We start from the raw sequence: 144,179 nt of genomic DNA, 5'->3' as shown, positions 1-144,179 counted from the left end.
TATTCACTCTGCTTTCCTTTTGTCTACAAGTTGAAAGCCTTTTTCGCATGGATGACATCCCCCTTACTCACAGAACGGGGCTTTTTCGACAGGTGGATTTTTATGTGTGTGGATGGCAAAGAATCTTAGCAGTTGTTTATATAATTGTATTTGGGATGGCAATGTGGAATAACAAGTAGACTCCGTTCTCCTGCTTCAAAGGAATAGTTTGATTGAAGTGTTTTGTGCACACCCTGAGAGATCATTGTCCTGTTTGGCATTGGGTCAAGCTACCTATGTCCCTTACTAGTTAAAAGGTTAAAATATGTGGCTTGACTTTTGGTCACTGTGACAGCTCCATGCGCCCTCTTCCATTCTTGATCCCGGCACTGCTGACACTCTAGTGTTTTTAATAAACAACTCAAAAATCAAAACAGTGTCCATTAAAGTGCAGTGCTTCTAAAAATTATCAATAAATAAAAAAATCCATAAAACCGTGGAAATCCATGAGGTTAAAAATAAGACTTAAAATGAGACCGAAACTAACACCACGGTCAGGGAGTCATTGTTCCTTCACGCTCTTGCAGACATTCCTTGGATCCCTGGGGAGGATGCCACCTCAGTCACACCTGTTCCTCAAGGACAGTCAGTAGGCACAACTCAACCCTAGAGCACCAAAACTTTGCTCCTACATAGGGCAAACGACCGTACTGCCTTTTTTTCCACTCATTGCTGTACTCACGGGTCTTCTACTCTTTGTTTTTTGTCTTCTCCTGTTTCTCCTTTGCAGGTTGCAGGTGCGATCACCTGATGCTTGCCCTGGGATGATAATGAGACAATCAGACCATCCGCATGTGCTGGCAAAGCAACGCATGAACGGTTGACTGCCTTGCACCAACCAAGAGATGAGCCATTTTTTCCGCAGATCACTCGCACCTGTTCCATTCGGCAGTGCAAGCACGTTCGTTATTTATTTATGCATAGTCTGCCGCATTTGCCTGAGGCACGTACCCGCTATACCACAGTCACCAGCAGATTTTGGGGGCTGCTGCATCTACAAAGATGGGTGACTTGGAAGTTGGGAGTTAAGCAGAAGACAAAAATGTTTGGTTTTGGAAGCACATGAACAAATGTAAAGAACATGAACAGCAAAGAATAAAAGAAGTTTCTAGGAAAAATGGAGAGTGGTATGGATCAGACAGGCTTTTGTGTCAACACATTAGAAAACTGGTTAAGGTTTCTGGTCGCAAAAAAATGCAATAAAACAGTGGTGGCTCTGTAATCTAACTGCATCTTAATTTTTTCCCCTTAAGGCCTTGTTCACACGGGCGTTACGTTTTTGGATAAACGAACTTGCTCTTAACGTCCTAGACGTTTATGTTGCATTTTGTGGTGGCGATCGATTGACTTCTACACCGGCGTTCGTTTGTCTCTGTCTAACGCCAGCCTGCAGCCCAAATTGTAGTTTGTGTGTTAACCTGTGGAGGCAGTGTCGGGAACTGGATATGAAAGCCCTTGTCGTTTTATTTGAGGTGCCTCCTTTCAATATGGACCATTTTGCTATGTTAGATATTAATCTTCTTGTTTTAAAAATACTCGTAATACGGCGACGTAGGGAGAGAAAAAATTGCCGCCGCTGCTGGGTTCATCCTCTGACTGCACAACATCGGGTTAAAGGAATTTTTTTTTTGTGCTTTATGAAGAAATGCGAAAATTTCCGCGCAAGTTTTTTAATTACTGTCGGATGTCAGTTTCTACTTTTGATTGTCTGCTGCAGCTGGTGCAATGTCAAAACAGTAGTCGAGTGTGCGCTTACACCGGTGTTATGCACTGAAATGCCCCCCCCCCCACATAATTGTTATCAAATATTATTTTAGAACATAAATTAATAGGTTCATGGTTTACAAATTACATGAGACAATAAAATAAAATAAGCAATATGAAAATATATATGTTGTATATGAAAACATAAAAATATTATAATCGGTCCTCCGAAGCGTAAAATAAACGCGCAGAAAACGAATTAGAAGCGGTTTCCTTGCGTTCGTTGGGTTTTGAACACCAAGAAAAAGCTGCATGCAACGTTTTTTTGATGCCGTATAAATGCGCTGCCGGACAAACCGCCGCCACCAAAGCCCGTGTGAACACTCTCATTGACTCCTACGTAGAAAACACTCGACGCTTGATCCGCTCACCGGACGCTACGAATGCAAAAAAAACGCTCGATTTTAACGCCCGTGTGAACAAAGCTTTAGGGTTTTCTCTGATGGATTGATGAACAAAGGTATTTGCAATATAAATCTTTCTTATTTTACCTTTACAGTCAATGGACATTTCTTTATAAATAGTTGTTGTTCTCCAGTATGCTTCATGTTTCATCCTTAATAAGAGTAAAATATTTGATTGAAAATGGTGTTCAGACTTAACAATGTGACTCCTGCCTGACAAAGGGATTTTTATGAACTTTAGATAAAGTCTAAGCATTTGTCTAACCATTTTCACCAGGAAAGTAATATCTAAAGCAGTACAGTGATCTCTCGCTATATCGCGCTTTGACTTTTGCGGCTTCACTCCATCGTGGATTTTAAATGTAAGCATATCTAAATATATATCACGGATTTTTCGCTGGTTTGCGGATTTCTGCGGACAATGGGCCTTTTAATTTATGGTACATGCTTCCTCAGTTTGTTTGCCCAGTTGATTTCATACAAGGGACGCTATTGGCGGATGGCTTAGAAGCTACCCAATCAGAGCATGTATTACGTATTAAATAAAACTCCTTAATGATATACGATATGCTTCCCGCGCGGTGCTTGATTGTTTGCTTTTCTCTGTCTCTCTCACTCTCTCTGCCCGACGGAGGGGGTGTGAGCAGAGGTGCTGTTTGCACAGAGCCTGTTTGCCTAGAGGATACAGACACTCCTCTAAAAAATGCCACTTTATCCCGGTGCTTCGGCATACTTAAAAGCCCTAAAGCACGTATTGATTTTTTGATTGTTTGCTTTTCTCTCGCGTTTTCTCTCTCTCTCTCTGACATTCTCTGCTCCTGACGGTGCTCCTTTGAAGAGAAGATATATTTGCATTCTTTTAATTGTGAGAAAGAACTGTCATCTCTGTGTTGTCATTGAGCACAGTTTAAACTTTTGACTAAAGGGTGTTATTTCATGTCTAGAGGGCTCTAATAATGTTAACAGTGTGGGAGAGTTTATAAGGGATTAAAATATATAAAAATAATCATACAAACATATGGTTACTACTTTGCGGATTTTCATCTATCGTGGGGGGTTCTGGAATGCAACCCCCGCGATCGAGGAGGGATTACTGTACATTCAGGTGCCTAAACAAACACTTACTACAATGTCAGTCCACCAGACCAGCCTTGGTTATTTTAGAGTTGCATATTTTTGGACTGCTGGAAATTGTTGCTTGCAGAGGTAGTCCACACAAATATGAGGATGTCATGTACACATATCACAGCTGAATATAATTCTAACCAGTTGTAGTGATCTCAGAGATATTAAGATTCACACCATCTCAAGACGGTGATTTGTTTATTTTATTGTGGGGACTCCGGGAACACACCCAGCCTTGACCCAGCATACGCACACTTACACACAGATACACTGACAAATAATAAGGTATATATTAATCAAATAATGAAAAAGAACACAAAGTATAACAAAAAAACACCTACGCAAATGCCGTACAATCCTCAGATCCCTTATGGTGACAGTAAATTACAACACTAACGCTAACAACATGGTCCAAAATAGTCCAAGATCGCAGTTGCTTAGCATGGTGGATGTGTGAATGAAAAACCCCATGAACAGCTTTCTGAAAGCAATTTAAAGTTTTGCCCAACAAGGTTCCTGATTAAGCGTGAGGATTTGAGGTGATTGGGAGCGCTCCCCAGATGAAGACCCAACCAGTATGAACTCACACAGTCAAGCAGAAACAGGACAGCACATACATTCAGCCAGAAACTGTAATCCAAGGTGGTCAAGCCATAATCCAACTGCATGATGACACATATTAACAAATAGATGGATGATCACAATCCTCTTCAGCGTCTTTTAGGTTCATTTTTTAATGGCATGCTTCCTCAGTCTTTTTCCCACCAGCCCTTGTGCCCTCTGAAGGAAATACTGGGGAAATACTGCACAGTGCAGCACTGTCAAGAGCAACATAGCATATTTATTTTTCTTTGCATGCTTGCGACCCATCGACAGTCATGTCCACAACAATCATACAGTATGAAAGTTGTGTGTGTGGCTGCTACAGCTCGGTAATGTCACGCTCACCTTGCAAAGTATCAGTGGGTGCTTGGAAGAAAAAGTTTGCCTAGGCCAGCAGCATAGTGAATTTCCAGGAAAATATTCAGTGAAGAAGAATGTTTTCTGTGAAAAAAGTTTTGGCAAAATTCGACAATCAGCACTATTAGTGCGTGTCTTTATACTGTTTGTGCTAAAATAAATCAATCAAACAATGGAATGCTGGTGCGTGATCTGTTTCGATCAAATCACTGTGACACCCTCTGACATTATCATCACCAGACAGAATACAAAAAAATATGGATTTATATTGTAAGTAATGTTAGAGTCTTGCAAACAACAGATGCCCAGGAAACTTAAATAAATATTTGTTATTAACAAGCTAAAAAGAAAGAGCAACCCCTCAGGTTTAAAATTTTCAAATTTAAGTGTCCAACCCATACCTGTACATTGGTAAATTGCTATTGGAGCTCTTTAACTACACTTTATAGTTATAATGTTGTTTGTCATAGTCGTCAGCTGTTCAATGTGGGGTGTTAGTACAATTTCTAGTTCAGGCAATGATCTTTCATGCCTTGACTATTATAACTCCCAACTGACAGGATTAGCTGCCTGTGCTATCAAACTACTGCAGATGTTTCAAATTGCAGCAGTACATCTTGTGTTAAATCAGCCAATAGGGATTCATGTTACTGCTCTCTTCAGGTTGCTGCATTGGCTTCCTGTACAGCTGTTGTTTAAGTTGAAATACTTGCCTAAAGAATAGCCAGTGGCTCAGCACCTACTCAGGATCTTTGTACTGTATATGGAGACATTTGTGAGATCCTGAGTGTCTTCCCACCTTCTCAGGTATGCTAGTGAACAGTGTATAGAGATACAACCTCTGTGTGGCATCCAATCATAATCCAAAATCTTTTCATGTTTAGCTCCTAGCTGGAGGAATGAGCTGCCAACCTCCACATGAACTCCTGAGATCCTCGCTGTGTTTAAGAAGATTTTGAAGACTCTCTTGTTTTGCGAATTTCTGTCTAGATGATAATGGCTTTTGTAACTAAGGAAAGATTAAGTAGTCTTGTTCTTTTCTGTTTGGTTTAAAGCTCTTCACTTGAGATGATCAAGTTTGTCTGGTATCATATGTTTTAAAACAGTCTCCCAGACTGTTGTTTACTTGGTTATGTTGACCTCTTTTGTAAATTGCTTCGGAAAGATGCATCTACTAAATGAATAAATGTAAATGAAAAATGTAGCACTGAGCTGGCCACTGATCTTCTTTATTTAGGATTTTAATATGGTCGTGTTAGACTCAGTCATTTTTCCCGTAACAATTGCATAACATCTCAGACTGATGATTGTATCCATAAGACCTTCTGATTGCAAAACATCCTTCCCATTTCCGGAGAAACTTTTCATTGCACAACATGAGTGCTGAGATTAATTATTATCTGGCACGCTGGCCACACAGTCAGCTCTGCATGCTCAGGGCACATTGGGGCCTTCAACCTCTTATTTGATATCTGCTTTCACGTATGGCAGTCTGTGATATGTCACTTTTTTCCCTTTGGTCTTTTAAATAATGTGGCAGAAATATTTTAGGAAACATATTTACCTGTCTCCACTAGAAATTCCAAATGCAGAATATCCCAAAAAGTAAAGAAATTGACAGTAAAAGAGAATAAAATGTAATTGTTGGTGCAGCAGGTATCTTATGGAAACCAAAACCTCGCATTGCCTTTTTGGAAAGTGACTATGGATAATAAAGGCTTAGTCATTCATCCATTTATCTTCATAACCACATAAAATGCAGTTCATTTTAGACCAATTGCTAATCAACCTGGCCAGGGATTGTGAATGAAAACTGTAGCAATTGGACTGGTATTTGACTTGAGACCTCTGCAGCGGTGTGGCAATCACTGTGCACCAGCACCACTCGAAAAATGTGATCTGCGTCAATGGAATATTCTGACATCTTTCTTAATTTGTTCAAAATTATTTAACTAATGGCAGGATATTTCTTGATGTTCTTAAAATGTTGTATTTTTCAAAATACTTGGTAGTAAACAGTTTGAAAGCTTTGAATCACAAGACCACTGATGCTTGACATCTGTCACAAAAAGGTGCTTTGTTTTGTCTCCAGCACAAGAGAATCTTAACATATTGATTAAATATGCAAAATTGTATGTGTAAAACACATGTCTTAAAAAATATGAGTATTGTCATTTATTGCCAGAAATGAGAATCTTAAACAGAAGTGTTTCATTTTATTTATTAATGTTTCAGAGTCATACAGTGGTTTACTACTTGAAAATATTAAAGGAAAAGTTAAAGGATAGATGCAGGCAATGGTTAAAAGTAGGCTGCATAATGTCACATCAGCAAAAGAATTTCTGATGTCAGTTTTAGGTCAGAATGGCCTCCATTTGTAAAGAACAAAAAAATTATTCAGTGTTTTGGCATTCCTCCAGGTTACTGCTGCAGAGTGAACTGATAATAAGAATTAGTAAAGGGTGACGCTCACAGCAAACCATCTTGAAAGTATAAGAACTACGCCCATTTTTCATGATGATGTGCCAGACAGGACAACATTTATTTAGTAAATTAGTTTCATTACCCATAATATTATTACACGGCAGCACGGAGGCGCAGTGGGTAGCACTGCCGCCTTGCAGTTAGGAGACCCAGGTTCACTTCCCGGGCCCTCCCTGCGTGGAGTTTGCATGTTCTTCCCGTGTCTGCGTGGGTTTCTTCCCACAGTTCAAAGACATGCAGGTTAGGTGCATTGGTGATTCTAAATTGTCCATAGTGTGTGCTTGGTGTGTGGGTGTGTGTCCTGCAGTGGGCTGGCACCCTGCCTGGGGTTTGTTTCCTGCCTTACACCCTGTGTTGGCTGGGATTGGCTCCAGCAGACCCCCGTGACCCTGTAGTTAGGATATAGTGGGTTGGATAATAGATGGGTGGATAATATTATTACTTGGCTGACACCATTGTCCAAGGTGACTTACAAGAGTTCATATGCAATTAGTTACATTTATCTTGTTTTACCAATTGGAGCAAAGGCAAGTGAAGTGACTTACTCATGGTCACTTTGGGATTAGCAGGACTTGAACCAGGAGTTCTAAAACTAGACCCCAAGTCTAAAGCCTTAATCACTACACCACACTGCCTGCATCATGTGTATAATGTGTGCGTGTAAACTGTAGCACAGTGAGATCTTGTAGGATAGATGTAAACTTGAGTATTAGCTGTAAATCCCCTCAAAGATACCTGTCGTCCTTTTTAAAAGCTACATTAGTGGATGGGTGAAGTACGGGTCACTTTTTTTCCTCTTTTCCTCATTCAGATCCATGACTGTTCCTTCCTGTGTACCCTTTCTAATTTATCCCTGTAATCCCTGTGAAATAATCACATCCATCCATCCATTATCCAACCCGCTATATCCTAACAACAGGGTCACGGGGATCTGCTGGAGCCAATCCCAGCCAACACAGGACGTAAGGCAGGAAACAAACCCCAGGCAGGCTGCCAGCCCACCACAGATAATCACATCACCAACTCTATATTTTCAGATTTCACCATAGGGATTTTTTGTTTATTTAGTAATGTTTTGTTTTTATTATATTTTACATATAGGAGCATTGTGCAGCGGGTAGAGACCTATAAATACCTGGGAGTGCAGCTGGATGATAAATTGGACTGGACTGCTAATACTGATGCTCTGTGTAAGAGAGGACAGAGCCGACAATACTTCCTTAGAAGACTGGCGTCCTTCAACATCTGCAATAAGATGCTGCAGATGTTCTATCAGACAGTTGTGGCGAGCGCCCTCTTCTACGCGGTGGTGTGCTGGGGAGGCAGCAATAAGAAGAAGGACGCCTCACACCTGGACAAACTGGTGAGGAAGGCAGGCTCTGTTGTAGACATGGAGCTGGACAGTTTGACATCCATGGCAGAGCGATGGGCGCTGAGCAGGCTCCTGTCAATCACGGAGAATCCACTGCATCCACTGAACAGGATCTTCTGCAGGCAGAGGAGCCGATTCAGTGACAGACTGCTGTCACTGTCCTGCTCCACTGACAGACTGAGGAGATCATTCCTCCCCCACACTATGTGACTCTTCAATTCCACCCAGGGGGGTAAACGTAAACATTATACAAAGTTATTGTCTGTTTTTACCTGCATTTTTATCACTCTTTAATTTAATATTGTTTTTTATAAGTATGCTGCTTCTGGAATATGTGAATTTCCCCTTGAGATTATTAAAGTATCTATCTATCTATCTATCTATCTATCTATCTATCTATCTATCTATCTATCTATCTATTGTCTGAGGTGGCTGGGGTGGCAAAACGGCCGGGACGCCCAGGAGGACCGGAGGAGGGCTTGCGCCTTCCCTAGACCATCTGGGGGCGACCACCCTGGTTCCTTTGGGGGCCACGGGTACAGAGCTTTGAAGCTCCACCTTGTAGGGGCCCGTGGTCACTGCCAGGGGGTGCCCCCATGCCTTTGGAGCCCTGGACCTTAGCACTCAGCCACGCCAGGAAGTGCTGGGGGGAAGAGGAGCAGGGACACCCGGAGTGCTTCCGGGGATATAGCCGGCACTTCTGCCACACGGGGGCGTGTCGGTGGGAGATTGCCGGGAAGCACCTGGAGCACATCCAGGTGTGAATAAAAGGGGCTGCCTCCGTTCATTTGAGGTGAGAGTCGGGTGGAAGTGGACTGAGCTTGCTGGAGGAGGCAAGGAGGCAGCCTGAAGAGGAGAGTGAAGGCATTGTGTGGCCAGGACTTTGGGGACTTGAGGGGTTTGTGTGGCACTTAAGCATCTGTATATAGTATAAATAAACGTGTGTTGGGTGAAATGTACGTTTCTACCTGTTTGTGTCCAGGCCAGACGCCACACTATCTATCTATCTATCTATCTATCTATCTATCTATCTATCTATCTATCTATCTATCTATCTATCTATCTATCTATCTATCTATCTATCTATCTATCTATCTATCTATCTATCTATCTATCTAATGATGTTTGAAGGATGCGCACAACACCCAGATCTTTGCTCATTTAAACATTCAGAAGCAATATAATAGTTCAGTTGTTGAAAGCCTTGTTTTCTTTCTGACATTGGGCCACAATGAATCAGTGTTTTCACTCCATTCCCAAATTTAGACCTAGAACAACTCCTAGGTTTATCTATTCTCCTTTTCAGCCATCAAACTGCCTAGTTCTTTTTGTGGCGGTAGGTTAGAACGTGTGGCCTGAACACCAAAGTTTAATCCTCTTCCAAAGTAGGTGCAGCTTATGTTTCCAGGAGGAAAAAACACAGACATATTAGATGTCCAAACTGAGACCCCCTTCCAGTTTTCCATTTGTCACTCTAAGAAGTAATCCTTTGGTTACACTCATGACTATACACATATGCACACAAGTGATGAAACATTTTATTAGTGTATCAGTACATATACTGAAAAGATAATCATCTTCTTCATAGCTGTCATCCTGGAAGGCTGTTCATTTATTCCTTTATCCTAGGAATGTACCAAATGAGAAAACCCCACATTCTTTTGAATATCCTCCATAGTTGAAAATATTTGGACTTTGTTGGTGTCTTTAATTTACGAAAGTAACCTAAACAACACATGGAATTCTCAAAGCTGCTTAATGTACACCAGGCCTTTCTCAGTAGTATTGGGCATAAAGCAGGAACAAACTCTGGGGATGGCACCAGCTCTAATGACAAAGGTACTACACAGAAGCACACACTGGCACATGACCAATTTAGCATCAAAAAGTGATTTTCAAAAAAGTCTTTATAATATGGAGTTTTGTGGGGAAAACACAAGGCTCCACAGAAACAAATAACTGGGAGTGGGGTTTGAGGTGAGCACATTGGTTCCATGAGGCAGCAGCACTAACCACTGTGCCACCTACAACCTAAGTATAAGTTTTAAAAAACACCTTTTTGTCCACTGTGATCATGATTTGGAGGAGGTGTAATGGTTTTACTGTATTTAGGGTGATTTTACTTTGTCTTTCACCTCACTGTAAATATTATCCCAGGTTCAATCTGCTCCTTTGTAGTTGAAATGTAATATCTCCTTCTCAACAGTTGGCAAAATTGAAAATGACCAAATGAAGTGCATATGTTTGGTTTCATCTTATCATACTGTATGTTCATATTATATTCAGAAGAACTACTTGAGAACACTTTGAAATCACTTCATCTTTTTTGTCCAGTGATTTCTGAGTTACTGGTATGTGAAAACTGCCACATGTGATTTAATGTTTGACTATTCTTGATGTCTAGTCATGCAAAACATCAAACTTTTTGCTCCCAAATTTTGAGCCTTCTAAACCTGAAAAAGTCTCATTTTAGAACAGCAGTTTCTGTAAAAAATTACATTCTTATGGTAAAGAGTAAACCAATAGGTATTGTCAGCCAAAATGATCAGAATGTCTTGAAGTTGTGGATGCCACATCCATCAACTCCAGGGTTTCACTTCCTAATGGAATGCGAGGAGATTAAATGACGCCTTTTCACAAAATTTCGAGAAAATGGAGATTAATAATATAAGCATGTGGAGTGTCGTTTTATGCTATGCTGAGATTACTAATTACAAATATGATAATATTGTTGAAACTTGATTCTTTAATGGTGGCCACTGTGAGAAGGTTAAAAATGACAAATTTAAAACATAAGGTATTATTGTACACTATTTCAAGGTCAGCAATTACAAACTACTATGGACCTCTATCAGAGGGTGAAAAATGATACATTTCTATTACAATTGAGAAGAATATTTTGACTTTAAACATTTAAATGGATGTTCACATTTTAATATTTATATATCTAACACAACTATTCTTGGTCATTATTTATATCTACCTCATGAAGTAAATCATTATATTTCTTATTAAAACCCAGAATTAGGGTGACTTAGGCTAATTCAGACTTTTTAATGAATATTGAAATGATTTTTGACAGTGATTAAATACTTTTTTGACATTTAGGTTTGTGAGTAGGATATTTTTCTAAATTCTGTTTTTAAAAGAGGTTATGAGGTTATACATTAATTTGAGCTTTCTTGATAGAACCGATCCTGTGAATTAGATAGATCACTGTTGATTACATTAATTTCTAATTTCTTAATTTCTGGGAAGCAAAGTTGAGGATCACTTTGAGAGATGTTTCAAGAAGCTATAATTGTAGTCACACAGTCATTTCAGACAATAATGGCTACCCAATAGAAACTGCAAGCAAATATTTACAAACAGTGACACAGTGGTAAAATAATCAGCCAGGACCCTGGATTTAGGTTTACACGATCTCCCTGTACCTGCATGGGTTTTTCTCCAGTTCCTCTGAATAACCTCTCACATCCCAAGGACATTCATGTTCAGTCAACTGACAGCTTCAAACTGGCCCAGTGCGAATGAATTTGTGTTAAATGAGTCAGATTTGGGCCTATCTAGGGTTGTTCAGATATGAGTTGGATTAAGCATGAAATTTAAAAATACAAGCATTGAGCAAATAGAAATATGCAACAAGAGCAGTTTGTTCAAAAAGAGAGATCAGAATAAAGCAACACCCCCTTGACCTGTGTATTTTATTTCTGAAAGCTTCCAGTAAATGCAAGTTATCTCGTGAAGGGGCTACAGCCGGCAAACATGCCTAAAGACAGGTCATCAAAGTACCACCAATGAAAGACATGAGGATAGTGTAACAAAAGAACAGATTATAACTGAGATCAGCCTTGCTCTTGTTGCCTGCCATAGCTTGCCCCTTGCCTCAGATGGAATCCTAGCTCTCACACTTAACTGAGCTAAGGAAAAGTTTTTGCATCCTGGGTGGTTTAGTATTGTCACTTTGTTGCCAATAAAACACTGTTACAACAGCTAAAAGGATGAAGTATGTCTGACGCACTAGGTCCAGACACAGGGCGTTATGATTTATTTACGCAGCCTAATGTTCTTACAAGTCTTCTGTCTGTCCCATGTGATTTGGACATTTAAAGGTTTCATTATATTTCTCTCAGGTTGTAGCTTTAATGGGAGCTTTGTAGACAAACATAAATAGGATCTTCTAATTGGTGAAGTATTACTTCTTAATGATATAAAACCCTCATATCTATGTATCCAAAAACAACACAATTAAGTGGAGTTACATACCTCACATTCTGTGGAAAAAATACAAAATGATAAATTTATAAGTTAGTATTTTCGCTGGTATGCTATTAATTGTATCTGTCGTTTACAATGTTCCTATAGGTACTTTCTTCCAGCAATTCTGAACTGGATAGGCAGGTAAGTACATGGATGAATGATGGGAAAGATTGATGGATGGATGGACATTCCTTCCATGATGATACAGTGGTTAGCACAGCAGCCTTGCAAATTAAATCAACCAAAATCATCTCCTGTATTTGCCATTACTTGTGTGTTAGGCTTATTGGGTGCTATAAACTTGTCCACTATTGTTAGTATTTGAGGGTCTCCTCTGATGGACTAGCACCCTGTCCTTATTTGCCTTCTATCTCTTATCAAATGCTTCTACATTAGATATTAGAAGACAATGAAAAAGGTAGTGTTAGAAACTAAAGTAGTAGCCAAATGTTTTGGCAGTGACACTGTGATTTGCAAAATTTGCAGATTCAGTTTTTGTGGTGGTAATTCACATTGCTTTTATATTATTGTGCAGAGTGATCCGATGCTGATTAATTGTTAACTCACAAAAACTCATTTTCACTTATTCTGGCCCTGGCACAAAATGATCAGCTAAATGAGACCAGCAAGCTCCAGGACCTTCTACTCCTGAGGAGTCAGCTACAGAATCATGTTACCACCAGTTCAGACCTTGCTCAGTATTGGCAGCAGGTGGATGTGAGTGCATCTGCAGGCACAAGTGAGGCGAAGACTTTTGGATAACAACCTTGTGTCAAGAAGGGAAGCAAAGAAGCCACTTCTTTCCAAGAAAAACATCAGGGACAGACTGATATTCTGCAGGAAGCAAAAGGATTGGACTGCAGAAGACTGGTGCAAAGTTATTTTTTTGGATGAATCCTCCTTCCGACTGTTTGGGACATCTGGAAAATCGATTGTCCAGAGAAGGAAACGGTGAAAGCTACCATGAGTTCTGTGTCATGCCAACAGTGAAGCATCCTGAGAAAAACCATGTGTGTGGTTGCTTCTCATCAAAGGCAATGGGCTCACTCACAATTCTGCCCAAGAACACTGCCATAAATAAAGAATGGTACCAAAACGTCCTTCAAGAGCAACTTCTTCCAAAAATCCAGGCACAATTTGGTAATGGTCTCTGTGTTTTCCAGTATGATGGAGCACCAAAAGTGATAATGAAGTGGCTCGGAGTAATCTGAAAATGCTGAAGCAGCAAAGTTTGCAAAACACATTTGTGTCACTCGCAAAACTTTAGGCCACTACTATAGATGAATGGATGGATAGACTTTTCTTTGCAATTTTCAAATTCCACCATGCATGCTTGGTATGTGTGAATATAATGCACAGAACAACAAGCTTTTATTGTAATAACTATAATTTTTCCTTCATACTCAGTACTTCATTATAATTATAATTGTATATTTGATCAGCTGTGTAGCCACCATTCATTTTAAATAGTTCACCATAGGTTCTTCTGCATAATTGGAAGGTTTAAATGACAGCATACTATTTGTGACTTATTTGGAATCACTCCTCAAAAAAGCTATAAAAAGCAAATCCAAATGTAAGTATTTTTTATCATGCAAACTTTCATTTGGAATAAGAACAACTCATTGTTTATGGAAATCTTAGTTTTTTTTGTTTGCTATATAATGATTTCTACCAGCAATCCACTCATTTTCTATGCTACTAAATCTAAAGTAAGTGTGCAGAGAAGCCATATTACAGATGAAAAGAAGAGAAAGAAGTAAGACAGGAACTCGCCTCAAGTTAGGAACAAGCCCATATTACACTTAAACACTGACTTTTGTATTGTGGTGTGCCCGATTTTATCAGAAGAGATCAGAGTAACTAGAACTAATCTAAATGAAAGTCAGCCACAACTAGAAATGGAACAAACAGCAACCTACTTCTGGAAAACACAGTCCTATGCCTAATGCCTCAATATTTTAATTAAGTGTTCGTGTCTGTGTGAGCTGGCCTTGCAATGGTGTGGCTTTCTGTCTAGGGATGGTTGCCACATTGCACCGAATACTAGCTGGATAAGCTCTGTCCCCTTGTAACCTTAAAATGGATTGACTCAGTTTAAGAATGATGTTATTAAATCAGACCAGTCTAATACAGGTACAATATAAAATACACATTAGAAATCAACATTTCCTTGGCAGGACAGATGAAAGTTTAGTGTATGCATGAGAAACTAAACATTTCTAACTTTGGTTTACAAAGGTATTCTCTATTTGATGTGTTCAAGACTGAAAAAAATGAAGTGGTGCTGTACTAAACTGGAAGTGGTAGACATGCTGGAGTACAGGTATTGTATGTTGTGGTGGCACAGGGAAAGAAAACTCAATGGTTATTCAAATAATTTTATGAGTTAGTCTCCTTTAAACCTACATTTTTTATCAAAAGCAGCCAATGTAAGCCTTGGAGTTCACTAATATTTGCCGCTGGGCAGATTCAGTTAAATGGAATTTGCTGCTGAGAATGTGCAGATGTCAAACCATTCAGCACTTAGGCGGAGTAGACCCAAGAGAAATGCATGACATATCCGTTCCAATTCTTTTTTCATTTATGTCCCTTTATATTGCTTAAAAAATTCCACAAAAGACCAAAAATGTCTTACTTAGTTTCTATGTCTGCAGTAAAATAATAATAATAATTATTATTATTATTAATTAGATTTTTATAGCATAGGTACAGAAAACCATTTAGAATGAATATATTTCATGATGCGTTGGTAAAGTCCACTGCTATCGAGAGGGATACCATTTTTGGAATGGCTGAATTCTAGATTGGTCACAAACAAAGGAGAAGCTTGTTTATGGTTACTGCGTTTTCACATTTTACATTCAATGGGAGGTGCTTTGGAGTGGGCTTTTAAAGCATTTATATTTATTTACAGTGAGTAGGACACTTTCAAAGATTTTTGCTACTGTTTTTCATCTCCAGAAACCAGAAAGTCAGATCCCACCCTGGTCACTGTATGCATGGAATTTGCATGTTCCTGTCATGTGTGCTTGGGCTTTCTCCAGGTACTCAGGTTTTCTTCCAGATCTGAAAGACATGCAGGTTAGTCTACTTAGCAGCTTTAAAATGGCAATGTGTGTGTGCCCTGTAATGGACTCTTATTCGAATCTTCCTATATTAATATCTTGCAACCATTGCTACCGTAATGGCCAACATCTGGTATTGTCAGAGACGGCTGGGGAGGCGACCCGGCTGGGACGCCCAGGAGGACCGGAGGAGGGCTTGCGCCTTCCCCAGACCATGTGGGGGCGACTGCCCTGGTACCTTTGGGGGCCACGGGTACAGAGCTTTGAAGTTCAACCCTGTAGGGGCCATGGTCACCGCCAGGGTGCACCTATACGCCTTTGCAGCCCTGGACCTCAGCACTTCTGTCACACCCGGAAGTGCTGGGGGGAAGAAGACTGGGGACACCCAGAGTGCTTCCAGGTGCACAGCCGGCACTTCCGTCACACAGAGGAGTGTCCACGCAAGAGTGTCGGGAAGCACCTGGAGCCCATCCGGGCTTGCATAAAAGGGGCCGCCTCTCTCCATTCAATGGCTAGAGTTGGGTGGAAGAGAACAGAGCTTGGAGGACGGGAGTGGAGGCGGACCAGAGACAGTGAAAAGGCATTGTGAGAAGGCCTGGACTTGAGGGGTGTTTGGTGCTGCGGCACTGGATTGCTGCCCTTTATTGAATTGAACATATTGTAAATAAACGTGTGTGGTGATAAACATCATGTCTACCTGTCTGTGTCCGGACTGTACCCCACAGTATATTGTGTGCAGTTTTGGTGTTCAGATAATTAGGACATACTGTCACAACACAAATGCTAGTCTAGAGTAGACCAACTGTACTATAGTAAATGTAAAACTGTGAGGTGTGAAATACGGCAAAATAATGGAAGAACTGGGCATTTTCAGCTTAAGAAAATAGAAATTTACAGTAGACATGATAGATGTGTTTAAAATTTAGGAAATAAGTATTACTTCATCCCCTCATTAAGAATCACAGATGGAAAATCAGCTCAGGGTAAATGTTGCACCCAAATGTAAAGTGGTATTTCTTCACACAGTGGATAGCAAATCCATAGAGGACCTCAACCAGTTACATCTTGGAAAAGTTCAAATATTGACTTAAGGATATTTTGGAAACATTGGCTAATTCAAAATGAATTAATTGAACTGAGCTGAATGATGTCTTCTTGTGGAAGTTATTCTTGTGAACGCTGTTTTCTCTTACACCTAGAAATAAAGTTGATTCTGTTCTCTCTTGGACATAATATTGATTTGCCTGTGTGTTTGAACTTGTTTGGGTGCAAGGAGGATGTTACAACTACATGCCATTCATAACTTCTTAGAAACAAGTTAACTTGCCAAAAATACAAACATATAGTAGTCTAATCAAATGTCAAACTGATTGTACCTAATACTGTACTTGTCCAACAACAACAACAACATTTATTTATATAGCACATTTTCATACAAACAGTAGCTCAAAGTGCTTTACATAATAAAGAATAGAAAAATAAAAGACACAATAAGAAAACAAAATAAATCAACATTAATTAACATCGAATAAAAGTAAGGTTCAATGGCCAGGGGGGACAGAAAAAACAAAAATAAAATCTGTAGGGATTCCAGACCATTAGACTGCCCAGTCCCCTCTGGGAGTTCTACCTAACATAAATCAAACAGTCCTCTTTGGATTTAGGATTCTCACGGGAGGGCTTGATGAAGATGGTCACGTAGAATTCTGCCTTTTAATCCATCCATCATTGTTGGAGCATCATGAAGCTTTGAGTAGGTGGTGGTGGCGCAGGCCACCACCACAAAGAAACCGGAAAAAGAAACAGAAGAGAGAGTAGGGGTCAGTACAGATTTTAGAGCCACCATGAATAGTTATTATGATGAATTGAACATATAGAGTATCAGGATTAAGTTAAATTGAAGTTATAGAAAGGCCATGTTAAAGTAATGTGTTTTCAGCAGTGTTTTAAAGTGCTCTACTGTATCAGCCTGGTGAATTCCTATTGGCAGGCTATTCCAGATTTTAGGTCCAGACAAGGATTCAGCTGTGTTCTCATTGTAAACCTTGTGGTGGAGCAACAAGAACCTGAGAGAGAATGGCAACGCCATCTTAAGCAACTGTGCAATGTGTGTGTGTTTGTGTTGCAAGTGAGTGAGTGAATGAGTGAACGGGATAGAGATGATGAAGCATTTAGAAAGCACCACTTACAACATATCAGAGCTGCTGAGCTGTTTAAATCCATTAGCCTGAGTATGTGCTCACGATCTCAGAAAGAGAAAAGATATTCAGAGCCACATGGAAGGAGCTATTAAATATCAGAATAATAAAGGATGGTTTATTAAGGAGATGGCCAGCTATATGAGATATCAAGGAAGAGACACTGAATTTCACATTATTTCAATATGTCTTACTGGTGCATGGACAGTTGTGGGGAATGGGGAGCAAGGTTGTGGTGGAGCCAAGGGAAAGCACTGTTCATGAGGGTACAAGGCAGAGTTGAATGACAGGAGTGAGGGATAAGTTGCAGTGTTTTCATCCCAAAGAGGCTGAGCAGTTTGAGATCAGGAGGAATTGGAATTAGTAAGTTAGTGACAGAGTGAGAAAAATGAGAGAAGACAGACAGGATGAAGTCAGACTTGTTTTATTATTTTGGATATGTTCCCATGGCCTAGAAAATGAGCAATAGCAGGGTGCAAATTATATGCAGTATTAGGTATAAAAAGCTAGTCAGCACCTGTAAAATCACCCAGAATTGTGTGGCTTATTCAACAGGATCATCACACTATATTAGGCTACCAGCTTCAGTGATGTTAAAATATCAACCAAATAATGTCATGAAATGCCATAAAAATCAAATTAGAGATCTATCAATATATTGTTGTGTTAAACAGAACAACCACCAAAGCACAGCATTAAAAGATCTCTCAACATCAAATACTCAACACTGAGTTAGAAACACTCATAAATATTCATAAATCTCCAATTTGCAAAGTGCTAAATTGTGCCATAGATGGGTAATTGATGTGACTCATGATAATTAATTAATTATTGCATTATTGTATTGTATTAAGGATTACTTGTGTTCTATTCTGTGTATTGTATTGTATTTACCCCCTTTCTGTGACACCCACTGCATGCCCAACCTACCTGGAAAGGGGTCTCTCTTTAAACGGCCTTTCCTAAGGTTTCTTCCATTTTTTCCCCTACTAAGGGTTTTTTGGGGGTTTTTCCTTGTCTTCTTAGAGAGTCAAGGCTGGGGGGCTGTCAAAAGGTAGGGCCTGTTAAAGAGCATTGCGACACTGCTTGTGTGATATGGGGCTACACAAGAAATATATTGTATTGTATAATGATAATGACTGCTCAAAAATAGCAAGATGTACTAGTTCAAATCCTTTAAACTTTGTCACAAAAAAACAACCAATGGGTTACTTTAAAGGGCCGTATAAAACAAACCCTAAAGATGGAAGTGAAAAGCCCCGGCTTCACAAGTGCACACAAAGCAAAGATATGTAAGAACACTGCGTCGTCGAAGGGCCCATCCGAAAAACCCAGAAGCAGGCTAGTGGAACGAGACACAAAGAATTGTTCTCATACTTCTAGATATGAAATTGGGTTGAGCATAACATGGACAATTTGGAAAATGCAATTATGAAGACAACATTGAGTTTGCTATAAACATTTTATCACTAATTTAAATGATGTAGGCCCTCTTACTACTTCTTTAATTTCTTTAGAACTTCAATCTGCTTGGAGCTGTGCCTCACTTTCCCCAATGTAGAAACGCTACTGCAAGGATTACTTAGTGTTCACTAAGTTGCCCTCTTCTTTCCTTGAGTTTCCTTTATAAAACCACATATTTTACATTTGTATAATGTATCAGTTATCTTTTTTTAACACTATCCTTGTAACACTTGTTCTGTGTGAGTGAGTCTGGTGTTTTGTCAGTGTACCCTTGCAATGTAATGGCAATGGCAATGATGTCTTGCACCTGATGCTACTGGGATTGCAACCCTAAATTGGATAATAGAGAGAATAAAATAAAAGAGAATAACTGGTTGGTTATTGGTACTTTGGATCAGCAGAGTAAGACATGTTAATACTGATTTGTATTATTATTATTTGTGAATTTCCTCTTGGGATTAATAAAGTATCTATCTATCTACTGTATCTATCTATCTATCTATCTATCTATCTATCTATCTATCTATCTACTGTATCTATCTATCTATCTATCTATCTATCTCTATCTAGGCAGAGGTCAAGTTTTAAGTAAAAGTGGGTGCATAGAAAAAATTGCAAGGAAAGTGTTTGGCTCCATTACAACATTTGAGGTTAGCAAAATTTAAAAATTAATGAAAATTGATTAAAAATTTATGTTTCTAGGAAAAAAATATCACATATTCAATAAACTGTATTCATTTATGAACTGATGTTGCATCCAGACTGGCTCGGGCCTCGCATGTGATGCTGTTGGTGGGCGACAACTTTCTTTGACTTTTACTAGGGTTGGAATGGAAAAGGGTTCATTTTATTCAAGATAGCTCTAATGCAGTGGTTTGAATAAGACTACTGTAGATATATTGGTAACTTTAGCCGTACGAAAAGATATTTTTTTGTTTTATTTCAAAGGTTTTATTTTCCACTATTTCAGATGATAAAGAATATTGCCAATAAATCATGTCAATTTGTTTTTATAAGGCACACTGAGTACAGGCTCAGAGGGATGTGATAAGTTTACGGCTAAAATACAAATTACAAATTTTATAAATTACATGATGGACGCACATAAAAATAAAGATCAAGATACACATTAAAGCAAATTATTTTTCAAATAAATTACCATGTTTGGAACTGAGACTTTGAGTCACACAATAAGTAGTTTCAGCTAACTGCTTATAAAGTTGAGTGTATTTTAGCTTAATCTAAATCTGACTTCCCCAAACCATTTTTTTTCTAAATCTTTTAGTCAGGTGACTTTTGTAGACATGAAACATGTTGCTATACTTGACTGAAGCCCAAAAAAGCTTATTTGGCTGGAACTTTGATTACAAATGTCAAAAACCCAGCTGCTATATTTCATGTGTCTTGTGGCGGAAAGGCACAATGTATGCATTGACAGCCAAAGATGGCTGTGGAATTGAGGAATCTTTTCTTGGATGTAATCTAGACCTTTTACTTTTTCAACTTTTAACTTTCCCTTTGATAGCAAATGATTGGTGGAGTTTTAAAAAATATCTCAGATTTATTTTTGAATTTTGTTTCTGTACTAAGACACCACCTAATTTAAATGGGTGTCACTATTGCAGCACTACAATGCCTTAACATTCAATTGCGAAACAATTTCTCTTATTGAAAGAACTTTTAAAGTGGGAGTCACAAGTCACAGATCTAATTTTTATGTTTAAAGGTAACATGGAAGAGTTGTGAATTTAACTAGAACAGTACTTTAAGAGACAGCTCTTATGCGTCAAGTTAGCACTGATTTTGTCAAAAGTTATTTCAAAATGGTTCAGTTTTATAATAATAAGATCATTACTTTATTACATTTTTGAGATTTTCATTAAGAAGGGAGCCATACACCCCTTGGATGTTATAGCCCAGGAATTGCGTTATTCCAGCACACCTAATTTCTGAAACATATTGTTTGGAAAGTCTCTGCATGTCTCCCCCATGTAGTATTTAGTTATTTAGACATTCTTTGGCTCTTGTGATTTGTAGAGATGGATTTCACTTATCAAAATTATTTTAGAATTACATTATCTTGTAGCTTCAGGGGCCTTGATTGGAATTTTGGCCTCATCTGTCTTTGTGCAGCATTTCAGCATTCCCTGTATGACTGCATGAGTTTTCTCTGGGAATTCCTCCTTCCCTTCAAAATTATGTGTTTTAGTTTGATTGTTAGCTTTGAGTTAGTTTGAATTAAATGCTGATGTGGGCATAAGTTTTTATCCCTGTTTTGCTCTTGGTGTTTGCAAAAAATACTTAGTGGCTTTTTTGCCCCTGTCAAAAATACTCTCAAAATTGTGAGATGCAATCCCAGCACTGCTTCCATTCCTTGAAACATTTCCCATACTTGCCGTTGTTATCATGTGTATTACCTTGCTTTCCGTGATTTTTCCCCAAATTTCTAACACGATAGCAAATTGTCTTCTCATCAGTTTTAACTTTAATTTCGGGAAGGAAAAAAAAAGTCACAGGGAGTGGGATCTGGCAAATATGGGAGGTGCAAAGCAACAGACACATTGCTTTTGGGGATAAATTCTACGGTTATATCCTGGAATAAAAGTGCACTTGTTTTGTTATACTTGTAAATTTTGCTTGTTTATTTGATATTTGGACTTCAGTCTTTATACATTATACACTTTCATGTCTATATTTTGTCAATTATTACTAAAGTATGAAAAACTTTTCTTTTTATTTATGTGTTGAACAACTCACATTTCATCCTACATTTACACAGATCGCTGTAGACACAGAACACACATGAAATGTATGTATTTCAAATGACATATATTATTTACCCAATACAACTCCAGACACCTCACACACAGATAAGAAGCTTTGGCTTGAGCTGGGAGAGCTTTTTGCCCGAGTTGAGTTTCGCCGAGGGCGGTGGGGAATAGGATAGCAGGCTGCTTGCAGATTGTGTTTATTGACACATTTAAAAAACAAAAAACGCTGATGGAGAGGTTCGAAGGAATTTAAAATGGGCTGGGATTTTTTTTCATAGGCTTCAGGGATTCTAGTGTTAACTGTCGTGGTGCAAAATGCAGCTTTGCATGTGCCACTACTCCGAGTGTTGTTTTCCTGATTCTTTCCCTCGGACACCTCAGTCATTCAGTGTAATATTGTTGATTAACAGTCTATTCACGGGGAACAAGTTTTTATTAACAAGTCCATTAATGCTGAAAATGCAATCATTGTTGTCTCGGTGCTTGATATGACCTGACATGCTCTTTTTGGCTGGTAGAAAAAATTGTAGAATACATGTCAGAAATACACATCTAAATCAGCTCAGCACAATGCGACTTAATGGACTTATTAACAAGACTGTAGGTATGCGATACCTGGCAATACAGTTGATGACTACACCCTACAGTACTCCTGTGTTATTGATCAATTACAGGAATTTTGAGTTGCCTCCCATATATGTATGAGTTCAGTAAATTAATGGTTTGACAGGTTCTGCAAATTAATTAATTATGTGGTATAATTCCAAAAAAAGATATAACCTGAATAGAAGCTTACATAAACACAAAGACGATATGCAATTTAAATGATTGGTTAAAACATCAATAAAATATTGTAGAGCTAGGGTTAATGTAAAAGAAATATGGACTCTGCTTTGTAGACAAAAATCAAATATCAAGTAAATGAAGGTTTCACAGTCAAACAGGGAGATGTGCAATATGCATTAAAATTATCGAAACAAGTAAAACATGTAAGATTATAAGATGATTCAGAGGTACAGAACTGTATTAAAAGCAACAGTCAACTTAAATAATCTCAGTTTATTCTCCACTCAGCTTCTCACTGTAGACAGTGCATTTACACACATTTTCAAATAAACACATAATCACTCAATGTATCATACAGTAATATAGATATATAGAAACTCTGCCTCTGTCTAAAATGTAGTCACACTGGATAAAATATAAGAAATATTTACTGTACCCAAGGGCCTCATGCATAAACAGTGCGTATGCACAGAAATGTTGTGTAAGAACGTTTCCACGTTCAAATCGTGATGTATAAAACTTACACTTGGCGTAAAGCCACGCACTTTTCCACGGTACCTCATACCCTGTCATACGCAAGTTCTCCGCTCGGTTTTGCAGGCTGGCGGCATCCAGCGTCAAAGCAATGCTACTGTTCCTGTGTGGTTACTCTTTATTTTCCTGACGCGGCTTTATAAATACACTGAAACTAACCGCATATTGTTTATTAGTGTAACGCATCTGATTGTAATTGACTTGTAACAATATAATGGTCCAGGGAACAGCCATAGTATTATAAATACCATAACTGCTTTAGTGTTGTTACTCTCACTGCGCCATCTTCTTCTTCTTTCAGCTGCTCCCTTTAAGGGTTGTCACAGCGGATCATCTTTTTCCATATTACTCTCACTGCACCACTCTGAGTATTTATATCACTGTATCTGAGCAGAGAATCACAGCAGCAGCTGATCGGAAAGAGAATTATCGGTATACAGCATCAAGCCCACACTGCCTCAGCCACGGCAAAACGTTTCAATGCCTTTCCTGTACGGACTTCACGGTTCAGAAACAGTTTCATCCCAAGAACTATAAACGCACTCAATCAATTGCTCCTTGTAGAACTGTTTGTACTTCTAAGTACAATTACCTCACTGTAAACTTGAGGGCCTGAGTTGCTTCGAAAGCTTGAAATATTGTAATTTTTTTAGTTAGCCAATAAAAGGTGTCATTTTGCTTGGCTTTTCTCTACATTCATAATGGCTAACACGGTACAACGCCCTAGTACTACAGACATACAAGAATCGTCATTGTAAGCTTACAGATGGCTTAACGTCTATTACAGAGTTGATTGTGTGGCGATTGGGTATTTGGGGAAAGAAAAGTAACAACAGGAATTTGAGGTTAGTATGTTTGAAAGAGACAGTACTGCTACAATAAATTATTTAATTGAAGGTCGCACATGGCGCAGCAGCATCTTGTGTGAGACATGAACAATCACTGCGCCATCGTGTTCCAATGTTTAATAACATGCTTTCATTCCAATCATCATGAAAATGATACCACGTATACCTGTACATCTCAGTATTTTAATTATTCAGAGAGCTGTAATATCACGAATGTAATGGATTCTGTGTCCTGTCGGAGGAAGAGAAAGAACGGAAGGATGTAGTGATTCACACACATAGAGCACATTGAAGATCAAATACAAAACAAAGCATTTAACGTGCTACTTTAGTTACGATGAGATTTGAGAAACTAGTAAATTAAATGATTTTAAGATGATGTTTATAATGTTCTACTTTAATGACAAAATAAACTACATGATTAAAGTGGAAATTTCAAGATTAATGTTGACATTTCATGCTTTTTTCCCCACTGTGTGCCTATTTTTTTTGTCTGTACCCTAATAAGCTCAGACGTTGGGCTACAACTCACCTTTTCACTGTGACTTTGATATGTGACTTCTTTTTTATTTTGGCACCGTGATCTTGAGCTTTCAACTTTCTCCAACATGATATGTCACTCGATCAACTTCTTTTTGTTGTTTATACCACTGTTTAAACCAACAAATAGTATGTTTTTCCTTTGCCTCCACTTGGTATTCGCTGAAATTCTTATATTTTCCCCCGTGCTTTTCCCATTGTCTTTTCACAGAAGGCTGTGCTTAAGGGAGATTTATATTATTTTGCATATTCATAGAGGCGTAATTCTGGGAGTTGGGGGCGGGACAGAAGGCGCGTGCACGAGCGTTACTTTTCACGCTGACCAGGATTTATGGAGCAGAAGAACGTGGAAGTTGGAGTACACACAGATTCCTGCATCTGGATTTTTCTGTGCATAAGCACATTTCGGCTTTTGTGCTTATGTCATGTTATAGTGCGAGTTCTACGCACGGCGTTATGCACGAGGCCCCAGGTGACTACAAAGTTGAAGAACTGTCATCTAAAGGAATTGTGTTACTCATTGTCTTCATTTTTCTTGTTATGTCCTGTTATGTCCGTATGAAAGGTGCCTTCTGTATGATGAGCTACATGCAGTTTTGGTATTTCAAGTCTTTTACATTTTATGGCAAACGATGAGCAATTTTTAGCTTACCATATCAAAGTTCTGCTTTCATGAGTTTGACATTTATTTTATTGTAATTATTTTACTTTTACTTTTACACATTTTTCAAAGTATTGCTCAGATTATTTGAAATATTTTTAATTGATGTTTTCTTTAACAGTGGTCCAAATTTTGATTCTTCTTTGCATTTATGGCCTACTGGATAAGTCCACTAACCCTGAAGTGGTTTAAACAGGTTTAATAATGGATTAATGGTCTCTTAAGACTTGACAATTTAAGAAGAAATTATTTACTAAAATACTGTGATGCTGGGAAGCTGGAAGACATTGAAGGTTTGAGTGGAGTGAGAAAAAATTATAACTAGGTGGAATTTCCCTTCACCTCCACTTAAAATGAGACTACTTAGTGGGAAAAGCTTCATAGAGCACGAAGGAGAGAAGATATTGTAGTAGAGCAATACACTTACAAGGGTAGGAAGGAGTATTTGGGTGATAACAATGGGGCATTATAACTAACTGGTCAAGAAAGAGAGAGGACGAGGGACGTGGACTAAAATAGTTTAGAGAGAGAGAGACTGGAGGCCATAGGCGTATTGCTGCTTTAGCGTATTCTCAAAACTTTGAGATCAGGGAGACAGTGGCTCATCGTTAGCAATGCAGCACAATGGGACAGTTGACGGAGGTGACAGTACCTGGGCACTGCTTCTAGCGTCTATCCTGGTGTAATAGAGGTCAGTAGAAACAGTACTGAGGCACATACAGTGGTCAGGTATGTCTTGCCACTAGCAAAGAGAACAGGCTAAAAGTAATAGAAGGACCATGAAATTAAATGAAGTCAAACAAAGCAGAGGACGAAACCAGAAAAAAAATCAATAAACATACAGCTTCTTAAGTTTCAAACTCATTGTACCTAATACACCTCCCGAAAAGGATTCAGTTTGCGTTTTTGACATGAAAGCTTTTGGGGAGGGTTTGGGGTTCAGCACAGACCTGGGAGAGAAGTGATAAAGCTACTTTGAGAAGCTGTATGGTATGTTTGTGTATTTGGCATGCACAAATGAGAGAAAGGTGATGAAACACTTAGAAAGCACTACTTATTAGAGCCACTCACCTGCTTAAATTCATTAGCCCAGCTGTGCCTACCAGCTATTTCATGAAGAAGAGAGATCATCAGAGCCCTATGGAAGCAGCTGTGAAAGGTCAAAGCGATGACCACTAGTAAACCTCAATATGTTAGGTCACTGTCATCATTGATGTTGAAATGTCAACCAAATGATACAATAAAAAATTAACCAAACTAAAGATCTATTAAATTTAATTATACAGTATATTCACTATACTTCATAAATTTCCATTTTTTTCAAATGGCAAAGTATTAAAACAAAATGTAGGTAATTAACATGAGAACAGTATTGTAGCACACACAGTGGTTGGGTTTGTTTTGCAACAAAGTGAACATACTGAAAGTAATAGAAGGACCAAGAAATGAAATTTAGTCAAATAAAATGTGGTCCCAAACCAGGAAAGAAACTGATCTTTACAACTAGTTAAGGAAATCTTGAAACCCATAGCCAGAAACATAAATAAAAGATGTTTGCCAGAAAATAAACTCAGTAGAAGACACACCAATAACTTTTGAGTGATTCACAAATTTGGAAAGTGAAGTTCTGCTTGCAAACAGATTTTAAACCGTCACATCGATGATCCGGCAAGACTTCCAGGGACACACCCCTAGCAACAGCTGGTTGTGTGCTAGCAACTGGATCACAAAACCATGACGTCCATGAACCCTACAAAATGATGTGGCGGTGAAGACTCAAATAAGGACATTAGAAATTTCTACATAACAAAAGCCAGTTTTTAATAAGAAAACTAATTTCACCAAAAGGTTCCCTGATGTGAAAAACATGAGTTTCAACTGTACATTACTTTTAGAAAAAATTAAAAATGTCATAACAGGTTTTCATTGATTTTTCAATTTGTTCTAATTTAACTCTTTGAGGGCTGAATATTTTTTCCAAAAAACTCAGTTTTCTGAAAAGCACTCAATATACTGGTGTCACACATAGATCAACATAAATCATCTGTTGCTGTGTGTTGTGGCTGCTGTTGGCGCTTGTTTGGCATCTCTGGCAGCAGTGGCTGCGCAGGGGCGGCTTGATAGCCAGCAGGAATGCTTGGTGGGCCGGCTACCTCTCCATCTCCGCACAGCAGGTGGGCGACGGTGGCAGTCACAGTGTGACGCAATATGGTTTGTACCTCTTGTCATCATAAGTGGTGGTCCTCCTAGGCAAATGCTGCTGTAAGCGTATCAGCTACATGAACGTGTTCAGCACCACGATCAGCTGGGGACCGATAGGCTGATGCTGGTACCTCACTTTCATTTTCGATATCCATCTCCAAATCACTTGCATTAAACTCAGAATCCGTTTCAGCAATAATACTTAAAATGTCCATGGGGTATTTTCCTTTGCACATTTGCTTTAATCTCAGGTGATGTCGATGTCATTTTAGAGGCTGTTTGCACATGCAGGGAATCGAAGTCAAATCAACACAGCAACGTAACTCTCCTTCAAGCAAAGAGATTCGAACTAAAAAGTAAGGGCGAGTTTTGGTGCAGTTTACAGCCGATTTCCATCCTGTACCCCTGAATTTCGACAAAAGTCAACATCAGCCCTGAAAGAGTTAATAGCAATTACATGTGAATGCCTATTAATGATCATTATGAATAGGGAACTCAAAGATGTCCAACATAAACACAAGATGCAATAGTGAACCATAAGCAGTACTGTACCTGGAAGCTCACAATGTCACACGGGACATCCAACTGTAAGTATCCCTTTTCAGTGTAAGACCCATTATTTTTCTTAAACTGGTTTTTCCTGCTGTAGGTCTTCTTTTTTTCAACATGTACTCTAGACAGTTAAAAAGAAAAAAGTTTCATTTCAAACCAGCAAAGATGCACATAAGACCAAGTGGTATCAGCAGTCAGACTGGGAATTTTCATTGTTACCATTTATGACTCCATTCTGTTCTCATGTATTTCCAGCAAGAGTTTTACGGGAAACATAAAGTTGTTGCCAGTTTGCTGCTTGTCATGTGCAATAAGCAATTAAACATTAGCTCAATTTTTTTTGTTGAAAATAAATTGAAAACAAAAACAGCTTTAAGCTGGTATTGCATCACCTAAAATGCAAGAAGACCACAAAATACCTTTCTGACTGTCCAGATTGTTATTTTTTTATATAATGAAATGTAGTAAGTGATCAGTGTTATGCTACAGTTGAGCAAGTTTGTTTATCTGTAAATTGCCCCACTTGGACCAATTAGAAGCCATTTCCAATGTCTGAGGAAATCCAGAGTACCCAAGAATACACACAGAAGAGGAGAACATGAATACTCCCTGCAGACAATAACTGAGCCAGGATTAAAACCCTTGTGTCAACCACTTTGTACATTTTATTATTTTAATAGACTCTCCTCCTTATGCATAGAAACCAAACATTGTATTCATCTGTCTCATTGTGAACAGTCTGACTGAATTCTCAATTTGTTTTTTGAGCAATACCTTCTACCTCAGAGACCCCACACATTTTCACATATATTTTTGCACGTTTGTAGGTTATTCATTACATGATTAAAGTAAATTATTTCAAAAAATTATAAAGAGTGTCTAGAAAATCATAAGCTCAGTGTATGATTGGCTGTAAAGTACCAAAACCTAAATCTGGTAATGACAAGAAAATGTATGAGATCATGTAGCTGTAAAGTGGGAATGCTGGGAGATGATGCTCTGCTCCAGTATATACTGTATGAATGTGTGGGAGGTAAAACCATAGAACAGAAGAAACTACCATTTTGTGTGTTCTATCAAAGCTAACGGAGATTACTTTAAGTGGTGTTGGCACCAAGTGGTGTCCTTAAAAGCTTTGAAAAGCAGAAGCTCCACTTTTATGTAAACAAGCACCTTCTTTCATAAAAGGTACAATAACTTTGTTTTGGAAAAACAAAGGATTAGACAATAACATTCATCCCTCCACCATGAAAAAATTACATTAAATTCACTGCAATCTTTCGCCAAATTATGAACCTTATCACTTTTGTTTTGTTTTTCCCATTTGATGAAATGCAAAATAGTTAGGGTTAGGGCTTTTTTTTTTTGTAAAGATCCTCTCATTGCTCCATGAACAAAAAGGCAGAGAAAGCACAGCATGCTGGTATGTAAGCAGAAACATCAGAGCTGTGTGGCAGCTTAACCAAGTACTGATAGTGCTAAAACCAACCATCATAACTGGAGACTGAATATATAATGGTCGATACATTATGAAAATGCGTCACCTTCCATTTTCAGAACATACATTTTATTTAGGACCAACTCTAGACAGGGTGCCAGTTTATAATAGAGAATACTCTCTAATATTCAAGTGGTTTACAATCAGCAGCTAACTTCATATGCACATCTTTAGGTATGTAGGAGGTCAATAGACACATAGAATGAATACTCAAAACCACACATACACTGACTGAGCAAGGAATTGAAACAGGGCCCCCGAGCTCTCAGGAAGAAGCTTTAACCTTTGTGCTACCCTATTGCACTTCTATGAGGCCTTTTCAAGGTATTTCAGAATTACACATTGCTGTCAGTAGAATAGCATTGACAGATGACTCAATTGCAGTTTATGGCAGAATTAAACTAACAATATTAACTTTACAAGGTTTACAAATAAATAAATATATACACTGAAACAAATGACTTGCCACAAATTAAGAAAGTACTGTTCTTCCCTTCATCTCATACTTGCATAACCTCTTGAAAATGTATAATCATGCTGCTACATGGTTTCTTCAGCTGCCACCATTACCCTAAATTTCTGCCTTAAGGTGAATTTTTCTTTCAAAAAATCCTAAATCTAACAGGAATGCTACTCCTCCCCTGAGCATCCTGAGAAAAGATCACATTTCTTTTTCTTTCTCCTCCTAAAGGAATCCATTTTATTTTCCATTCAGAACTGTGGAAAATATCCTAAGTTAATTTTATTATTCAGCATGCTACTGGATTCACAGTTTCAGCTAAAACGCCAAACTAAAATAAAGTTATGGTATTTTTAAGCATTTAAATGCTTGCTTTATTTAAAGCTGGAGTATCAGAATCATTAATGTATGCTATGTTGTTAGCACTATATGCAGAAATGCTATTAGCAAATGCTTAAATTATTTGTCAACAATTGAAAAATGATATATCCTTTAAAATATCAACAATAACTTTAAATATTACAAATAATAAGAATAAAATTGAGTTATGATAACCCTGAATTTGTTTATCGAAGGCTAAATGAAACACAGAGGAGCATGTTGGCACAGTGGTTACTCCTGCCAGCTTACACAATTCACATTCGCTCTGAGTCAGTGTTTGACTCCTCACAGTTCTCCAATTTCATCAAACATCTTATGATGTGAAGAATTGTAAAATCAGTGGCTCTAAAGTGGACTTGTGTTTGTGCATATATGTATGTGCGTCAGTAATCCAGGACTGGTTTTAGACCTCGCACTTAATGGTCCCTACAATAAATTCCAAATTATCATGACTGTTTAATTGATGAGTGAGTTCAGTAAATGCTTACATGGGAAGATATATAAAACACAATGAAAGGATGGTAGTCCTGTTCAAATTCTATAGTTTAAAAAGCTTTGACACACATAAGAACAATATGTGAGCACTTGTGACTCTCAGCATCTTCAAAGATTAATCCTAACTGCACTATTACATCATATGTAACTGAAACTAATGATAGCAATGTCGGTTCCATGGAAAAATCTGTTTACTACTTGAATCAATTATGATTTTCATGTCTGTATCATAGAGCAACATATGGCAAGCAAACTTATTTAACATATCCATGCTAAACTACAAGACTCAGCCCAATGAGCTCATAGAGTCCACTCATCTCATACTAACTTTCAAGCTTTGTCTTTACTTAAATAAACACTGCTGTTGAAAGTACCAGAAAACCAAAATGGTTTGTTTGCCCCTCATAATGACACCCCACTAATAAATTACCTGGAAATTGAAAACTTATTGAGTCACTAACTTCAACAATTGTGTACCTCAGGTTTCAAGTTCAGGTAAAAAGGTGCAACCATAGTACTTGCAACCACAAAACACTATTGTTGCATACATGTTTCATGTACTTTCTGATAGCTGGGATGAATTTTAGATTTCTGTGTGGATCAGGAGTAATGAATGGGATTTAAATCAGCTGGAGCACTATGACATCTGTTTGGAGAAATGGGTGTGTTATAGCATGTATGTGCATTATACTTGTATACTGTCAGTCTCTATTTATTTAGGGATTGGAGCCCAATACAGGGTTGTTTACTGCCTGGTAGCTCATGCTACTGAGCTGACCACACTCCATTGGGACTTTATATTTTCAGACTATCATCTTCTTTGAGGAGATTCATTTTTAAGCATTATATTGAGCAGGTTCTGGTTAGCCATCATACATCATCTTTCATATACTTTTGGCAGTGGGAGAAATGCTGACCCTCTTAGTAACTTTGTGGCTGGATGCTCTGCCTTTCCCACTGATACTCTAAATTTCTTCTGCATAGAGGGGTCTCTGAAGTTGTACTGTTGAAACCTTGCACAACATGGAAATGTTGAAATTAGTGTATCAAATTTTGCTTTTTTCAGTCTGTTACGGTGGCTTAACAAACTTTTAAACTATGTTAAATTCTGTGGCCATTCACCTTCAGTCTGCACCACTGAAAAGTTACCAAAGACTCATCAGCATTGGTGCTTTTTAGAGCATATAATTATACCTATATTTAATTATGTAAAATGTTGATGTAGCTTCCTAGCAGCTCGTGGATTCACATAATGAATTTTGGACTTATTAAGGTTTTAATGAATCTATCTATCTATCTATCTATCTATCTATCTATCTATCTATCTATCTATCTATCTATCTATCTATCTATCTATCTCATATAGTGCCTTTCATATCTATCTATCTATCTATCTATCTATCTATCTATCTATCTATCTATCTATCTATCTATCTATCTATCTATCTATCTATCTATCTATCTATCTATCCAGTATACTGGATGATGCCTGAAAAAGCTGCCTTGTGCACAATAAGTAGGTGAAACTAATGAGAAGTTCCTGCACCCATTTTGGTTTATTTAGTTTTTGTTAGTTCTGTGTGCTTATTGGACAGAAGACATGCTATATTTATGTATTTATTGGAAAAGAATATTTCGATTATGCTGTATGTTTGAACATGTTTTACACATGAGGAGTTCCAGGAAGAATATCTTGTTGCAAGTACTCCTGCGAAATACAAAATTCCTCAGTTGGTAAAAAAAGTGATGTATCTGTAAGTAGTGCATTGAGATTAAGAAGCCTTTTTCCTAAAGGTGGTCACCAACATTGTGGAATGTATGGAAAAGAGCATGGATAAGTCAATATGGTGATTTTCACAATAGACAGGTTTTGCGACAAAGATCATATCAAACTTAAACATATCATGCTGTGAAGAACTTTGCATCTTTACCAGTGGAGACCATTTTCAGCCAAGTCTTTAAAATGGTCAGTAACATCATTTAATAACGTTCTGTAGTATTAATAACAAAATAAAGTTTCATGTATAATATATAATTTGTTATTCTTTTAATATTAATAATGACATTGACACATTGGGTACTTTTTGTACACCACGCCGTGTAAATAAAAATTAATATAGATAAAGACATGGTTTCTTATCCCAGTTCAGATCTGAATCAGATTTGTCCCACAGGACTTCATCTCTGGAAGTTGTGCAGGTATCACATCTAATGAGCACCGATCTGTGAGTTGTTTAATGAGCCATTACAAGCTTGGCTTTTCATCCGCTGTCTAGACTTTAAGTAGATTAAAATGAGGCTGTGTGGCTTTCTTAGTAACATTGTTAACACCATTCTTAGGAGAATTTAAATATCAAAATATTTTTAGAAATTCTTTTTGAGCTGACATCATTATTTATTTACAATGTAAATAATCGTTTAAGTTGTGATCAATAGCAGGAACCTAATTGTGAGACCTGTATGACTGTCTGCACTTGATGTATAATATGATTGTACTTAAAAAAAAACTGCACACATTTGTATTTGGATACAGATTTTAACTATTGTTAAATTGTTTCACAATTGTTTTAAATTCTAAATTACTACAGAATGAATCTTAACAGTGTTCTTTCATAGAAATCACCTTAGCTTTGTTATTTTTTGAGTATTAAATAAGTTACATTTCTGCAAAAGTAGTGTTAAGGAGAAATGGAATCACATATATAAAGCCAAAAGCTACTCATGAGTCATGTTTAGCAGTTGAATTTGGGGTTTAGTCATGGAAAGATTGCTGGACGTTTTATGCACTGTTGTATCTGGCACTTTTCCAGGGTGGCGTTTGATCATGGGAGATTTCTGTATAGTCTGATGTTTTTCTAAGGGTATGGATCTGACCCAAGCACTTTTCTTTTTGTCTTAATACAAAACTAAATCTTAAAGGGATCTACATCATTGGTGCAAATGTATTAGCATGGTCTGCTTAGCCAGACTTAACAAAAAAGAAAACACAATGAACACTGTGTTTGATTTTGATATTACTCTTTAACATTTCTTTTAGGTACATGTTAAACATCCTTACATAAAAAACATCAAAATAAAAAACGTTTTCAAGCCCCAGATAAAACTGCATCACAATGACCCTCAGGATAGTTGAATCATGAGACAAATATCCAGGTTTTCTCTCCTGCTTCATTGAATTCAGAGAGTGGCTGATTCCAGGTTTTCTGGAGCCTTATCTGTGACTGCTGTCTCACGGCCAATATGACTGTCAGTGCCTTCACTTCTGTTTCATGCTTCCTTAATCTTTTATGTTATATCACTGAGTTGGGTGACACTTTAGAACATTAGAACAGTTTAGACGAAAACAGACCATTCGGCCCAACAAAGCTCGCCAGTCTTATCCACTTATTTTCTCCAAGAAAACATCAAGTCGAGTTTTGAAAGTCCCTAACGTCTTACTGTCTACCACACCACTTGGTAGCTTATTCCAAGTGTCTATCGTTCTTTGTGTAAAGAAAAACTTCCTAATGTTTGTGCGAAATTTACCCTTAACAAGTTTCCAACTGTGTCCCCGTGTTCTTGATGAACTCATTTTAAAATACAAGTCTTAGACTTCTTAGCAACTTCATTTAAATGTCTGTTATTTACTTTATAAATATTTACTTACTAAATGTTTATTTACTGTTAAACCGTACTTCTAAAATTTTTATTATTATGCTGTCTTAAGGAATTGTTCTGTTCTGTATATTGTATTGTATTGACGCCCAACCTACCTGGAAAGGGGTCTCTCTTTGAACTGCCTTTCCCGAGGTTTCTTCCATTTTTCCCTACAAGTTTTTTATTGGGAGTTTTTCCTTGTCTTCTCAGAGAGTCAAGGCTGGGGGGCTGTCAAAAGTCAGGGCCTGTTAAAGCCCATTGCGGCACTTCCTGTGTGATTTTGGGCTATACAAAATTAAACTGTATTGTATTGTATTGTATTGTTATTTTCTGTGTGAAGAAACAGACTTTACTCACTTTATTAGTATGTATGATTGTGATATTTTATCCTACTATTAATCCAACTCCCTATGCAATTCTTAATATGATTATTCTCCATCAGGTACCTAGGGAGCTAAAGGCTATGATGGGAGAGGACTGGTAAACTTTATTAACTCAAAGGGAAATAGCATAGCTCTTAACGCTATATCATCAGCAGTAAACATAAGGAAGAAGCAAATCTATTATACAGCATAGTTGTGTAATGGTTGTATTTCAATAATACCAAATGAATTCTCACTTATCACTCATCTCAGTTCTGTGTTGGAGGTAGCTGAAGCCCTGGACAGGGTGCACTAATTATGCTGTGTATCTACTGCACAATTAGAAGTGGATGAACTGCTGAGTTCTTTCTCTTAAAAGGATTAAGTTAACAATCAAATACCTAGGCCTCCATGTTTACTGTAAATTCAAAGAAACTCTGCAAGCTTGAGCATCTTTTTTTTTGTTTTAATGTATTATTTTCAAAAATCAGAACAAAATAATAGCATTACATGAGTTTAAATCAAAAAGTAAAGGCAATTTTAAAATTAGTAAAAATGAAATGAAGAATGTGCAGTAACTGCAATGGAGAGAAGCTGAGTACAACACATTCTTGGCTTATGGGTAACGGACATAGACAGCACAGCGTCCTGCCAAGTTGAAGCCAACTGCAATCGTGCTGCAGAGCATCCTTGGCTTCAACTAAACTAACAGCAGAGTGATGTGCTATGCATGATCAAATTACCCATAAGCCATTGCAAACTTGTTGTATTCTGTCAGCTTTGATTCATTGTGGTTACAAAAATAATTGCCTTTATTTAATGATTTACCCTTTGTGAAAGAAATAGTCTGACACACAACAAGGCTTGGGGCAGCCACCTGTATAGTTTCCCTGGCTGCAAAAGACAGGTACAGGTTAGAGTCCAAAACAGTATGGAGGATGAAGAGTTTTTAAGGTGGTTCAAAGGAAGTGATGTCATCAGGGCTGAACCAGAAGTGACATCCTAGGGGCTGGGATAGGATGTGATGTCCTCGAACTGTAATTAGACACAGGCAGAATTTCTCGTGTTTGATCTGTGGATAAAAAAGAGAAAGGTTTTGTGCAACCCACCGCCCCCTGGCCTGGCGTGGAATTGGCATCTTCTGGTCCCTTTGGTTGACTCCCAAACGCATGTGTGTGACATAACATGCACACATAGGTACAACCATCTATTTTAAATTAAATTCAATACAACATATGAAAAAGAGAAGACAAAAAATAAACCAAGAGAAATAAGATTCAATCCTGTCTCAAAGAAAGAGAAGAGAGACACAGTTAAAATCTTTTTTTTTTTTTTTTGATAAATCATTAAATGATTAATAACTTTGGAAAGTCAATTCCAGGTCCATCGTGCTTATTTTAAAATAATAGTAATGAATTCTTGTCATGTTTTAAAAAAAAAAAAGTTTTGGATAGATGATCTAAGGGAGATTTTTATTTTTTGAGTATTTTGTATTTTGCGATAATAAAGAATGTCACTTACCCACTGAGTTACAGATGGTGGGTTGGGATTGTACCCGTTAAGCAGGATAAGTCAAGTGAAGACAAATTTATTTGTCACATATAAATTATATATAGAGTATAAAATGTAGTGAAATGCTAAGTTGCTAAAATCCAAAAAAAAAAATATATATATATATAAATTTATATTATCAATAAAACCATTATGCTAAATTAGTGCAATAGTGTGCATTGTAATCAAATAATAAAATATGATAATAAAAAATAATAAATAACTTAATACCCTGCGGTGGGCTGGCGCCCTGCCCAGGATTTGTTTCCTGCCTTGCGCCCTGTGTTTGCTGGGATTGGCTTTAGCAGACCCCCGTGACCCTGTAGATAGGATATAGCGGGTTGGATGATGGATGGATAACTTAATATAAGAGGATTAACAATAGGACATCATGTATTTCTAGACACTTTCCTCATTCAAATGTGAGTGAACTGTGGTAAAAGTTCCTCCTCAGCCTCTCTGAACTGGAGCCTGTGTGCCAGTAATGCAGTATAGGCCAGGTTTTCTCTACTGCCCGGTCAGGACACACTTTTGGGACAGGGGTTCCTGTTTGTGTGTCACAAGTAACCATTTCTGAGTTGCTGTGATAGCAGCCGGTTCACAAAGCAATTTGACAGTGCTGCACAATATTTGTTCCCATTTCAAGTCATGCTTTTTTCACCAAAAGGGGAACCCCACCACCTGCCTTTCTTTTTAAGTTTAACTTAAAAATGTAAAACTGGGTTCAGAGGGCTTTAAGGCTGAGAAACATTAGCTATTACAATTGATTTTACAAATGATTTATCCCTATGCACTTTCATGCTACCCAGGAGTACATCAAATATTATTATTAATGGAGTATGAGTAATTGTAACACCATTTGAAAAGTATGTAAAAAATGTATTTAAAATGATGCTAATTCTTTGCATTTTAAAAACTGACGTTTGCAGGTTGGGTTTTGCCCTGCTTACATTTTGGATTATTTTAAATTAGATAAATGTGATTGATAAAAGACCTTTAGCTAAATTATGGAATGCTTGTTATATATAGAACTAGAATGTATTCTATGTATGACTGAGTTTGACTCCTTACAGCTTCAAGTGATTTCTCCTCCATTCCTTGCAGCAACTGAAGGACATTGAGTTTATCCCACTTCTTTCTCCAATCAAAAGATAAACAGTATAACATGGAATGTACTTATCTGTTTCATAATTATGACTGCTTGAACTGAATAGTGCATATTTATGTTTATTCATTTACTCAAGATGTCTTAAAAATGACTAGTGTAAGTGAGACAGCCAAACATACATTAAACAACTTTACATTATCAGCTAATGAAATGGATAATTAATTCAGATCTATCACATGTTTATGAATTCATTCATTTTCTGACCCTGGGTGCTGCAGCACAGAGATGGTCTGTAGCCTAACTTAAAAGCAGCAGGTGCAAAGCAAGAAAAAACTCTATGTGGCACACACTTGGGTATTTCCACACTGCAACTGTGTGAGTTTATATGTGACAATCAACTAGAACAGTATGTCTTTACGGTGTGAGCACGATTACCGGGAGAATATTCTGACAGACAAAGGTAAAAGTACAAGCTCCAGACAGATAGAGGCTGTAGCTAAATCGAAGACTCTGGAGTTGTGAATATTACCCAGTCATCCTATTACATGTCCAACATAAAAAATACATAGAAAGATTAGGGTTTACAAATGATATGGAATTACATAATCATTTAGGCTGAATTTAGAATCATCATCACTCCAGCATGCCTGCATGCCTTTGGGAATTAGGAGGAAAAGCTCATGAATGAACTAGATTGCAAGCTATATGAAACAGCTTCTACTATAATGTGAAAGATTATATATTGTATAGAAAGGAAGCACAAAAATCAATCTGGCACTGCTGTGATGGAATGGCACCCTGCCTAGAGCTGTTGTGTATCCTGTGTATATGTCAGGATAGGTATGGCATCTGTGTCTTAATTGCATTAAGCAGGCTTAAAAATGACATGACATGTCAAATGTTCAAGTATTAGTGAACTACATGAATATGGCCAATATTAATGGAATAACACTTTTCTAGAAATGGACAAAGCCAGCTCTTCTGGTAGGCTTAAAGTTCTGAAGTAATTCCCTGTAATGACACAAAGGGCAACAGAGAAGTGACAATTGAGCAATTGTTGAGATTTGAGGTGAAAATGTTACATTTTAAAGAGTTTAAGCTGGCAAGGGTATTTCAGCAAGGTGGCCTAGTGGTTAAGGTTTTGAACTGTAAACCACAAGTCTGCTACATCAGTTGCCCTCAGTGACTAAGTGTGTGACCATCAGTAAATCACTTATCCAGATGTACTGCAACTATAAAAAATATGGAAAAAATTATTCTAGGCTTTAATTCGTTAGTCATATTGGCAAAAACAGTTAAATAATAAATTAATGTACATAAAGAAAGCATAGAATTAAATCATAAATTTGGTGTTTCTTGTATTCCAGTATAAGTCAAGTCAAGTTGGGGAGCATGAACTGGTACAATGCGTTGGTGCACCAACTACACGGCAAAACAACTCGGGGTCTCAGTTTGCAATCCCCAAGGCAGACACGCAGTCCAGTCCCGCCCTCCGGAAATGACCCTCTATCTTCCTCAGCCAGTTGTTACGTGGGCAACCCCTTGGCCTGGTCCAGCCGCACTGGTCCCCAACAATGAAGATCTTATGAGCCGGATCACCCTTGGGATATCGCGTCACATGGCCGTAGTGCCGTAACTGATGCTCCCTCACAATGCAGGTAATGTGCCTCATTCGGGACCGCTCATTTGACACAAAGTCAAACCAACAGTACCCAAGGATTTTCAGGAGAGACACAGTACCAAAGGAGTCCAGTCTTTGTGTCAGGTCACTGGATAGCGTCCATGTCTCACAACCATATAGCAAGACAGGAAGCACCAGGACTCTAAAGACTTGGAAATTTGTCCTTTTGCATTGATATTGGGAGCGCCACACATCCCTTTCCAGCGACCTCATGACCCCCCATGCTCTCCCAATCTGTCTACTGACTTCACAGGAAGAATCACCAGAGACATGAATATCACTGCCAGTTTAAGTAAATCTCTCAACAAGGTCAACACTGTCTCCGCAAACAGACACACTGCTGATGGCTGTGCCCAAGAGGGCATTAAAGGCCTGGATCTTGGTTTTTATGCAGGACACTCACAAGCCCAGACACTCAGACTCCTCACTCAGTCTCTCAAGCATCCTGATCCGAGTCTCCATTGACTAAGATGGAAGATCACAGCATCGTCAGCAAAGTCAAGATTTGTGAATCTTTCTTCAGCAACAGATGCCCCACAGCCGCTGGACCCCACGACCTTGCCCAACACCCAGTCCATACAAGCATTGAACAGAGTAGCAGCAAGAACAAACCCCTGATGAACCCCAAAATCAACTGGGAAAAGTGCAGAGGTCCTGCCTCCACTCTGCACAGCACTCACAGTACCAGTGTACAGGCCAGCCATGATATCCAGCAACCTTGAGGGGATCCTGCGAACCCTCAGGATGTTCGACAGGCAAGCTCGATCAACTGAGTCAAACGCTTTGCGAAAATCGACAAAGGACTTGGACTTGGTATTCCAATACTGGAGGTACAGTGAAGGAGATTGATCACATCCTTGTGGGCTCTTGTAAAACTGCAGAGTCTACAGAAGTACCCAGTTTGTGAATTCTAACCACAGACTTCTTGTTGCTACTCTTAGTATCCAGCTTAGGTCCAGCAGGTTACCACATACTAGGAAAATGAGCCTGGACTTGGCCAGACTCCAACACCAGGCGGTTTCTAATGAGTTTGCACAGTTTGTATGAGGAACTTTCAGATTTCGATACGACCTAATGTGATGTGGGATACCTTCCGTGACAAGACCCTAATGGTTGCTGAGGGTTGTGTTGGTGTTACCGGTATTTCCAGAAGAAGGTGTTTCATCTCGCAGGGCATCCTCGATATCATCAAGAGGAGTCGCAGCCCATGGCTCAATGGCAACTCTGGTCTATACCAGGAACTAAGAAGGACGGCTGTGAGGGCTCTGAGGGCAGATAAAGAGGCGTTTGTTAGAGGAATCTGTGAGCAAGTGACACACCATCTGTGGTCTAGTGACCCACGTCCTGCTTACAGAGGAATCGAAGCATTACGCACATCTGAATCTGTTCCTCGGAAAGTCACAGTCAGGGCAGCTGATGGAACGGTCCTTATGGATGACACTGTAGTTGTGACCCTCTGGGCTGGCTACTTTGAATAGTTGTTCAAAGCTGATCCTCTGGCTAGGATGTTGGATATCACTGGGTCCACGGTTCTTGAGGCTGATCCTCCAATTAGCTGTTAACCACCCAATCTCACTGAGAATGCACAGGTGGTGAACCAGCTGGGGGTCTGCAGGGATCTGTGGTATCCGGGGTCAACTTCTCCAGGCTGGTGGTAAGGCTGCCCTACTGGCATTGCAAACAATCTTTGCTTCCATTTGGGAGACTGACATCATCCCAACTGACTAGAAAATGGGTCTTGTCGTCCCCATCTGGAAAGGGAAGGGTGATCGCCTGGACTGCAACAACTACAGGTGATAACACTGCTCTCGGTGCCGGGTAAGGTCCTTGCTAGGGTCGCCCTCAATAGCATCCGTGATCACTTGCTCACCTACCAGCAACCGGAACAGTCTGGTTTTACGTCTAAGAAGTCTACCATCGACCGCATCCTGGCATTGAGGGTTCTTTGCAGCTAGTATATCAATCTACTATTTTTTTCATATTCATTCAAATCAGCTTAATCAATTAAGTGCGGTTCCAAAGAGCATAAGAAACAGAAAAATGCAGCATGAACACAAAACAGTCTACAATCTATATCATGGCCGATTGCTGGCTTTTTTAGGTGCTTCTTTTCAACTCTGATGTAGTTTTTTCTCCTTGCCTAGTTATCACTTGGGTTTTGCCTTAGTGTGAAAATTTCTGCCTATCCATTTTTCAAACCAAGATCTTGCTTTCCCCAAGCTCTCTTTCAGCTTTCTTTAATACATCAGTTTTGGCTTTTTTCATCATTCAAGTAGTACCTGAGGTTTTGTTGACTGTTGGTAGAAGACTATACAAGTGAAGATGTGCAGTATTGTGAATTCAGTACTTACAATATGATTCAAAGGCATCTAGTACCTCCCAATTCTAAAATACATTAGATTTATTACAGTGTAAAGGAGAATTTTCCTCCTCCTCTCTTTTGGTCTGTCTGATTTTCTTTTGTCCATTTCTTTTGGTGTTTTTAAATGATTGTATTTTTTCTAATGTTTGTCTTTTGTGCCTCTTAGCAACCACTTTAAAATGCTTCAAATTCTGTATTCAGTAAGTTATGTGAGAAACAAATCATTGCCTACTGCCATCACATAATTGAAACAACTTATTAAATGTGTACTATATTTTTCTAGTATTTTTATATTATGTTATTTACATTTGTATTAAGAAACTGCTCAGTATAGTGTGAAGCATGTATAGTCAAAAATTAGTACATCAGTGTGATTTGTGATTTAAATGGTTATGTAGGCATTTATCTATTTATTTACTTATTTATAGCTATACAGTATTTCCATACATTGTATGAGGATTTAGTCTGCATTTTTACATTCATGAAAGTGTTTTTGCTTGTGCCAAGAATACAAGATGTTATATGAGCTGAAAAGCAAGCCCTTTCGAAAAGTAAACATCCCAAGAAAAGCTGGAAAACAAAATTCCAGCTGCTGGCCTAGAAATTGCCATAATATCTGGTTACAGTGGGGAAAAAGAGGTTTCATAGAATTATACTGTTTATTAGGTTGTAAAAAATATTTAAGTAAAAACGAAGCAGGTAAAACATTGTTGCTATCTATTGTGTCTTCATGGTTTAACATCTGTATACTCTCTTTCTGGAAGTCATCAAGCCATCCACCTTTTGGACATTTATCCAAACCAAGGAATCCGCGCACAGCTGAAGAGCCAAAAAGTAAGCTTGAAATGAAAACATTTTTCCACGTTCTTGTTGCCCAGGTCCCTTTTGTTCTGAAAATGATGAAAATGACACTATCCTCGTCTCTTCAGTAGCTTATACTGTAAGTTTCAAGATAATTCAACATTAACGGCTAAACTAATTTCCTTTTTTCTCTAATTTTCAGGTGGTTTGACATGTTATGCCCATTTGAGGGGTCTGTGGGTGTTCTTTGAGCTAGCACTCCGTGAAATACAGTCAGCTTATGCCTGTTATGATTTCATAGCACAAAATGGTAAAACAGGGTGAACATGTCTCAAAGTAAACATAAATCAGAGCAGAGCATCCCCGAGTCTCCCTCAGAACTAGGCCTCACTTCAGGTAGCCTCACTACCAAACTCGAAAGGCAGGCTGCAAAGATTGCAGAGGCCAAACAAGAGCTCAGGTTATTAAAGTTCAAAATACTTAAGTGCTCAAAAATACAGTAATAACTGTAAAACCTCTGGCTTCAACAGACATAAACAAATTAATGTTCCTTAAGTTTAAAGAATCAATTAATTCCCAAAATAAGTACCAAAAGAAAAACAAGAAACAATGACAAAAAGTATTCAAAAAGGTGTGCCTAAAAGGGCAACCCAAGGCGAACAAGTCCAATTCATTATTCAAACTCAGTAACCTTAAAGACCTTAAATCCAAACTTAAAAAAATCTAAACAGTACGTATATGATGCCACCTACTTCTTAACTTCAATATGAAGACAGAGGGTGGTCCATCAGTGGTAACATAACAATGATTCTGCCTTTGAGGAGTTCCACCCAAAAAAATACAAAGAAAATAACCATAAAACCGATTAACACAATACAAAAATACAAAATAATACTTAAAACAAAACAATATTAAAAAATGTACAAAATAACAAAGACCACAAGTAAAATAATAATTCTAAATCAACAGAATTTCCAAAAAAGGAAAAATAAACTTAAGCCAGTGATCAAATCCTAGCCAAAACATAATAGTGTTAAATTCACAGCCCTGTAAACTAAGTTACTTTTTGTACTGAGTATTGAAGCCTTAGTGAACATTATTTTTAGCCACCACATAGACAAAATGTAAGGTACTACAAGTATGAAAAAAGAGACACACTACATTTGGGAAACACTTGCGTTAAAAACATTATAAATGTTACAGCATTAAATTATTAAAAACTGTAATTCATGCAAGATAAGATCAAATAATATAGAATATTGTCTCCTTATTTACTAGCATGTATGCTTTAGATGGATTAGTATCTTAAGGCTGCGGTGGTCTGGCACCCTGTCCAGGGTTTGTTTCCTGCCTTGCACCCTTTGTTGGCTGGGATTGGCTCCAGCAGACCCCCATGACCCCCGTATCTTAAGGGTTTTTTTGTTTTTTTATATTTTTGCTAGCAGTGTTTATTAATGTGCTCGGGCACTTACAGCGATGCCCTTCAAAGTCAGTAGGCAATTTCTGCTCTTTGTAAACTATACCATTTCTAAAAGGAGTGTTTCTTGGTGAAACAGGTTGTTTATTCTGGGAGTCAGATGATGCCTTTTTGGTTAGCCATCTAAATGTAAATTGTTTTTAGGCTTTCTAACACAGCGTAGACATAACACCCTCTCTGACTAATTTATAGATTGCCTCACAATTAATGTATTCATCCATTACCAAAATGGCTAGAGACAAATCCACTATTACTAGAGAAACATCGTGAACACGTATAACCAAAGAAGAGTTGCACCATAAAGATAATAAAATGCCAACTAAGAGGTCAAACCAAGGCTTTGGAATCACACAACTTGGCTTATGGTGATTAGTCAAGCAGGCAGATATTTGAAATTTATGTGTTTAGAGCTTTGGAGGAGTCCTGTTTATGGCTGAAATGATTTAAAAAATAAACAGTACTCCAATTTAATCAGCCCAGCTTAGATTCTGTGTTGCGGTTAAGTCAGGATTTTAATAGCAGCATTGACATCTGTATTGTTATTCTATGCTCGAAGATCATAGTCATCAGGAAGGTAAGGTCATACAGTCATTTTCCAATTAAGGAGACTTTGATATTGGCTCCTATTAATTTTGATTTACAGCATTAAAACAAATTTAAACATATTTTTACCTAAACTTCAACTTCCATCCATCCATCCATTATCCAACCTGCTATATCCTAACTACAGCGTCACGGGGGTCTGCTGGAGCTAATCCCAGCCAACACAGGGTGCAAGGCAGGAAACAAACCCCGGGCAGGGCGCCAGCACACTGCAGAACTTCAACTTTGTTATGAAAAAGATCTTAATCTAAAGTTTTTTTTTTAGTTGGGAATATCCAAAAATAATTTCAAAAATTGTCTTGGAAGTTTTCACATTTTATTGTTTTACAACATTGAATCACAGTGGAATCAATTTGGCTTATTTGACATTAAGCAGCAGAAAAAAACACTTTAATGTCAAAGTGAAAACAGATTTCTGCAAAGTAGTCTTAGTTAATTACAAGTATAAAACACAAAATTATTGATCACATAAGCAGTCTTAGTACAGGGTGAGACAGAAAGGACAGACGTCTTTCAAATGGCTAGAACTCACCACTTGGTGGAGTGACAGATGTGTGGTAGGTGGCGTTAGGTTCGCAAAGTGTTAGCATTTTTGTATTTTCTTTTTATTTGAAGCCATGGAGATGTGGATGATAGAACACCGTGTTTTTGCGTACGACTGTTTTGTCAAGAACAACAAATCTATTACCGCAATTCAGCATGAGTTTTATTGTCATTTCAATATCCACAGAAATAAAGCTGTTCCCGCTCATAACATTATCCTATGTTGGGTTAAAGCACTTCGTACACGAGGTACACTAATGAACAAAAGACCGCCAGGGGCTGCACGAATGGCACGTACCTCCAAGTCAATCTGCTTGGAAGCATTCTTCTGAACTTGACCTCAGTAATCATTCGGTAAGGTGTATTTTGCATTTAGACCTGCATTTCCATCCCTGCAAATTGGCGGTTGTGCAACAGTTGAAGGCCGGGGATTATGCACAGCGACTGAATTTAGCACATGAAATGGAAGCAATTTTTGAGAGAAATGACAACTTCATTTTGTTCATGAGTGATGAAGCTCATTGTCATCTCAATGGCTTGGTGAATCAACAGAATTGGTGTTATTGGGCTTCTGAAAATCTGAAAAAATTACACGAAAGACCGCTGCACAGCCCGAAAGTGACGGTTTGGTGCGCTTTGGACAAAACTTGTGTCGTTGGTCCTTACTTTTTCGAAGACAATAATGGGAATGCTGTTACCGTGAACTCGGAGCACTATATCGAGATGATAAAAACTTCTTTTTAGCTGAATTACGACGAAAACGTATTCCCATCCGCCGTGTGTGGTTTCAACAGGATGGGGCGACAGCCCACACAGCTAGAGCATCAATGGATGTTATTCTCCCTCTCTTCCCTGGTCACCTCATTTCCAGGTTTGGTGAAATTCATTGGCCTCCTCAGTCCCCTGACTTATCCATGTGCAATTATTTCTTGTGGGGTCACCTCAAGACACATGTATACGAGCATAAGCCCCGTACATTGGAGGAACTGAAGGAAGCCATTTGCGTGGAAGTCGTCCAAATCGACAGAGCGATGTTGAAAAGAGTGGAGGCCAACTTCCATGAACGCCTTCAGAAATGCATATATATATATGTTTGTGTGTGTGTATGTATGTATGTGTATATATATACAGTATAGATATGTGTATGTGTATATATAGATATAAACATATACATATATACATATAAACATATATGTATATATATATATATATATATATATATGACAGCAACACTCATAACAGTGACAAAACAATTACATTGACAATCATGTTGTTATTTTTAAAATGTTTCCTTTTCTTTTTCATAACTTCTTTAACACACTACTTCACCGCTGCGAAGCGCGGGTATTTTGCTAGTTAGTACTATAACATGAAAAAAGTTAATGTTTTAGCTATGTGTTCAACATTACTTGACACGGAACATACATGAAATATATATATTCTAAATAATGTATTATTTACCCTATACAACTCCAGGCACTTCACTGCCAGAAAAAGAGACCTAAGCTCTGAGAATTTTGCATGGGGATGGGATAGCAGGCTGCTTGTGCTGATCAACACATTTACAAAACAAAGACGCTGATGAGGAGGTGGGAAGGAATTTAAGGCGGCCCGGGATTACAACCTTTTTCGTTGGCTTCAGGGATTCTAGTGTTAAGACCATTTTGTAGAGATCTGTTTTCACTTTTAGTTTAAAGACTCTTTTTCTCTTGATTAATTTTGATGGGCTAGTTTAGATAACAAAAATATTATTTAACTAACATAGCAAATCTACTTAATCCAATTTAAAGTCATAGAGGATTGGAGCCTATCCATATCTTCCAAAGCAATGTAGTAGAAATTTTTAATAATTACCTAACAAATACAGAGCAATTAGACCGAATGGTAAACTGAAATATAAAGCAAGATCTTCCTAGTGTGATGATCCTGTTTTGGTACCGTAACTGTTTGTTTTTTCATTGTGTTATTGCAGCTACTTTTCATACTTACACAATGAGTAATGATAAAGGGTCATGAATCCAGCATTCTGGGTTAAAATCCTGAATCAGATGATAAAGTCTAAACTGGCCCACCTGTGGATGTCTGCTTGAGTGGACCCTGCTATAGTCTGGCCCCCTGTCAAGGGCTTGTTCTTTCCTTTTCCTCACCACCTTGAACTAGATTAAGTGCATTTTAGATTAAGATAAAATTGAATTTTTGTAATAAAGTATAGTTATGATTTACCATCTGTGCATGTGTATAGCTTACTATTACCTGTAATATGTGGAAATAATAATTATTTGCATATTTTAAATATGTTTTATATTTTAAAGGTTGATTATTTTTTCTTTTGCTCAGATTCCTTGATTACCTTGAAGACATTTAGCATTATCAGTTCACAGATGTTTCATAGTAACAGATCTCCATTTTATGACAAAATAATATCTTTTCCACCAGATAGAGCTACATGTTCCTCTGGTTTAGCATTGGCATAATATTTTTCTTTCATTCATAACAGAGCCAGAGTCTGCCCAGTAGTATGGGGGATAGGCCAGCTATGGATGAGGGGACATTCTCTTATAGCATCCAAACACACTCAGTAGACACAAGGGGGGACTTTCAAATCAACAATTTACAATCTGTAAGAGTTAGGAGAAAAGCATGAGTACTTTGAAAAAAAAACCCACACAGACATGGAAACAAGATGTGCCAAATTTCCCCCTGGGGAAATTCTTAGTTTTATCTATCTATGTAAATTCAAAGCAGTCCATGACAGGACATGGGATTTGAGCCTAGGATGGTGGATTTGTGAGGCAACGATACTAACTGAGCTGCACTTTTAATTTCCTGTAAAATCCAATTATGCTTTTAAAAAGATCACATGAACCTAAAGAACTTTGAAATGCAGTGACCTCTACTAGAAGCAAATAAGACATGCTACCTCAGAAAGTTATTCTTGCAACTTTAAGATACTAAGTTATGTTTGCAGGCCATCTAATTTGTCAGTAACTTTTCAAATGTGAATAAATCTTCAGTGAATATCAAAAGCTGATAAAAAGGATTCCATTGATGTAATGAAAAAATTTGTCCAGGCTGCTATTCCCTGCATATGAGTTAAAAACTTTCAGAAAATAAACAGGAAACCTGTACAGTATTGCTTAATATTTCTGCTGATGTGTTATCAATGTCAGGAATCTAGAAGCAACATGTTTATTTTGGTTGTGATGCTAGGGGTCCATTATGCTTGACCACTTGATAAAATTGAGATTTCAGTTGTCTCACCAAATCAAGAGGTATGGGAAGAAGCTTAAACTTAAGAAAACAGGTAAGAGTCAATGTATTTTGAATTTGAAGTCTTCTGGGTAAACAGTTCAGCTAATTCCCACTACATATATGATGCCCTATATAATTTTTGGGACAAAGACATGATTTTCCCTCTTCTCCACAGTTTAAAATTAAACATATACCAACTCAGACATGAATAAAGTGCACATTGCAGACATTAAGAGCATTGGCATGCATTTCAGTCATACAATGATGTAGAAATTAGAGCATTTTTTTCTACATGGTCCGCCATTTCAAGACACCATAATGTTTGAGACACAGCAATGGCAGATCTATTAAAGCAGTCATATTTAGTACTTTGTTGCATATCCCTTGCATGCAACAACTGCTTGAAATCTGTGATTCATAGACATCAAAAGGTCCTGAGGATCTTCTCTCTTCTCCCAAGCCTCTAATGAAGCCATCCTCAACTCCTCCTTACTTTTGGACGCCTGTTCCCTTAAGTTTTCTCTTCAGCATTTGGAAGTGTTGCTCAATTGGATTTTATTCAAGGGGCTGATTTGGCCATTCAAAAATGTTCTTTCTTTTTTTAGCCTTTTATATATACTGGTGATGGTTGACACCCTTCCTGGGGTTTGTTTCCTGCCTTGTGCCCTGTGTTGGCTGGGATTGGCTCCAGCAGACCCCCGTGACCCTGTAGTTAGGATATAGCGGGTTGGATAACGGATGGATGGATGTGTAGAGTAAAACGAACCTCTAACGTGCATGTTAAACCAAAGTGTTACCACTCTTCTATTGTAGTGTTTGGGTTTTCAGAGAGAATGGAATTAGAAGATGGCATGGAAAACTCATAGTTTACACAAGAGTCATAACTGGGAAGACAGTAATTAAATAACAAAGCTCAGGATGTGTAGACACAATTGTAGTCATAGAACAGAGAAGGCAGTTGTAAGCCAAAAAGGGTGGTGCAGTGAAGGAGATCGATCACATCCTCGTGGGCAGACGCTGGAGGCTCTTGCAAAACTGCAGGGTCTACAGAAGTGCCCAGTTTGTGAATTCTGACCACAGACTTGTTATTGCTACTCTTAGGATCCAGCTTAGGTCCAGTAGGTTACCAATCTACTTGGAAGATGAGCCTGGACTTGGCCAGACTCCAAGACCAGGCTGTTTCTAATGAGGTTACACGCAGTTTATGTGAGGAACTTTCAGATTTGGGTCCGACTGCCGATCCTAATGTGATGTGGGAGACCTTCCGCAACAAGACCCTAAAGGTTGCTGAGGGTTGTGAGGGTGTTACCAGTGTTCCCAGAAGGAGGTGTTTCATCTTGCAGGGCACCCTGGATATCATCGAGAGGAGTCACAGTGCACGGCTCAATGGCATCTCTGGTCTGTACTGGGAACTGAGAAGGATGGCTGCGAGGGCTCTGAGGGCAGATAAAGAGGTGTTTGTTAGAGGAATCTGTGAGCAAGTGAAACACCATCTGTGGTCTAGTGACCCACGTCCTGCTTACAGAGGAATCAAAACATTACGCACATCTGAATCTGTTCCTCGGAGAGTTGCAGTCAGGGCAGCTGATGGAACGGTCCTTACGGATGACACTGTAGTTGTGACCTGCTGGGCTGAGCAGTTGTTCAAAGCTGATCTTCCGGCGAGGACGTTGGATATCTCTAGGTCCACGGTTCTTGAGGCTGATCCTCCAGTTAGCTGTGAACCTCCCAATCTCACTGAGATTGGACAGGTGGTGAACTAGCTGAGGTGAGGAAGGGCTGCAAGGATCTGTGGTATTCAGGGTGAACTTCTCCAGGCTGGTGGTAAGGCTGTCCTCCTGGAAGTGCAAGCAGTCTTTGCTTCCATTTGTGAGTCTTTTCCTATCTGGAAAGGGAAGGGTGATCGCCTGGACTGCAGCAACTACAGGGGGATAACACTACTCTCTGTGTCAGGTAAGGTCCTTGCTCACCCCTACCACTTGCTCACCTACCAGCGACCGGAACAGTCTTGTTTTACACCTAAGAAGTCTACCATTGACCGCATCCTGGCACCAAGGGTTCTTTGCAGAGTTTCTTTGCAGCCTTTGTCGATTTTCGCAAAGCGTTCAACTCAGTTGATCGAGCTGCCCTGTGGGACATCCTGAGGGTTCAATATCTATGCAAAAGGATGAAGGTCCAAGTCTTTAGAGTCCTGGTGCTTCCTGTCTTGCTATATGGTTGTGAGACATGGACGTTATCCAATGACTTGAGACAAAGACTGGACTCCTTTGGTACTGTGTCTCTCCTGAAAATCCTTGGGTACCATTGGTTTGACTTTGTGTCGAATGAGCAGTTGCTCATGGAGTCCCAAATGAGGCACATTACCTGCATTCTGAGGGAGCATCAGTTACGGCACTATGGCCATGGGGCACGTTTCCCCAAGGGTGATCCGGCTCATAAGATCCTCATTGTTGGGAACCCAAGTGACTGGACCAGGCCAAGGGGTCTCCCACGTAACACCTGGTTGCAGCAGATGGAGGGTCATTTCCGGAGGGTAGGACTGGACTGCATGTCTGACTGGGGAGTTGCCAACAAGGATCCTGAGTTGTTTTGCTGTGTAGTGGGTGCGGCAACTCACTGTACCGGTGCATGCTCCCCAACTTGATTTGACTTTATAACTCCTGTTTTGCCTTAGCAATATGTTTGGGATTCTTATCTTGTAGGATGAAGCACCATCTAATGATTTTGGAGGCATTTACTGGAACTTGAGCAAATAAGATGTTTCTACCCAGCTCAGCATCCTTTGTGACAATGCCATAACCACGTGACCAAGCCATAACCATAACCCCCACCACCATGTTTAACGAATGAGGTGGTCTGCTTTGCATCTTGGGCAGTTCCTTTTTGTCTTCACACTTTGCTCTTACCATCACTCTGTTAAAGGTTCATCTTCGTCTTGCTTGTCCACAAGACCTTTTTCCAGAATTCTGCAGGCTCTTTGAAGTCCTTTTTCACAAACTATAATCTCGTCATCCTGCTTTTGTGGCTAACTAGTTCTTTTTCATCTTGTGGTGTGGCCTCTGTATTTCTGTCCATGAAGTCTTTTGCAGATAGTTGTCTCTGACACATACACATCTGACTGTGTCTGGTCTGTCAGACAGGCGTTTTGGGCTTTTACTTTACCATAGTGAGGATTCTTCTGTCACCAGCAATGGAGGTCTTCCTTGGCCTTTCAGTTCCTTTGTGAGTAATGAGCTCACCAGTATGTTTTTTTCTTTTTAATAATATTCCAGACAGTTGGGTTAGGTAATCCTGATGTCTCTGATGGTTTAACTCTTAAGCCTCTTTGACTTTCATTGGTACCCCAAATATAATGGTGCCCTGAAATGGGGGGACGATGTATAAAAAGTGTTGTCATTTGTACATGATGTGATCAAAATGTATCTAAATACCCTTAAATGAAAGTCTGCAATGTGCACTTTAATCACATCTGAACTGTGTGATTTGTAATTTTAAACTGTGGAGCAGAGGGGTAAATAAAGGGAAAATGTGTCTTTGTCTAAAACATTATGGAAGGCACCTGTAAAATGCCTGAAAAGACACTAGTTATTTTTTTATTTTTTTTTTGCTGGTTTATAGCTATGCTCTCTCACCATGGCTGATACATTTAAGCACTGCAGTGACAACTCATAGAATCCACAGAGGTCTTTTAAGGAATAACTGTGTTTAAAAAGAAACCCTGCTGCCAGAGCCTAATACAATGTTATGACAGAGCAACTTCATACTATAAAAACAAAATTAAATAATGCTTGAAAAAGAAGCACGTCTAAACCTTGCTTAAGAGAAAAAGAAAGGAGGGTGGTAGGGGGTGAGGGATTAGACTGTAAAAGTCACGAAACGCCTGACTGGTTTGCATTCATATTAAAAAGAAGTCTGGGATCTGCATACGAATTAAACTTTGGAATAAGAAAAAGGTTGATAAAGCTTTCTTGGCTGAGATACAGAGGACGTATCATTACCAGATGATGTTGTGTGGGTGTCAGCTTATGTTGTGCTCATTGACTGAGACTTGCCCTCTTTTCCTTTTTTTTCTTCTTTTTTCCTCGTGGTTCAGTGCTGAGTTGGAAAACGTTGCACAGAGGAGGGAGTTATCAACCAATTGTCATCCATTGAATAAGGAAGACTTGGACCCTCCCTTCTCTGCCCCACCTCCTTCAGCTGTGCACACCTGCTTTGCTTTGGCTGAACACGTTTTTAGTGCAATTACACTCCGGCCTTGAGAGCTGCACTACAGAAGCCCCCACCCCCACAACCCCCTGGATTTGGGAGAAAAATACTCAAAACAGGTATGAATTGTTTGTTTTGTTATTACTTTGCATGTCTGTATTTAAATGTAAGTCCAAATGTGAGTGACAATTTATCTTTTGAAAGTTTCACAAAGCAAAGAAGTGCACAGCTCTGTTACTTTTCAATCTGGTGTAAATTAGTGAATAATTGAGTTAGAGAAACAAAAGTAAAGCAAAAATTGGAAACGAGGTGTAAGCCAGTGCTGTTTTTAACTTTAAGTGGTCTTAAAGGAGCATTTTAGTTGTTGTCAGTGGAGGGAAGATGCTTTTTTACTCCCACATGTGACTATAGTCAGGACAAGTTAAACTTTTGGCTTTAACTGTGTCACCTGCCTGTTTGTCATTTGTAATTAAGTGGTCTGGTTTTAGTACATGATGGGAAGTTTTTTTTTTTTAATCCAAAAAGAAAAAAGACTGCAACTACAAAAAAAAGAAAAAAAGAACAATTCATTGAAACCTAAAAGAAGACCCGATTGAATCATTATCATTTTGTTCTCATCAGATTTATTATAGCAGGCAGCTTACTGAGACAGGCAGTAGGCTGCAATTAGAGAATGTTATTACTCCACTTTATTATGTCTCCAGGAGTTATGACTAGCTATTATTTTTATTTAGAATTAAATACTGACTTTAGTATTTGCAAAACAAAATTGAGGCTGGGTAGTGGGAGTGGGGGCTGGGTTTGTTGGCATTGGCTGGAAGTTGGTGCCATAGAGATGCTTTAATCCCTCATCTTTATTTTGCCTTTAGGTTTACTTTTACAATGTAAACTATTTACAGTGAGAATGATGGCAGAAAGAAATATTTATGGTGTTAAGGTGCCAATCCAGAAATGAACACACGGTTTTACACGTTGTATGGAGTCAATTACATCCTACATTTATAAGCGTGGATGGTACAATTGTAACTTTTCTAAGGGAAAATAGAAAAGTTAATAATTCTACATTAAATCATGTCATAAATGGTTATGATCAAAGTCAAGTGAAGTTAACTGAGTTAAGCAATAATTGCCTCGCACCTCACATACATGCATGCATACATACATTATCAATGCCACTCAGTCCTACTTAGGCTGGTGGGGAGGTGCAAAGCAGGAACCATCCCTGGACAGGGCACCAGTCCATCAAACCACAAGCTACTTTTCAATAAAATATAATTCAAAATCAGGTAAGATAATAAGGCAATAAGAATGCACAATAGTGAAAAATACTGGAATGCTAAGAAGAGCCTCCAAATATACTGTGTTTGGGAGTTGATTGACATTTTGTTGTTTTAACCTTCTAGATAGCTGGAAGAAAAAACACATACTTTTTTGCAATAGTCTAAATTCCTATGTAGAGTACAACTAATAAACATTCTGTGCAAATGTACTATATGATATAAATGATAATTGATTGATAAAATACCAGAATTCCTAAAATGCTACAGATTGAAACAGGCTTTCTATGTTTTATTTGAGCTTTCCAAGGTTATGCCTCATGTAAACTGTGTAAAATTTCTGTTAAAATAACATTTTAGTTTTATAGCTGTTTCCTGTTTTGGGTGGCACGTCTCTATTACACTTATTAAAAGCTGTTTTCATTGTCCTGCTCCTCCTCTGCTGCTTGTAAATCTCAAAGAATCATTCCGTACGCTCAAACAGAATTCCTTCCTCCAGACCCCACACTGCCAGACTTCCAGTCAGACCTGCAAAGCACATAGTAATGAAAAGCAGATCTTTCTTAATCTCTCCCTTTCGAAGCCAGATGAAGTTATCCTGGAGGGGGATGCTGGGAAAAATGAGGACATCTGCAATGAGGCGAAGCAGAGGGAACATTTAACTGTCGGAGCTCTGAGGCCATTTACAGGCAGAACAGTGCCTGATTTTGGATGATGAGCAAAAGAAAAAATAAATAAATAATGATTGTCTCACAGTTCAGAAATGTCTAAAGTCCTCAGAGACACGTAAATAGTCAAGCTAAACTTTAGTGCCAACAGACCTCCATAAATGTCGGTGGGACAGACAGGATACAAATCATACTTTGTGCTTCCTAAAGACCTCTTTTCAGTGAGATTAGGAAATGCAATGTAAACTGAAGGCATTTAGCCTGAAGCTTTTAATTTTAGACAGCTGAGTCAAGGAGCAGATTTCTATCATTGTAACATCAGCTTTAGTTTAACGCTTCAGTATTGTTAGGTTCTAGAAAATTAAAGGAAAGTAAATTATTTAAACTTCACAAGTCTAAGAAATGCTGTCACTATGAAGACAATACAATTAACAATTGTGATGGGCGGCCGGGTCCCATGAATTAAGTCCCACCCGGAAGTGTTCCAGGTGCTTGACTACCTGGTCCCAATTGCACTTCCGGGTGGGCGATAAAGACTCGTCCAGCCGGGCTGTTGATTTCAGGCATGCAACGCTGCCACCCCAGCTCCCAACCAGGCCGTGGAGGACTCCATCTCCCATAGAGCCATGCAGGAGGTTGTGGGATCACCGTCGGACAGGGAGGCTGCCACCAAGTGTCCTGGGGGAGGTATTGAGCTGTCCATGCTTCCTCCCCCGGAACATCTGCAGCACGGGCATCCCAGCCGGGCATGGGACCCGGCCGCCCATCACACAGTATTAATAAGATTGAGGAGACACGGCCTACTACTTCATACCTAAAGGAACTAGAGTTCAGATTCCTGGACAGCAGTCTCTTTAGAGTTTCCTCATGACTAAGTGGGTTTCCAATAGGCACCTTGGCTTCCACACTTATCCTATAAATGTGCATGTTAGTTTGAATGGGTGTGCCCTTCCATTTACCTTTGGTTCTTTCCTTGTGCTAAGGTTCACTCTGGCCTGCCAAAACCCTGTAATTGAAAAACCAGGTTTGAAAACAAATGGTCAGATAATCAGTGACACTGTGTGCTGCTTTGAAACTTGGAATTTCCATTTTAACAAAATTTAGACTGTTTTCACTGGCTGAAAATCAGGTGAATGCATCAGTCTATTCACTCTCCATCTTCTTATATAATACGCTACCGTGGCTGTCTTCTTGTCTGTCCAGGATTTTAAATCACCTGTAGCTCGCAAACCATTTGACCTACTGACCTCAAATTTGGTACACATATACTACGTGGCCTCTACTGTCCTCTTTCCGGGTGATGATTGACCTCCAAAGTTATTCTTCTTTTTATTTTTATTTTATTTCAACTTTTTGCAGCAGCCAGCCGTTCTCATTCCCTACCACCTTCGCTGTCACTTCCCCTACCTCTTCATATCTTAAATCATTCTTGAGACAGATTGAAGACGTAAGTGGCAGCTTAAGTGAAAAATGAAAGAAAGTGTATTAAGTAATTGCAACACAAACACTGACTTAATCAGTTTTAAAGCGAAAAGATGCCGGCAAAAGAAGAGAAGAAGCGGGTCGCTAGGGTGGAGAAAAGAAGAGCTGCTCGGGAAGCAGCAAGCGCATCAACGTCTGAGCAAACGAATGCTAAATGTACAGATAAAGACTATGAAAACTATGAATGCTCAAGTCAAGTGTATTCACTGCATGTTATTGTGCAGTGAGCCATTACTGTTTTTTTGAGGTAAATATTTTAGTCTGTGTAACAACTTGGAGCTAAGCAACTTAAGCTAAATTGATAAGTGCCAGGAAGCTTTACGTTAAGTTTTAAAGGGTTTGGTATCATTAATTCAATTCAATTAAGTTTATTTTTGTATAGCGCTATGATGAGTTCTCAGGAAAAATGTACACATACATATTTTACTTATGACTAATTACATAATGAGTACACATAAAGATACAGATTTGTTTAAACAGACAGGAAAATAAATTGGTTTGAAACAGGAGCCAAGTAATATCTCTCTATTAATTAATTGTTGAAGCGTGGTCAGTGACCAACTCATGTCCATTTACATTATTTCTGGCAAAGTTCAGACCACTTTCTTTGTGGTCACACCATTGTCATCCAAATGTAGATGGCATTTATAGATGCAGAAAAAAAGTTAATCTTCTTAACCACCCATGAATCATTGAAGCCCATTAAGATGACACACCTCACTCTTACGTGACCACTAGTCTTGGCCATGCTCAGAACACACATTGATTTTTCCATTATCTGTTCACCACTTTTCAGAATGTTAGTGGAGGATGCATGAAAGTATAAGACATTAATAAAGAAAAGATACCCAGGCCTAAAACTAATCCTAACCAACCTTGGTGGGGTTTCTAGGTAAAAATAGCCTAGTGTAAAACAAATCTGTGGAAAAAGTCAGCCACAATGAGAAAAAGGAACAGAACGGCTAGTTTCCTTACAACCAAGTAATACAAATAAAGTAATACAGACAGTGTATCAGAGTAATTAAGATGCTGTATTGTAAAACAGAAAGCTATGGGTTCTAGCCACACTCTAGTCGCTTCACTAGGGGAGTGTGGGAATGCAGATGTCGTCACAAAGGGTGATACCAAAATAACTATTTATAAAGTGTCTGTGCAGTTTTTCGGGCTGAATTATCCAAGGGGGAACTGGATAAAATGATCAAGCGTCCATGGGCTGAAATCACCAAGGGGAACCCCCCTCCTTTGCTTATGAAAAGATTGAATGTCTGCGGACTAAAATCACCAAGAGGGATGGCTTGATCAACTGACTGACTCTCTGTGTACCATTAATAGTGGGAATTACCATGCTGGATTGCAAGGCAACTCAGGCCCCTTCTTCAGGCAACATGTAATCAGGCCCCTAAAGAAGGGGCCTGAGTTGCCTCGAAAGCTTGCATATTGTAATCTTTTTAGTTAGAGAATAAAAGGTGTCATTTTGCTTGTTTTTTCTCTACATTCATAATGGCTAAAACGGTACAACACCCTAGTGCTACATGCTGGATTGGACAGCCAAGTCCATGCACTGCACTGTTTAAAGTTGGATTATCTTTCTGTTAAGGAGTTGTATTCATTACATCACCCAGGGTCTTGTGGGAGATCTTAATCTGACCTTGATTACAAACCCTAATGATGCCACTGCCATACTCACCACTTACTCAATAAATTATGCTGGGCAATTCTCTTCCCTACCATTGTATAAATTGTAGAAAGATGGAAGCAACTGTTCTGGACATTTGGATCAAGCATTCATCTAACAATTAACAGATATTTATGTATTATACAGTATCTTTTCACAGTGAACAACATGCTCTGTTGTCCAACAGTTCACTTACACACTTTCACAATGGGGGTACAGGTTAAATGACTTGTTCAGAGTTGATGATGAACTCGCAATTCTAGTTCCTTCATCACTAGCTCACGTTACTACTTTCTCCAGTCCAGCTTTATCGGGAGTTAGATGTATATCAGGAGATTTGTACGGCTTGTTCATGTACATACCTACATGTGTTTACCTGACAAATTTAAGCTGAGCTAATTTACAGTCTTAACCCAATGTAAAGTTTATAGGATATAGTAGGTAAGCCAAGTACGCAAAAAAAAAATTGCAGAAAAACTTTTGAAGTCCAAATAGACCATGGTCAGGTATGGAACAGAACTCATTCCCCAGGAGTTTAGATACAACAGCCACAAATACTGTGTTTCTGTGCCACCCAATAACTGTATGACATAAGAGAAGATGTGAACATCTCCAATATAATAATAAAAGTAAGGCTGGACACTAATATTTATTAATAACCTCATATAGTTCAATGCCCCATACACAGAAAATTTAGAGGCCAGTTTAAGGCTATGCCATCCTAATAGTTGGTTTTAGTTTTCAGTATGTTCCCTTCAGAAGAGCTTTTATTTGAGCTATAGACTCCAGAATTGTGGCAGAAATGTTGATTCATGTCCACACCCAAGTATCTAATAAAATGAGCCACTTTTTCATTCCACTGATACCCTATTATATTATTATTACCCTGTTTAAGATGATTCCATAATCTTTTCATTGACTCTCCTAGTTTTGTTACATAGAGTGTTATTCGGCTGAAAAAAAACATTTGCGGAAGTTTGCATTCCTGTCATAAAGGGAGGAACCAGATCAACAATGACATTAGACATTCTATGCCATTCAAACATACAACAAACTATTACACCACTATTTTTCCCATATATTCATCAATTTAAATAAAAAGGAACCAGCAACTACTGGAACTGCAAATTCTTGTTTTTAGCAAACAGGATTGACATTCTGTTGGGTTATTGACTCCATATCCCATCAGTGGAAAAGTATATGACATATATTCTGATAAACCTCTTTCATCTGTTAGTTAAATGACTATAGTCCATCCATTAAAAAAATCACGTGAATTTCCATCTGCCTGTTTTATGAGCAATGTGTTTCCAATTACAGAATTGTCACATTCATTGTCATGCACAAAGTCTCCTGGAGGGCGGTAGTTCCTGATACACATACACCACTACCATGATACATTGAGAGACACTTAAATGTCTACTATACTTTTTCTTCCTCTGAATTGCACTTACACATAAGGTACACAATTGCCTACCTGTTCATATAATATTCAGAATGAATACACAGTATAGGTGTGTCTAATAGAGTAGCCAATCAGTGTATCTTACTCATCCATGTATTCATTTTTGTGGTACATGGAATCCATTCATTACTTTACTTGTCCTGTTATTTTCCAGGTGCCTCAGTTATCAGTCCTGTTACAGGCTTAAATGTCTAGAACAGGGGTTCTCAACGTCGATCCTGGGGACCCCCAGTGGCTGCAGGTTTTCGTTCCAACCAGCTTCTGTTTTTAATTGGAATCCTGGGCTAATTATGTGAACTGTTATTTCCCAGATTCTGTGTTTTGGGAACAATATAGAAATTAGAAAAGTAGGTTTGGTAAAAAAAAAATGCATATATATATATATATATATATATATATATATATATATATATATATATATATATATATATATATATATATAGTATATATTAAAATGTAGTAGGCGGTTATATGGAAATAATGATTTTTTTTCTCATTAACAATATTTTCATCTTCACTTTCATTCCGTTTTTCCGGGTTTTCTAATTGTTTAATGAATGCATTATTTTCTAATTAGTGGGCCTAACGCTAAAGTAGTTGGTGCAGTCTTTCATGATTCAGGGTCGTTTGCCTGGCTGTCTGCTCTGCTCGTTTTTAATTGTCATTTTTAGAATACAATGAATCGAGCAAACTGCACAGAGTAAGGGCAAAATATAATGAAAGCAACAAAAGTGAGTTAAGCATTTAAATCTTTAGCAAAACCAGAAATATTTCTAAATGTCTTATAAATGTAAAAATCATGCCTCTGTCCTTTCTTAATGTAGAATAAGAGAAGAGAAAAAAAATACCAGCTAATTAATTGAGATCAGTGTTAGCAGTTGTAACTGATTATGAATCTGGTTGAAGCAAAAACTTGAAGCCACAGTGGGTCCCCAAGATCGACTTTGAGAACCACGTTCCTGAACATATCAGCAAGCGTCTCGGGAGAATTGCAGCAATTTTATGTTGAATGTTTTCCTTAAAATCTCCCACAGTGTAAGGCTTGTTCCAATAGACGTTTCCTTTGAGCCTACATCAAAGAAAGAAGTCTGGTGGTATCAGATCCAGTGACCATGTTGGCCAAAGCCCCTTTGAAATTACCCTGTTGCCGAAGAGATTTCTGCCATGCTCCTTGCTGATGTGTGACACGTTGTTCAATCTTGCTGGAAGTAACCTTCCATTAACTCACGATCACACAGTTTATTCTGACATCGCTTAAATGAATTGGTGACCCAATAGGTTCACACCATGAAAACGTGCTGCTTAATACTGTACACCACCATCCTGATGAGAAGTCGAGTGACTGAGTGAAGGGGTACGGGTGGTATGCACCCAGAAGTTCCAAACGGAGGTTAAATGTTGCGATGGCTGTTTGGCGCCTACCTCATCGCTCCAACGCAGGGGCATCCCGGCTTGTTTGAAGCTTTGCACATTGTTTCGTTCAGGTTGCTTTGTCCTAGTGAGAATTATTACAGAATATGCAGGGCCTCTTTCGAGTGAATCTCCCTGTATATTTCTCCCAAACCCCAACACAAACACACCCAAGAGTCCTGGTTTCAAATAAAGCATTTTTTTATTCACCACAATACCTCCAATGTTACACAAGCATAGATTTTTCTCTCTCCACAATTCACCTCTCACCACCACACTACTCTCCTCCAGTTTGCTGTCCGTCCTCCCAGTTCCGACTCACCTGGATAAAGGAGTGCAGCCCCTTTTATTAAAGACCCAGGAATACTTCAGGTGATATGGTGGCTGAGCATTGGAAGTACTTCCGGGTCATGCGAAAGTCCCATACAGCAGGGAATATGTCTCCCTGCAGTGCCCTCTTGCGGCACCCACTTACCCCAGAGATTACATCTCTTGGCATGCCCTGCTGGCTCTCTACTGATATCAGGGGCTGCTGCCATTTAGCGTGCTGGGGGAGTGAAAGGTCCCTAGCGACATCTTCCACTTGTAATGGGCTGCCCGTTCATCCTTTCTGGCCCTCTCTTCCAGGTCTGATCCCCTTCTCCTCCCCTCTTCTGGCCGGGATGCCCATCCAGCCTGTGTGGTATTTACAATATTTATTAGTAGGCTAAATTAATAATATTTTTATAAAAAACTAGTGCAGGTAGTGTTTGTTCCATAAGCCACCTGAATATAAGTGCAGCATCAATATATTTGTGGGGTTTTCCTCTCAGAGTTCCAAGATAGGCTGATGGCCAGTTCGAAAGTGACAGGGTTGGAATATGGCACCCAATCATTGTGGAGTATTCAAGTCATGTGCGTGTGTGTTCGTGGGCTTTCCTCTAACATCACCAAAAACAGTGACCGCAAACTGGAGCTTGTGTTTGTGTGTGTGTGTTTGTAATGGACTGGCACACTTTCCAGGGTTATTCCTCACCATGCCAGTGATACCGGAAATCATATGAAGTATATTTAAGAGTTCTATGCCTTTGGTTGTGGATATGTCTTATTGTGCCCTGTTTTAGATTTCATTCAGGCAAAGGGATTGTTTCTGCCTTTTTGCTGTTGGTGTTATGAATATTGTTAAAAAAATTAATGGAGAGAAGATATAATCACTACTTGGATCTAATTAGCATATCAATTTGCATTGCACATGGTGCCAATTAGTCATATAATATGGTGATCACACAACTGGAAAGTTTTACTCTGATGTTTGAAACCATATTATAAATAAATGCTTACCTTAGTGAATTTTCCAAATGCTGATGTTCTGGACATTTCATGTATCTATTTATTGTCTGACCGACTTTTTCTGATTTTTGGTCACCAGAAGCTGTAAGTTACCTTTGAAAAACTGAACACATGGTTGGAGCTAATTCGAGATGGCCTACTCACTCACTCTCATAACTATCTAATTTAAAGTCACTAGAAAGTGGGATGTGGGAAAAGAATGGGAGTGCCCAGAAGAAAATCCATGCCCACGAAGCCCAAACCTAGTCTCATGGAACTGTGAGGTTAACCACCGCACAACTGTTTGATCCAAAACGCAGTTTCAAAATCTGCATCTTGAAATGTATAATATTGTAACAGAGTCAGGATCATTTACCAAAAGTCCAATGACATCACCATTCATACTGGCAGTCTACTAATTGAACATCTTGACTTAGAAAATCTCTTCAACGTTTCTTCACTTGTGCTTCTCTATATATATATTGATTCATTTCCTGTTTTACCTTTTGTTTTATTTAATTTTCCTCTTTATGCTGTTCTGATAGTGCGGACATAACCCACTTAATCCAACTTAAGGTCAAGGGGGTCCTAAGTTTATCCTGACAGCTGTGGGCCTCAGTCAAGAAACAGCCTTGGATAAGGGTGCCAGTGAAGGATGCCAAATAAAATAAAGATAGAAAATCTTGTTAAAAACTTCAATATGTTTAATTTCAGTTCATAGACAGTGTTATAAAAAATTATATAGAAACCAATGACAATTCCACATATTTGTTTCTGATATTTCATTTATGGTTGGTTTCCTTTTAAAAGGCAGATTGAATTCAGATAAACGAAACCTGAGAAAGTGAGTTTTCTTTTATTTTCTGACAATCTGGCAAAGAGAGTAATGCAGTTGGGCTTTGTACTGATTATAATGTGTAAGTTTTATGCTTGTACTTAACATAGGTCATATTGGTATAAAAACTGTGTATGGTTATCTATAAATATTTATATAGAAAGTTAGCTGATATTGCTCTCATGTATAAGAATACAAAATGCCATTAAACAATTCAATATGTTTAAAAAATTCCAGCACCAAGTATCTGTGTTAATTACTGGTTCTTTCACAGTAAATGTGCAGTTTTCATGCTCTCCATTTTCAGAGTTTTCTCATGTTATAAGTGTTTCCTACTCATTTCCAAAATGTGCATGTTAGTGTGATGGAGAACATGGTTTGCAGTGCTTGTATAGGATTGAGAAATGTGTAAGGGTGGCATCCCATAGTTGTTTCCTGCCTTATGCTAGCATAGGTTACAACTCTCTATCTCTGTGGAATGAATGAGTGGGCTCAAAAAATATATGGGTAGGTTATAACTGGAAATCAAATTTGGTAAAATACAGAACAAAAACTGCACATCAGAGACAAGCAATATATACTGTATATATATATATATATATATATTATAAATATTTATGTATATATATATATTTATACTGTATATATATATATATATATATATATATATATATAGTAAAAAGCACTATATAGCGCCTGACCCAACACAGATTGGACACGGAGGCACGTGTAAAATAAAAGGATTTTTATTCTTCTTCAGCTGGAGGGCACGTCTTCCCCGTACTCCCCGCAGCCACAACACAGTCCCAAACACCAGTACAGCACAAACACTCTTCTCTGGCACCACCACTCCTCCTCCACCTGACTCTGGCCGATGAGTGGTGGTTACTGGCTCCCTTTTATAGGTCACCTGGAAGTGCTCCAGGTGTTTGATCACCAAGATCCGGCAGCATTTCCAGGTGTGATGAAGCTGTTGCCCACACAAGCTCAGGAGTCCCAAACACAGCACCCCCTGGTGGTACCTGCGGGACACAACAGGGCTGCCCCCAACTCCAATTCCTAGGGAGCACGGTGGGAAACTGAGGCACTACACCAGCCCAGGGGGGCGGCCATCTAGCGACCAAGGGGAGGTATTGCACTGTCCAGGGCTGCTCCCCCTGAATACAGTGTGCAGGGGCGTCCCGATTGTGCATGGACGCCAGGTTATATATATATATATATATATATATATATATATATATATATATATATAATATACAGTGGATTCAGAAAGTATTGAAAAGCAAATATATGAGGAAAACCCAAATGAACATGAAGAGAAATCACAAACCCTTCAAAGACAATGACTAAGGCAGGGGTTAAATTCAGATATTACATTCCCCGCATTCCAAAATAAAGAATCTGCATTTTTTTAAATGCCATATTAATCTGTGCCAAACTAGTACTAATTTAGTGGGTATAACTAGAGTAAAGAAAAATGAAAATAAAGGCGCTTTACATAAAACACACACACACATATATACAGTATGTGTGTGTGTATATATATATATATACTTTTCGGTTTATAAATTACAATGATTGCAGATGACCTGAACCATATTTGCTATTTTGAATGTTTTACTTAAATGAAATATTAAAGTCTGCTTCGTTGTTACATTCCTTATGTTTGTTTCTTTCTAGTGGTAAATTACACCTGTGATATTTCACATATGGTAGGCAATAGCTGCCCTACCTCTTCCTTACATTTTATTCTTTACTTATAAAAATGTCACTATGGCCTTCTCTAAATGAATACGGGTGGGGATGTCAAATCTGACTTGTGTAAAAGGTATTTCGTAGTAGCTTGTAATTTATTTCTTTTACTGAAATGCTTTTTCTTGAACTAGAAAATTTTTTCTTAAATAAAAATGATTTCTATATATGAATATATGTGCAGTACATGTATATGTGAAGAGAAATCCCTGAACTACATTAAGAATATACTAAGGATTAGACCTAATTAATGTTATTTTATACAAGGCATAAAAGAAACATTTTCTAGAATGCATTCCCAGACTCGTAATGTTCATTGTTTTAACTATGTTTCTGATTTTGTGATGCTAAATAAATAAATACTTCAACATTTTCATTGAAAAAGTCATTTAAGTTGGCAGAAATATTCCAGGAAACAATAGCAATAAAAACATCACTAGTGTTTACTGCTGGAAAGGTTGTTTAGACTATACAATGGAAAAGCTTTGTAAACAATGTGTTTAATTACATCTGCATTTATATTTCCCATGTTTGTTTTAGAATTATTATTATATGCATTGAAATCAAATGCTGGTGAAAGAAATTATGAGTTGTGTCATCGACTGAGGGAATACTCTGGTCACAGAGGAAATGTTGGGGCACCAACCATGTTTCCCCTTTTAATACTGTATTTCCAAGGTTCAAAAATACTAAAACTCGATGGCACATGGTCAAATCAAAAGCAGTGTGAACTTAAAAAATAACCAAGAGGATTTCAGCATGTGTATTCAGTAGGGAGCTGCACTCTCTGGTCTGCACACTCCTCAATGAGACAAGCCATAAAGTGGAGTGACTGGAGGGATGGAGTCGGTTTCCCTTCATTGGTGGCTTCTCAGGGCTGTGGGAGCAAAAAGAGATGATATCATCGACACATTCGTGTCCTGGAGTGCCAGTGCTTACTTCTGATGAGCCCAGAAGGTGAACCTCAGATGCGCATGTGTGACACCTGATTTCACAATTTTATGAATTTCAATGAGGGTAGTGGCACAATGAGTATCACTGGTGCCTCACCAACCTGGCATCATGTGTCAGAATCCCACACCTTGTTCATTTAGAATAATGTGTGGGTTTTCCTTTGGGCTCTCCAGTTCTTCTACTATACCTCAAAGATGTGCAGCTTAGGTTATTTACAGAGTCCAAACTGGTCCATTGTGAATGTGTGTGTGAGTGTGAGTGCCTTGCAACGTAGTGGTGCTTTGTCCATAGTTATTTCGTCCTTACATCCAGTACTGCTTAGGATGTATGTATTGATTTGAATCATTAACCTTTAACAAAAAATGCTGCATTTAGATCTCAACCAACAGAAACACTAATTTGGAATCAATGTAAGTGCAGGTGAAATGTAAAATTATCTGAAAAAAACGTACATGATTTAAAATCCACATTCTTTCAAGATGTCAACTAACCAGCACAAATTTTAATATGCCTGTAAATGAGCATATAATGTAACCTGAAATTTTCCATTTCAGTAATGTTTCATTATTTGAAAGGTATATAACATAAACTGTTAGAATTACACATAAAAAAGATTTCCGGAAAAAAACACACTTTATCGATCTCTTATTAAACCTAAACATATCAAACCTACCAAGTGACCAGTATCCTTGATCGTTAAGTATCACTTTTGCATGTATTCTGTTACCAAAGAGTAAAATAATAGCTCCCCCAATTGTTCATCATATAAAAAAAATTGATATGCATGCAGAATAAGTCAGGTCATCAGATAGTTTAAAAAAAATGCCCTGTGAGGCAATATAGTTGTGATGAAGCATTATTCAGCACTGACTTTGAGTTGGTTTTCCCATCATGAACTGAGTAGCCTCTGTATCTGAGGGCTATAAAGTGGGCAGCACATCAGTTTCAGCTCAACATGCCAATATAAATAAAAAGCAGCAGGTGAACAGTTCATGCAAAATGAATTTCAAAGAGATAAAACCTGTGCAACATTCCAATTTGTCATATGAGTTTATATGTGTGACCTTAACTAAGGCATTTAAAGTTTTTCCTATCAATAAATTAATTTATGGCTGGCATAGTAGAGCAGTGGTTAGCCCTGCTGTTTAACGGCTTCAATGTCCCATGGTAAATGTCCGTGTAGTGTTTGTATATTCTCCCCATGTCTAGATGGATTTTTGTCTGGGTACTCTGGTTTTCCTTCACTGGCGATTCCAAATTGTGAACAAGCTTGCTTTGTGCCCAATGCTCTGGTCTACTGTGACCCTGAAGTGGTTGCTTTGTGAATGTTTTATTTTTACAAAAATGGGCTTCATATCTTGGGATCTCTTTTTGCTATATCATGACCCTATAATATAATAAATAGGTTAAGAATATGGAAGAATGTTAATATTTACAAATAAATTAACTCTTGTTTCCTGTGGTCTAAAAGAATCCTGTCAGATTGCTGATCACTTTTAAAATGCCTGAATACTGTATGGATTTCTGCTATTATGTGGTGGACTATGCTTCCTATGCCATATTGGCCATCAATGGAGTAATCTCCACTGTATCATAAAGCTGAATATGACAAAACAGATAAGAAATGTAAATGGGTGGAAATATTGATAGAAATGTTTTATTCCAATAACTATAATTTGAATTCTTATCTGAAGCACACAGACCTTTAAAGCACAGATGGAAAACAGGTAACCTTTGCTTAAATTTAAAAATCATTACCATGTCTTCAAGTGAAGCAAAGTTCCAGTAATTATTTGATTTTCAGCACCTTACCTGAGTCATTTTGAATAATCATACATTTTGAACTCATATGATACAGAGCCAGCCCCTACATCTGTAGCCCATGTCTCTTCTAGCACTTTAATTAAAGTATTTCAAAACTACTTTTAATGCAATGGTTTGATAAATTCACTTAAAACTATCAGTTAAATTCTCTATGAAGTGCTTCCAGTGTGCCACTCAAAAATCCCAGACATCTAATAATGGAGATCTGATGAAAAGATTTCTTTATAGTCACCAAACAGCTGTCTGTTAGTTAAATCTGGGCCACTCTTCATGTATAGGCTTATAGCCATTGGCAAGACAGGACTTGCCAGCAATGAAATTCATCTGCGCTTGCTGTAGGCATTTGAGAGCTAGCAGGTGTGAATAAATTTATTTTGATTAACTGGAAAAATGTCTATAAATTCGTACTCAAAAGAGAAAAGCCAATATAGGATTTGTTCTTGTTTGTGGGACAGCCATGATTGCTTGAGACAACTGCTACTCCAAAAGTGATGCTTTGACTACATTATATTTCAAATATTAGAGATATCCTGCATTTTAACACCCCTGGTAGGGCTGCTTTAAAATATAATATCATATGTCTCCAAAACCACAGTTCTGTGAACAGTCCAGAGTACCACCAAAGCCAAAATGAATGAAATAGTATGTTTGACGCTGGCCAGTAGAGACTGGAAAAAGAGACTGATATGGGTTGTGATTTGCTAGAAGTTACAGATGAAGAAACAGCCTGACCATTGAGTCTCGTTGGAGCTGAGGCTATGAAAACCATGTTGGCAATTAGGATACTTGGCATACAATCTGTGAAACAAAAACAGTCATTTGAAATTGAAGTCTGCAAAACCAATACAAACAACAAATGGCTACATCACACCATCAGAGCACTACATTAAAGAATATAAATGCTACTGATCTATGGAAGCTATAATTAAGGTAGAGATGGATATTGGAGGTAAAAGAAAAAATGACAGATGGTTTGAATCATACTATCTAGGAAGTGATGGATAAATTGAATTTTGGAAAAATATTTAGGAAATACTAATTTTCTACACTAATATTAAAATGTAACAAAGGAGAGGATTTTGTCAACACATTTCTCAGTGAAACGGAATTGCTTTAGTTCTATATGCTGCTTTTAGAAGACCTGGACGAAGCTTTTAGAAATCCAAGAAGCTATAAAATACAATGCAGGAAAGATGCAGGTCCAGAGAGCTCCCCAGTCTAATTTTATAAAACAACGTCTTTTAGATTAACTCCATTAATAACAGCTATGTTTAACTAACCTGGAGACGATAACACTTTACTAAACATGTTACTCCAGAGAATGTGTTTTTCCAAAAGGAAATAAAAACATTCTTATGGATACATATTATAGACCAATTTTACTGTTTAATAATGATATTAATTAATGATCCTGGTCAAAATTTCCCATAAAAAACAGAGAAAATACTCCCTCTTATAATACCAAATGGTCAAATACTCCCTCCTATAATACCACATGATGAAACTAGATTTGTTAAAGGTAGACATTTATTGTCATATCAATAACAAAATTTCTGATATACGTCATATATGTTGTCGAACAACAGTATATGAGTTACCAGATGTCCTGCTATATCAGGAAAAAGCTTATGATGGAGTAAGGTGTATCACCTCTTTTCTGTAGTACACATATTTGTGTTTGGACCAAATATATGTGCTGGGATCAAATGAATATCATATATTTTTTCTTAAAGATCTCTTTTATACATAAACATTATTTCATATTTAAATGTGGAACCAGATAGGGCTGTACATTATTAACAATGCTTCTTGCAAATGCCTTTGTCTCTGTGGCTGTCTGTCCTCAGAAATACTCAGAGATAAAGGGAATTATAGGCATTGGAATTTAATAAAAAGTGAGTCTCTCTATGCTGACTACATGATACTCTTTATCATGTATCAGGATTTATCCTTGCCAGTTGTACTAAATTTACAGGGTGCATTTCACATGATGTCCAGCTTCAAAATGAATTTTAATTGGAGAACTTTTCATAGTAAACTGTTCTGTGGATTATACTAGCTACTTTTATTGATGGTTTCAGAATAGTTCTTATAGTTATTAGTTGCAGTAACAAAAAGCTTAAAGTTCTATTTAAATCTAATTTCTTCAGCATGATGGAAAGCATCAAACAAGATGTTTACAGATGTTCATCACTTCAGTTCTTTTTAGCTTAAAGAAACCTTAACAATTTATTTTCTAAAAATAGTTGGCCTCCATCTGTCATTTTGCTCATCTGCAATGCAAAAAGAGTACATCTTATAAAGATGAATATGCAAAGATCAAAAGCAGACGGTGGCATGGCATTACCAACTTCCAGTTTTACTGCTGGGCTGTGAATATTCATTCTTTGAGGCTATGGAAGGAATCACAAGGTAATGGAATAACTACTTCACTTAATATGGATAAGACATCTTGTTAAAAAAACTTTTTATATATAGTTCTTTGCTCTGTGCTCAAGTCACTATTAATTAGCAATTGAGAGGTGAATCATTTGTAGTGAATGTGGAAACAACACAGGAAAACTTTAAGGCAGAGATGCTGTTCGACTGCATGAAAATCATATGTTCCAGCCCTCTTTAACCTTCACAGTATTTAATAAATGAAAGTCATTTGGTATTTGTAGACACTTCTAATTTGACAATGTGCATGCAGCCATTGAACACTATTCCAGTAACACACTGCATTTTACAAGTTAGAGACTTTGTTAAAGAGAACTTTCCCAGCTACTCTAATGCTCCATCCAGTTGTATTTTCTGAATATACTTTCAATTGGTAATATTAGTATATTGATGACATGTTTAGTATTTTAAAACTTTATGAAGTACTAGGGTGTTGTACCGTGTTAGCCATTATGAAAGTAGTGAGACGTCAAGCAAAATGACACCTTTTCTACATCTTGCATCTTACATCTTGCCTGAAGAAGGAGCCTGAGTTGCCTCGAAAGCTTGCATAGTGTAATCTTTTTTTGTTAGCCAATAAAAGGTGTCATTTTGCTTGACTTCTCAAAACTTTATGAACTAATTTCAAGGTATACTCCCCAAGACATTCTGAGGCACGAATGCGATGGGAACTGTACTGTATATTAATACCTCAAATAAGGAATAGAATTCAGCCATTCACTACATACAGTCTTTTTCAATACGGCCTAAGCTAGAGGTAATTCTGCTTACACTGCATATATCCATTGTGACGAAAATTACCAATAATCTGTCAAGGAGACAATACTAACTAATGTCATCAATCACCAGTCTCACTAAGTCATATATTTGTTATGTCTGGCACACACTTAGACCATATTGAAAGAACATATTAGTTTATTTGTCAGATAGTGTTGGGCTTTCAATTACCCCTAATGCCTAAATAATATTACTTAGAGCAATACCGGATGGAAGAAGATTATGCAATGAGATGTCTATTGTGATCCTCTTTACCACAATAGAAATTCCGTCAGAATGTGGCAAAGGATTCATTAATGCTGTCTCCTAAAAAAAAACCTTTGTCACAAGAACGAGACATGGACAGATAAAGAGTTGGGGCAGCCACCCGTATATTGTGGTATCCTGGCTGCAAAGTCGTTTTTCTTGTAAAAATACAGAGCACTGAAGTGCATACAACCGAGTCCAAAACAAGACTGAGGAAACAAAGGAAAGGGGGCAGGTTTTAAAGGGGGAGACAGGAAGTGAGGTCGTATGGATCTGGCACGTGGTCTTCCACCATTGGCTCGTAGCCGGAGGTGACATCAGAGGGACTGGAGCTGGTGTGGCCGAGTTCCATTGGCTCAGTCCCGGAAGTGATGTCAGGAGATCCAGGTGAAATCCCCGGGGATGGTCTACAGGCAAAGGAGAAAAGAGTCAGTGCACTCTGCCACACCCCGGCATGCCTCCGAACTGCCTTCACTCAAGCCCTTTAGCTGCCTCCCATGCGCACGTGTGTGACAAGGCCCCCTTAGCCCAGACCCGGCGGGTCGGGCGACCCTAACCGAGAGGTCGTGAACCCGAGAAAGGGCATCAGCGTTGGCGTGGAGAGCGCCCCGACGATGAACGAGCGAAAACTTGTACGGCTGCAGGTCAAGAAACCACCGGGTGACCCGCGGATTCGACTCCTTGTGGAGGGCCATCCACTGTAGGGGTGCATGGTCCGTGACAAGGGTGAATTCCCGGCCCAACAGGTAGTACCTCAGCTGAGTAATCGCCCATTTAATCGCCAGAGCCTCCCTCTCCACCGCAGCATACCTGGTCTCCGGTCCAACAGTTTCCGGCTCAGGAACATGATGGGGTGCTCCACACCATCGACGCTTTGGCTCAGCACGGCGCCCAGGCCTGTGTCCGAAGCGTCCGTCTGGAGGATGAAAGGCAAAGAAAAGTTAGGTGCCATCAAAACAGGTGTGGACGTAAGGGCCTGCTTTAAGTCACCAAATGCAGCGCCTGTTTTTTCAGTCCATGCCACAATGTTCGGGGCCCTCTTCTTTGTTAAATCAGTCAAGGCGCCGCTCTCCAAAACCGAGGTACAAACCGGCGGTAGTACCCGCTAACCGAAAGGCTTGGACCTGCCGCTTGGTTCATGGACGGGCCATTTCAGAATGGCATCAATTTTGGAGCACTGTGGCCTTACGGTACCCGACCCACCAGGTAGCCTAAATATTTGGCCTCGCTTAATCCGAAGAAGCATTTCCTGGGATTAATCCGGAGCCCGGCCTCACCAAGTGTCCGTAATACCGCTTGGACATGCTGTAGGTGTTCCTTCCATGTGCTGGAATAGATGACCACGTCATCCAGGTAGGCAGCACTGTATGAGTTATGAGGCCGAAGCACTTTGTCCACCAGACGCTGAAAGGTTGCTGGAGCCCGTGTAACCCAAATGGAAGGACACGATACTGCCAGTGTCCGCTAGGGGTACTAAACGCGTTTTACCTTCGGAGTCCGTTAAAGGAACCTGCCAGTACCCTTTCGTCATGTCAAGTGTGGTCAGGTATTGAGCCTGTCCAAGCCTCTCGAGGAGGTCGCCCACGCGTGGCATTGGATAAGCATCAAATTGGGAGACTTGATTAAGCCGGCGGAAGTCATTGCAGAACCTCCAACTTCCGTCAGGCTTACCGACGAGCACAATGGGGCTGGACCAGGGACTATAACTTTCCTCAATCACACCTAGCTCCAGCATGCGCTTGATCTCAAGCTCCACTTCAGCCTTTTTTGCCTCGGGAAGACGACGGGCGTTCTCGGACAACAACCCCGGCTCTGTCACGATGTTGTGCTCAATCAGAGAGGTCCTTCCGGGTTCTCACTGACTACCTCCCCAACGGTCCGGATAACTGTTTCCAGCTCCTGCCGCTGTCTGGGACTTAAGTCCGTGCCGAAGTTAAGGTCGTGTGTGTGAGCGAAGAGTGGCGGGCTGGCCGGAGGAGGGATCGGGGTCCCTGTCCTTCCACGGTTTCAGCAGGTTCACATGATAAACCGCTCCTTTGGCCGGCGATTGGGTTGACTCACCAAATAGTCGACCAGTCCCTTCCTCTCCTTAACCGTAGGGGCCCTGCCAGTGGGCAAGCAATTTAGAGTGGGAGGTAGGCACTAGGACCATGACCCGATCTCCGGGCGGAACTCCCGAGAGAGGCGTGCGCGGTTGTAGTACCGGCCTGTGCTGCTTGAGCTCCTCCATGTGACTTTTAAGGACAGGCGAATCTTTCCAAATCTATCGCGTAACGCGCGATATACTCCAGTATGTTTGTGGAGGGAAGAGCCTCTTCTTCCCAGCCTTCTTTCAAAATATCTAATATGCCCCGAGGTTGTCGCCGTACAGTAGTTCAAAGGGGAGAACCCGTGGAGGCTTGTGGGACTTCCGATAGGCAAAAGGACGAGGGGAGGAGCTGATCCCAGTTCCTTCCATCCTCGCTGACCACCTTACGCAGCATTTGCTTGAGAGTTTGATTAAACCTCTCTACTAATCCGTCGGTTTGAGGATGATACACGAGGTCTTTAAATGCTTTATTTTCAGTAATCTGGCAGTCTCCTTGAACGTTTCCGAGGTGAAGGGGGTCCCCTGGTCTGTCAAGACTTCTTTGGGGATCCCCACGCGAATACCCTAGTAATTCCCGCGATGGCTTTAGAGGTAGCTGAGCAACGGAACAGCTTCGGGTATCGTGTAGCGTAATCCACGAGGACTAAAATGTACTTGTGTCCTCGGGCTGAGGGCTCCAGGGTCCCACCAGGTCGACCCCGATTCTGTGGAAGGGAACGTCAATCAGTGGAATAGGAACGAGAGGAGCACGGTCCCTCCTAGGAATTTGTCGCAGTTGACACTCCGGGCAGGAAGCGCCAAAGCGGCGAACCTCCTCATTAATTCCTGGCCAGTAGAAGCGGAGCTTGATCCGCTCCAGAGTTTTTTCGGTGCCCAGGTGGCCACCTAGGAGGTGGGCGTGTGCTAGCTCGCAGACCTGCCGCCGGAAGGTACGCGGCACCAGCAGCAGCCTCGTCTCCTGCCCGTCATGCATTGCTACACGGTAAAGGAGGTCATTATCTAGCACAAAGTAGGGGCCCTGTGGCATCGACTGATTAGTGCGCTGGCCATTGACAAGGACCACTGCATTTTTTACAAACTTCAGGGAGTCATCATTCCATTGCTCCCTTCTAAAAGAAGCCGGCGTTTCTTTAAATTGGAACCGCAACACGGAGAGAGGGTCAGCGTCGACCTCAATGGGCGTGGTTTCTCCCCCTCCGCGCGCTGGTGGATGACGTGTTAGCCCGCGACGCCGGGAGTTGCCACGCCAGTCAGGGCGACGCCGCTCTCTCTGCCGGCTGATTACACGGCGTGGAGGCAGCTTGAGACGGGTTATCTCCGTCCATAACGAGGCCCAAATTAACCCCGGAGTGGTATGTGTCACACCGCTTTTAATTTTAGACCAGTCCTGCCCTAGTATCACCGGGTGTGAAGGATCAGGTAGGACCGCTACGGCGAGTTCTGAACTGACCCTCCGTAACTGATGACACAGCGGCGGACCTGTACCAGCGGATGTCTCCGTGGACACAGGTTATACCGGTCTTAAATTTTAGCCACTGTTGCGGTTGCACAAAGCGGCGGGCAACAATAGAAATGTTGCTGCGAGTCGAACAAACCTGTGGTCTTGTGTCCGTTGGACGATCACCACGCCAGTATGTGGGACCGCCAACGGATTAGCAGAGCACACCAACCCCTCCTCGCCCTCCACCTGCATTCCTCCTTGCCCCCAAGCGGTTTGCGCGCCTGCACCGCTGGACGCCTCTGAGCTCCGGATTGTACAGGGAGGGGCTAGGTCTTGGAACGCATACCCGGCTGGGTTTGACATGAGGACGGTTCTGCTCCCCCAGAGTGTGAGGCCGCCCTCTGCGTCTCCATAAGCTCTATGAGCTCAGACATGTTCTTAAACTGCTCGCCCCAAACCGGCTGGGTGAAGCCACGGGGAAGCGCTTCCAGGAGCAGATAGCAAGCTACCTGCTCTATTATTTGGTAGGGCGTGTTTTCAAATGGCCGTAGCCAATGCCCTACCATTGCCCATAAGGACCAGGCTTGTCTGTTGGTCGGCGCTCAGGGTCCAACCTCCATTTTTATTTTATTCACCTGCCAGTCTGGGGCACCCCTAGGTGGTAAATGGGGCTTTGGTTTCGCAGGGAGGCAGGCACTCTCCCCCAGGAGAGCATACTGAGTCCCTTTTGCCTCCCCCCTCCAGGGCAGCCCAATTCTGTGAGCCCCACCCGCACACTCCCTGGCCCTCCAGATGGCCTAGTTATGAGTGCTGGGAGCGGAGCCCGCACCGGTCACGCCGACCACGGGCACCCTCCCGCCTGAAGACTCGGCCCGATGCGCTCCCACCTGGGTATATTGCAGGTCCTGTCCCCTTCTCCTCTGGGACTTCTCCATCCTGCCAACTACGCCACTGTCACAAGAACGAGACATGGACAGATAAAGAGTTGGGGCAGCCACCCGTATATTGTGGTATCCTGGCTGCAAAGTCGTTTTTCTTGTAAAAATACAGAGCACTGAAGTGCATACAACCGAGTCCAAAACAAGACTGAGGAAACAAAGGAAAGGGGGCAGGTTTTAAAGGGGGAGACAGGAAGTGAGGTCGTATGGATCTGGCACGTGGTCTTCCACCATTGGCTCGTAGCCGGAGGTGACATCAGAGGGACTGGAGCTGGTGTGGCCGAGTTCCATTGGCTCAGTCCCGGAAGTGATGTCAGGAGATCCAGGTGAAATCCCCCGGGGATGGTCTACAGGCAAAGGAGAAAAAGAGTCAGTGCACTCTGCCACACCCCGGCATGCCTCCGAACTGCCTTCACTCAAGCCCTTTAGCTGCCTCCCATGCGCACGTGTGTGACACCTTCTAGACTTGTGAGCTGACTTTTTTTTGATGTTTTAATATAAATGAGGAATTATTTTCTAATGGAGTGACACGGTGGTGCAGTGGTAGCGCTGCTGCCTCGCAGTTAGGAGACCTGGGTTCGCTTCCTGGGTCCTCCCTGCGTGGAGTTTGCATGTTCGCCCCGTGTCTGCGTGGGTTTCCTCCCAAAGACATGCAGGTTAGGTGGATTGGCGATTCTAAAATTGGACCTAGTGTGTGTCCTGCGGTGGGTTGGCACCCTGCCCAGGATTGGTTCCTGGGATTGGCTCCAGCAGACCCCTTTGTTCAGATTCAGCTCGTTGGAAAATGGATAGATTATTTTCTAATGGGATTTATTGTTGTGAAGGGGCGTTGGTTATTGATTATGACTTAATCTATTTTGATTTTAATGATTAATCTTTAATATTGTACTGATTAAAGTTTTAACTTTATTGCACTAATAAGCTCAATAGTACTGTGCATACCAGATAGATAGATAGATAGATAGATAGATAGATAGATAGATAGATAGATAGATAGATAGATAGATACTTTATTAATCCCAAGGGGAAATTCACATGTCATGATAATTATTATTTATTTTGTCTAATGTGTCAGTGTATATTTTTTGTAATGGAGAAACTGTTTTTATGTGTTGTACATTGCTTTTATTTATTTTGGCAAAGGTTATGTTTCATGTTGCTCCGGCCATCTTTACGCATTATGTGACCACAATCGGTGCTTTGGTCACACCAGTAGAAGTCAGCTATAAATATGCCAGCAACAGCACTTAGTGTTGACCCTTAGTTGGAAAAATGAAACATCTTAGTAGTAGTTAGCTTTGTTCCAAGTACTGCAACTTCGAGATTTCATTTCATTATTGAAATCTTTTTTGACTTTGACTTTGATTTTTGGTTTGCCTCTGCACATTATTTGCTCAGTTATGTTTTTTGTTCTTTCAGTTTTGACTTTGCCTGGCCTTCACTACAAATTCAGTCTCATGATTTTATCTCCCAGCATATTCACCTTTTCGCAATAACGCCTAGAGATACCTTCTTATATCGCACTGGTAGAAGGAGAGGCCTTGCATATGCCCATATGGGAACATATGAGCTAATTGAAATTCAGCAAAGAATATGGAAACTACAGAAAGATGGTCTGGAGAGAATCTTACAATATGCCCATAAGATACCAGAGGAAATGGAGGGAGAGAGAGAGGAAACAAATGTTAACAGAACATTAAAACCCCTCCTGTTCAATTTATAGTAGTATATGATCCTAAGGTAAAAGACTTGAAAACAAGTGTTTTTTTAAGTTATTTTAAGGTAGAAATCGATTCATGAAACACCAGCCTGGCAGGTGGTAGCAAATGATCCTGGACTGTAAAGACTGGAATCGTGCTGTATTTTTAAGGAAGTCAGCTGTCTTCTCCTGCTTGGGTTTATGTGCTGTTGAGGGTTCATTTTTTGATGTTCACTTCTCCCACCTCTACTTCAGCATACTTATGTTCTTCTATTTCATTCACAAAGCACCAAAGGGAGCAGAACTGGTTATAAAGCATCTTAAGTTCTTAATCTTCCTCCTAGTAGTGGTTTTGCTCAGGGAGATACAAAGTAAATGTTACAATATGTTAACTGTCTAAACTTCTTAAAAGCTGCTGAATTACTCTCCAAAGATAAAGGAACACTTCTTTGAAAGTCATTTTTAAAATTAGGGAGATGCTCCCTTATTGTCAAATAACTATAACACAATTTATCTTCACTGAGCACACCTCCAGATGAAATGTTCAATGCACTTTATACATTTTTATCTATCCATTCTTGCATTCTTCCATTTTCCCTTTCTGCTTGCCCCTATGGGAACTGCAAGCTTGAACAAGAGGCCAGTCCATCACAGGCTCTACTCCTAGATGCATCCCTACACTGAGTTATACAGGGCCAATTTATGCCTGCTATCTAACATTGAGATGGACTGGCACCCCATGTTCCTGAATCATACCCATTTCTGCCAGAATATGCAAAGACCCCTACAGCCTTGCATGGGTTAAGTGCATTTCAGAATGCTGCATTACATTAATCAATTTAACACTTGTATCTTAGGAATATGAGAGGGAAACCAGAATGTCCAGATGTAAATCTACTCAGACATTGACTGTTTTGGGCTTCAAATCCAAAAGCAGTAGTGTTAACCAATACAGTTAGAATAAAACACAGAATAACTTTCCATAAAACGCAAAAAAACACCATATATTATCCATCAGTCCTATTTTTAGACTAATACAGAATAACAAAGAGTAGAATTCTAACTCAGTAGCTACCCAAACAAGACAGTTGTGAAATTTGCAGACCTTTTTAAGTGTGTGATATTAATGATATAAGTGAAACATAACATGTAGGCATTAGTAACTTGTAACTGGATATCCTCATTAGTTTGTATTTGCCTGTTCAGACCCACATTTTTTTTCCACACAATTATTCGTTCTTAGAGCTTCAACGCACTGTTGTTTGGCATCTCAATATTCAAAAACATTTTTTAAAAAAGTTAAAGGTTTTCACTTAATAAATTTCCTATTATAGATAGATAGATTATTATGTCATTTTCAATCTAAACATCCATCCATCCATCATCCAACCCGCTAAATCCTAACTACAGGGTCACGGGGGTCTGCTGGAGCCAATCCCAGCCAACACAGTGTGCAAAGCAGAAAACAAACCCCGGGCAGTTCGCCAGCCCACCGCAGGGCACATACACACCAAGCACACACTAGGGGCAATTTAGGATCGGCAATGCACCTAACCTGCATGTCTTTGGACTGTGGGAGGAAACCAGAGTACTCAGAGGAAACCCACACAGACACTGGAAAAACATGCACACTCCACACAGAAAGAACCCGGGTCTCCTAACTGTGAGGACCCAGTCTAAACATACTGCATGCCAAATGTTCTGTGATTCTGCCAGTCCAACATAACATAAAAAAAATTCTCAGACTTTGTTAACTCACGACCAAAGAAAAACCAAGGGGGAAATCACGCAAAAATGGGGATGACATGCAAACACACAAGACTGCATCAGGGTTTCAACCCAGACCAATAGGACAATGAGTCCCTAGGTCTTCATGGTGCCTTAAAGTGTTATGCAAGACCGAAACAAAACTTACACATATTTTGACACCATATATCTATACACAAAAAAGAATTGCCTACACAATAGTTAATACAAATTTATTTTCTAACCTGCATATCCAGTTCAGGATCATGGGACCTGGTTTAACCCAGCTAAACTGGCCACAAGGCTAGAGAAATGATTTGATGGTAAGCCAACCCTGGATCGATATATCTCACGGACACACACTTCAATACTGTCTCATACCAGGTATCTTTAAAGTCATCAATTTATATAACACACACTTCTTTTAAATTGAAGAAGTAAACCCAAATATCAGGAGAAACACCAATTGAAACCCAGGGAGCAAACTCCACACAGGCAGTGCCTGGGCCAAGAACTATAGGTATAACTCTGGAGCTATGAGGCAGCAATGCTAATGGCTGAATACTGTATCTATTACTTAATATATACAGTAGAACACAGGGGAATGAACAGTTGGAAAAGTCTAGGGATAGGGTGTCCTCAGATCCAATCAAGAAATAAATCATTGGGCTACACAATATAGCTAGACTCAATAGCATATTATAAAGTAAATAAATGCAAAGGTAGCAGAGCTAATTTTAAAAGGGTTGCTTTTTCAGTAAGACTTGAAAGGTAAGGCAGGCATACAAAAAGTAGAAGCCACAAAGCTAACTGTTTGTTCCAACATAGCGAGAAGGTCGACCCCACCAGTTAAATTTATATGGAGTAAGCCATGGTGTTAGGTTGTTTGAGGTACTGACACTGACAGTTTTGTACACTAAGCAGAATCTGAAGTGATATTTAATATTGAATTTTTAGGTATCACAGTCAAACCATTTGAAGGCTGATGTGTTTGATTTGGTTGGTATGAGTCAAGGCTGTATTAGGAGCATTTTTGGTCTGCTAAAATCTGCTAATAGTATGTGCAGGTAGACAAGCAAAAACATTACTAGAGTAATCAGCAGAAAGGTGACTGATTTTGACACATATACTGTGGGAGAGTAGACGTACTGCAGTGCTTTATTGGGATAAGAAGACATTTTGACTGTAGTTAAGACGTGACATTCAAAGTTCAAACTGGTGTTGACTTTGATCCAAGCCTGGTAATGTACAGTAGTATAATGGGTTAAGTTAGCTGGCAGCAAATCACACAATAAGCAGTTCAGTTTAGTTAACATGTTCATCTTAGATCTTGGAAAGCATCTATATTCTGGTGCTATTTGCCCATATTTAGTATATATTCAGGAGTGACTCAGAAGAAGACTCAGTAGAATGACACAATGTCAAAATGGTCATCACTGTGGAAACATGCAGATGACATAAGATATGTATGTTATATAATCGGTTTGTTGTTCTTGACACCTCGACAGCTTTAAGTAGTGATGCTAAAGCGATATGAGTCATCTTTTACTCTGCTTAAGACAGTTATTCTCAATTGTTTTTGCATTTTCTATAATAATGATAATAAGAATTACCAATAGTGATAGAAGCTGTGGGAATTCTCAAGAAATGCCCCATGGACTCATAGAATAAGGACCTGTCCTTAGAAAAGTCTTAGTGTAGATCTTACTTCTTGTTAAAATCTACAAAGAACCAGCTTGCATGTTAAAGAGAAATACACATAGTTCCTGAGGCTAATCAGTTTAGAAGGGTTGGACTTTGCTGTTTGTTGATGATGTTGTCTTTTTGGCCTCATCAGACTGAGATCTCTTGTTTGCAGCTAAGTGTGATGCAGTTGGGCTGACTGTTATTTCAAAATTATGGTCCACTTCTGGAAAAGCATGGCTTGAGCCCTACAGATTAGGGGTACTACACAGTTGCTAAAGGTGTTCAGAAAGTTTAAGGTATATATTCATGAGTGGAGGTAGCAGCTGATTTGTGTAAGTTGCATCAGACCATAGGGGTGAAGAGGGTCATAAAGACTCAAATGAAGCATTCAATTAATCAGCCAATCTGTATTCCCATTTTTAACATCTCTGGCTGAAGACTAAAAGGATAAGCTTGTGAGTACAAACAGCTGAAATGGGGTACCTAACAACAACAACAACATTTATTTATATAGCACATTTTCATACAAAAAGTAGCTCAAAGTGCTTTACATAATGAAGAAAAGAAAAATAAAAGACAAAATAAGAAATTAAAATAACACAACATTAGTTAACATAGAAAAGGAGTAAGGTCCGATGGCCTGGGTGGACAGAAAAAACAAAAAACGTCTGGAGAAAAAAATCTGCAGGGGTTCCAGGCCATGAGACCGCCTAGTCCCCTCTGGGCATTCTACCTAACATAAATGAAACAGTCCTCTTTGGATTTAAGGTTCTCACGGAAGGACTTGATGATGATGGTCACGTAGACTTCTGCCTTTTAATCCATCCATCATTGTTGGGGCATCATGATGCTTTAAGTAGGTGGAGGTGGTGCAGGCCACCACCACAAAGAAACCGGAAAAAGAAACAGAGTAGGGGTCAGTACAGATTTTAGAGCCACCATGAATAGTTATTATAATGAGTTGGAGATATAGAATATCAGGATTTTGATTACAGTGAAGTTATGAGAAGGCCATGTTAAAGTAATGTGTTTTCGGCAGTGTTTTAAAGTGCTCTACTGTATTAGCCTGGCGAATTCCTATTGGCAGGCTATTCCAGATTTTAGGTGCATAACAGCAGAAGGCCGCCTCACCACTTTTAAGTTTTGTTCTTGGAATTCTAAGGAGACACTCATTTGAGGATCTAAGGTTACGATTTGGAATATAAGGTGTCAGACATTCCGATATATAAGATGGGGCGAGATTATTTAAGGCTTTATAAACCATAAGCAGAATTTTAAAGTCAATCCTGAATGACACAGGTAACCAGTGTAGTGACATCAAAACTGGGGAAATGTGCTCGGATTTTCTTTTCCTAGTTAGGATTCTAGCAGCTGCATTCTGCACTAGTTGCAAACGATTTATGTCTTTTTTGGGTAGTCCTGAGAGGAGTGCATTACAGTAATCTAGTCGACTGAAAACAAATGCGTAAACTAATTTCTCAGCATCTTTCAGTGATATAAGAGGTCTAACTTTACTTGTGTTTCTGAAGTGGAAAAAATGCTGTCCTAGTGATCTGATTAATATGCAATTTAAAATTCAGATTACAGTCAACAATTACCCCTAAGCTTTTTACCTCCGTCTTGACTTTTAATTCTATTGTATCCAGTTTATTTCTAATAGCCTCATTGTATCCATTATTGCCACTAAGATTTCAGTTTTCTCTTTATTTAACTTGAGAAAGTTACTTTTCATCCATTCTGAGCTACAAGTCAGACATTGTGTTAGTGAATCAAGAGAATCTATGCAGTGTTGTTAGGCTCAGGCTCTGAGACAAGGTGAGAACTCTAGCAGTGTGTGAGGACCTCAGAATTGAATCGTTGCTTCGCTGGACTGAAAGGAGCTAGTTGAGGTGGTTTGGGCATGTAGTTAGAAAGTCAACTTACTGCCTTCCATTAGTTTCTAGCAGGCACTGGGAGAAGACCTGATGCAAAGCTGGTACACACTGGGGAGAAAAAAATCTCAATTGGATGGGGTGTTTCTGAGAATTCCTCAGAAAAATCTGGAGGATGTTACTGGGGATAGAATGACCTAGTCTGCACAGCTTGACACATTGCCACTGAGCCCTTAACAAGAAAAAAGAAGACATCATAAATAATATTAATATGTAGGATGCAGTGATTAGCACTCCTGCCTCACAGCTTCAGGGTAGTCAGTTCAAATTCCATCTCTCTGTGTGAATTTTGCACATTCTTCCTATTTTATGCATGACAATTTTCTTATTTTCCATGCAGGTTAGGTGTACTTGTGATTCTAAATTGGTGTTGTGCAAGTGAGTGCAAGTATGTGCAAAATTGTGACCTACAGTGACTGGCATTGGACTCAAGGATAATGAATCTAAACAAAGTGGAAAAAGAAAAATAAGTGGATGGATCATTGTTATAGTGAGTGATGCAGCAAGCAAGTTAAGTGAAACAATAAAGAATCAGAGGGCATGTTGATATAAGCTTAATAGTTTCATATAGCCAGTTTTCCAACAGTCTTGAAGGAGTTCCCAGAGGTGTTTAGCACTTGTTGGCCCCTTTGCCTTCACTCTGCGGTTCAGCTCACCCTAAACCATCTCGATTGGGTTCAGGTCCGGTGACTGTGGAGGCCAGGTCATCTGCCGCAGCACTCCATCACTCTCCTTCTTGGTCAAATAGCCCTTACACAGCCTGGAGGTGTGTTTGGGGTCATTGTCCTGTTGAAAAATAAATGATCGTCCAACTAACCTGACTTCTGCACAACACAACTGCTGGTCCCAACCCCATTGATAAAGCAAGAAATTCCACTAAATAACCCTGATAAGGCACACCTGTGAAGTGAAAACCATTTGAGGTGACTACCTGTTGAAGCTCATCGAGAGAATGCCAAGAGTGTGCAAAGCAGTAATCGGAGCAAAGGGTGGCTATTATGAAGAAACTAGAATATAAAACATGTTTTCAGTTATTTCACCTTTTTTTGTTAAGTACATAACTCGACATGTGTTCATTCATAGTTTTGATGCCTTCAGTGAGAATCTACCAATGTAAATGGTCATGAAAATAAAGAAAACACATTGAATGAGGAGGTGTGTCCAAACTTTTGGCCTGTACTGTATATATATACTGTATATATTCTAGCTGTGTAAGCTGTAAAAAGCATGGGGTCCTAGAAACTATTGAAATCGTCAGAAAAAAATTGAAATGTAGAGATGTCAGGTAATTGAAAGGAACTACTCTGGGTATCTTTCTCCTAGAAGGTTTCGTGTTGCCAACATGCTCTCATCATTTGTGCATTAGAGGCTAAGTGACTTTCTTTGGAGGATTCTTTTTACCATATGCTCGTCTCACTTGTGTATGCTCAAAAAAATTAAAGGAACACTTTTTTTAATCAGAGTATAGCATCAGGTCAATGAAACTTCTGGGATATTAATCTGGTCAGTTAAGTAGCAGAGGGGGTTATTAATCAGATTCAGCTGCTGTGGTGTTAATGAAATTAACAACAGATGCACTAGAGGGGCAACAATGAGACGACCCCACAAGCAGGAATGGATTAACAGGTGGAGACCACTGACATTTTCCCTCCTCATCTTTTCTGTCTGTTTTTTCACTAGTTTTGCATTTGGCTATGGTCAGTGTCATTACTGGGGGCATGAGGTGATGTCTGGACCCTACAGAGGTGGCTCATATGGCCCAACTTCTCCAGGATGGCACATCAATATGTGCCATTGCCAAAAGGTTTGCTATATCTCCCAGCACAGTCTCAAGGGCATGGAGGAGATTGCAGGAGACAGGCAGTTACTCTAGGAGAGCTGGACAGGGCTGTAGAAGGTCCTTAACCCATCAGCAGGACCGTTATCTGCTACTTTGGACAAGGAGGAACAGGATGAGCACTGCCAGAGCCCTACAAAATGACCTCCAGCAGGTCACTAGTGTGAATGTCTCTGACCAAACAATTAGAAACAGACTTCATGAGGGTGGCCTAAGGGCCTGACTTCCTCTAGTGGAACCTGTGCTCTCTGCCCGGCACTGTGGAGCTCAATTGGCATTTGCCATAGAATACCAGAATTGGCAGGTCTGTCACTGGTACCCTGTGCTTTTCACAGATGAGAGCAGGTTCACCCTGAGCACATGTGACATACGTGAAAGGGTCTGGAGAAGCCGTGGAGAATGTTATGCTGCCTGTAACATTGTTCAGCATGACCGTTTGGTGGTGGGTCAGTGATGGTCTGGGGAAGCATATCCATGGAGGGACGCACAGCCTCTACAGGCTAGACAACGGCACCTTGACTGCCATTAGGTATCGGGATGAAATCCTTGGACCCATTGTCAGACCCTATGCTGGTGGAGTGGGTCTTAGGTTCCTCCTGGTGAACAACAATGCCCGGCCTCATGTGGTGAGAGTATGCAGGCAGTTCCTGGAGGATGAAGGAATTAATACCATTGACTAGCCCCCTAACCTAAATCTAATAGAACGCCTCTGGAACATTATGTTTTGGTCCATCCGCCGCTGCCAGGTTGCATCCCAGACTGTCCAGGAGCTCATTGATCCCCCAGGACACTGTCTGTCATCTTATTAGGAGTATGCCCCGACATTGTCGATGTGGGGTCCATACAAACTACTGAGTACAATTTGGAGTGGCTGCAAGTGAAATTCCGGCAAAATGGACTAGCCTGCCACATCATTTTGTCACTTTGATTTTTGGGGTGTCTTTGAATTCAGCCCTCTGTAGGTTGATAATTTTCATTTCCATCAAACGATGTGGCATCCTTTCTTTCCTAACACATTACCCAGTCCATATCAGTATAAATATCCAGCAGGATTTTTTTTCCCATTGATATCTGATGTGTTTTCAAAGTGTTCCTTTAATTTTTTTGAGCAGTGTGTATATAAAATATATATATATATATATATATATATATATATATATATATATATTATGCAATTAGAGGACAGACTGTGAGTCTCAAATGGAGATTCAAATGACAACCTTGTTGCTTCTTGCTATCTATTCCATACTGCCTGTCAAATAAAATCTGCAATTGCTTTATTGTCTGTATTTGTGTTGTCATCTTCACAATATTTGCTCAATATTATCTTCTTAATATGGCTTACAATCTTAGATCTTAGTTACACAGCAGATACAGCAGCACTCTGATAATCTTAACCCAAAAGTTTTGGCTAAAGAACCTACTACTTAGCAAACCTTGTCAGCATCATAAATTAAAGGTGCTGTACAGACTATCTGGTGCCGTACCAGAAATAACCAGTTTATACAACAACTTCTCTTGTAGTGCTTGACTTTCTTTACAATGTTGGGAAATCAAGACACAAAGTCAGAGTAAAGATTAGCCAAAACAAATGAACACATGGAAGCTTGTACTAAATCTGTTCCCCGTTACAAAATCTGAATTTTCCATAACTTCAGCTTGTGCCCCGGGTAAAGTAAGCTCACTAGTCTGCCAAGTGGTTAAACAGAAACAGAATTAAATATGTTTTGTTTTTTCTTGTTTTCATTTGATTTCTTTCACATTTTTCATGTGTTCTCACCACGGCAAAGCATTGAGATAAAAATGATTAAGCAAAAGAACATACAACTTATAAAATTCCAGCTTTAGTGCTTATTTGAGGAAAATAGTGCTGTGATTCATTTAAAATAAACTAAGCCCCCGTTTCTCTTCACAGTCTTCATCAAGAAGTGTCTACTAATATATTCTCTACAGGGGGCACAAACATGACAGATTTTTAAAAAAGCCTCTGGGAATTTTCTAATTTTCCGTAAAACAGTCATTTTTGTCTGTGACAAGAAATGAAAAATTACCATTTGGCAAAAACAGGACTGCTTATAACAGATGCTGAGCATTAAACTGAAATTATTAGATGTAAAAAATGTAACAGTTTCTTTGGCAGTTCACTGTTTCACTCTTTTTAATTTAATGCAAGCCTGCTGAGCTTGCTGAAAGCTAAAAGTTTTAGATAGCTAGAGTCCTTGTAAATAGGGGTAACTGTATTGTACAGGGTGTGTGCCAGAAATGAAGGTGTCTCCTGCTCTTGCCAGTGTGAATCATTTCTTGCACTGATTCACATTTCTAACTTACTTGTGTTATCTACTTTTAAAAAGTAGGAATACAGTGAGCTTCATTTTTTTTCCTAGAGGTTGAGTCTTAGAACAGGGAAACAAGCCGGTGGCTCCTAGCCATCCCTCTATTTTCTGAACTCACTTTTCCATTGTAGGTTTGTGTGATGCATAAACGACACAATGTGACAAGGAATTCTTATAGAGACGCTCTTACTCAGAATGATGGGAAAGAGACCAAATGGTGGGTTAGTATAAACAAATATACAATGAGCACAGGAAGACAGCAAAGTGCAAAAATAAAAATATGTTGACAATAATTATTCAATATTTTAATTATAAATTTTCTATTCTATGTTTTCCATTATATGGTTGATGCAAATGAGGAAAAAATATGCTTTGCTAATTTGAAACCAGCAGGTTAAACTGCATTTGTCATTTGAAGTGAATGGAAAAAAAGTGGAAACATGAATTAACTTAAAACATGTATATGCAATGGGGGCAATTCAGAATCCTCAGAAAAAGCCCATAAAGTCACCTAGAAATTATACAGGTTGGACACAGGTCTCTGGTGGTGTGAAGCAGCAATTCGAACATATATGCCACAGTGTTGCCCAAATTTAAGTAACTATAAATGGCACCTTTAACTATTTATCTACATCTATAACATTTTTAATCCAAGGGCCACCTATCTCTCTCTGTCTCTCTTTCTGTACACGCCATTAAACCTGTTTATTTATTAACTCCAAAAAAAAAAGAATAAACAGAACCAGTCTCAAAAATAATGAACACAGATTTGAAAAGAAGTGAAATGATTGTAACAAAATCTCTTCTGTAACATGTAATTGCTCTTTCGAGTGCCTCTCTCCTCCGTGTTCCTCTCAAGTCGACGTCACCTTCCTGGGGTTTTGCTATTCATGTCCCCAGAAATAGAAGAGACGAGACTTTGTTCTGATCTTATTGTCAGGTTCAGTTGTCCTCAAAGGGTGCATTTTCTGGGCTGTTGGAAAAGGAGAGCAGACCATTAGAAAGAACACCCCTTCTTTCAATGGAGTGGAACTGCTTACCTCTGCTAAATTAATCAGGGAGTCCTCTGGCATGCGCATGTGTGACAATGTACAGATACACTAAATATATAAACGTATGTAATTAGTTAATGAATGGCTACTTTTTATGATTTTGATTAATTATAATTAAAGTCTAATAATTTGACATCAAGAATCATAATATATCATTTCTAATTTAAAGTTCTGTTCCAAGATCAGAAGAGCTATCATAATAAATACATAAAAAAAAAATCAACTAAGTTTAAATAAAATATCACCAACCCAGTTCTAAATGCTGAGGTACATAAATCTCTAAAACAGAGGCAAACAGGTCATTCAGCTGATTTAAGTATCCAGAGCTAAAAGTTCTGCCTGTTATGATAGGTGATCAGAATGACAGTATGATTTAGTAGACTATGAAAACAAAAACCCAAAAAGGGGCAAAACACACAATAATCCTGAAACTGGATGCAGTGAAATTAGCACAATCACCAAAAATTCAGAACAAAATTCAAAGTCTAAAGATTCCTAACTACCTTAAGACCCTTTCCCCTATTTCCTTGTTCACTCACAAATTTCTGGGGTATGACATTACACATTTACAACTAGGCAACTATGTCACCACAACACTATATTGATGCTAACGACAAAATGAGCCTTGTCCGCTAGCAAGAATTACTAAATGGTGGCTCTAAAATAAAGCACTAAATGGCAGTGTGGGTATGTCAAAAACAAAACAAAAAAAGAAGTATAGTCTTAATATTGAGTTTAAACCATAAACAGTGCATGGGAAATCATTCCCAAGAGTGCAAAATTTTGTGACACTATCTTGTATAGAAGTTTAATTTGTCCTGAGAGTTGGTTGCAATAGTTCTGAAAGGTAAAATTGGCTAACGTTGTACGATATGTCAAGGGAATACAAATTGCCTCTAAACTTAACGGGAAATGAATACGGTATGATAAGACCTTGCATAGTTGGACTATATTCAAGAATACATATATATTTGAATAACTCCTCAGTGGACAGACTTTAAGCACTGTGCATACTGACAAATGTGAAACAATAACAGATCTATACATACAGAAGTTAATGCATCCTTAGATGTGATTTTATTTTATTTATAGGCTCCTAATACACCATGTAGGCAAGGTAAAGAGGAGCAGTAGGAAAAAATTACCTTAAGTATATACAACATAGATAATAGGCAATAAAAGATGCAAAATCCCCTACAGATTTTATTTTATTTTTTTCTCCAGCCTTTGGAGTTTTTTTTTGTTTTTTCTGTCCACCCTGGCCATCGGACCTTACTCTTATTCTATGTTAATTAATGTTGACTTATGTTTATCTTTTATTGTGTCCTCTATTTCTCTATTCATTTTGTAAAGCACTTTGAGCTACATTTTTTTGTATGAATATGTGCTATATAAATAAATGTTGATTGATTGATTGAAAATAATTGACCAATTGGAAGACTCGATTAAATATGTTGTTATGCACTCCTCATCTTTTCTATCAGTGACATTTCACAATCGGAGCTTGCACAGAAATTAATAATAGACCTTGCCATTCTCTTTGCATCATTATAAGGTCCAAATTTCATACTCTTAAAAAAAAAGTTATTTGACTTTATGAACACTCTGCCTGTAGCAAGGAACCTGCGAGAGCATGCATTTCCGTAACTCATTCACATTTGATAACTGCACAGGCAATGTTTGATTCTTTTCATATAATAGAACAGACGCACTAACTAATAAATGACATACAAATGATGGCACACTGTAAAGCACTGATTACACCACGATAAAGTCAAACAACACATTTCACTCAGTTTTGCTGAATCATGAAGCAGCCTTCTTTTTCACACACCTTGAAATGCCATCTTACACCCCTTGTGGGTGCGGTCACCCCAGGTTCGGAGCCCCTGTCTTAATGGATGTGATGAAAATCAGATCTGGGTCAAGGTTCTTTCTTTAGACTATCTTTCTTCATATTGAGCAAGGCGACAGATATGTTATGCTACCTCACATTTATACTTTGACTTCCTGTGTTCTCATTATTTGGTCCTAATTAGGACAATAAATAGTCATGACAACAACCTTTTAGCTTTAATTGGGAAACCTCCTTGAAGCCGGTATGCCTGATGGTCTGTAATAAAGTGACGGCTTGCCCAAAGCATCCATAATTCCCTTCCCAACCTACCAAATTCAGTGTCGTCTGCACTGTGTCAGGACTAGGCCCTAGCCACTCTTTTTGCCTGAAATTTGCATTGACCTCTCATATCACTGTGAGGTGCTGTTTAAAATTAATCTCATAGAGTCATCTGATGGGAATGTCAAAGTAATCAAACAGAGATCCTGGTCAGTTCTCTTGGCTTTAGCAGTGGTTTGGATTTAAAGTTTTTATTTTATTTTTTTCTCTTTCTTGGCCTTCCTTGATTCTCAGATTTTGTTGTGTATTTTACGTGCTTTTCATTGTTTTATCTGCCTTGTTTTCTGATCACATTCTGAGTTTTTGGATTATGGCTTTCGATTAAAGATTAGATTACCAACTACTAGTCTTCTATTCTGTTTCCTCCTGTCTGCTTGAACCGTTCTAAATCTCATCTAAAGGTCTTGTTGTCAATCACACTTAACAGTGTTACATAACTGAACAGTCCCTTGGTTTAGCTTTTAATTCACAAAAGCTGATGGCATGGAGCTATGTGGGGAATCTGATGGACCAATGTGTATCTGATATGCAGCTTTAATACTGAATTTTGATGTTTATTTATAGTGAGATGTTGACACCTGGTAATTGAGTCCACAGATAAGACTGCTAGAAAATTAGTAGTTAATTTCCAACAAAGAATGGGTTTAAGAAATGTGCAGCTAATAACCAAGTAAGAAAGCAGAAAAACAAATAATCATCAAGCTACAAGCTAAATGCTCCTGACACATTTTATTCTCTGCAGAAAGAAAAAGCAGGGGTAAGCCGAAAGTACTATTAGCCAGTAAAAACTTGTCACACAGTTCAAAACTGCTAAAGTTTAATAGTTCAGAAAGCTAGTAGTTTCCTGACAGTATTATAGGTGCAGGCAAAAATATGAAAATCATACAAAGGTATGTTAATCAGGCAAAGTAATAGTCTTAAATGAAAAAAGTATTAAACAATTTTAAATAAATAAATTGTAAAAATGAGGGCAATACAATACCAACCTTGTCTATGGTTCAGAGGAAGAGAAAGTTGCTTTCAGGATGCCTACATTTGCAAAAGTTGCCAACTCACCCAGCTTCATTGAACTTGATTGGGAGGTGAATCATTTTGTAAAATAGAGTTGGAAACTGCTAGTACAATTTTGTTAAAAAAGAAATGGTTCACTTCTTAAGTGAAGTGGTGGGAGACTCCAGTCAAGTGAAGTAGAGACTGGCTACTTAGAATTTGGCATAAGCGCAGTGTTAAGGGTTAAGACTGCTCAGAAGTAACAACCACAAACCTTAGAGGTCTAACCCTGTTCAAGATCTTGTGATTATCTACATCATTCCTTCAGTCATATTTTCATCGTAAAGACTGGAAGTTAGTAAACATCACCAACTTATATAAAATCGTCCATTCTAGTAACTGGAAACAAATTAGCTTAATGTGTATCACAGGTAAATGAAAGCAACTATTAAAGACAAAACTGAATAACACATCTCTAGTACAGGTGTACTAGCAAACAGTCAACATGGGTTTAGAAACGACAGATCATATTTCACAAACAAGTTAAAAGTTTATGGGGAAGCAACACAAAGTACAGTATCATTTACTGTATATCATTTTGTTAAAAAAAATCATAGGATACTGTTAGAAAAGGTAATGGTCAAATTAAATGAAAAGAGAATTCAAAAAACAGTCTGCAAATGAATAACAAATTGGGTTCTGTAGAGACAAAGTTGGAGCCTCTGTTTGCTTTGATTTATATAAATGACTAGCTGTCCCCCATGGCTCTGCCCGTGTAGTAGTGAAACTGGGCAAACTTATAGAAAAAAAACAAATTTAAATCCGTTAAGTAGTTCTTTTGTTTGCTAGCTAAATGGAGGTAAGGTACATGTCCCAAGGTCGGTGCGTGAGTGAGGAGGGCCCTGCCCCCTTCAGTCCACTGTGTCTGTCTTGGATGCGCGTGAATAAATTGGTACCGCAAGCGAACTATGATGCTTACCATGATGAGATCGGAATCTCAAAATCAATTGGAATGATCAAGCAAATTATAGAAAAAAACAGATTTAAATCCGTTAAGTAGTACCCTCGTGAAAAGAGGACAGACAGACAGACAGATGTTGGATTTTATGTATATAAAGTGTCACACATATGCGATTAGGGAGCCGCTAAAAAGCTGGATGAGCAGCTCGGTCATGTTGCTGGTCTAAACTGCATTTAGGTCTTGTCCTTCAGACATTTTCAGATGCTGAATCCTGCCGACTATGCCACTGTAAAAAAAAAACACAATAACACAAGCATTAAGGGTTGGGGAATCCGTCCCCATATACTGTAAAGTCAGTACTTTGATTGTTACGGTCAGCTCACAGAAGATGCAATGCGGACATTGAATGAGAGACAAAACAGAGCATTTATGAGGTTGGAACAGAAATGGGATAGCCGGGAAAGTAGGCACTGGGGATCTTGTGATGGTAGTGTTTTCTTGTCTTTCCTGTTAAAATAAAGAGAGATCGGTTAGTACACCATCGTCATCCTCTGCCTTGTGGTTTTGTGCTGTTTGTTGGGTTTTTTTAGCTGCTCCCTAATCGCTTGTGTGTGACAACAGATATAGATAACAATGTAACTCACAAGTGTATACCAGGAGGGTAATGGCACATAACTCAGAATAAGCAGAATTCTTATAGTAAGATGTGGATAATAGTCATAAAATGTAATGTAACTACAGTAAATGTAAAGTGTTGCACATATGAAACTAAGAGTCATAATAAATTAGTTTAATTTTTAACAGTTGCAACACAGGTAGGAATATAAAGTGTAGTTCCTTAACCGCTAGAAGACCATACTGCCTGTTCACCACACAGTGTACTTGTGGTGAATCCTCTTTTCTAACCCCTTTGATTTATTTTTTTATTTCTAGGACATTTATTTTTACTGGTGTGTTGATTTTAGTTATGTCACTTTGATTTTGTTGGTACCTTTTGGTTCCTCCATTTTCTGAACTCTTCCCTCCTCTAATAAAAGAAAATAATCAAAGCACTTGCCCTCTCTACAGTATGTATTTAGAATATTATACTGCAGTATTATGTAATTTTAACAATTTGAGTTGTTGCATCTGCAAGAATTTTGCATTAATTTTTATCTTTCTTTTTGTTTTTATTAACTTATAGGTCTTTTGAAAGTGTGTTGACTAGAAGACCAGAAAGATGAAACTGGCCATACTGCTACTGCTATTGGCCACAGCCTGCTGGGCAAAACCTTTTTTCCAATCAGGCATATTTGATTTTATGATGGATGAAGGTTCTGCTGATCCTAATGAACCAGTGATTGAAACTACTGTAAAAACGCCCCTGCGTCCTGTGACCTTGGAACCTGAACTTCCTGTTTTTCCAGAACCTGTCTGTCCATTTAGATGTCAATGCCATCTGCGAGTCATCCAGTGTTCTGATTTAGGTAAGATACAGATGCCCCTCACCCTTCTCTGTCTCTCTGTCTTAGTCTTATATGACTTTCAAAGCCTGAGTCCCCATTTTTGTGCACATTTACAAGTTTCAATTATTTCAAGCAATAAAACTAAATTAAAAATTCAAATGAACCCAGAATCATCAAAAGGATGATTTTTATTAAACTACACACACACACAAACATAGAAGGAAAAATTATTATAGGGAGAAGACAATCTACTGTTTTGAAAAAGAGATAAAAATCCTTTAGCCTCAGATGCCTATCTTAATAAGCTTCTCTGCACCAGTCTTTTAAGTCGAGGGGTGCCCCCCTTCCATTGCTAGTGTTCCATTTTGTCTTTTGACTTCGGCCTCATCTATCTCACTACCTCACTTGCTTCTACCCAGCTCCCAGCAGAAACACCATTTAAATGTTACTTTAAGTTTACTTGCAAGCAAGGACACAACATTCATTTAGAAACCTCAGGTGACTCATATGTTCCCACATTGTTATGTAAAGGTGTGCTCTGATAGCCTGGGTGGTTTTATTTTAACCCCGGGAGACAATTGGATGGCCCAATTACAGTATGGGGATAATGCCTGTGGACACCTGAGCATCATTCCCTTATGAGCTTGTTGGACATCCCATTACAAGCCATGGGCACTAATATTACTTGATAATATTGACCTCTTGAGTAAGTCACTTTGACTAAAAGCATCTGCTAAGAAAATAAATGTACATGCAGTGTAACATGGAGTTAGTACCTATAATTCTTTTGGAAAAGCGTCCCACAAGATTTTATTTTTTTCTGTGGGAATTTATGCCCATTTGGCCGAAAGAACATTTATGAGGTCAGGATGAGAGGACCTGGATCACGATGGGTGTTCCAATTCATCCCGAAGGTATTCAGTAGGGATGTGGTTGGGACTCTGTGCAGGCCACCCAATTTCCTCCACACCAAGCTCGTCAAACCCTGTTGTTATCTGGACCTGGCGTTGTACACTGGAGCACAGTCATGCTTTAACAGAAAGGTTCTTTCTCAAACTGTTTGAAGAAAATTGGAAGCCCACAATTGTCCAAAGTGTCTTTGTATGCTGTAGCATTACCAGTCCCCTTCACTGGAGCCAAGGGGCCAAGCCCAGAACCTGTAAAACAGCCCCAGACTATTTACACCTCCTCCCCCAAACTTTACAGAAGATACCATCCAGTCTGGAAGGTAGTGTTCTTGTGGCATCTGCCAAACCCACGTTCATCCAACAGATAGGAAAATGTGATTCATCACTCCAGGTGACATGTTTCTACTGCCTCATAGTTCAATGGCAGTGTGCTTTACACGACTCCAGCTGACACTTGGCATTGAGCATAGTGATCATAGGCTTGTGTGCAGCTGCTCAATGATGGAAGCCCATTTCATAGGGCTCCCAACATACAGCACTTGAGGCTTCCAGAGGCAGTTTGGAACTCTATAGTGAGTGATGCAACAGAAAATAAGTGACTTTTATTTGCGCTGTGAGCTTGTGTGGTTTACAGCCTGCTGGCTGAGCTGTGAAATGCAATGAAGAGTTGACTGAGATAGATCTAGCAGAGCAGAAATTTCACATACTGATTTATGCCAAGGGTGGTATCCTGTGATAGTGCCTCATTTAAAGTGACTGAGTGACACCACCCATTCTACTGCCAATGATTATCAATGGAGACTATATGGCTATGTGCTTGATTTTATGTGCCTGAACTCAATAATTTGGGAGGGTGTCCACATTCCTTTGGTCATACACTGTATTTCCTATCATAATGTGGACGGTCAACATTGTTTCTGGCAACTTCCAAGAAGGCAAGCCTCCACAGTACTGATATGAAATTTAAACCACTCATAAGTTTGGAATGGCATACAGTTTACTGAAGGTGGCTTTTATAGACCGATTACACATTATCAACTGTATATCATAAAAAGATGGTGGAACCGTTTCATGCTATTTAGTGGAAATGTGCACAAATACCTTAAATAAGTTTTATATGATAAACATGTAAAACCAAACATGTTAAATATTTAATTTCCTAGTATAAATAACAACCACAATCTACTCATTATTGCATCCTAGTGCAAGGAGGCCCACTTTTCCAATGTGATATCATCAAACATGGCATGTTTTGCCCCTGTATTGGTCCTCTTTGCCTCTAATATTAATATGCAGTGTACAGCAGCTTTCATGAGTGAGAGATATTTTTCTGCCACTTTGAATGTATCCATAATCTGTCATTAATTGGTTAACCTTAATTTTTAATTACTATTTCAGATGATTTAAACCATGCAAAAACAGCAATTACTGCATTTTACTGGAAACTTATTTCCCATCCATCCTTGTGTTCATTTACTGAACCCACATAACTCAGTTTATGGAGCACAGTAAGCACTAGACACAATACAACAGTTCTGGATGGGGTGCCAGTCTATTGCAAAATGCACTTACTCACCCAACAATTCACACTTAAACACAACCCAAATAATATTTATGTGGGAGGCAAAAGAAACCCGCAGAAAACATGGATGCCTCAACACAGAGACTGACTGGTGGTCTGGATTCAGAACTGGTCTCCTAATTACTATGCCACCCTTTCACTTATTGTAGCATTAAAAATATTATTAAGGTATGTTTATATTTTTTGTTTTGGTGCTTTTCTACACAAAGGGTTACAAACCCCGTAAAATCATAAATAATGTCACAAAATTATTCCAATGAATAAGGCAGCAGATAATGTGTAAAAGTAAGTTTAATATATCACCATTTACATTTTATAACAAAAAGCAATAAATCCCCAAGTGTAAAGGTAACCTATAATTACAGTAATTGCTCAAATTATACTATTACAGATACTAAAGCAAGATCGAGCACAGAATTGGGTAATCAGGAGGCATGGAGATTTACGGGTGGGTGGTGTTTCAGTCTCTTCAAAAGTGTAATTACTTAGCAGTTTTGATCATGATAAAAGGCTGTTGACCAGAGCCGAAAAGAAAGACAATATAACAGATTTGTTGCCCCTCATTAGTGGCTTCATGAAATAGCCAGTGGCATCCGGCCATAGAATTCTGGCAGCTGCATGGTATGTGCCAACAGTCTGCAGATTCACAGGGTTTGATTTCCTGGCATCCAGGCTGCACAATAATGCTGAGTTTATTTTACCAAATATTCATTTAACAATGGATTTTTTCTTTTTCTTTCATCTTGTGCCAATCTAAAGTATAATAAGTATTTGGCATATGCAAGGTTTCTGTTTTATTATTTCAGTGTTAATTAGTTATTTCTGAGCTGCAACAAATGTGAAGAATACCATATTAAATAAATAAAACTTTCAAAGCCATTAAGATTTTCACATCACACTTCATTAATTTTTCCTTCCTTAACGCTGCATGAAGTAACAATGTTTACGAATATCTGGAAATACCTCTCACTCCATTTTAATTTACTTTTCATATTTCCATTTACGGGCCAAACATTTTGCACCTATTTATGAATATAGCATGGTTGCAATGCAATTAAAAAAACAAACTTTATTAAATGTAATGTAAACTTACTTCTGTATACGAGTATATCTTCTTATTAATATAACTGAACATTCTTGAACATATGGATGCTATTTCAGCAGCACAAGTGGGTGCTGATTAAGGTGCCAATAATTTACAAATATAGTAAAATTAAAAGAGATCAAAGTATTACATGCAATAAAATATATACAGAACATATAAGTTCCATGCAATATATATGCATAGTACTACACAGTACACAGAGTGCATAGCTGTAAACATTTTGTAGTTTTAAGGTTCTCATAGTAATAATATATGTTATTGCCTGGTGTAGATGATTTTGGAAAAATGTAATACAAATATCTTACATTCATAATTTTTACATATCCTGTAATTAAACCATATATTTTTACTCATCAGTAGACAAGAAGCAGTCATTATGCTAATTCTATAATACAGGGGCTAAACTATGCAATAAAATGTCCAGATAAGGAATTCACAAATAGGTAAAGCTTTTCTTCCTGAGAAATATTTAATAAGTTATATTTTTACTGACCTGTATTGAATTTACACCCTTTCTTGTTTTGGGTCTTGCCTTATGCCTAGTGTTGCCAGGATAGGTGTTGACCCAGGATTGAACTAAGCATGTTTGAAAATGTTATGTTATTATTGCCAAATCATATTTTAATAGCATTTCAAATGAACAGCCTTTTATAACAGCCATTCAAATGAAGTGAAGGAAAGCCTGGGGTGTCGTGGGGCAAGTTTCATTATCTTTGTCAGGTAACACTACAAATATAGCGAATGTGCTGAATGTCTAAGAGCTGCCCTTGCCTGCTATGCTGTTGTCTCTGGTTCTTATTCACCATCTCTATCTTGGTTTATACCTTGGAGTGTTTCGTTTTAGTGGCATCTTAGTGGTCACCTTTTTATTGGCTTTCCTTTGTGATTAGTGAGTTAGTGTACACTCTAACTGAATGAACAACAGGTTCTGGAGTAGTTTCCTCGTTCTTCTTTTTTCTACACACCAGAGTTGCTGAAAAATGTTGTAATACTTGGAAAACACTCAGACATCAAGCTCTCAAAAAGGTAGTTTATGGACATCTTACAAAACACAGCATCCCAGGTAACTTTGGCAAGGGTGCCGCTACCTCAATCGTGCCCTAACAGTGCATATGACACATTTGCGATGAAAATGTTCTGTTGGCCTGTGCAATTTGCTTCACTGTCAGCAGAAGTTGCCATTTTGCCTTCCATATTTGGATAAACTTAAAGTATTAACAAGCACTTCTCTGTATTTTGTTTCACTGTTTTCTGAATTACTTTCTGTCTTATGGTTTTGATTCTTGCCTCACATTTCTGGCTTGGCGAAAGATAATTTTGTCTCTCTGGTTTCAACCCCGGGATATTCTCCATTTTGCTTATGCTTCATCTTCAGATCTTGAATTAAAATATTCGTTCTGCTTCAGCAAAACACGGCTCCAATTATTTAGTCAAGTATGACTTTTATAGAAGACCCCCGTGACCCTGTGTTAGGATAGAGCGGGTTGGAGAATGACTGACTTTTATTATATTCAGAGTGCATGAATTGTGTTTGACATGAAAATAATCAATGAACCTCTGCTATGTGCATCACTGTCAGCAGATGTTGCCACTGCTCTTCTCCAGTCAGCAACGTCACGTGCCTGCTGCTGTTTTCTTGTCAGCCAGGGTACACAGTCTTGCCACCCCTTTCCATTAGAAGGATCCAAAGCTCAATTACATGACTTAGGTATGCATCACGTCATAAGGTCAGGTTTAAAGGCCTAGTGATTCTCGAGGTTTTATGTAACAGACAACCATTAACATTTATATATATTTATATACAGTATATACTAGCGACTGGGAGCCCGATTGAATCGGGCTACAAATTCTATGTTTGTGAAATCCATACTTTTTCTGCAAAGAATTATTTGTTTTTTTAAGTCCTTGAAATGCATTTGTTATCATGGCACTGATTTGTGCTTAAAATAGACCTTTATGGCTGATGTAATGAAGAGCTTCCTGTTTAAACGGGGCTGCGAGATGTGAACTCACCTCATTAGATTTTTTCCAGCAAACACATTTTCAAAACAAACCGTATTTTACGACTGGAGTAGTAATTATGTTGGCTTGGCGGATCATGTCCTGCCTGTCCCCGACTGGTGCATGGTTGATTAACATCAACCACAATGTTGACATTTGGTTCAACGACCGTTTCTATAGAATCGCAATCCTTATACATCGGATTATGGAAAGGTTCGGTGTCCTTTAATGATAATCATTAACGATTATATCCAGATGATTGGAGGGTTCACTGTCCGCTTTGAGAAGGAGCGGTGGATTTGGTGCTGCTTCGCAACCTGTGAACGAACGTCCAGGACATTCTAGTCGCTTCGATCGACAGCTACAACATCGACAAGCTGCAGGACCTGAAAATTGAATGGGGTCAGGTAGGCCCCCGGGAAGTCCAGTCGAAGATGAGATGCCTATTTGTGGAGAGACAGCAGCCACAGGCCGGGGAAGCCGTGGATGTCGCCGAGGATACATCGGCAGCAGAGCCGACCATACATGTTTCCGGTGTAATCAACCCAGTCACTTGGCAAGAGTATGTCACTCATCTCCAGCTCAATCAATGGAAATTGGACTGGCTGAGGTTTGTTGCTCAAATATTACATATTCTTCAGATGAAAAAGATGGCCTGTTAATCCCGGTGAAATTGGGGGGCCGAGAGGTCTCAGCATTGTTGGATTCGGGCAGTGACTTTTGTGTTGTCAGACGAGACTGTCTTGATGAAAGATGCCTTAGTGACACTGAGACTGTAAAAATACGCTGTGTTCATGGTGATGTTAAAGAATATCAGACATTACAGTAATCCCTCCTCAATTGCGGGGGTTGCGTTCCAGAACCCCCCGCGATAGGTGAAAATCCGCAAAGTAGAAACCATATGTTTGTATGGTTATTTTTATACATTTTAAGCCCTTAGAAATTCTCCCACACTGTTTATAAATATTCTCCGCACAGTTACACAGTAAACCCTCATTTATCGTGGTTAATCTGCTCCAGACAGATAAATGTATTTCCACGAAGTAGGATTCTTTATTTATAAATCTAATATTTTGGCAGTTAGAGCATAGAAAACCTGTTTACGACCTTCTAAATATGTTTTTTTAACATTATTAGAGCCATCTAGACATGAAATAACACCCTTTAGTCAAATGTTTAAACTGTGCTCCATGACAAGACAGAGATGACAGTTCTTTCTCACAATTAAAAGAATGCAAACATACAGTGTCTTCCTCTTCAAGGTGCGCGTCAGGAGCGGAGAATGTCAGAGAGAGAGAGAGAAAAGTAAACAATCAAAATTCAATAGGCCTGTTGCGCTTTAAAGTATGCAAGAACCGTGATAAAGTGGCCGTAATGAAGGGATCAATGTGAAGGTAGCCTTTCAGCATTTTTTAGAGGAGCATCCGTATCTTCTAAGCAATCAGCCACTGTGCAAACAGCCCCTCTGCTCACACCCCCTCCATTAGGAGCAGAGAATGTCAGAGAGAGTGAGAGAGGCAGAGAAAAGCAAACAATGAAAAATCAATACGGACTGTTAGAGCTTTTAAGTATATCATTGAGGAGTTTTATTTAATACATAATACGTGCTCTGATTGGGTAGCTTCTCAGCCATCCGCCAATAGCGTCCCTGAGGACTGAGGAAGCATGTACCATAAATTGAAAGACCGATTGTCCGCAGAAATCCGCGAACCAGCGAAAAATCCGTGATATATATTTAGACATTTAAATTCAGCAATGGAGTGAAGCTGCGAAAGTTAAAGTGCGATATACTGTAGCGAGGGATCACTGTACTTCTACCTTTAACTTATAAGGGTCGCCACTTTAAAGTTTGGTCTGCCGTTTCAGACTCCTGCTCCTGGCCATTACTCATAGGACAGAGAAATGCCCTGTTTCCTAAACTAATTAATAAATGTCGGACACCAGTTGTCCGGTTGGCTTTTGAATTTAGTGTTGGAGAAAAAAACAAGGACGAAGAACTGATATCAGCCGGGGAAATTCTAGAGCCCCAATTAGATATTGAACCTGATCTCTCCAGCGAGATGGAGGACACCCCCGACAATTTTCCAGAGTGGCAGGCTGGTTCATCTACATCTTCTCAGATTGCAAATGCCTCCGAACACAAACCGAGCATTAGCAAACAATCAGATTTTGTGCGTTTGCAGCATAATGATAGCTCATTAGAACATGCATTTAAACAGACTCGCTCTGCCAATGACTCTTATTACCAAGAGCGTGATTCCGGGGGCGTGAAAACCCTTCACTTTATAGAAAAGGATGGTTGCCTTTTCAGTGTGATCTCAGATCACTTGAACAACTGGTTGTACCTGAAGTACATAGGGAAACTCTTTTACATCTGGCACACTCTCACATCTTGGGAGGGCACCTCGGTGCTGACAAAACCAGAGAGCGGTTATCAAAATGATTTTATTGGCTGAATATGGGAAAAGATGCTGAACGATTTTGTACTTCATGTCCTGACTGCCAGATCGTCTCCCCTTATAAGCCTCCTCAGGCTCCCCTTTGTCCTATGCCCATTTTAGAAGTTCCCTTTCAGCAGGTGTGATTAGATATTGTAGGCCCTTTACCTAAGACTAAGAATGGGTACCAATATTTGCTGGTGTTGGTTGACTATGCAATGCGATATCCAGAGGTGATTGCCCTGAAAACGGCCAACTCCTCGACTGTAGCCAAAACTCTGTGTGATATTTTTACTCGTGTTGACATCCCTAGAGAAATCTTAACTGATCAAGGCACACCTTTTACTTCTTGCGTGATGAAACATTTGTGTGACAGCTTTGCTATTAAGAAATTGAGTACCACTGTTTACCATCCACAAATGAATGGTTTGACTGAGCGATTTAACAAAACTTTGAAACAGATGATCAGACGAGTCGTTCATAATGATCCCACAACCTAGGACTCTGTTCTGCCTTTTGTTATGTACGCGGTGCAAGAATCAGCATCCACTGACTTGAGTCCGTTCGAGTTGTTATTCGGCAGATGGCCACGAGGCATCCTGGATGTGGTACGAGAGGAATGGATAGGTAATAAAACAACAGCCCAAGGACCAAGCTTTGTAGATTGGACAATTTCGTTGCAGGGCAGAATTTCTATGCTTTCCTCTATTCCTGTGGAGCATCAACGAGAACAGGAAACTCAGAAGCGTCTTTACGATAGGCACAGTAAGCTCCGTAAATTCAAACCTGGTGATCGTGTTTTGGTACTGATTCCGTCCGACCCACACAAATTCTTGGCTAAATGGCAGGGCCCAGCCATTATTAAGGAGCGTATGAGTCCGGTAAATTGCAAGGTTAGAATACCAGGCCAGAGCAAACCATTCCAGATTTTACACATTAATCTCTTGAAGGAATGGCACGACCGACAAGAGGTTAACGCTTCCTTGGTTGCTGTTTCTCAGACCGACACAAAAGACAAACTGTTATCTTTAATAGCAAGGAACACTGATGTCTTTTCAGACTTACCAGGCAAGACTAACATTACAAAACATAAAATCACCACTGAACCTGATGTTCGTGTACAGATGCGGCTGTTCTGGATTCCGGAAGCGTGACGAAATATTGTACGCAAAGAGGTAAAGAAGATGCTGACATTAGGTGTAATTCGTAAAAGTAAAAGTGACTGGTGAAGCCCGGTCATAATAGTCCCAAAACAAGACGGCTCGGTTTGCTTCTGTATCGATTTCAGATGCTTGAATAAGGTCTCTAAATTCGATGCTTATCCGATGCCCCGTGTCGACGAACTGTTGGAAAAACTGGGTCAGGCGCGCTATATCTCTACGCTAGATCTCATGAAAGGTTATTGGCAGGTGCCTTTAGAGGCTAGCATTTGTGAGAAAACAGCATTCGTGATTCCTGACGGACTTTATGAATTTACAAGACTCCCGTTTGGTCTTCACAGGGGACCTCTAACTTTTCAGCATATGATGGATCAGATCCTACGTCCTCATTCTGAATATTCCGGGGCATACCTTGACGATGTCGTGATTTTCAGCAAAGATTGGCAAATGGTTAACACATTTAGAGTGACTTCAAGCTGTTCTTGAAAGCTTGAGACAGGCTGGCCTTACTGCTAATCCTAAGAAATGTAAATTGGGCTTGTCCGAGACTCATTACTTAGGTTATTTTATGGGCAAGGGTTTGCTTAGGCCACAATTAAGGAAAATAGAAGAAATGGTTGCTTACTCGAGGCCAAAACACAGAAACAAGTACGCGCTTTTCTGGAGCTTGTTGGTTACTACAGAAGGTTCATTCCAAACTTTGCACATAGAGCTGTTCCTCTTACAGAACGTACTAGAGGCAGGAAAAACCAACCTATCTTATGGACAGAAATTTGTGAACGTTCCTTCAGCGATTTGAAAAAAACTTTGTCTTCTTATCCGGTTCTAAGGAACCCGGATTTCACAAAGGATTTTGTCTTACAAACAGACACAAGTGCATTTGGTGTAGGCGCAGTCCTGTCACAGATTTTTGATGGAGAAGAACATCCAATCACATATTTGAGTAGGAAATTACTTCCTAGGGAACGTAATTATTCTACAATTGACAAAGAATGCTTGGCAATTAGGTGGACTGTGGAAGCGCTTCGTTATTACTTGTGGGGTCGAAATTTCACTTTGGTAACTGATCATTCTCTATTTCAATGGTTATACCGACAAAAACATACAAACTCTCGCCTAACGAGATGGTTTCTGGGCTTATAACCTTACAGTTTTACGATAAAACATCCGCCAGGCTCTGAACACATCAACGCAGATGCATTATCATGGATGCATGAACCTGAACCTGGTACAGAGAGTCGCTTGATTCACAAAAATGTGAAAAAAGGTGAGGGAGGGGTTGTAAGCTGGAGGGGTGATCGCACTCTAAGAGGACACTGACACCCCTGGGAAAATCCCTGAAACACAGTCTACCTTCACATTGCTCCTTACCCTTCTCACTTGCACTATAACACGTAATAAAGCCCTCGCGCGGTACTCTACTTACTTAAAAGCCTTGTGCAGCACCTCTCGGTTTTGGAATTGATTATTTTGCTTTTATCTCTGTCTCTCTCTTTGACATTTTCTGCTCCTAGTGGAACTGTCATCTCTGGCTTGGAGCACGTTTAAGCTTTTTGAAAACAAATGTTTGTTTGCAGTGTTTGAATAAAATTCCTGTTTTCTACAACCTCCTGTGTCTCTGTGCAAATCTGTGAACCAAGCGTGACAATATATATATATGAAATCAAAACACTTAGAAATATTTTTCATAAAAAATCATTGCATTCATTATGTAACAATGGATCTTACGCAACACAGTTTATGCCAAATCTGTTGTGTTTGCTTGAAACAGTAATAAGAGCTACTGAGTAGGCCTGTTGTACAACTTTCTTGTCTGCTTTAATCTTAACTTCTTTATTAAAATGCCATTTTAACATTCACTTTTAAATTCTGAACAAGGGCTAATTTAATTATTTTCAAAAACCATTTGCTCATTTCAAAGATAGGATAGGTGCAAAGCTGAAGTTCACAGTTGACTGCACAATATGCACAAATACACCCAGGAAACATTTAACAAGATGGATTGATATATCACCATTTCTTAGAAAAGAAACTATTTAGTAAAATGTTTGGGATAGGCTGAATTGAAAAAGAAAGAATTGAAAATGGATAAACACACTGATTAACCTAACACTGTCTCTTAGCTAATGGAATTAAAGCATATAAGCCAGCACATTACTATTGTGCCCCTCTAGCTAACGTAAAGGTAACATCACTTAAGTCCTGAAAAAGCAAAAACTGGGCCTAGAAGCTAAAGGTCAGCAGTCCTACCTGTCCCTCCTGTCACTGGACCTGAAGCTGCCTTCCAGTCCTGTGTATGAGGCAGAATTGCTGGTCACAAATACCAACAGTGACATAAACTGTACAGTACAGGAGTGAGGCACAAAATTGGATTTTATAGGTTGTAATCTTTAAATCCTTCCAGTTTATTAGAAGTAACATTTTAGTAACATAATACCATAGTAATTTATATTAGAGGCCATCTATCGACAGTACATCTATTATCTATTAGTACATCATAACTGTTTGGTCTTTAAATTTACAAAGCACCAATAACACAACCTATAGTGTCTCGATTAGTTATTCCTCTTGTAAAATAAGATTTTAACAAAGGCTTTCCTTGAGTTAATAATATATGAACAACAGCAAGCCCCTAAAACTACAGTGTGTGAGGGATGGATCCTGCTCCTTAACCTGGCCCAGGGGCCAGGGGATCTGAAGCACAGCTGGGGAACAGTTATATTTTCTTGCTATGTCAGGACAAGGCTGTAGGAAGAGGATACAGCACCAGCTACTTCAGGGTTGCCATTCTAGCAACCACAGAGCAACACCCAGGATGGAATGAGAAATGAGGAATGCGGTAGGACAGCACAGTGGGAAACATCCTACTATGGGCAGTATGTCACCCTTTATATGGGATGGTAGCATCCTATCTGGAGGACCTCAGTATGGACACTTGCTCGGCAGCATGGAAGTTTTGGTCCCAGAGGTTTGTCCTGCTGGTTTCTGTGGGGGCTGTCAGGGGGAGCTGTGGAATACTGATGGCACAAGGACTGTTGGGGTCCTACCAGACCTGAAAATGCTTCTCAAGGTAATAGATTAAGCACTGGAAGTACTCCCGGGTATGAAGTTCCCAAGCCTTCCAACCGACTCAGGTGTCAGAATCAGAAAGAAGTGAATGAGACTTCATTGTTCAACCCAGGACTGTTGTGAAGTTGTGTCATGGGGTTTAGGACACTGTCACATTCCCTATAGGCCACAAGTGTTACCAATCACACTTTATAATGTTATTCCACATACTACAAGGCAGGGTGGCACGGTGATGCAGTGGTAGCGCTGCTGCCTCGCAGTTAGGAGACCTGGGTTTGCTTCCTGGGTCCTCCCTGCATGGAGTTTGCATGTTCTCCTGTATCTGCGTGGGTTTCCTTCGGGCACTCCGGTTTCCTCCCACAGTCCAAAGACATGCAGGTTAGGTGGACTGGCAATTCTAAATTGGCCCTAGTGTGTGCTTGGTGTGTTTGTGGGTGTCCTGTGGTGGGTTGGCATCCTGCCCAGGATTGGTTCCTGCCTTGTGCCCTGTGTTGGCTGGGATTGGCTCCAGCAGACCCCTGTGACCCTGTGTTCGGATTCAACGGGTTGGAAAATGGATGGATGGACATACTACAAGGCAGAAATAACACCTGGGCAGTGCTCCAGTCCATCACAGCATGAATGTTTCACACACTAGACAGAATGTTACATTACGCAACTTGTAGTTGTAAGCTATGTCAGATTTACTGACTGCAGTTGATGATCTCTATGCCATGTGAATATAAATGACTGAAAATCGCTAGGAATGTCATCTTTAACGATTGAGTGATGGCTTTTAAGTAGAATTGTGTTAACCCCATTTTCTGATAAGTAATGTTGTGCTGCAAGATGGAGCCAGTGCTTTAAGAATAGTTAACAGGTATAGAGAGTTCAATATTGGAATTTGCCTTTCTTTTTTATCAATTTGGCATGGTATGTAAAACAGGAGACATCAGACAGACAAGCTTCTCTTCTTTTTGTGAGATTAATGTCTTAATCCTGCTCTTTACATTCTATGCACTGTAATTGCAGGTGAGTATTCATTGGTTGACAACTCTCATACATACAGAGTCCGCCCCTATGACTAAAGTCAAAGACTACTTGGACTGACGGAGGAAACCCACACAAAGATTGTGTGAAAATGCAAACACTGGAAGCTGGGACTTGAACTCCTGTCTCCTAATTGCAAGGCAGGTTCTCCACCAATGCGTTGCTGCATCCGCTCTGAAATCCAACTACAAAAAACAATAATAATGATAAGATGTACAACATTAACGTAATGGAGTGTAATTGACAGCGCCAGGAAGCTGCTTCAATCCAAACCAATAATGCTATGAGTCTCTTCTCATTTTTGATTTTCAAGTTACTTTGTTAAAAGTATTAACTATAAATTAGAATTACCTCAATAATAAATAAAGGAAGCTGAGGGAATAAAATACAATTCTGCTAGTTCTGAGTCGCCACCTGAAGAGCAGAAAAGTGGAAGAAAGACCAGGACATAAACATGCTGCTACAAAAACATCTCAAATGTCGCAATGGTTGCCAAATGCAATACATTTTTGCTCCCATGAAATGCCTTGGCAGAAAATGTCATATTTTAAGACCCTCCATGCAAAGAACAGCGTCTGCTGTTGTGACTTTGTCCTTTCTTCCCTTCAACTTGGAACTCTCTTATCTTGTTTATTACATTAGGAAAACAAATGACCAAATGTCCCCTAAAGACTCTGCAGACAATCTCGTTTTTCATTTTTTTTGACTTGGCAGATTAGTTCACAGGAAACATGCACATTGATCCAAGCGCTTTTGTGCTTTAATTAAAAACCAATGTAGATTTATGCTACACATCATTTAGACATAAGGTTAGGCTAAATTAAATTATGGGCCAAAGTAAAAAAACAGGAAAATGAAGAAATGTTGCAAGTAGCATCTGTTAGTCATCTGTCCTTCCATTTCCCATAACTATTTTCACCCTTCAAAGTCAAGAAGACCAAGGGGAGAAGTCAACCATGGAAGGAACTTTAATTCCTTGGAAAATAGAAAGCACTTTTGAGCCTTCCTCAAACACAGTTATAAAACAAAAAGTGTTTTTTTATTACAATAATGCAGAAAAACAAGGGTAAGCAGAGGAAGTAATTAAAAGTACAAATCAATAATAATAAAAATAATGAGTTACATTTATATATATTGACTTTTTAGCAACTCAAAGTGCTTTACATAGATAGTGGGGAGGCGCTTCAACCACCACAAATGGGCAGTATCCACCTAGAGTATATGATGACATTTGTTTTTTGTGCCGGTACACACAGTACAGATTAGCTATTATTCACGAAGGGGTGAGAGAGAGACAGTTAGAAACAAGGATTAATTAGGGAGCCGAAAGGAAAGAGACCATGTTGGGCAGTTTGGCCAGGACATTGGGTACACCCTACTCTTTTCAAAAGATGCTCAGGGATCTTTTATGACCACAGGGAGTCAGGACTTTTGTTTTAAATCTCGTCTAAAGATGGCACAATTTTTTCAACATAGTGTCACTGCACTGGGATCCACTTTCACACCACAGTGTAAGTGTCTCCTGCTGGCCTCACAAATACACCTCTACCAGCAGCATCTCAAGCTTTTCTTAGATGGTCTCCCATCCAGGTACTAGCCAGGTGCAAACATGCTTTACTTAAGGTGGATTACCTGTTTTGAAGTGCTGGTAGGTATGGCATCCAGCCTAAATCATAATAAATAATAAGACAACAACCTGTTGCTCCTCTTGGCCTAGCTAAGCATGATTGTTTCCTATATATCCAATGAAGAGTCTGATCTATGTCACATCACAATACAAGCACTCCTCTCGGTCTCAACTCTTACACCTACCTCAAGATTCTCTGACCTTCCTTCCACCTGCCAGTCTGTCATGAATATGTGCTGAGGTGTCCCTGGAGTCTTTTGGTGTTTTTTTTAATACTTCTTATTATATTAACGGTTGTTTGTTTATTTTTAGCATTATGACAGTAGGTGCACCATTTTGAATTAAATCTTTGCAAACATTCACTGACATTTTTAGATATTTTTCCATGGACAAAGCCATAACGTTTACAAGTTAACACATTCATTGCAGGTCATTAGACACAGAAGTTATCACCTTAGTTTTTGACAGTCTTCTTGGACAGAACTTCTTTGAGTTCTGTTTTATTATTGGCTATACTCTCATTTATCCCTTTTTGGTTCAATCCATTCCAGGGTTTATTTGTTTTTTTTTTTTCAAAATCAAAGTATTTATTCTTTTTTTTCTCCTAATTTTTCTTCAGTCCACACTCCCCATACTCTTACCCCATACCCATCTCTATACTCCAAGCTTACTATTTCACTAACTGAAGAGAGTGTCTAAGTTCCAGTCAAGGACCACTTCCAGACTAGCCAAATTAATCAGTTCTGGGATCAAGGGTTCCTTATGGAAGTACTGCACCAGTTTTTCTATGGCCTATTCATGTAACCTTAGGCTCAAGCCGCCAGGCGTTTTGTTTCCCATTATCTAAAGCAAGGGGCCCACCATAATACACCAGATAGCTCTTGCTCTTACAGACTAAGGAACCCTTAACCTATTACGTGAAGGACCCTGTGGTTTTCTACCAATATTTGCATGTCTGGAGAATTTACTTTTACAGCAGTTGCTGCAAAGTGTTTGTCTAGTGAAAAAAGTGAGACAATTCTGCACCTTTGAGTCTTGGGTGTTTTTTAATTATCTGAAACATCTGAAGAAACTATGTGTAAGGTCTAGTTTTTTGTATTTTGACACATTGTGCAGTTATAAAATTAGACTAAAGCAAACCATAGACCTAATGAAAATAATAGGACAATGAAGAAATGCTGCAAATACCATCTGTAAATCATCCATCCTTTCTTTTCTTGTAATGACTTTTACCCATCAAAGTCAATGAGAACAAGGGGAGAAACCAGTCATGGAAGGAGCATTAGTTTCTTGGGAAAAGGAGGGCAATCTTGAGCTTCACTGTCATTTCTGCACTTCTAAATTTGGAGTTTTTCTTAAATATCTAAAGAAACTAAATTTGTACTGGGACTAAGAGTACTGTATTAGGAGTAGGATGAGTTTGTAGAACTTGAACTAAACAGCAGTGAAGTGAACATACGTTTAGAGTAAAGTGAAGGTGAAATTAGCCTAGGAAGGTTAGCAGAAATTATGGAGAGGAGATGGCGAAAGAATTAGGAGAATGATAGTTGTTAATAGGTATAGAATATTAGCAAGAGCTTAACTAATTAAGAATATCCAAATCCAAAAAAAGAAAACACACGAAGTCAATATGAATTACTGAGATATTTCTTCATTCATTAACTGCTGTAGAATGGTTTGGACAACATCAAATACTGTAGTTTTATACAGATGTGCTCTGTCTTCTATATCTCTGATGTACCTAGCTAATTCTAAAAGACAGGAACAACAGTGTTTGTTGGTTTTGACATTTTAGTATTTATTCTGCATAAGGTAAAGGCATTTGGAATAATAAAACAATGAAATATTTTACGACGGTCCTGTAATAAAAGAAACTCAATCTATTTGGCTAGCTGCATGATTCTCCTTCCTGTGTAAGTTGGATATTATTTTGTCCACAGCAAAATGTTGAAGGAAGGCTATACTTTGATGTAAAATAAATCTCCATAACTAATTAAATTGAATGATATTGTTTGATGCATCATAAGTTATACAACTGCAAAAATAACTGTGAGACTTGCCCGGACACCACCAGTCTGAGACCACATCTTTATAAAAAGACACATTTATAATACACAAGAATAAAGTCCCAAACACCACACAATGCACTCAGCAATAAATCTCCCCAATAAACCTTCTTAATGTCAGTCTTTTAGCCGCCAATCTCCTCCTGGGAGCTTCGTCCTGCTCCTGCTCCTGACTCTAGCTCTCAGATTGCTGGGAGGCGGCGCCTTTTATTCCCGCCCGGATGTGCTCCAGGTGGCTGGTGACGATCTTCTGGCAGCACTTCCTGGTGTGCTGGAAGTGCTGCCCTTTGCCCTGGAAGCACTCTGGGTGTCCCTGGCAGGTTCCTCCGCCATCTTGCTAAGTGTAGCGGAAGTAATGTTCTCCCGGGTTCTAGGAGGCTTAAGGCGCCCCCTGGCGGTGGCCACGGGTCCCAACGAGTTGGAAAGTCTCTCCTCCTCTCCCATGGTTCCTCTCCTGCTCCAGGGCGGTTGTGTCCTCCCGACCCAGAAGCTTTTACAGCCACCTTCCAGACCTTCTAGGCGTCCTGGCCAGGTAAGAACCCCAGCCGTCTGTAACATAACATATAAAGTGTATGCACCAAGGATTTGACATCATCTACAATGGAAGTGCACATGTAAAATCCCCAAACAGAATTTTCTGTAAATGCTGGATATGAGTTGATACAATATCCAAGAAAATCATTAAACAGAAAGAACTGTGACCCTTCCTATGGTCTTGAACTTATATGACATGGACCATTATGTGCTCCAGGGATTGTTGCAGTTATGTTTGGTTATTTTGTCTGTAATAGGGTTGCCCTTGTCAGATTGGCCCAAGAGTATGGAGCAGACCAATAACCACCCCAGATCATCATCAGACACTTAAATATTGTAGCAAACCCCTGGAGCCATGTCAGCACATTTAGTGTCAATGGCACACACAACCATTTAAGCTAAGCTTTGAAAAAGCCATATAAAGTTTAAATATCCTGACGGAGTAAAGAGTAGGGGGTTATAAACGGATATTTGGGAGATGACGACCATGCGAAGGGTAGACTCAAGTTGTCATGGGTCAATATATTTTTAAATTAACAACCACAACAACATTTATTTATATTGCATGTTTTCATAGAAATGATGTAGCTCAAAGTGCTTTACAAGATGAAGAAAGACAAAAAGAAAAATATAAAAATAAGATTAGGCAATACTAAGTAACATAAAATAAAATAAGGTCTGATGGACAGGAGGACAGAAAAAAAACAAACAAAAAAAAAACTCCAGAGTACTGGAGAAAAAAAAAAAAAACAAAATCTGCAGGGGTTCCAAGGTTACAAGACCGCCCAGCCCTCAATTGGGTATTCTACCTAACGTAAATGATTACAATCACTCCTCATGGTTTTCAGGTTTCACATGGAAGAATTAGATGATGATGTTCATGTGGACAAATGGTCTTCAATCCATCAATGCAGGGAGACTGCATGGTGCCTTGAACAGCTGGTGGTGGTGCAGATATCTAAAATAAACAGAGATCTAATCCACAATAAGGTTTTTATGCAAAAGTTCCAATTGCCAAGACCCTGATGAATTAATTTGCATTGGTCTTGCCAGCATAATATAGTTAGTATGGTTTTTGCAGAATAATATAATATGCAACAGACTGGCACTCTAAAACCAGGACACCGTAACCTTATGTGCTTGGGTCATATTACTTAGATGAACGGAAAAAGCTTCAGGACTTTAGAAAATAATGTTGGCAAAAAAGAGAGCCAGACAGGCTGTCTTGAAACAAACACAATTCCATTACTTAACATGAGTCATACATGAGGGCTAAAGGAAATCGTCTTGAGGAGAGGTCTGAATTCACATCCTCTTAGGTAATCTTGGCATACAGGACCTTCAGACCAGATCTATTCCCCACACATGTTTGAAATTTTTATTTATTTTAAAATGAGGTGATCCAGTTTTTTTTTTCTTTTCCTCTTCACATCTGCAGAAATCTGCCTCAGTGGTTTAAATTTTTACTTAAATATTCTGCTAATGAAAAGCACTACAAAGAATATAAATGAAGTAAGAAAATCTGTAAATGTACTATATATATATATATATATATATATATATATATATATATATAGGGAAACATTTAATACAGCAATCAAACGTAACCAATCATGCTTATCTAACGAGTATTCAACTGTTATTTGTTCTTCTAATTCAAAATAAAGTTTCTAATGAAGAAAGCATAAAAACACCCTCTCTTGATGAGGAGCCCTATTTCCTTCTGCTTCTCACCTCCAGACTACTCAAGGTAAAACTAAGGAGCTTCTTTTAATAGATGACGTGGGAGTTTTTTCCATGTCACTTTGAAATAAACTGGGTGCACTTTCGGCCCTGACTAAGGCCAGAGAACATCCTTCTAGAGTTCCCATGAGTGGCCCCAGTTTCTCTATTGGCAGAGTTTTCTATTTAGACTACAATTGCCAGACAACTCTCCAGAACTTTGCAATACAGCAGCGTACAAACACTGCTACAACTCACTACCTGGGATGACTAGCTGATTACTAAAGCCAAAAAGACAAAGAACAAAGGAAAATTTCCTTCTTGGTAACAGTGCTGACTGAAGCACAGATATACTCCAAAGGTGTGACATCTACTTCCCGCTGTAATCTTATTTTATTGCACCAGAAGAGGAGGAGTTGATAATGAGCTGCAAGTATTATCAATATCTTTGTCCAAGTTCTACTCTGTTCTAGGGGCAGAGGTGAAACCATGGTAAAGACTGTTACACACTCAAGACTCTACCTGCCCACTATTAAATCTGCAAGACACTATTCTTATGTGTTTGACCATATATAGAGTTTGAGTATGGATGGAATTCAAACTAGAGCCGAATCCTGGTTTGTGTCTCTAAGACCTACAATTTTGATCCCAGGTCTCCAGAGCCATAAAGCAGCATTGCTAAACACTAGACCACTTAACCTGGGAGCAATCAAGATTCCACTTGCAAACACTTTGTTTTCCTTTATCCCTCCATTATTCTCAAAGTGAGCTTTTTCTGTTTGAAATGTATATGCGTTACACTTGGGATGTAGCTTCAGGGTAATTCCACAAAAATATGCCTGCAAGTTATTCATGTTTGTGATCAAGTTTAATTTATTTGGCTTTGACTGGCTGACTGTGCCTTATTTTTGTGCTAACATTGACAATCAATGCCATAGTTGTTTGTTATAGAGACATGATATTATACTCTACAACTATAAAAATTTTATATGAACTTTGTGGTTAGGTGCAGGAATGACAGGGTGCTGGAAGAAAATCTGGGGAGCCAACTGGGTCACCCTATTGGATATCCAACCAAAAACAAATAACAGTAAACGTCTTTGGCATCTTTGCCCGTGTGCTATTGAAAATAGACTTAACTTCTTGCCATAGGAGAAGACAGTACTAGCAATAGTGAGTTATTACATACCTCGACAGAGCTCATAAGGAGATCTTCTGACTCTCATGCATGACAACTTATATTGCTTTCAAACTACTTCCACTGTCCCTGATCATTTTAAGATATCACCTATTAAATATTGTTTTTACAGTTGTAAAATTTAAAGATAATAAAGGAATAACAATGAAATGAATGAATAACAATGAAAGATAATAATGAAGATAACTAAAGGAAAATATACATAAATGAAAAAAGTGCATATTTTTATAAAGGCTGCAATTTTATGAGTTAATTAGAAATGAGTCTTTGAAAATAAGGACACTAACTTTACACCAGACTTCGGATTGAATCTATTCTTCAGCTTGAATTGTGACTTGCTGTGATAAAATTTGCTGCCCATATATACATTACCAATCAATGATAATTGAAAATGAACAATGAATCAAATGCCCTGTCTCCTCACTTATGAAGTGTTTTTTTTATCAGTGTGATATTTCTTATTATAGGTATTGTGTTATTTATATGCTGTTCCAGATATATGCAAGTCCCCAAGGATGATGTATTCTGTAAATTAAGCTACAGTCCCTAGACTGATTGTTACTCAATTATGTTAAATTCTTTTTTTAAGACACTTTGGATTAAAGTGTCTGCTATGCAAATAGAGATAGATGTAGATGTAAAATAAAAAACACTGATTGAGTAATATTCAGTTCCATTGCTTGAGTTTGCTGCTCAGATAATCATACCTGTTACACAGTAACTTGTTTGAAAGTCTAATATATCCAACTCAAGACTATCAAAATCTTGTTTATAATTATTCATTCATCTGTCAATTTTACAGCCCCTTCATTACAACTCAATCTGACAGTGGGTGGGTGGGCTAGAGCCTCTTAAGGTAAATATCTCCAAAATGCTTGGAACTATGTGTGCTTTCACAAACTGACAAATTTGATCCTCACTGATTATATTGTGCATTTAAAAATTCACAGTAATTCCAAACTTAATTTGTATTCATTTTTCTAAATAATAACCAAAACATTTTGAAGAAGCAACATATATTTTTGAACTTACCTAATTATTTTACCTGAATTTCAACTATAAATAAATTTTACATAAACAGAAATAAACAAGTAATGCACACAAATATTAGTATAGTGAATCTTGGAAAGTGTATTTTTTTTAAATAAGGCATTTTATCTTCAATTTTCTTTTAAATTATACAAGGTCTCTCATCTTATTTTTATTAGCAGTACCTCTGTAGAACTTTCACCCTGCCATATGATATTTCAACTGCATGCATGCAGGCAAAATTATTATTTACTCTGGTGAAGAGCTAGGAAAGGAGAATGCATACTGAGAACACATACCTGCACATATTGTGGGGGCCCTTCTTCTCTGCTACAGCCCATTGGCTTCGGTGCATTGTCGCAAGCAAACTTCTGGGGGGATCCTGGAATTAACCAGCTTACTGAGTTAGGGAAAGTGAGAACCATCAGTATGAATGTGTAGGCAGGCAGTTGATGAGACAGATGAGAGTTTGTGGATCCTCATGGAGGGTCAGGCTGCAGAATAACCCCAAGGGAGCAATATTTCTTGATTTTGTACATCAAATAACGTTAAACTCCCTCAACATCACCTCCAAAAATAATTTTAGTGTGTTTTGGGTTTCACATTTGCAAATCACGTACCACATGAATTTCTGGGAGAGCTTCGCAAAACTGTACTTGCAATGAAACCTTGTTGTTTCTCTCATTATTGGATATATGCCAAATGCAGGCATCAAATTAAATAATCAGAAACTAATGCATTAAGTGGCAGAAGTAATGCACTAAAAATAGAATAAAATTTCTCCGCCTTCTGTTCTCTCCTGGTAAGCTGTGTCCACCTTCTCCCGACTCTGTCTCCTTGAGTAGTGGTAGCTGGCTCCTTTTATAGGACACCCAGAAGCACTCCAGGTGTCCAGTGAGCTTCTTTCAGCAACACTTCCGAGTGTGGCAGATGTACAGTCAAACAAGGTTCGGCAAATGTCCAGGAGCCCCCTGGTGGTGACCACAGGCCCCAGCAGGGCTGATCTTCTACTCTCCAAACCTGTGACACTGCTGCAACCCAGGGGGGCTGCCCTCTAGCATTCTGGTGGCAATAGTATCCAGAATAAGCTCTCTTTACCAGTCCGTCCATTAGGCATGGAAAACATAAAATACACTCTAGCTCTATATGCACCAAGCACTCAACAAATCAACTTTAAAATATTCTATTGACCAAACTTATTTAGCTGAAATTTGTCCAAAACGTAACCAGTGTACAATCCAGCTTGCAAGTGTTGCCACCTTGGTCCAGTATCACAAAGCCTTACCTTTTTGGAATGCACCAAATTAACATTATTTTGTATAACATTCTTTAAATGCTTATCAGACAGCCTTGGTGTCACAATCACTCATAATTCACACTCTGGTGGGGATGGAATTTTTGTTTTGTTAGATTTTGTATTTTATATTTTTTTATTTCACTTTCTTGAAATAAAACTAATAAAAAAAAAAAGCAAATATAAGCAATTTTTTAGGAATTTATTTCAGGTTATCTTGAGTTTCGTTTCAGATATCTTGAAATGAACAGTGTATCATTGTAAAATATTTTGAAGTCTATTTAAGACTTCTTCAAATCCATTAAGATGTGCTGAAATAGACATAAATTTGGGTGTCTAATTCATTTTAAGATATCTTAAATGCATTTTTCAACTACTCTAAATAGTAATTATAAATTGTAATCTCTGCTCATAATCACAACATTTATACTGTAGCATTTCAAGGGCACCAGTCATCTTGTCGGTATGATTTTAAACATTTTTAATAAAGACACATGCATGAACACAGGGAAAATGTACGTGGACACTGATATAGGCGTATCGATAGCTGACCATCACTGAAAGTAAATGTTTTTTTTTTCTGGATAAAACACTCAAAATGGCATTGGGAAATGGATAAATATGGTCATAGTGGCAGCACTGAAAAGTAACAAGTATAATTCCATAACTGTACGGCCAGTATCACTGAGTTTTTCAGAATGACAAAGGAGGGTAGGCTTGAATGTAAGTCACACTTGCCAGTCATGGTATTGGTGTCATGATCTGTCTTATATATTTTTGTTTGCTTGTATTTTTAAAAATGATTCAAATACTTCCACAGTGCCATCTTGTTTACCTTTTCGATGCTGCCATGTTACTCCTGGAGGTCACACACCATGATGTCACTAAGCTACTGCCTTATGTTCTCTGCTCTCCAAGATTGGATTCATAAAAAAAAACCCTGCCATTTCATATTACTAGCTTTAAATTTACTAGTTACAACAACTTCTGCTCTCTGTTTATGATTAACATCTCATATTTTTTGGCTCTGGGTGCGTATACCCTTTTTGGCTTACAACTACCTTCTCTGTTCTATGACTACAATTGTGTCTACACATCCTGAGCTTTGTTATTTAATTACTGTCTTTCCAGTTACGACTCTTGTGTAAACTATGAGTTTTCCATGCCATCTTCTAATTCCATTCTCTCTGAAAACCCAAGCACTACAATAGAAGAGTGGTAACACTTTGGTTTAACATGCAAGTTAGAGGTTCGTTTTACTCTACACATCCATCCATCCATTATCCAACCCGCTATATCCTAACTACAGGGTCACGGGATCTGCTGGAGCCAATCCCAGCCAACACAGGAAACAAACCCCAGGCAGGGTGCCAGCCCACCGCAGGGCACATACACACACACACACCAAGTACTAGGGACAATTTAAAATCACCAGTGCACCTAACCTGCATGTCTTTGGACTGTGGAGTACCAGGAGGAAACCCACACAGACACAGGGAGAACATGCAAATTCCACGCAGGGAGGACCCGGGAAGCAAACCTGGGTCTCCTTACTGCAAGGCAGCAGCGCCACCCACTGCGCCACTCTACTCTACACATGTGAAAATTAATTTCTACTGAAGGAAGAAAAAAGCAAGGATACAGACATATGGTTTCAACTTTAGCAAGTAATGTGTATATGTGGTGAGAAATCATTACTTAGCAAACAAAAGAAACCAACAGCACAGCTATGCAGAAATGCCCCTGCCTCCCACATGGAATCAAAACAGGGCCCAAGTGTTTTGAGATTAGCTAGTGCACCACTCATGTACCCAATTACAATTAGTTTAACGTTAACTCAATGTGACCCATAAATGGGGAATTGAGAGTTACCAAAAAATAGAAAAACAGCCAGATGTGAGTCTTTAGTTTCTGGACTGTATTTGACAATTGAGACACTAGCCAAAGTCAGCATTTGGGCAGCTGTGAAAAGCTTCCAGTGCAATGAAAACGCACATAATTTATCATTTCTCTAGCCTGGGTATTGTCAACGATCATACTGTGCAATTGGATCACTCAAAAGAGTATTGCAGTCTGCTCTGTGGATGACAAATATTTACAGCAATTGAATACCACATATAATTGTTTCTTTGTGAGCAGAATTTTAATACAAACCACCACAAACCTTTCTGGTATGGCGGAATATGAAAATAACAAAACAATGAAATCCTGAAAAAGGCACAGCAACTTAAATAGGCTACTTAGAGTACATATTATCATAAACAGTGTTGCCCAGAATCGTAAGTAGCAAGGAATATTTATAAAAAAAAATAATAAATGTACCAGAAAAACAAACAGCAGTTTTATATAATAAAAAATAAGCATATCAGAAGATGTCTTTACAACAAGATTTTACTTCTACAGCACATTTTCATTTACAAAATGTAGCTTAAATTGCTTAAAGTGCTGTACAAGATTTTAAAGAAAAAGTTGCAAGGAAAAACAAAATAAATTAGAAATAAACATGAGTAAGAATAAATAAATGCCATACCAAAAATTGTATAAATCAATACATCTTCTTATATAATACTCTACCATGGCTGTTTGTTTGTCTGTCCAGGGTTTTTAAATCACCTGTAGCTCGCAAACCATTTAACCTATTGACCTGAAATTTGGTACACATATACTATGTGACATCTACTATCTGCTTTCAGGGTGAGGATTGAACTGCAAGGTTATTTTTATTTTATTTTATTGTAGAATCAACTCTCTGCAGTGACCAGCAGTGTGGTGCATGTGTACAGGCGCTGTTCTCAATCCCTACCCCCTTCGCCATCACTTCCCCTACCTCTTCATATCTTAAATTATTCTTGAGGCAGATTGGAAAGTGCCAGCTTAAGTGAAAAATTAAAGAAAACGTACTAAGTAATCGCAACACAAACATTGACTTAATCAGTTTTAACGTGAAAACATGACGATGAAAGAAGAGAAGAAGCGGGCCGCTAGGGTGGAGAAAAGAAGAGCTGCTCAGGAAGCAGCAAGCGCATCAACCTCTGAGTAAATGAATGCTAAACGTACAGAGAAAGAGCATGAAAACTATGAATGCTCAAGTCAAGTGTATTCACTGCATGTTATCGTGCGGTGCGCCGTTACTCGTAATGTATAATTACTAATCCACAGAAATGTTGCATGTATAAACATATAGAATTTGAACCACTAAGTCAAATAAAATCAAGCTTGATGATTAACAATAAATTGTTAGTATAAAATCCAGTTAAATGTTTAGAAATAACTAATTAGCAGTAGGTGAGGAAAAAAAAAGCCCCAGTCTGAAGGATTCCTGGAGAAAATAAACCTCTGGAGGCTCCACAGGCTATTATAACAAACAAAGTCAGATACAATCATAGGACTGGAGAGGTAAAACATAGCAATGTAAGAAATCTGACAAATGAGAGGAGACCATTCAATCCAACAAGCTCACCCTAGGCCAGCTGGATGCCCACCCTTTCCTGGGCATCCATCCATCCATTATCCAATCCACTATATCCTAACACAGGGTCATGGGGGTCTGCTGGAGCCAATCTCAGCGAACACAGGGCACAAGGTAGGAAACAAAGCCTGGGCAGGGCGCCAGCCCACCACAGGGAAATAACTAACCACTATATACATAAAAATCTTGACAAAATAAAAGAAATCAATAATGGTTCAAAAATTAATAAAGCAACTCAATCACAGCACTTTCTTACATGAAAAAAACTAATTGTTCGCAACATGCAGGAGTTCCAGAGGCAGGTTCTAACTTAAGACATCTGGGACATGATGGAAGTAATTCCTGATTTAAAAGCCCTCCCAACCTGGTCAAGAGCTGAGCTTGGAATCAGGATGACTGATGTAGGCAAAGGTTTGATTGATGAGGAAGAAAAGAAGACACACATGCTAATGAAGGGATGAAAGTTGAAAGAAGAGGCCCGTACTGTGGTTCAAAGATGTGACACCACATAGATAGATGAACAGAAGCTTGTATTAGACAGGTTTGAGGAGACACCTTCAGTTGTGTCTATTTTACTTGTTACTTTGATTCTTCTTTTATGTACTTTTGGGAAAGTGACATCCTTTTATTATGTTTCCTCTAATAAATTTTCATTATTTGAGTTTAGGGTTGTCTCAAAACTGACCTCAATCTTCCACAGTCACTAAAATTACAAAGAGAGTTTTCAAGAAGGATATTTTTTTAATATTACAGTATACTTGTAGCATTTTATTATCCATTGCCAATTATGTGCAAAGTATTTTTTTGAAAAATTAAATATCAGAAGATGATTGAATGGACCGGTGAATGACAATAATAGTTTATTTTGTGTTATACAATGTCATTTTTATTATTTGTATTATTAGTAATGTAGCAGCTTGCTAACTCATGCACATTTTTGTAACTAACAATATACACATATTCTTAACAAGATATCACAGTAATATGGTGTTTAAAACTGCTGACACTACAGGTCCAAAGTCTCGAGTTTTACTCGCTCTGTGTGGATCTTGAACCTATACTCATTGTCCTTGTGGGATTTCGGTTGTTACTCTGGTTTACATTCTAAGATCATATGTGCTAGTGTGTGATATTTGAATGCTCTAAATAAGCATAAGATGGACCAGTGCCTTTGCTGATTTTTGTTCCTTGCTAGCATACATACTGTAGCTACCAGGACAAGCTCTGTCTCCATATGACCCTGAAACAAAAAAATGGAGTAAAGGTGGCTGTTAATGACACTGATATACTAATGTCGATGTTTCTGAAATGCTTTTAGTTCCCTTCTGAATGTGGGGTTCAGTTTGCCATAGAGTCATTACATTTTAGGTTTGTTTAAGTCTGCACTATTTCCTTCTGTTTACTCCTGAATTCTAGACTAAAATGTTTATTCAGCTACCTCAGAATGATAAAGAGATTCCCTGTTAAACAACTATGTCTCTTATTTTGTTTATCTTTAATTTACTTTTTTCACAAAAGAGTATCATATCAATACAAAAAAATCTAAATCCAGCCACAGTAGAATTAACTTATTGCAAATAATACAGTAATACAGTATGTCACCTCAATTTATTCAACTTCAGTACACCAACTATATTTCATTTACAGAATCATTATTTAAATTCAGTTGTTAAACTTGAAAACCAGTCAATGCAAATACCCTAGAATACCCCATCAACACTTCACACTTCTTCCTCCCCTGGAATATACTGCAGTGTGTAGTTACACCTACCTGGAGCAATGGTAAAAGAACCACAAATATAAAAAGGCATGGAATTTTAACAGCTAAAATCGTAAGAGAGAGGTAAATATGAATAACACAAAGTAAAGCGTTAAAGAAGACACATGTACAACAAAGCCTCTCTATCCTTCCTTGTCCAACTATCACAGGTCTCAAGCATGTGCACTCCTCCTTCTCATTTATCACATTTTTCTCTTTCTGTCTTCCTTTAGTCTGTATTGTTGCTCAATGTTACTTTGCTTAGAGACTAATGGTGCATGCCTCAGCCTAGGGTTACCGCCTGCATCCTTCAGCATCCCTGTGCGCTTGACCTCTTAGCAAGCTTTAAAAAGGTGGGCCTCCATGGCAGTTTGGAAGTTATGCATTTTCTTAAAGGAAACACAGTGGGAACTATGTTCAGTTGCTTAGTGTTTGGTCACAACTGAACAGGCTTGCAAGCAACCTGCAAGACTTTCACCTCAAATGAGAAAACTGGTCTGAGGTTGCGCTGCTAGGGATTTTGTGGTTTCACCTGTTGGACTGGGCCTTTATCAGCCAGAGTTCACTCTCTCTCACTATAGAAAGTCACTATAACCTTCTGGACAACCTTGTCTCTAGCCTCCTATGGAAACACTTTTCCTCTCATAAGTGAGAATCTCTCCCTTCTGCTCTGAAGCTATTACATTCATTTTCCAATGAATGTCCTGAAGGTATTTAAAAGAAAGAAACATAAGATGAAAGCACAAAACCAGATTAGGCAGAATCCTAAAGACTGGCAGGCACAAAAAGAACATTGAAAGAAGAGGTAACAGATTATAGTATGAAAACACAAATGACAAGGAAAGCACCAAGCAAATAATCCTAACAGTTCATTCTTTTTGCAAGTGCCTTTTAGCTTACTCCAACACTACGGACATATTCAGCGATTTCATAGCAGTTTTGGCACAAAAAAAAAAAAATGTCTAGAGATTTTCACCACTCTCTCAATGTGAGGAAATAGTACTGCATGCACTCTGATATCCAGTCTCATGGTTGCAACCACAAGCTGCTGTTATTAAAAGTGAGGATGCAGCTAATAAAGAATAAAACCAAAATGGTGGCAGCCAAGAAAACAAAATTGCGATGAGAACACAAAATAATAATTAACAAAAATATATATACTCTTAAAAAATGTTCATATACTGACCAACGCTGTACCTTCTGGGTTTAACTTGACCAATTTTGATACCCACTTTTAGGTGCCCAGCATTCAAATTTCCCTCCCTAAACCTATTTATATTGATTAACCATATTAACCTGTAGTATAGATGATCTTAACTTTTAGAACAGATGACATTTAGAATATTTTTATGGGTCATGAACAAGCAAAGCATCTTACATGTAATAGATTTCAAACAAAAAATCAGGTCACCACCAGAATGACACCAGGATGTTGTAAGTCTTTAAACAAAAATAATCTTAATCTAGTGTTCTAAGAAAAGATAATAACCACATATTGGTGATAGCCATGTTTAGTGCTCATTAACACTGTATAAAACAACAAAATAAGTTTAATATGCAACTCCAATATTCTTGCTAACCCAAATCCCATAAGAGAACTTTGGTGAACAATTATTGAACATTCTGTCATGGCAGGACTTTTCCGAGAAATGTCTCAGGGTCTGGTCAGCTCTTGATATCAATGGCTAAAGAAATAAATAATGAACTCCTGAACTGAAGCATGACTGTAACCCATGTTAAAAGGAGAATCTTCCACTTATATATTCAGACTGAAAAAAAAAAATGGGCTTTTCATTATTGTAAAAAAAAAAAAACCTGAGAATTATGACAGAAATTTCAACAATGAAAGCACAGTGATTTTCCAAAATCAAAGAAACACAAAGTCCAAGACAATGCAACCAAGAGTATGTGTATGATTTTTTATAATGCTGATGTTATAATCCATATTGATTACTGTCACAAAATGCCCATAAGAGGCCTGATTTGCCCTGGCATTTGCAGCAGTAAGACAAGTAAAAGATTTGAGGAAGGCTGTCAACCATTACCCTTGATGACAATGCCATCACTCACAATGCAAGGATGGCAAAGGATGATCTGTGAAGCTTCAATTGGAAGAGACTTCACACTCACCCTATTTTGTCGACCTGGCCCCTTGTGACTTCCCCAATCTGAAGGGATACATCTGCGGGACTCATCATGCCAATGAAAAAGAGCAAGCAAAACATAACATTTTGTGGTAACACTTTATAGATTAGGTACTGTAAAAATGCATGTATTACTCATTTACTGTTATTTAACAAGATATTAGCCCAGTGTCTTCTTAACACTTATAAAACATCAGTAGATTAATTTATACATCTCTGTGCAATGTGGCATATTGACATGATGGTAAAATTACTTGTTAATATGAAGGATTCACAGGTCTTATACTAAATATGGAATATCAAGGGAAATGTGCAGCAACTAAGCCACCTCAGACCATTCCAAAGTGAAGTTTTGTTAGTCTGTCAGAGAGATGAATAAACACTTTACTGATACTCTGCAAGTGTATGAAGATCCAAAGAAATGTTTGATAAGGTCTTAGTAATAGTAAATGAGTAATAGACACATTTTGCATACCTATACTAAATTGTTACTAAATTTTATGTGAGTGACATTAATAAGCGTTAAGAACATTATGGACATTATAATAAATGTATTAGTACTAACTGGGCTTATGTTGAAAATTAACTTGTTTTTACCGGAGTTTATTTTAATCGATCTAGCTTGAAACTTTTCAATCATGCTAAATATGCTGCCTTTATGTGGTATGGGAAATACAGGAAATCCAAGGTTGTCTGTGATAAATTAATGCAAAGTAATTTCATGGTACAACAATGCAGGAATAACTTGAGTTATAGCTTACCTGAGTTCACTGAGCTGTGGAATACTATATTTTGATTTGTTTAATTTCACACAATAAAACGGATTGGCAAGAGCTTGGTATTTGTGGTCACATTGTAACTGAAGGAATGTGATTCGCACTTAAGGCATTTCCCTTCCTTTTTTTATTTAAGCTAGTCATTAATTGCTTCTTGTGTGGGCCAAGCAGTCGCCTTGCATTTTTCCCAAACTCTTACTGGAAATTTTTGTGAATTGCATGAAGGCTCAACCTCACAAATGGTATCTCACAAAACTTCCCCAAGCATGTTCATGAAACAATAATGATGAGAATGTATGGTAACACAACGTATGAGACCAGCCATGAAAGTGTGGACTAATAAGCTGCAATATTACACTTATTTAAAAAAATGTAATTACTGTAATCTATATCTAAATTATTTGTGTAAGCAGTGGTTTTGAGATTTTTTTTTTATTTGCTTTTAAGGTTTAATCCATGTGCCTGATAAGATTCCAACAGACACTACACTTCTAGACCTACAGAACAACAAAATCACAGAGATCAGAGAGAATGATTTTAAGGAATTAAAGGTTCTTCATGTAAGTTTAATTAATTTTATTTTTAACATTATTGTATGTGCAAAATGTAAATGGTGTAAAATGACTAATGAAAGGTTTCATTTTTAGATTTTTTTTTTCTTTGTTTGAGGCTTGAGGCATACTCTATAATACAACTACAAGTCTATGGTTATTACATGGCAAATGATCAATAAGGGTATAAATCAAATATTCAAAAATATTTAATAATTGTTTACATTAAATACTCTACTACTTTGTTAATGGATGAAACCATTAATAGCATGTTTGTTGGATGACCATATTTTTAAAATGTCAGAATGTGAGGTGCTTAATAGACATCTACTTGCTGGATCACATTACGGTGGTGGGCACAGTCTCATTCAAGTTTTTTGATACTAAGTGGGTGAGGTTTTATGATAATTACAATTTATTTTTTAACTGGAGCTTGTGGGATATGTTGAATTGAGCATTTCAACACACCATCTGGTGAAGCCTGGACACATGACTAAGTAAACATCAGTGATGTAACCCGGATGATCTGACTGAAGCTGATCAATCTCCAGCTTGTGTCCATGTAGCCTGCATGCTCCATGGATTACCCCCTCTTAATCCAAAGGCTTTGTGATGCTTTCTCTGCAGTTTCTGTGATGTTCTTGATGGGCTTCCTGTTGTGCAGCCCTCCCATCCCAAAGATCTTGATGGCGCAGTATACAGTCTGGTCTGCAAAACCTCAACAGCCCACTTTAATGGGCTCACATTGGGCCCTTCGTCCACAACTTCGACACTTGTCCACCTGCCCTTCATATTTGGCCTTCTTCCTCTAAATGGCCTCTTCCATTCAAACTTCCCAGGGAATAGTTAATTCTAGCAGAACCACTTGTTTTGAAAATTTGAACATTTAACTATTTTTATGTGCCCCAGAGCACAAAACTTAGACCTTGGACTCTCCCACTGAACACATGATGCCTGTTCACCCTACAGTATCGTATAAAGCAATGTGTGCTACTTTGACTACACATTGGCCATTTATTCTTTGTGAGAGCTGGTAAAAATGATGAAGGTCAGTCACTTGGCAGGTAATTTTGATTGAAATTGTGAGTTAAGAGATGATATTATTTTGGACATGTATGGCATTATTTGAAAAATGTTCATTAAAAACCTTTCAGTAATCCATTAGAAATATTAACCTCGGGCCTCATGTATAAACAGTGCGTATGCACAAAAATGTTGTGTACACCCGTTTCCATGCTCACATCATGATGTATAAAAACTAAACTTGGCATAAAGCCATGCACATTTTCACACCAGCCCAATCTCTGCCATATGCAAGTTCTCCGCTCAGTTCTGCAAACTGGCGGCACACTGCGTCAAAACAGTGCTACTGTTCCTGTGTGGTTTTCCTTTATTTTTTAGATTCACATCCCTGATACGGCTTTATTAAATATATATAAATTAACAGCATATTGTTTTATTAGTTTAAGGCATCGGAATACAATCAACCCATAACCATATAATGGAGCACAGAATGGCCAAACTATTCCAAATACTATAGCTCCTGTAGCATTGTCACTGTCATTGCAGAACTCAGAGTATTTAACCCACTGTATCTGAGTGTGGAAACAAAGCTCTACAGCAGCTGCTTGGAAAGCTCTACTGCAGATTGTGTCAAGAGCGGGGAGAAATATCGGGATAGAGCTTCTAGCACACACTGCCTCAGCTTTCCGCACAGTATATTTGAACTTCTTCCATTCGACAAACGCTTCAGAGCCTTTCCTGTACTGACCTCGCGGTTCAGAAACAGTTTCATCTCAAGAGCTATAAATGCACTCAATCAGTCCATCAAGTGCTCCTGGTAGAACTGTTTGTACATATAAGTATAGTTACCTCACTGTAAACTTGCATTACAGTTGTAATATTTAACAATCTGGGCCAATTATGCTTTCATATTTTATATTTTTCACAGTTGTTTATCCTATTATTAGTCTTGTTATTTTACTATTTTATAGGAAAATAAGTTTATAGAGGATTTGCATATTGAATCTCATTGTACCATACAATAACAGTAAAGGAATTCAATTCAATTGAGAGTGCTTATTTACAGATGAAGATGACTGGGTTCTAGGTCGATTTAGATTTTCAGGCATTATCTTTGTGGAGCTCTTGATATCATATTAAAGATGAAATACATTAAAGTATATATATATATATATTACATTATACAAATATATTTTAAACTTCATTTAGACAATGTACACTATATTGTTAATGATTAAATATGCAAGGACTCGGTGGCACAGCATCAACGATGAGCTGGTGTCCCGTTCAGGGATTGTTCCTGCCTCACGCTGTATGCTTGCTGGGACGGGCGTTACCCTGGATGGATAGATGGATGGAATAATTAAACAGGTACTATGAAGACATTTCAATGTTCCTTAAATGTTTTGAAGAATCAGTGTTCTAAGCCTACAGATGGCTTGACATTTATTAAATAGTTGATTGTTTGGCGGTTGGTTATTTAAGGAAAGAAAAGAAAGGACAGGAATCAGGGGTTTGTACGTTTGAAAGGAACAGGGCTGCTGCAATAAATTATTTCATCGAAGGTTGCGCACGATGCAGCAAGCATCTTGCGGGAGGCAAGAACAATCTCTGAAAGGGGCGTCTGCTCGTTGCTACCACTGCACCAACGTGCCTTAATGTTTTATACATGCTTTAATTTCTGTCATCATGAAAATATCAAGTATGCATCTTAGAATTTAAATTGTTCAGAGAGTTGTAATATGAATTTAATGTATTTTTTGTCCTGTTGGTGTAAGAGAAAGCCTGTTTAAGAAACACATACTGATTCACACACGTAAGAGTACATAGAATATGAAGCATTTAACATGCTACTTTAGTTATGATGGGTTTTGAGAAACTAGTGAATGATTTTAAGATGAAGTTTATGATGTTCTACTTTAATGACAAAATAAACTATGTGATTAAAGTTGAAATTTCAGCCTTTTTTTCACAATATGTCCCAGTTTTTTTCTTTTCTCTGTACCCTAATACTCTTCCATATGACACTCAGTTGGTGGCTATGACTCACGTTTTAGATATCTGACCACTTTTTACTTATTTCGGGCACTGTGGACTTTCTGAATTTGAACTTCTGAGTTTCTCCACCACTCTATTACTTAATCAACTTCCTTTAGTTGTTTATATCATGGCTTAAACCAAGAAATAGTACTTGCCTCTACTTACTATTCACTGAAATTCTTTTTTTTCCCAGTGCTTTTGCCATTGTCTTTTCACAGAATGCAAAACGTAAGGGGCTAGTTATATTGATTTGCATATTCAAAGAGGTGTAATTCTGGGAGGAGTCAGGATTTATGGAGCGGAAGAACATGGAAGTTGGCGTATGCACAGATTTATGCATCTGGATTTTTTCGTGCGTACACACATTTCCGCTTTTGTCCATACACCATGTTTTAATGTGAATTCTACACACAACGTTATGTATGATGCCAATGGCCTAGAAGTAACAGAGGATCATTCAGTTGAACCTGCAATCAATATATTCTGTTTCTCTTCTCAGTACTCAAATGTGGCAGTTGATGCTACTGCCCACCTGCCAAATTGTTTTGCTTGCCTAAGGTAAAGTCATCTCTGGTGGAAGATCACAGGAATCATCGGGTAGGGGGGTCCTTTCATCGGATTCGCTGGTCCATCAATGACTCAGCTGTGGAATGGCAAAAAAGGGGGAGGCAGCTTGATGGCCAAGGTCTTCAGGACACTGAACAAATCCAAATTGGATTATGTGATATCATCTAGTGTTGAATTCTGCTCTGTACTTCTAATATTTCTATTGCACTATTATATTGTACTGAGGATTACTTTTGTTCTGTTCCATGTATTGTATTTACCCCCCTTTTTTTGACACCCACTGCACACCCAACCTACCCAGAAAGGGGTCTCTCTTTGAACTGCCTTTTCCAAGGTTTCTTCCTTTTTTCCCTACAAGGGATTTTCTGGGAGTTTTTCCTTGTCTTCTTAGAGTGTCAAGGCTGGGGGTCTGTCAAAAGGCAGGGCTTATTAAAGCCCATTGCGGCACAAAAATAAATTGTATCGTAGTGTATTGCATTGTATAGGGGTAGAGAGATTAGCATGTCACCATGCCCAGCTTTACTCAATCATCAAACACTTTAAAAGAAATAATGTGAAACTGGACACTAGAATGATTTAAAATACCTGAATATAAATTATAAAACAGTATTCTGTACAGTGTTAAATATTATTAACCCTATAACCATTAAGCAAAGTCATGGTTTACAAGAGATAATTTAATAACATTATTTTAAAACTAGGATTTAACTTAGCTACGAGGGACGTTCAAAACATTTCCACACTTTTGTATTTTCGTTGGAAATGGTGAAGGCAGGAGGAGTAGTAATTGGGCACTAAAAACTTGGTACGATGCTGGGAAAATTTCATTACAAGCGAAGATGACTATGTACAAAAGTGATGTAATTGTTTTTGAAATTCTTAATAAATAGAGTTTAAAAAAATGCAGAAACTTTTTGAACATCCCTCGTAAATATTTTACACTCAGAGAACAAATACTGCATATTACACTTTCTCTTTGCTTTGTCTTTATTTTATTGCATCCCAGGCTCTTATCCTTGTAAACAACAAAATCACAATCATCCATCCAAAAGCCTTCATTCCTCTGGGAAAGCTGCAGAGACTCTATTTGTCGAAGAACATGTTGAAAGAAATGCCAGTCAACATGCCTAAAAGCCTGCAAGAGTTGCGAGTTCATGAGAACGATATCTCTAAAATCAAGAAATCATCGTTTGAAGGAATGACCCACGTCATTGTTATGGGTAATGCTCTTTAATAATATCAATATTAGATAAAGTCTACAGGCAAATGTAGGTTGCTCTCAAAATGATACTGAATGGAAAATGAAAAATGTTATTAAGTCAAAAAATATATTTCTATGCAGGGAATACGTCTGAATATTTTGTAAGAACTGCCTGCTGATGAGCATTGAAGTCTGCTTTGAATGATTTCTTACTGAAAGTTATTGTCTACACATGGGTGGTATATATTTATTAAATGATAGATTGCCCTATCCTAGTCTGCTAAGACTTCCCAGGGTATGACAAATAACTAATTAATTAGGAGGGATATGTACAGTCTCCTATATTTATAGGAGGAAATAGTAACACTCTCCACCACTCTGGGGTAATTTAGCAAAACACTGCAGTGTCAACAGCACCAATTGTGCTTTGTGATATTCCTGATATTGTTCTAGATCATAATTCAGAAATATATATACCTTATAATATGCAAACAAATCACAGAAAGCATTTTCCCCTTTTAGAACTGGGCTCAAACCCATTCAAGAGTTCAGGAATTGACAGTGGAGCATTTCAGGATCTTAAAAGACTGTCTTACATCCGTATTTCTGATACCAACATTACTGCAATTCCTAAAGGTAAATCAAATTTGATTTAAGAATTACAAACAGTCTTTGTAGTTTTTTTGTAGATATTTAAATTAAAAATTCTGTAGTTAGCTAGCTTACTTATTTTATACTTATCTGGTCATGGTGCATTTTCTGTGCTTTAATTTACTTAAGGGAAATGTAAAATGAAAGACCTTGTCGGCATTATTTAGTTCTACTGTCTAACATTTCCAATGACTTTTTATTGTATTGGCCTACTATATTTCCTTCTTTACTTTGCAAAATGAAGTGATTGTCTATCTGACTTTGTTTAATACATCTTTTCTAGGTCTTCCAAGCTCTTTGTCTGAACTCCATCTTGATGGCAACAAAATTTCTAAAGTAGATGCTGATAGTCTTAAGGGTCTCAACAATTTGGCTAAGTAAACATTATTTTATAGCTTTTCTTATATATAATGCAAAAAATGAAATCTAAGCAAAGTGAAAAGTATTTAAATGACATATTTCATGACATTGAATCTAGTTAGAATTATTGACATGCAGAAAATTGTATTCATGATTATTTAGCTCATTTTAAGAAATCTTGTCAAGTAAATTTTGATTACCCCTTTGGCAGAATTTTTTGCTAAATACAAACAAATCATCTCCGGTTTAAAGTTTTCTTGTCTAGTTTTTGCATATGCATGTTTGCAGTATAGCTTTTTATATTATCTATTTCATGTTGGTATTATTTCACGTCTTAATTCATACATAACTTTTTTCTTACACTAGGCATTTCCTAACACAATTAGGAATAATAAAAATCAAATAAAAACACGTATTAAATATCTCTTAACATTTTGTAACAATAATACTGTAGATAATTAAGTCAGTAAAGTAATCCATAAAATTATTATTTTTATGATCAATTTTATGATCAGTTATGTTATTTATTAAATGGATAAAACATCCAAATGACAACGTTGTGCACAAATAAATTTTATAATGAAATAACTACACTCTCTCAATGCCTTAAACTCAACAAATCCATAAATATACTTAAGTACACACCACCTGATTTAGTAATGGCACAATTGTCCAAAATAAGATCAATGCAGATATGGAATACTGTTTCAAATAGTAGTCAATTAAATCAAAATTACAGACTGCAGAATTCATTGATGGCTTCTTCTGCAGCAAAAGAGAAGTGACATTTTATAAATTGTAAATGAACTTCAACTGAAGATGACACACCTCAGACAAATTCTACTTGATTAGTACAAATTGATACAAAACGTTGATCGCAAAAGAACACAAACATTTACTGAATAATAAGATTCTAGGTCAATCTTCTTACATGACAGTTGGGATTCAGTAAAAAAGAATGTTTCAACATCAAGGAATTGACATTACTAAGTGGCGGCAGCAGCCCTATGCTGTCACTGTGCATCGCAATCTGGTTTGTATCTCTTGTCATTGTAAGTAGTGGCCCTCCCAGGTGAATGTTGCTGTAGGCGCATCAGCTACACCAACCTGTTCAGCACCACGATCAGCTGATACTGGTACCTCACATTCATTTTCAATTACTTTTATTGAAATCGGAGTCTGACAAGTCAGAGTCCAATTCAGTGATAATATGCAAAACGTCATCTAAGGAGTATTTTGCTTCTGTTTCTCGCCAGATGTCGATGATATTTGTGCTGTGGTTTGCTCCTCCCTACTCACACAACTAATGAAGCATCCCTTTCCTTCTAGCAAAGAGAGTCCAACTAAAATATAACGGTTTTGCCACTGTTTACAGTTGATTAACACAGTCAACCCCTCCTTTTGACAAAAGTCGACATCCGCCCTGAAAGAGTTAGAAAACTAAGGAGAAACTTTGACAAATCTAGAATGTTTTAGGAGAAATGAAAGAAATAGAAACACAAGAAGAATTAAGGGTGGCTAAAGCAGAAACAGCATAACTAGAAATGCTTGGGTCAAAACAGCATGCCATAATTGTTTTAACAGATAAAGTGACAGAAAAAAGTAAGGGTGATGAGATCAAGCATACACTATTTAGAGGGATTTGGGTAGGCAATTAAATTCAGTGTTTAGAATTCCAAACATCGTTAGATTTTATACAGTAAAGACGTCAACGTGAAAGTATATATTACAATAATTTGGTGACAAGGGAGCAAAATACAAATGGGATAGAACTTAGTGCAGCTCATTTATGACTTGTTTCTGTCAAAGGACAGTTGTCATATATTTGGATTATAAATTATTTGGGAGGTGTGTACTGGAAAAAACAATTACATATAAAGTCTGTAGAATATCAGTGTTTATAATGACTCAGTGAGCCAGGCGGAATATTCTAAGGGAAGATTCTCCCTAATGAATAAAATTGTTCAAGGTCTTGATATACAGTATATGAGGTCAAAAAAATAAGAAAAAGGTATAATGGCAGTAAAAAATTTGATTCAGAACAGATTAGTTGCAGTAAATGTGGGATGAGGAAGAAGTTCTTGTGCTCCATAGCTGGAAGGTCTGGTCAATAAACTCGAAGGAGACTTCCATTTGCAAATGCATGCATTCTCAAACCAGCTTAACTCAATTTGGGGTTGCGGAGGCTGCAGGGTATCTTGGCATCACTGAACAGTCACATTATTAAAACTCAGATTTTTCCATCTGTAAGGCAGCAGTGCTAACCACTGTGCCACCCAGAAAGCATTCAGATTACCAAAATGATCACTTCACAAAATACCTTCTGGTGTATTAGCTTCATTTTAAATCACACTTTACAACTTTACTATAACTTGCCACATGGGTCTTATGTTATCATTACCATCTTGTTCTGAACTTTCAATCAAAATGCAGCAGTGTTAAATGAACTGGAGAATATTTCAGAAAAACACTAAAAATAAAAGGATACAGTTTTATCAGCTTAATGTTGATTGTGTGAATTAGTTTGTGTAAACGGTTGTTCTTGGTATTTTGTATGTAAATATTTCTATACAAGAAAGGTTGATTGATTGTCTGATCATTTTTGTAAAACTAAAAATGCAATCTTCCTTGGTTGTTTAATGACAAATCGGCATGACAAGGTATTTCTGTAAGATGTGCAACCAAATGTGAAAGTTATTTTGAGAATATACAGATAAGACCAAAAATGTAACAAGTCCATGAAATACACATACATTATAAAAAATAATAAAAGAAAACAAGTGAAAATTGTTGAAAATAAGTTATTATCCTGCCAAGTCATTAAGCAATTTCACCATGAACACCAGCAATATGATTAAAATGCTATTCAAAGAAGTGGATTCTTCAGCTTTTTTCAGTTATAAAAGAGTGTGAGTTTCTTTTCTGCCAATATTGAAACATAACTAAATAGCTCAAATAACTAAGGAATATGTTCAAAATCTAACAATCCATGATGTTTTGTCTTAGTTACCAAAATTGGAAAGGTGCTTATTTTTATACAAAATGTACAGCATACAAATGGAGAGCTGGACCACCCGGTACCGCCTGTATCACATAGTCTCCTTTTATTACATTTCCAAGGTAAAAGGCCAGCACTGGCAGTGATCCCAGAAGTTGTCTTTACTAGTGTAAGGACTGGAGTTGCTGATTGTAATTTGGCCCGACAGAATGAAATTAATGTAATTATGTGTGGTTAAGGGCTCATCATGTTGTAGCGGTGAACACTGCTGCCTGGGGGCTCTTGGATTCTGAATTAAGTAGCCTGTGAACATTCTATGTTCTTGTGATTTCTAGTTGTAATAACCTATTAGTAGATTTTCCTCCTGTAGTTCATGTTTCTCTTTGTGATAAAATCAAATAATAATAATACATGTAGGCAGAGCAGCTGCCAGCCCAGGGACAGACTTGTTTGCTTTTTAGAGCACCTCAATATAAAATGATTACATAAAATAATTATCGATAGATTCTTAGACATGGCTGCACTGTTTTTTTAAGGCTAAGCATTGGCTAGCATGCTTTTTATCTTTCGCAGATTTTTCAAGAAAACATAATACAATCATTATACTGCCTGGAAACTAAATAAAATGCTATCTAAGAGTAGCTTTAGAGTCGTAAGGTGGATTGTGGTTTTCTTTGTAGTTATAAAATGGCTCACCCTGGCTCTAGTTACTATATGTTTCTTTAAATTATGTTGATGCAAAATGGGGTATGAATTTTGCTCAAATTTGTTTTCCTATACATTGGTTGAATTGTCATCCATTTGTTGTTTAGGCTGGGTCTGAGCTATAATCAAATAGCCTCCGTGGAGAATGAAACCCTTACCAACGTTCCTCACTTGAGAGAACTGCATCTGGATAACAATCTACTTACAAGCGTCCCTCCAGGTCTGCCAGAGCACAAGTATATACAGGTAGGAAAGAAGGTACACTTTATATAAAATGGGTAGCTTTAATGAAATGTCAGGCATCTAATCTAGGGTTGGTTCTTGCCTTGTACCCAGTTTTGCCAAAATATGCTATCTTGTACCAAATCCAGCCACAATAGGCTATGGCTCCCTATGATCCTACAGTAGAGATGGTTTTAGAAAATCAATAAAGATGGGGATGGAATGAGTTGATATAATGTGATATCAAGTCAAAAAAATATTTATAATGTAAATGTGTAATGTGATGACTTGTATAAATGAATACCTTACATAAAATATGCTCCTATAATGTGAACAGAATAAGATGTCCTGTATGTCTCCTAAGAACATACAGTTGAGGAGGAGCGTCTACCAGAGTGAAAGCACTCATTTTAAAATATTTACATATTTGACTGAAGAGTTTATTTAAGACAGCAAAACAACATATGAGATGTACAACTGGTTACATTTCTTTTGTTTTGTTTTTTTTTTCAATTGGAGCCCAAGCAAGTAAGAAACTTGCTTGTGGTCATACAGTGCCAGTAGTGGAATTTGACACCGCAGCCTCATGGTTTGAGGTCCAAAGCCTTAGGTCCTGCACCACAAAATGAGTATTATTGTTTCTTATTATTTGGCTGACACCTTTATCCAGTGTTACTTACAATGTCTGAGTTACCATTGGTTACATTCCTTTTGTTTTTTCCTAATTGGAGCACAAGCAGGTAAATGACTTGCTCGTGGTCACAAAGTGTCAGTAGTGGGATTTGACCCCACAACCTCATGTTTTGAAGTCCAAATCCTTAACAGCTAGAATGTAGATCCTGTGATACTGACAGTATTTATTTTATACAGGAATACAGCTTTACTTTCAATATGACAGACTTCTGCTATCTGTGCCCTCAACTAGAGTTCTAGTGCTGGTCTAGGGTGGTGAATTTAATTTAATCCTCTTCATGAAACAGCCATTTTAGCATTGCACACTAGGCATCTATGTCTGTGTATATAATCACAAGTACAAGATTTACGGAGTTTATTTGCAGAGTACATTTCTACGTATGATATAATATGTCTGCTTAAGACATTTCCTAAGTGATAACATTCTGAATTGCTAGTTTAATGTATACTCCATAGTATCAGAGTAAGATTTCCAACAGTGTTAACATAAATGTGATTTGCCAGTTTTCATGGAATGCTTTGAATCTTGATCTTACCCAAGTGCTGGTGTCTTTTAGGTAATTTTTTGTTATTACTGAATATTTGGCAGACATCCTTACTCGAAGCAAATTACAAGATTAGGATAAGTTACAACTGGTGTACTACGAGTGACATTCAAAAAGTTTTTATATTTTCATTGGAAATGGAGAAGATGGGAGTAGTAGTAATTGAGCATTAAAGAGTTGGTACGACACTGCGAAAATTGCATCGCAAAGGAATATGACTATGTAGAAAAGTGATGTCATTTGTTTTTGAAAATCTTAATAGAGTTAAAAAAGTGCGGAAACTTTTTAAACGTCCCTAGTAAATATTTTACACTCAGAGCATCAAATAGGTTAAGTGACACACTCAAGAGTTTCACAGAGGGCTGATAACTGAGATTCAGTTAGCAGCCTTAAGTTTTAAAGTCCACTGCCATTGCACTAAGGTCATGCTTCTGTATAAAATGTGTGTTTTCAATATGATCAAACAGAGTGGCCTATATAAATGTACATCTGAAATGTGATAATAATAAACTTTGATGCTATAATTACTGTCCTTATGAAATAGGTAGCTCTACTGTTATGATATGAGAAGATCACATTCAGTAATAATAATAATAATTCTTTACATTTATAAAGCGGTTTTCTCACTACTTAGAGCACTTTCCACACAGGGAGGACCCGGAAAGCTAACCCATAATCTCTTCACCGCAAAGCAGCAGCTAAGAAGATAATACCATACAAAATGTTTTATATTGTTTTTTTTATTTCGACACATAATAATTTCAGTAGTCTGTTACTCAAATTAATTTTTGTGCCTTTGTGCTTTTTAATTAATAAATTATGACCCATCTTTTTTATAAGCTGGCCAAAGCGAGAAGCCAGAAAATAAAACCAAAGAGGATACTCCATAAGAATCCTTCCAGAGGAGGCCTAAGATTTGATAGATTCCTAAATCTACAACCTCATATCAGCAGGACTCAAACACAATAAAATGTTCTTTACAAAGCCTCATCCCAGTGCTTATGAATTATTCTTGGTGTTACTAGAAAAGAGTTCTACCAACTGCCAGGATGCTTTGCTTTGTTGGTTCTGGAGCTTAGCCTAAGATATGTAATTCTCTTTTAAGCAGTGTAATAACTTGAGACAGGAACACCAAACACCACATCACCTTTGATGTTAAGATTATAAAGATTCCCTTTCTTTTGTGTGCACTACATGTTTAACAGTAAGCCCTGCTGTTTCACCTACAGTATGTTGTATTTTTGCCATGACCTTCAAAATGACAGAACTTTCCTCACTTGGGCTTGGATCCTTGTAAAACATGCTGCATTTAACCAGAATTTTGGAAAAAAAAACAATAAAAACAAAATTTGTATTATTTGCATCACGTTGTGCTTTGTAAAGAATAATATTTCTTATTGCATCATAAGAGTAGACCTGCTCGTCTAGTACCATTTTAAAGTTGTGAATGAGGGGATGGTTTTGTAGTTTCCCTATGCTTACAATGCCAACCAAACCAAAGTGCATCTTTAAGACACAAACTGAATGAAATGTAACAAACAAAAATAAAAGAAGTTCTGTTGTATCTATGGACCTTCTTAAATGTTTGTATTACTGGCGGTTACTGACCCACTTACCCACCACTTGATACCACAGTATAAAAATTCAAATAACGTCCATTTATTTTTGTATACAGACTGTGTCTACCTCCCAGCCTTCCATCTCTCATTCTGTCTCTGTTTGTATTTCACACCAAATCCTTGTGTAAAAGTCATAAAGTCAGGAGGTGAGTTTGGGGCACACACTTGATTAGTGGAAGGAACAGAGGCAAGGATTTGGAGTGAAACAGAGACAGAATGAGAGATGGAAGGCTGGGAGGTGGACACAAAATAAATGGTACCCAAACTCTCCTCTTTTAAGTCAGTGGTAAACCGATGTGTTATACTATTTGAAATTGGAAAAAATCAAATACTCAGTTAGAGGATCCGTACAGACTTTTTTCAAAACATGGCAGGATCTAATCAGTAATATTTTAAAATAAGCTCTTAAAGCACAGAGGAAGCAATTATTTCCGTATTTCTCTGTCTTATGCATCCATCTCATCAAATTTATTAATTTAGGTATGTTTACAAGCCTTAAATTTCACGCCGTTTGCGTTGCTGTCTCTCTCAATGGTGGAGATCGATTTGTTCTTAACTCAGTTTTACTTTTTGTAAAGATTGATTGATTTGTATGGATTGCAATAAAATAAAATAAAAAAATGGACATATAAGTTATGAATTCTTAAACTGTGGTATCAAGTGGTGGGTAAGTGGGTCAGTAACTCCCAGTATTACAAACATGTAAGAAGGCCCATAGATACAACAGGATTTCTTTTACACTCAATGGGTTGCTGGCCAAGGGAGGAATTTCAGCCCCACACAGGGGTTACTTCTGGTGCAATCCCTAGAGCTACTTCCAGAAGGTATTTCAGGCACCATAAGTTCTGGATCTTTCTCTATGAAGCTGCCATCCACTCTTGAAATGACTATCCACTTGCCTAGATTACCGATCACCATTTTTTGAAATTTTGTGAAAAGGTGTAACTTTGACCCCTCGTATACCATTTGGAGTTGAACCCCTGGGTTTGGTTGATGTGGCATGCAAAACTTTAAGTCCTTCTAATCATTTTTGACTAAAGACATCTGTTGGTATACTCTTAATCATAAGGGTGCACAAAATATGGTTCAAAATTGGTCTAAAAATGAGGGATTTTTCAGGACTTGTATAACTAGACATCAAGATGCATGCAATCATATGGAGATGTTTTACTGTACTGGCAGTCAGGAGGCAATATACAAAAAAAATGAAATGATTTCAAAGCGTTCATATCTAATTGTTAAGAACACAAAACATATTTGTCATTTGAAGAATTTTAGAACTGAATTTTCCAACATTAACTACATTATTATGTACTGTTTTGTTTTCTGAGTTAACCTCTGCCCTGCCATTTTTTCCCCCTCAGGTGGTGTATCTTCACAACAACAAGATTGCTGCAGTGGGCACGGAAGACTTCTGCCCTCCCAGCTACAACACAAAGAAGGCAATGTATTCTGGAATCAGCCTTTTCAGCAATCCAGTGCCATATTGGGAAGTGCAGCCCATCACCTTCCGCTGTGTCTTTGATCGCTCTGCCATTCAGCTAGGAAATTACAGGAAAAAATAAACCATTAAAGAGTTAAGCTCATTCCCCACCCCTACCTGCTCTCCCAGTGAGACAGAACAAAAAATGAAAGACTGACCATTTGTACTATATAGATCAAATTGCTGAAATCTGGTTTATTTTGATTTAAGAAAAGGGTATAAAAATTTATTATAAATAAGGCAAATTAATGTCTCAGTTCACAGACAGAGTTAAGCTTTCAATAGAATTCCTGCTGCATTTAATCGGTAGCTGACGGTACCCTGTATAATTGCATTAGGATTTTTATACCTGTGTAGCGATGGATTACGTGTACACCTTTGTTTGCATACTGTTGGTTTTTTTTTTTAACTCTGTGGAAAGTAGAGAGCACTTCATCCTGTTCCTTTTGAGTATGTCTTTTGCAAGCCTGCTTCTTTGTGGGGTTTTCTGTGTTTAGTTTTCCACAATGTTTAGCACCTTTTTTTAATGACCACTGTAATGTCCCCTTAGAAACCAGAATGCAGAATGAATCATGGTTGTCACAGCTTAGAATAACGGAATAAACAACACAATGTATGTATACGGCAATGCTGTCATGGAGGCTATCGGCATGGCTTTTACGGTATATTTTGCTGATCTTCATTGAAATGTAAATGAGAGAATATATCTTAAAGCTGTTTAGTAAAATACGTCTGCCAAAATTCATTATTTTCAATGTGAATGTTACGATCACATACAATATACTAGAATTGTTTGTAATTTTTTTTTAAATAATGCAAACTCTGTTAAACGTGTTCACTCATAATATCACTAATACTGTGGAGATGAAAGGTAAGTTATCATGCCTTGATGGTCCTTAATGAAATACAATACTTTGACTAAAATGAACATCACATTGAACAATAGGTGGGTGTCTCTTCTTCATTTTACAACATTTTCTTAAAGCAGTTTTGGTGTTTCTGACCTTTTTATATACATATTTTTTAAGATTTCTGCTTAAATGTGTTTCACTACCAAAGTTGTTTCACACACATTAAGACTGCCAGTGTTAGATGAACACCTAAGTGTTGAACACTGGTAGTTTTACTGGGGAATAATGCTGTGGATGAAAACTAACTTGATCCAGTTTTTGGACTGAGGGGAACAAGATTCTCATTTGGCAAAATGTACACACCGATGCAGGGCAGGTCAGAAGACACAGTCATGCACACCCATATTTACTCACATTAGTCAATTAATGTAACACATGTCTTGGGGATGGAAGTGGAAAGCCCATTCAGATCAGAATAGATAAACTTTATTAATCCAATGGGGAAAATTCAGAAGCATACTGAAGCAGAAACAAAAAAAATAAAACAAGAATTCAGACTCACAGGACAGATAATACGGTCAAAAAATCAATTAATAAATAATTAAAAATATATGAAATGTTTATTCTGCAGATATTTCAAAATTAACCTAATGAGTACATTGGGAGGAAGCACTGAAACGATTGATAGCAGTGGGCAGACCCTCAGATTCGCTTTTTAGCAGACTATGGTGGAATGAGCAACTTTGGCTAAAATTGCTCCAAGACAGAGCTTCTGGGAAGGGATGGAGGGAGATTTTCATGGTGGTATTTGATTTTGCCAACATCATCTTTTACACAATGACTTCAGGGTTAGTCCTGTGATGGAGTAGGAAGGTCTTTTCAGGCATTGTGCTTCTTTTGAGCTCAAGTTGCTTCCCCTGGAGAAATAGAGAGAGTGTGGCAACTTCCAACAGACAGTGATCAGGTTGAAATTTGATCTTTATAAGAACAAGAATTGATTATAGACAGCTGTTAAAAATCATCCCCTTAGTCCATTTACTGAACCTTCCTTACCGCACTTTATGGTGGCAGGGAAATAAAGTCTATTCAGGTAGAACTGAATAGAAGGCATCAGCAACATTGGTATGAGGTGCCAGTCCATAGCAGGGCCCATAAGTCAGTTTAGTTTTGGTATTTCTTTGGGTTATGGGAGGAAAACCATTCAAACAATGGAGAGAATGTGTAGCCACCACAGTCTTGCAAAATGAATATGATCATAAAATATATTATTTGTTGTAATGAAAATGCAAACAAGCACAAATTGTTGGGGCACCTGCAGGGAAAACCCATATAACTGAAAATAAACAAACTGTATAAATGCGTTGAGAAAGGGAAAAGGATGTCTTCACAGAGGCAAGTCTCAAAGTGAATGCTCCCTGATGGCGACACGTTTGGTTAAGTACAGGCCAAGCAAGAAGAGGTGGGTCCAGGGACACGGGCAGCAGAAGTGACATCAAAGATGGTAGGGCTGCCAATCATCTGGTCTGTAGAGGGAGGAAGACAAGAGGCGTTATTAAAGAGTGCTACCTTGTGGACCGGTGAGGAATTACCTCCACCAGAGCCTTTAAGCTATCCCACGTTGCACGTGTGTGACATTGTGTTACAAAGTAACACACAAGGATAAGGGTATATCTCTTTTCACTGGGACCATGTTTCTTTTCCAATATTAAAGTTTATATGTTTCAAAGCAGACATTAAAAAATGTGGACCAGTTACTGCCAGTCATGATTATTCCTTGAAGATCTTTCATTTGTTTTTCTTGCTTCAAAAGGTTGGTTGAGGCTTTACTCTCCTGATTGTTAAAACTGGTCATTTCTGAAGTACAAAAAAAAAATGCTGTCAAATCATTTGAAACATTCTTATATTCTGCTCCCAAGTGTAAGTTTGCAAAACTGCACATTGACAAATATATTCAGATTTCATCTATTTATCAAATTTTGAGCAAAACTGTTTCAGCCTAAACAACATATATAAATCACAATTTTTTTGCACAGGCACCTCTGATTTATGAAGGACTTATTCTTTGTTACTATTAGTTATTAGTCATGTAACTATACCGTAATGAGGAACAGTGAAATTGTTCTGTCAGAGAAGAGGGTGGCACAGTTACTCAATGGTCACTATTGCTTCTTAACATGTACAGAGTGTCATGTTCAAATCCTAATGTGTGGGGAATGCCTCTATAGAGTTAGCATGATCACTCAAATAAAGTTCACTGACCCACTATGAGTATGTAAGACACTGATACCCCAATTATGGGCTGGTTTGCACAACATGCAACTATGATGCACTCTGCCACCCCATGAACCTGAATTGAGTGAATAAAATGATTGAATTAATGGTATATCTAAATGAGGCTGATATTAATAAATGAATAAATGAAATACCAAAATGATAGATAGATAGATAGATAGATAGATAGATAGATAGATAGATAGATAGATAGATAGATAGATAGATAGATAGATAGATAGATAGATAGATAGATAGATAGATAGATAGATAGATAATTACTAAAACAAAGAACAATCCCCAAAACACACATGGGAACTTCTGGCTAGGATACTGGAGAACTGCTGCAATCAATTAAAGCCCTGTAGGTGGCAGTAAGATAGTCAGTGATGGTCAATGATGAGGGTTACTAAATATTATGTTTTCTACTATACACACGGTACATGTGTTGGTAAACAGCTGGAACTCCAACCTACAAGGTTACGATGTTTGCAAGCTTAGTCAAAGGTTAATGGCTATATTTGACAGATTTTGTCATCAAAGTAAACATTTTTCTGAACTATTCTACCCATCAAAAGTTTGCATACACACAGAAATGTATACCTTTTTATTCAAGATACCATTATGTTGATTTAAAATGCAGTTAAGGCAGTACTAGTGTTGCCACTGGCTATTACTTCATGTTTAATTTATTATTCACATATGATTGCAAGGCCCCATTTTCAGCAGACATTTCTTCAGTGTCCTAATGGTAACCTCCCTTAGTGTATCCTTAATTAGTCATCTTAAATGCTAATTCATTATTAAATAAACTTTTGTAATGGCATTAGAATTGCTGGAAGTGGAACCTGTTATTCTGTTCACTTGGGTTGCAAGGTATTTATATTCCTAAAGTTCAGTTCTGGGTTCTAACAGCAACCTCAAGAAACTTGTCAATCTATTTTTGTTTTGCTAAATGAAGGTTATTCCATGTGACATGTTACCAAGAAACTGAAGATTCCATGCATGCATGTTCATTACTGTCTTGTGAGAAGAAGGCAAACTGGATTGAACTGGAACAGAAAACGCCCAGACGTACAACTGCACAAGGACATCAGTCTGTTTTGTGAGAAACCAATGGCTTACGGGCCCACAGTTGGCTTCTTTATTAAATACATGCTGTCTGTAGTGCCATCTATATATTTTCCAATCAAATTAATGGTACCTTGTTAAAAAATTATCACTTTCTATCAAAAACAGGAAAATTGTTGGGTGTGCCCAAACCTTTGACTGGTAATGTAATTATTCCAATTTGTGGCCACATTGCCTATCCTGTTAGTATTATTGTCAAGGCAGAAACCAAACTTGGAAGGGATGTATAAGTAATTGATAGCATTTTTAGTAAAGATTAATGACACTTTAAAAACATTTATGACCTAAATTACTCTTCATCATGTTTTTTTTAATGACTTTTACGAAGGGCGCAACGGTGACACAATGTGTTACTTTAGCACATGGCAGCTCACAGAGCTCATTTCATATCTCTTGTATACTGCATTCTGTGATTTATTCACTTGAGAGTGGATCCCCAGTTGAAAGACACAGAGACAAGTTTTTTAGTGGCAATTAAAAAAGATATGAGAATTTCTGTGTTTTTGTGTGTCCAGTTATAGACTTTGCATCTACAGCATAGGTAATTGTTGCCTTATTATAATTGCTACATGTAGGCAAAAGAAACATTAATTACTAATCTACAGGAAGTAAACTTTTAAAAGGATTAAGGGGTTTGCATTGACAAAACTTATGTATCAACCAGAAAACCTGCAGAAGCAATTAAATGGTGAAAAAAAATATTAGGTCATATAATCAAAAAGACTGAATATAAAAGTAGGGACTTGTATAATGTACTACTGAAACTTCACCTGGAGTACGGCACACAGTGATTAAAGATCAAAACTAAGACTCAAGTCTCTTCCCATCCCACTATAGATGTGCAAACTATTTCTGAAAAGGATACCTGGGCATATTAGCAGTATCTTGATTTTTTAGAAGAAGGAAAGATCTTCAAAGGTGCTCGGCATTGCACTTAGTCATTGACTTCTGAAGTAATTTGTATTGTATGTTACTGCTTCTGATACTGTAAAGACTGATTGCTATTACGTAATGATGGACATCAATTAGATTAGATTAGATTAGTTTAGATTTAACTAAACTAAAAAAATAACTTTATTACTCCCAAGAGGAAATTAAGATGCATATGGCAGCAGAAACATAGAAAACAAGGATAAAGACTCATAAAACAAATATGGCCAATCAATCAATCAATCTATACTAATAAAAGGCAAAGCCCTCACTGACTCATTCACTCACTGACTCACTCACTCACTGACTGACTCACTCATCACTAATTCTCCAACTTCCCGTGTAGGTAGAAGGCTGAAATTTGGCAGGCTTATTCCTTACAGCTTACTTACAAAAGCAGGTTTCATTTCGAAATTCTACACGTAACGGTCATAACGGTCGATAACGTTCAACAACGTCCGCCATGTTGAACTTTCTTATTTATGGCCCCATCTTCACAAAATTTGGTAGGCGGCTTCCCTGCGCTAACCGAAACAGATGTGCG

General features: G+C 38.4%; 1 protein-coding gene across 1 annotated transcript; it reads left to right on the top strand.

The window, feature by feature from the left end:
* Positions 1-52,338: 52,338 nt before the first annotated feature.
* dcn (decorin) lies at positions 52,339-139,397 on the top strand. The gene is made up of 8 exons (XM_039761802.1): positions 52,339-52,567; positions 92,623-92,905; positions 124,242-124,354; positions 128,982-129,195; positions 129,699-129,812; positions 130,111-130,204; positions 133,998-134,136; positions 138,334-139,397. The coding sequence occupies exons 2-8, from the start codon at positions 92,659-92,661 to the stop codon at positions 138,532-138,534; spliced, it is 1,122 nt and encodes a 373-aa protein (XP_039617736.1). The 5' UTR covers positions 52,339-52,567; positions 92,623-92,658; the 3' UTR covers positions 138,535-139,397.
* Positions 139,398-144,179: the final 4,782 nt, after the last annotated feature.

The sequence above is a fragment of the Polypterus senegalus genome, chromosome 8 (assembly GCF_016835505.1).
Source record: "Polypterus senegalus isolate Bchr_013 chromosome 8, ASM1683550v1, whole genome shotgun sequence".
NCBI lineage: Eukaryota > Metazoa > Chordata > Cladistia > Polypteriformes > Polypteridae > Polypterus > Polypterus senegalus.
This window is presented reverse-complemented; position numbering and strand designations above follow the sequence as displayed.

Bases quoted from the DNA above. Each gene is read 5' to 3' on its own strand.
- dcn (XM_039761802.1), top strand. From the start codon at position 92,659: ATGAAACTGGCCATACTGCTACTGCTATTGGCCACAGCCTGCTGGGCA. The intron at 92,906-124,241 runs GTAAGATACAGA...TTTGCTTTTAAG, and splicing joins CATCCAGTGTTCTGATTTAG to GTTTAATCCATGTGCCTGAT. The intron at 129,813-130,110 runs GTAAATCAAATT...CATCTTTTCTAG, and splicing joins CATTACTGCAATTCCTAAAG to GTCTTCCAAGCTCTTTGTCT.